The sequence below is a fragment of the Emydura macquarii genome, unplaced genomic scaffold, assembly GCF_026122565.2.
Source record: "Emydura macquarii macquarii isolate MOO-44397 ecotype Brisbane River unplaced genomic scaffold, CSIRO-AGI_Emac_v2 contig_629, whole genome shotgun sequence".
Classification (NCBI taxonomy): domain Eukaryota; kingdom Metazoa; phylum Chordata; order Testudines; family Chelidae; genus Emydura; species Emydura macquarii.
The window spans coordinates 8,907,662-9,028,396 of record NW_027130766.1 but is presented as its reverse complement, the minus strand read 5'-3'; the positions used below and the strand labels follow the sequence as shown (position 1 = coordinate 9,028,396).

The window sequence follows — 120,735 nt, the reverse complement described above, 5'->3', positions numbered from 1 at the left end:
CGCTGGGCCGGAGGAATTCTGTCTGGTCCGCAGCAGGGGGGAGCCCAGCAGGGCGCTGCCGGGGCCTGGGCCCTACGGCGGTAGCAGCAACAGTGGAGGTCAGGGCGAGCCCGAGCGATGTGTGACACAGACGTGCACGCGTGGGGCTGGATGCACACACCCACAGGTGCATGCAGCCTGTCCAGTGTCCCTGATCTGTTCCCCGTCCTGGTGCAGCGAGCACCCCGCAGCAGTGCCCCCCTTGAGCCCCGCCCCTGCCGGTTCTAACCGCAGCCTGCCAGCTTCTTGCTTTTATTTTCTTTCCCTAGCTGCCCCGGCTGAGGTGGGGGGGGGGCTGGATGCCGGGTTATTCACCTGCTATCGAAGGGAAATGGCTGCTGGTCTCAGCCCTGGGCATTGCACACACAGAGGGTCGGGGCCTTTCCTGCTGCAGTTTGGTGCTTCCTCATTTGCTCTGCAGTGGCTGAATTTGTTTCTTCCCCTGAGCACCTCTGTGTGCTGCAAAGCCTGGCCTGGTAGCTGGGCTCTGCCTGGCCGGCGGCTCTCCTGGCCGTGCTGCCGGTACCGGAGCAGGGGGGCTCGGCCCGAGATGAGGAGCTCAGGAGGCGGCATGCCGCGGCATGGCTGGAGCCAGATGGCCGCACGCCCCGTGCTGGGCTGGATGGAGAGGGATGGCCGCACGCCCCGTGCTGGGCGCTCACGGGGGGATTAGCTGTGGCTGCGGCTTTCCACCAGCGCGGCCTGGTGACCTGGGTTAACAGTAGTTCTGCAAACCTTCCTGATGCGGGTGGTTGTGCCGTGGGAGCACCTGGAGACCCCCGCTGAGCTGTGGGCACCATAGGGCCGGGCACCGCCCAGCCCCTGGCTGAGATTCAGCCCCATGGCACCCGGCGCTGCCGGTCCCTGCGGCGCGGCCCTCGCTCAGTCTGTATAAAACACGGATCACATCGAGGGCGCTGAGCCGGGGGGGCCGCGGGAGCCATTACCCCTGTTTAGAGAGGGAAGGTGTGAGCCGCCCAGCCCAGCCGCCCCCCTGACACCGGCCTGCCTGTGTGGGGAAAGGGGCGTGATGGAGGGTATTCGATGGGGGTGTCAGGGGGGCCAGAAGGGGCAGTTTGTGCAGCTGAGGGGGTGGGGCACAGTTGGGGAGCGGATGAGGATGTGTGGGGTGGTGGGGGAGGGGATGAGGATGTGGGGGTACAAGGGGGAGGGGATGAGGATGTGTGGGTTGCAGGGGGCGGGGTGAGGATGTGGGGGGGGTGGGGGAGGGGATGAGGATGTGGGGGTGCAGGGGGTGGGGGAGGGGATGTGTGGGGTGCAGGGCGTGGGGTGAGGATGAGGATGTGTGGGGTGCAGGGTGCAAGGGGGCTGGCAGCGCCGCCCGGGTCAGGCTCGGAGCTCGGGGCCGGGCTCGGCTGGGGCCCGCCCCGAGCCCGCCCCCGGCCCCTCCCCGCTCCAGCCCAGTCTCCCCGGCGGAGCCGCGCGGCGCGGGCCGGGGCTGCGGGGCGCTCGGGGCGGCGGCGGCGGCGGGTGCCCCGGGCCGGGGATGGCGGACGGGCCGCGGGGCGGCGGCAGCCCGGGATCCGGCTCCGGCTCCAGCCGCGAGAACTCTGCGGAGCGGAGCCCGCTGCCCGCCGCGCCCCGCGCCAGCATCATGAAGGTGAGACCGGTCCCGGCCCCCCCGGCCCCCAACCCCCCCCGACCAGGACCCCCGTCACCTGCCCCCCGGCGGGGACCCCGGGACCCCCGTTCCTTGCACCCCCTGAGCTGTCCTCCCCCGCACCCTCCCCCCGGCTGGGACCTTAGGGCCCCCCATCATGCCCCCCGCCGGCCGGCCGGCCAGGGCTCGCATTGCCCCCACCCGAGCGGGATCCCCAACACCTCCCGCACCCCGTCTGCCCTGCTGGCCTGGGCCCTGGGACCGGCGTCCACCCACGCCTGGCCGGGACCCCTGCCCTCCCACCTGCCTTCTCCCTACCTGGCTGGGACCCTCTGCACCTTGGCAGCCCCTTCTTGGGGTGCATGGGGGGGCCCAGGACAGAGCACAGCACCCAGCGCATGATTGGCATTGCCCCCCCCCCCGTCTTCCCTAGGGCTAACCCCTGAGACCCCTTCCCTGAGCTAACTGATGGCTCCCAGCCCCCAGATTCCCCTCTGCCCCCCGGCCACCCTGGGGGGTCCTGCCCCCAGCTCATGATACACAGCAGAAGGCAAAGGGGGGAGCTGGGTGGGGTGCGCCTCCCTCGGCCCCGGCTCTGGCACTGACGAGGGAGGGCGAACAGGGCGAGGGGACCCCGGGGCAGGGAGCCTCCTGGCTCTGAGGGGGGAGGTACTGGGGTGCTGGAAGGCCTCTCTGTTACCTCATTTCCCCCCCGTGAGGGGGCTTCATTCGTAGCCCCTAGCCCCCGGGGATGGGGGCCGGTTGGGGGGCTTACAGCCTGGTCCCTAGGCTGGGGGCAGGGTCCTGCTTTCTGGCTATGTAGCCTCTTGTAGGGGGGCTGGGGTCCCCCCCCAGTGTGCGTGCGCCCCATTGGGAGCTGATACGGAGTGGCTCTGGTTTGACTCCACGCAGCGAGGCCCGTGAGCCGGGGAGGGCTGCTTCTCCCGGTCTCGGGTCTCCCCAGGTTTGTGTTTGCCCCCGGGGATGGGATGCAGGACGCTCCGGGCAGCGGGCAGACGGGTGTGTCGTGGCACCGGTTTAGCCTGGCGGCTGCTCGCACTGGCCCGGGCCGGCCCCGTCGGGCTGAGAGGGTGGGGTGACTTGTGACGCTCGGGGGTGCCGGGTTTGCCTGCCTTGGCGTGAGCCCCTCGGGGCAGGGCCTGTCTCGGGGACGCACCTCCAGCTGGCCACGCACAGCTGGGGCCGTGACTAGCCCGCTGGTAGCCCCGATGGCGGCGCCGGCTCTGATGGGAGTCAAGTCGGGGGCTGTGCGTGGGGAGGGGACGTTGCTTCCACGTTCTGGGGGGGCTTCGCCTCCTTTTTCTTGCTGGGCTCCTGCTTCCCTGTGGCGGGAGGGACGTCGCCTGGCTCCGTCTGACCACGCGCCCCGGCCGGGGAGGAGTCGCGGGAGGATCTGCAGGTGCCTCTGGCAAGGAGGGTCCCTGGGGTGCGCCCGAGTGGGTGGGTGCAGAGTCGCGCGTCTTTCTAAATCTGCCCCCCCCCACCCCCCCGTGCCTGTGTCACCCTGGCTCGTCCCTATGATAGGTCGCCTTTGTCCAAAGCCCGCCCCCTCCCTTTCATCACAGCCTATTTTAAGATGAAGTGCCTGATGTGCTATTAATACCACGTGTGTGGGGGCGGGGGGGCTTCCCCTGCTGTGGGCACCTTCCCCAGGCTCCGTGCTCCGGCACCGCGTCGTCGTGCAAACGGGAGCGTTCGCGAGTTAGCAGCACGCGTACAGGGCGGTCGAGGCACGGCTGTGCCCCGCTCCCCGGCGCCTGAGCCGGCCCCAGGGCGCTACCGGGGCCTTTCGAAAGGGCAGCGAGCGCCAGACGCGTCCCGGCAGCGGCTCCCGACCCAGCTCGGTGGATCAGGCTGCACCAGAGGCGATTTCCCGGCAGTGCCCACAGCACAGACCGTCCAAAGCTGGGCCCCTGGTTTCTGCACCGGGCGCTGCTCGCTCAGCCCGTTCCCCGGCTCCTGGGGGCGCAGCAGGGTTCCACTGGGCCTAGAACGACCCGGGGTCCAGCTCAGAGGCCGTAAGGTCAGCAGGACCCTCGTGATCATCTCGTCTGACCTGCACGTTGCAGGCCAGCGCCAGCGCCCTCCCTTCCCCCTCTGGCCCCCCCAGCACAGACCCCCTGGCTGAGTCACCCAGCAAAACGCCCACAGTGTGTCTTACTGGTGGCCTGACAGTCTACCCTGGAGAAGCCCTGGGTCACGGGGCAATGGGGCCATATCAATAGAGGCAGGTCTCCCTGTCCCCGGCCGGGCTGAGAGACTGCGCGTCTCATCTGAGCTGACTGCACTGCAGGGCAAGAGGCAGGAACGGGATCAGATCTCTCCCCTCTGGCCTTACCATTTATTCATCTTTGAATCTAATCCCTCTTCTGAGTCCCGCTGAGCGGCCGGCCGGCCATGGGAGACCGGGCCCCTGGTCCCCTGGCCTTGATGGTCTCCTGCAGCCCTGAGTTCCGTGGGTTAACGACATGCCGGGTTTGTCTGTCTGTCTCGGCCCTGATTTCAAATGCGCTCTCGTCCGCATTGTGGGATGTGAGCCAGTCGATACGTCGCACGTCTCGTCACCGCTTGCTCTTCTGGGGCTCGGGTCCACCCCTGTTTTGCTCGTGCTTTTCCTGCTGGTGCCGGCTCGGAGGCAGTTGCTGTGCCCAGGGTCCCAGAATTCCTTGCCCTCCTCCCGCCAGCCACTGTGGCTTGGGCCTTGGCCCGAGAGACGCGCCCACCGGTCCTGCCCCGAAGCCGGCCTGGGCTCACTCTGTCCTGTGACCGCACGCCAGCGTTAGCTTTGGCGTCAGGCTGGAGCATCTGGCAGGGAACAGGGCGGCCTGCGGGCGGCAGTAGGGGGCGTTCGGCAAGGGGCAGCTATGGGTAGGACCCCAGAGGAGCCTGCTCCCGGGGACCAACCGGCCTGTTACCGTCTTGTTCTGTCGCGGGGATGGCGTGTCTCGGTGGGCATCTGGGCCGGGCGGCATCCCCTGGAGAATTTGTCCCGTTCTCCAAATCCCCCTTGCTGCATCCCTGGGCCTGTGGGGCAGGCGGCTGGAGCATGTCTTGTGGGTAGGAGGTTCTGAACAGATCGTGCCCTTCCCTGGAAAGTCCTGGCTCCCCCCGGCTGACGGGGGACTCGCTCTGCCTGTGAGTGGAGCCAGCGTCCCGTCACGTTCTCCAGGTCCCGTCACGTACCATCGCGGGTCCCCTCTGCCGGGGGAGCAGGCGGCAACTGGGTTTCACCTGCGATAGAAACGGGCCCATGCGGGCGGTCTGGACGCAGTCAGGGCAGCTGTCTCGAGTCAGACGTGACTTGGTCCGGGACGGCCACTCGGTCCCTCTCTCTGTACTGCTCCCACCCAGCAGAACTCCTGCTGGGGGCACTGGGACGGATGCTCCAAGAGGCAGCCCCGGCATCTATGGCCAGGGCGCCCTGCAGTCCGGACCCTGCTGGCTGCTGTGAGCTCTGCCCCGTACATCCCAGGGAGATGGTGGGAGCTGCGCTGAGCTGGGCCTGGCAGGGGGTCGCCTGGGACGCTCCCTCGCCTAGGCCCTGGCTCCCGGCTGAGCCCCTGGCTGTCCGTTAGGCTGGGGGCTGGAGTGCAGGGAGAAGCGCCGCGGGTGAGACACTTGGCTGATGCCAAGATGGCTCGAGACTCGGAGCAAACGTCCTTCGCTTTACTTAGATCCCGGCTCCCTGCACGCAGACGGCTGCGCTCGCCTCTGCTGGGGGAGGCCAGGCTGGGCACGGGCAGCCAGCGCCGTCCTGCCGTCTCGGCGTGTCCCTCTTGGCGCTCACCTTTCCCGGAGCCTGAAGGGCCGCCTGGGGCTGCGGGGCCCTGGATTGTGGATTGTGGATCCTCTCATTGTGTGGGGGTGCCTGGCAGGAATGGCGCTGGGCCCCGGGTGTCTCCTCCTCCCTGGCTGGGCGTGGGGTGAACGCGGGCCCCTCCCGTCCCCGCCCCGCTAGTGAAGCGGCTCCGTTCCCTGCCAGCGGGGAGCCAGGCGGCTGGATTCGAGCCCTGCGACCTGCCCGGCTTACGTGGCTCTGTAAAAGGGGGGGGCCGCTGCCTGGGGTGGGTGTCACTGGGGGTGGGGGCGATATGACAGCAGGACATGCCCCATCCGCAGGCACCTCCCTCAGTCCATGGCAGAGACCCCGACCCAGCCCAGGCCGGAGGGCTCAGCGCCGAGCCTTCCTTATGTAAACGGGCACCTTTCCTGGACTGGGCTAGCGGCAGCATCCGAGTCCTGGTGCTCTGCTGTGAAAGAAAAGACGAGCAGGATCTTACCGAGGGGACAAGACCGCACGCCGCGTCTCTTGTACCTGTAGGAAGAGCAAAGAGCCGACACATCCACACACACTCACAAAGTTCTGCGAGTCGCTGCGGGGTAATGACCAGTCCTTTCATGCCTTGCTCGAGCCAGTCTAGTGGCCAGCTAGGCGGGGCACGAGGAGGGAGCCGGGCCTCTATCGGTGGCGAATCCGCTGCTCCAGATGACAACTGCAGAGCGAGACCCGAGGTTCCCATGTTTTTATCCCACCTTTTACACTTGCCGGCTTTCACGTCAGTCTCTGGCCATGCTGCGTCATGCTGCCTCCCGGTGTGTTAATCACCAGCTCATTGCAAGCCTGAGCAGCCTCTTGTTTCTGTGCTTGGCTGGGCCAGGGTGGATCCTTCTGTGCTTTGGGGTCGGTAATCGGCACTTGAGGGTCGTTCAGGTGCACTTTAGGGTCCTCGCTAGGCATTCTTCGGTCTCCAGGGCCAGGGTGGCCCTCGGTGTCTTTGCTCCCCTTGTCAGAGCGGGTTAGCTCGGCCCTGCACATACGTTCCTCACTCACGCGCACAGAATTAATTCATGGAGGTATTTTTAGGTTCAATAGCACCAGTTTCAGGAAGGAGCTCGCTCACTTCAAGAAACTGACAAGATGGAGTCCCCCAGCGCCCCCTGAGCAGCGCAGTGCCGTTACCAGCACCCTATCGGAAACCTCTCGCTCCGTCTCACTTCTGCAGTGAAACAAGGCGTCCGCGTGGGATTTGTTCGCGCAGCTCCTGGGGAGGGCTCACGCTTGACCTCGAGGGCCGCCTTCCCCCGTAACCCCGGCAAGGCTGGGCCCAGGATTCCTGGCGGGCTCGACCCCGCACCTTGTTGTGGTCACTTCGGGCAGGGGCGAGGGGGTCCCCGCTGGGGGGGGGCTCTCTCTGCACCCGGCACTTCCCTGCCCCACTGCTCACGGCACAGTGCAAAGCAGATACAATTTATTAAAGAACAACCCATTGCAAGAGAAAAGAGCAGAGGAGTTCAAAGGGGTCGGCGCTGACCCGGGACACCACACCCAGCGTCTCCGGGCTGTGAGGGGCGTTCACAGTCCGTGTCTCACGCGTCGCAGGCCCCCTGCCTGGCTGCGCTGCAGGGACGCCTTGGCTCAGACACGTGCTCTGGCCGTGCCCACGGCTCTAGGGAGCAGGGCCCTTCTCCCCAGTGTCTGGGTCACGATCCCCTCCGAGGCCTCTGGGCTGGTGTCGTCTCCCTGCAGCTGGGCCCTGCCCAGGGTCTCCCTCGCTCGCCCCAGCTGCTCTCTGCACCCAGCTCCAGACGGCTCCAGCCCCACGCCGCTTCTGTGCGGCTCGGCTCTGCTCAGCTCCCTGGGACGCTCCTCGGGCCCCTCTGGGACTGGTGCCTCGCTTTCCTCCTCTGTAACCAGGCAGGGGGTCCAGGCCCCTCCCCGAGGGCTGTGGGGGCAGGTGTCTCGGCAGGCTGGGCGTGCGCCAGCTGGTGCTGCTGGGAGCCCGTGTTTCACTTTCTGTTCCCTTGGCAGGGCCCAGGCTCCTCTGGAAAAGCCCTGGCTGAGCCCAGCCGCCCACTGCTTTCCGTCCGGGGCCGCTGCACGCGCAGGGCTGCCCAGGCTCCTGCCTATGCTTTCGAGTAATGAGGTGTTGGCTCCTGCCCTGGGCTGCCGTGGCCTGCGAGGCAGCTCGGCACGGGCCGTGGCGTCTCTCCAGCGTCCCGTGGGCAGGGCGGCGTGGTCCGGTGGGCCGGGCGCTGGACAGTGCCTGGATACCTGGTTTCCATTCCCAGCTCTGCCCCTGACTGCCGGGCTGCGTGTGCGGAGACAGAGCAGTTCTGGGGGCCCGGCCTGGCCCCAGGTGCTGGGCGCTGCACGTTCTGGTCCCTGCCCCCAGGACCTCGCCGGGATGTATATGGTGAAACGTGGCAGGGCCGGGTGGAAGGCGGAGTCAGTGGCTGGGGAGAGCAGGCGGAAAGGTGGCGGGGTGGGATCCAGCCCAGGAAGAGGCAGAGCTGCCCTGTTACTGCGGCTATGGGGTGTCCCCCTGTGGCGAGGCGCCATGGGGTGTCTGGGGGCCCTGCTGGGGGCAGCTGGGCTGGGCTGGGGGAGCACCTCTTGCTGTGCTCCAGGGGCCCGTGTGGGGGTGAAGGAGCCTCTCTGCTACGTGTGCGTCTCCCCTGCTGCACAGCCCGTGGGCTGGGCCCCGTGCTGCTGATCCAGACCTGCCCCCAGCTGCGATGCCTGAACCTCAGCCGCTTTCGGTTCCTCAGAGTCACCAGCAGACAAGCCGGCCCCCCCCCGTCACCCCCCCGCCTGGGATGGGAACGGACGGGGCTGTGGGAACCACCAGATCTTGGTGACAAACCAGCTCACGGGGACTCGGAGGCAAACCCGGCCAGCGCCCTACACACGGGAGGGCGCTGGCCATGGATCTGTGGCAGGGACAGAGTCAGAGCCCGGCATGGCGCCTGGCCTGGCAGTGGCCGGGCGTGCTGCTCGCCCTGTGCCTCTGTTGGGTGCTGCGGGCGTTCGCACGGCGAGGGCCGCGTGTGGCGGCCGTGCCCCATGCTGCATAGGCGCATGCTCCTGCGAAGGGGCCACGTGCCCCTTACCGCAGCTGGCTGCTCCGTGCTCTCCTCCCCCGCGGCGGCATCCTTGCGTTTCTGCAACGGGCCCCTTCTCCCCTTGCCTCTGAGCCACTCCCGGCTCCTGCCTCGCAGAGCTTCCCGGGGGCTGGGGCGCGCTCAGGTGTGGCCTGCCTAGAGGCTTCCTCTTCCTGCCTCCGAGCACGGTGTGCTCAACCGCCCGCTGGGCCGGGGCCAGGCAGCGTGAGGTTAGCTCCATCCTGTGCCTGGATGAAGATCTCGCTGGAGATCTCCGGGCGGCGCGTGCAGCTGCACGTGCCGAGGTTCCTGTGCCCCGAGCTGAGCGGCTGCGCTGCCCTCGGGGGCGTGACGTGGGCCGGCAGCGTCAGGCTGGCCCTCGGCTGGCTGCCTTGGGCCCCAGTCGCAGCATGGACTGGCCAGCCAGCTGTGCGCCCCGGGGCACGCCTTTGCCAGCTGCATCCCCCCCCCAGTGCGGTGTAGACAGACCCTGCCCGAAGCCAAAGTGTGCGTGATGCAGGGGCCGCGGGCTGCGCCGCACTCTTGTCTGTTCAGGGACTGCTTTCCCCAGAGCCCCAGGGACGGACGGACACATCGTCCATCAGCCCCCCCAAAAGGAAACACATCAACCCCATCCCCACGACACGCCCCCCCCCCGCAGAGTGTGCCCCAAGTGAGTCTGGCCAGCTCACTGGGGGGCTCCCTGCTGACTGTCCCGGCGGGCGCCCGGGGTCTGTATGAAAGGACCCCCCGCGGCCGGGTCTGTCTGTCCGTGCGGGTGTGCATCTCGGGTGGGCGAGGATGGTCCCTGCGAGGTCACGTCTGGCTCGGAGGGAGGCCCCAGCAGCCGTTGGTTCAGAGCAGCTCCCTGCCCCGGATGGATTTCCTGTTTTCGGTTCTCAGGCCGGTCGGGGCCGCGCAGGGCGTGGTGCGAGCGGGGAGCTGCTCTGGGGCCGGGTGGAGGCCCTGTGTGTGCATCTGGCCCTGCTGTGAGCCCGGCCGCCCGATCCGGGGCAGGGGGTGCGGGGCGGGCGGGCGTGTGAGCGGCAGAGAGCTCCCTGCCTTGGACCAGTGCTTCGCCCCATGCTGAGAGCGCCTTCCAGACTGCTTGGGAAGCAGCGACGGCTGGGCTGGTCTCTGCTCCCTTGACGGACCAGCTCCATGGGGCCCATTCTACACCCCTGCCTATGTCTGGGGCTTCCCCGGCTCTGTGGACAGGAGCTGTGGGTGCCGTGCTCCCGGCCGGAGTCCCCCGAGAAGTTGCAGCATGGGCAGGACACAGCCTGGCTGCAGGGCCATTGGGAGAGGGCTGGATGATGGGGACAGCCACCGAGCCCTGCAGGGACCCCGGGCCTGCTCAGGGAGAAGGGGCAGGACCCCCCAAACTGGAGCCAGGGCGAGTGGGGGCCAAACACAGCCTGGCTCTTCCGTGAGCTCCAGAAGGAGCCGGGACCCCACTCGCCCCAGGGGAGCAGGAAGGTCGCCCCAGGGTTTTGTCTCCATATCCTGCAGCCGGGAAGGGGTGTGAGGCTGCCTTCTCTTTCCCCACTCGCCCCGTCCCTCCCCCTGCTCCCATGCTGGGCCTGAAATTCTGCAGGGTCAGTTGGGGGCCAGAATCAGACAGTCACGGGGCCCCATTTCCCCCCGCCCCAGGGTGCCGGCTGCTCTCGCAGGCGGGGGGCGGAGGGCAGGTATCCTGCGTGCAGTGCGGTGGGGCAGGGAGCTGGCCGCCTTTGGTATCTGCTCCTGGCTTGGGTTTGTGCCAGCGAGCCGGGTGAGGGCTGGGCCTGGCGTGATCCCTGCCCCGCACACGCCCCCTTGGCGGGGGAAGCCCTGGACGGGGGTTTTTAGCTTTCCTGGAACTCCCCCGGGGGACCTGCCAGGAAGCCCTGAAGTGACGCCCTGCCGGGAGCCTCTGGACAGGCTGGGCTGGCCCGGCCCGTCGGCCCCGCCCCACACGGCCCCTTCCCCAACCCAGTCTGTGCTGGGGGGCTGTGGTGTGTGAGCATCCCTGGGTCCGCGTGGCCCCCTTACGGCCCCGTGCGAGCTGGGCCCGGCCTGCGGGGAGCGGTGCCGCCAGCCGGGGGAGGCTCTGGCAGAAATTAAATCAAGGTGGCGTCTGTGCAGCCGGCTCTGGTGCCACGTCTGTGTCGTGCTGCGCAGCGCTCCAGCCTGCGCCCGTCTCGTGCCACCGGTGGTCGGACCTTTCACACAAAATATCCGCCGGTGCCCCTCACTCCTGACCCGCAGCCCCTTGGACGTCCCAGCCCTGGGCTGGCGGCGCGGCGCCTGCCTGTACCGCGGGTGCCCCGATCTGAGCAGCCCCGGATTCCGCAGGGTCCCGGGACAGGATCACCCGGTTCCTTCGTGCTGCGGGCCAAAGGCAGGACGGGCGACGGTGCCCTCCTAGCTGGGGCTTTGCCCCCACCCGGCAGTGGAGTCCCAGTGTCCTGCGTGGCCCAGGCCTGGGGGCTCTGCAGGCACCTGGGGCGGCTACTGTCCGACTGGTGGGTGCAGCTTAAAGCCCTGCTTCCCCCGCCCTCCCCCCACACCCGCGACCTGGAGATTTCATCCTTCCCTGGGAGTTTCCGAGCAGAGGAAACCCCCCCCACACAGGCTGGCGTTGGGGGTTCCCGAGGTGAATGGGCGCCTGCAGGCAGGGCGGGGGCCTCTCTGGCTCCAAGGCCCATGTCAGAGCTGGCCCCTGGACCAAGCTGGGATGGGCTGAGTGGCCAGGCCGCCGGGGGAGAGCGAGCAGCCGGCCAGATCCCGGCACCCGGCCGGGAGCGGAAGGAAGGAAGGGAAATGGAGCTAAAAGAAGCTGGCTCGACAAGGCAGGAACCTCTCCCCCTGGGGCCGTGGGGGGGGAGGGGCTGGTGGAGCCCTGGCCCCAGATGGCGGCCGCCCCGGGTGGGTACCGGGCAGGGCAGGAGCCGCAGGTCCCAGGGATTGGGCTGCCCCGGCTGCTCTGAATTGGAAAAAAGGCTCTGGATTATAAAGGCAGCAATTCCGGCCGGGCGGGGCTGGTGCAGCCGCAGGGGGAGGCACCGGTGGCGTGGTGGCAAGGGTGAGAAATCGGGGAGGGGGGAGAGTAACAGGCACCTACATCAGGCAATGCCCCGGATATCAGGGCCTGGCTCAGCCACTCTGCTTGAGAGAGCTCGGATGGGGGGTGAGCGGGGAGGGGCTGCGGGTCGGGACCGAGAGGCGCCAACAGTCCCTGCCAGCCCCTTTGTTTCTTGGCATTCTGCCCCTTAGCAAAGGCCACCCCCCGTCCTGCCCCTCTGAGCCGAGAGCTGTCCTTGCAGCTGGTCCCCAGCCCCCCGCCACGATGGCCGTCGCAGCCCCCGAAGACGGTTCCTCCCGCCGAGGCTGCCGCGTCCTTGGGCTCCCACGCGGTCCCTGCGTCATCCACAGGCTGGGCAGCAGGCCGGGAGCCTGGGCTTGGAGGGGCCCCGCGGAGCCGGGCCTCCCAGCAGGAATTCAGCCTCCCCCCAGCCTGGGGGGCTGCGGGGTCTGGTTTGCTGAGACCCGGCTGCTCCCTTTGGAAGAAACCCGGGGCAGGGGCTGCTTATCCTGCCCCATCCGCCCCCTCCCCGTGGAGCCGGCCCCGGCTGTGCCAGCTGGGACGGGAGCGTGTTTGGGCCAGGGCACGATTTGCTCTCCTCCAAGGCCTGCGCCAGGGAATCACCTTGAAAGGGAGGCGTGGGGGGGAGGGAGCTGGAGCCGGGATTCTCCCCTCCCGCTGCCGGGCCTGGGGGGCTGATTGATGTGTGGGATGGTCGGTTCCTTTGCCTCCAGTCCCCACTCGCTGGAACCCGGGTCCTGGTGCCTGTGCAGGTCTTCGTTCTGGGCTGCGGGTCGGGGCTGGGGGGCAGCGGCAGAGCAGGGGTGGGGGGCACGGGGCTGGGCTAGCAGGGGGCTGCAGCTCAAAGGAGATGCGACTCCAGCCGGGTGAGGGTCCCGGGGCGCCCCGTTGCCCTGCGCAGGGTCTGCGTGTGGCGGCCGGCGTCAGGAACACGGGCTGCCCGTGGGGAGCCGGGAAGGCGTCTCCTGCCCCACGGCCTCCCTGGCAGGAAGGGGGCGGGGGTCCCGGCGTGGCGGCGGCAGCCCACAGGAGGATGTGTCCTATATTTAGCTCGGAGGGGCCGCGCCAGCTCTGGCCTTATCAGGACCCCGCACCTGGCCGGGGCTCGGGGCAGCTGGCTGGGGTCATGGCTGGGGCCGGCCAGGAGGTCCAGCTGCAGAGCAGGGACAGCAGCGGGACGGGACACCAGGGCCCCCCGCCCCCTGCACTGGCCCCCCCGTGGTCCTGCTGGGTCCTTTATCCTCTCGCCTGCTGGGATTCAGCTCCGCAAACTGCTGCCCTCCCCTGTGCCTGGGGGGTGAGAGCTGGGGGGTGCGAGCTGGGGGGGCGTGGAGGGAAGGGGCAGGGAGGGGGGCGTGGGGGAGGCAGGGGTGATGGTGCCCACTGAGTGGGGCCGGAGTCTCACTGCTCTGCCCCCAGGCCCTCGTGCCAGGCCCGTGGCTGTGCTGCTGGGGGGGCAGTGGAGGGGCCGGTCAGGCCGTCACTGGCAGCTCGTGGCTCTGCCTGGCCGTGGCACCCGCTGGTTCCGTGCGACTGAGCTGGGCACGGACTCGGAGCCCCCCAGGGCCCTGCTCCCAGCCTGGCTGGACTCAGCACAGAGCCGGTGTGGAAGGAGCTGGTGCTGTGCGATGGGACACGCCGAGCTCTGAATCCTGGTGGCTCGTGGGGGGGCTAGAGCCGTGCAGCTGGGCACCTGGACTCCTGGGTTCTGTTCCCAGACCTGGGAGCGGCTGGGAGTCTAGTGGGGGGGAGGGGAACTCTTGGAGTCTATTCCTGGCCCTGCCCTGAGATTTTTAGATCCGCTCTTCCCCCGTGCCTCAGTTTCCCGATCTATAAAGTGGGGCTGGGGCGTGTGGGGGAGATGCTGGTGAAAGGGCTGGCCTGCTGTCCATTCCCAGCAGACGGGCCCGTCGCTGATAACAGAGGTTTCCCTATGGTGCCAAAGCAGCCGCGCCACTCAGGTGTGAAAGAGACGGTGTCTGTGAATTCGGCCCCGTGGAGGCCGTGCTGTGCAGTGGGGCGGGTTCCCTGCGAACTCGGGGACGTCTGGGGTCCTGAGTCCGTCCCCCAGCCTGTGAGCTGCCGGCAGTGCAGGGCTGTGGTTGGCCCCGAGGCCCAGGGAGGGCGAGGGACATGCCCAGGGTCACCCAGCAGGGCTGGGCCTTGAACCCAGCTACGAGCCCGAACTGCGCCATCCTTCCTTGGTGTGCGTTGGCCACGCGGGGGCTGGGCTGGGTGGGGATCCGGCTGCATTGCGTCTCCCAGTCAGCAGGCTCAGGAGCCCCGGCACCCAGCTCTGCTTTGGCCTGGGTCTCCGCACACCTTGTCCCGCGAGCAGACAGGGGCTTGCCCCAGTCCCTGGCCAGGGCCCGCTGTGCGTGTTGCCCCAGCCCTTCCGGCTGCACAGTCCCACCCGCCACGCGGCGAGTCAGTCTGCGCCCCGAGCCTGACCGCTGTGTTCTCCTCCCCCCCGCAGGATGGCTCTCGCCAGAGGCCGGTGCAGAAGAAGAAGACGGTGTCCTTCAGCGCCATGCCCAACGACCGGAAGATCAACAGCACGGCGGCCTGCATCTCCTTCATGCTGGAGGGCTGCCAGATGAAGAAGGTGCGCTCCAACTCCCGCATGTACAGCCGCTGCTTCGCGCTGGACCCCGACCTGCGCTACCTGCGCTGGGAGCCCTCCAAGAAGGACTCGGAGAAGGCCAAGATCGAGATCAAGTCCGTCAAGGAGGTGCGGGTGGGGAAGAAAACCCCCGTGCTGCGCAGCAACGGCCTCTCTGACCAGTTCCCGGACGAGTGCGCCTTCTCCATCATCTACGGCGACAACTACGAGTCCCTGGACCTGGTGGCCAGCTCGGCCGAGGTGGTGAATGCCTGGGTGATGGGGCTGAGATACCTGGTGTCCTACGGAAAGCACTCGCCGGAGGCGCCCGAGGCCGGCCACCCCAGCCTCCGGACCTCCTGGATCTCCTCGGTCTTCGCCATCGCCGACGTGGAGAAGGCGGGCCGGATCGCCGTGCCGCGGGCCGTGCAGCTCATCGAGGCCCTGAACCCGGGCATGAAGGCCTCCGCCATCGAGCTGAAGTTCAAGGAGCTGCTGAAGGCCAGCGAGCAGCCGGGGAGTGACCTGCCCTGCGACCTCTTCGTGGAGGCCTACTGTGACCTGTGCACCAGGCCCGAGATCTTCTTCCTCCTGGTCCAGTTCTCCAGCAACAAGGAGTCCCTGGGCCTGAGGGACCTGATGACGTTCCTGGAGGTGGAGCAGGGCATGGAGGGGGTGACCGAGGAGACGTGCCTGGAGATCATTGGCAAATACGAGCCCTCCAAGGAGGGCCGGGAGAAGGGCTACCTGGCCATCGACGGCTTCACCCGCTACCTGCTCTCCTCCGACTGCTCCATCTTCGACCCGCAGCACCGGCGGGTGTGCCAGGACATGACGCAGCCCCTGTCCCACTACTACGTCAGCTCGGCCCACGGCGCCTGCCTGCGGGAGGACAGCTCCTGGGGCAGCGCGGGCGTCGGCGGCTACATCAGCGCCCTGCGGGTCGGCTGCCGCAGCCTGGAGCTGGCGGTCTGGGACGGGCCGGATGGCGAGCCCCTGGTCTACGGGGGCCGCTCGCCCGCCTCCCGCGTGGCCTTCCGCAGCGTGGTGGGCGCGATCGACCAGTACGCCTTCGAGGCCTCCGCCTACCCCCTCATCCTGGGGCTGGCCGTGCGCTGCTCGGCCCCCCAGCAGCGGGTAATGGCGCAGTGCCTGCGGGAAACCCTGGGCAGCAAGCTGTACCTGGACCCCCCCGACCCCGGGGAGGCCTACCTGCCCTCCCCGGAGAGACTCAAGGGCAAGATTCTCATCCAGGGCAGGAAGCTGCCACCCAGCTGCCAGGAGAGCGAGGGGGACGTGACGGACGAGGAGGAGGGCCCGGAGCTGTGGCGGCGCCTGGGCGAGGACGACAGGGAGCCGCCCGCCGCGGGGGGCGGCCGGCGCCGGCTGCGGTTATGCCGGGAGCTGTCGGACCTGGTGACCCTGTGCCAGGCGGTGCCCTTCCGGGACTTCGAGGCCTCGCGGCGCGGCCAGCGCTACTGGCAGCTCTGCTCCTTCAGCGAGGTGGAGGCCAGCCGCTTCGCCAGCGAGCGCCCCGAGGAGCTGGTGAGCTACAACAAGCGCTGCCTGTCGCGGGTCCGCCCCAGCCCCCTGCGCATCGACGCCAGCAACCTCAACCCGCAGGACTTCTGGAAGTGCGGCTGCCAGATGGTGGCCATGAACGTCCAGACGCCCGGGCTGATGATGGACCTGAACGCTGGTTGGTTCCGCCAGAACGGGGCCTGCGGCTACGTGCTGCGCCCGGCCGTCATGCGGGAGGAGGTGTCCTACTTCAGCGCCAACGCCAAGGACTCGCTGCCCGGCGTGCCGGCCCAGCTCCTGCGTCTCAAGGTGATCAGCGGGCAGAACCTGCCCAAGCCCAAGGGCTCGGGCGCCAAGGGCGACGTGGTGGAGCCCTACGTCTGCGCCGAGATCCACGGCATCCCGGCCGACTGCGCCGAGCAGCGCACCCGGACGGCCCTGCAGAGCGGCGGCAACCCGCTCTTCGACGAGAGCCTGGAGTTCCAGGTCAACCTGCCCGAGCTGGCCGTGCTGCGCCTGGTGGTGCTGGACGACGACTACATCGGGGACGAGTTCATCGCCCAGTACGCCGTCCCCGTCGAGTGCCTGCAGAGCGGCTACCGCCACGTGCCCCTGCAGGGCCTGGCCGGAGAGCCGCAGCCCCACGCCACCCTCTTTGTGCACGTGGCCGTCACGGACCGGCCCGGCGGGGGCAAGGGGCACCGGCGGGGGCGCAAGGGCCGGCGCGTGCGGGAGTACGCCTCCACCAAGGCCACCGGCATCAAGGCCATCGACGAGGTCTTCCGCACGGCCACCCAGCCGCTGCGCGAGGCCACCGACCTGCGGGAGAACGCCCAGGTACCGGGCCCCGGCAGGGGAGGGGCAGGGCCTGGGTCCCGTCCCCGGCTCTGCGCGGGAAATGGGACCTAGTGGGTTAGGGTGTAAGGGGGAGGGGCTGGGAGGCAGGACTCCTGGGTTCAATTCGGGAGGCCCCCCAGACACTGCGCAGTGGGGGGTGGGATCCCCGGCTCACCCACGTCTCTGTCTCCAGAACGCCCTGGTCTCCTTCAAGGAGCTGTGTGGCCTCACGCCGGCGGCCACCATGAAGCAGTGCATCCTGACGGTGGCCACGTGGCTGGTGCCCAGCGGGAGTGCCCCCAGCGTCACGCTGAACCTGGGCGAGCAGTACCCCCCCATGGAGGTCCGGGGGCCCGTCCCGGAGCTGCTGCGCAAAGTGCTCACCGCCTACGAGACCGTAAGCACCCCCCCCACCCCTCTTGCCCCTCGCCCTGGGGCTGCCCCACGCCAGCGCTGCCCGGGCCCGGCTAGCTCCCTGCTAGGGCAGACGACACCTGGCTGGGTCCCAACACGCTGGGTCGGGGCCCGCAGGGCGGCGAGAGCCCCGGGCGCCGTGTGCCCCTCGCTCAGGGCCAAGGGGTGCTGGTGGCCGGCCCCTCTCTGGGACGGGAGGGCAGGGTCCCAGCCTTGTAGCTGCCCAGACGCCAGTCATTCCCACCACCGAGACCCAGCAGCGCCCCCGGAGCAGCCCCCCTGCGGGTCCATTACCCGGCGCAGCTCCAGGCCCCCGGCCCTGGTGCTCGCCCCCGGTGCCCTCGCAGGGTGGGGTCGGAGGCCGGGTCACCAGCTGTCCGGCGGAGACGGGATCCCGGCGGGCGGGAGGCGTCCCAGTCGGAGCAGGAGCCGAAGCGGCTTCCTTCCTTCGCGCCAGCGGCTGGCTGTGCAGCACCGGGCCCCAGGCGTTTGGGGGGAGGGGGGGGGGGGAGGCTTGGGTTTGCTGAGCTGCCAGGACCCTCGCCTCCCCAGACCGGGAGCGGCTGTGAGGCTGGTGCTGGGGGGGAGCCTGCGTGGGCCATGCCACAGGGATGCTAATTGCTGGCTTCGGGGCCCCCCAGCCCACAGCACGGCCCGTGGCGGGGGCACAGGGTCACCTGGGCGGGTGTGGGGCCGTCCCTCGTCCCGCTCCCTCACTCTGCCCCTTCTTTGCTCCCCAGACGATCCAGACCAGCCGGACCCTGATCGAATCCGCCGACGCGGTGCACGGCAAGCTGACGCAGGCCCAGCGGGCGGGTATGTGCCGCGGGGGGCAGCGCTGCTCGGCTGGAGGCTGCTGCAACGGCTGCAGAGCGGGGTGTGTTTGGGGGCCCCGGACTCTGCTCCGGCTGGGGGGGGGCGATGGGCACCAAAGGGGGGGTGGTCTTTGCGCTGGCAGGAGTGATCACAGCGCTGGTGGGGCCTCTGGCTGGAGGTTACCTGTCCCGCTCCCGGCGCCCAGGGGCCGGATCCGAAGGGAAAGGCCCCGGGCCCCGTTCCCCGCCCCCGCCAGTGTGGTGTGGGTGGCTCCCGCGGGGGCTGCGATGGCTGGAGCTGCCTGTCTGATGGGGCTGAGTTCTTCACGCGGGCCCCATGGGACTCGGTGCTGAGCTGCTCCGGCTGCTGGGATGAGCCGCCCACCCCCATTTCCTATTTCCTGGGGCAGGGGGTGGGGTGTGCGGCAGGCCCCAGAGCTCGCCCCGGGCTGTGGAACCCCCGGGGGGCCCGGGACAGGAGGGAGCAGGCTCCAGCGCCCGGCCAGCCCCGCCACTGGCAGCGGGCAGAGGGGCCGGGCGACGCAGAGGAGGCTGCCGAGGAAGCAGAGGAATCGTTGGCTGCCAAGCGCCGGAATATAATTAGCACCAGAAATAACAGGCTGGGGCTGACGGCGTCAGTGTTACGGCAGAAACGACACGTGGCGGATCCCACACAGGCAGGTGCTGCCGTCAGGAGCTGCCAGTGCCACTCCCTCCGCCCCCCCGCCCCCCGCTGTCCCAGCCCCAGGACCCCCCCCCAGTCCCGACCCGCAGCCCCCTGCAGCGCTGGGCTCCCTTCACTCGCTCCCGGCTCGGCCGGTGCCCCTCCGTCCCTGCAGCCGGGCGTGGGGCTGTGGATAGCAGGGCCGGGGGTCGGAGGGTGCCGCGCCCTGGCTGGCTGCTCCCCGGCGCCCCAAAGAGCTTGGAGCGCTGGAAAGAGCTGGGGTGAACGCGGTGGGGCAGAGCGCGCTGTCCAGGGAGCCGCCCAGCGGGGCTGGGTCAAATCCCTGCCACGCCAGGCCCAGTGCCCCAGCCAGCCCCCCAACCAGCCCTGTCCCGGAGGGCCCAGTGTCAGGCTCTCCCCCGCCCCAGCGTGGACCCTGACCCCCGGTGTTACTGCCCTGAAGGGGTCAATAACCTCCTCCCCAGCCCATCCCTCCTGGAAGGGCAGCGTCCCGGCCCCTCCCCAGCAGAGAGACACATGGCGCCTGGGTCTGGGGAGAGCACAGGGGAAGCCCCCTTGCTCGCGTGGTGTGTCGTCCTGACCCCCATCCCACTTCTCCCCTCACTCCTGGTACCAGCTGAGCTGCCAGGAGCCCTGCAGCCCCCCGGGTACTTGGCTGGCAGCGGGGCGGGCTGGCGGAGGGGCGGACCAGCTTCCCGCGTCCCCTGGGGGAGCGACCTACGGAGGTCAGCCAAGGCTAAGCCCGTGGGTGTATCAGCCCCTCTGAGGTGCCCCGGCCCTGCCGTCCCCTCGCTGCCTGCATGGCTCCCGGGCGCCGTCCCCCAGGCCACGGCAGCAGAAGCTTGCCCAGCCCATCCGCGCTCCTGCCCCAGGGACCCGCCGGCGCTGGAGAAGGCCCAGCTGGCTCGGGGAGACGCAGGGGCTGGGCAGCCCTTTGCCACCAGGCCTAGACGGCAGCAAAGGAAAGGCGTCCCTGTCCGGGTGGTCGGGAGGCGGGTGAGATGAGTTGGTGGGGCCTCAGCCCAGTTCTCAGTGGGCCGGGTGTCCTGCTCGTGAGCCGAGCCCCGCCCCCAGGTGCCACCCGAACTTGTGGGGAGACACCCAGGCCCCCACTGCAGCCCGTGGCCCCTGGCGATTCTCCCGCCGCTGTGCCCGGGGCGCCGTGCCCCCGCCCTGCGGTGGGGCCCCGTCTCCGGGCCGTGCCCTGGGTGGGAGCAGCTGCGGGGCGGCTGGTGCGGGGCGCGGGGATGATTGACTGCCTGCAGGTGGGCGAGCCGTAGCGCGTGGGCCCGGAGCTGGCACCGCGTCAGGCAGGGTAAATATAGATCGGGCTCGGGGGCGCAGAGCAACGTGCCGGCTTAACCCCTCGGCTGCCGGCCCGCCCACCCGCCTCCCAGCGCCACGGCGCCCGCGGGAGCCTGAGAGAGTCCAGTGGGGCCAGCTCAGCAGGGGCGGGGGGTGGGGCACCGCTTGAGTTCCTGTAGGGTCACCCTGGCGGGGTGGGGGTGCTCCACAAGCGGGGCCGGTGCTGGCCGCTCCCCGACGCAGTCCCAGGCCCCGCTGTGCACCTGGGTGCTGGGGCGCCTTCACTGGCCCTCAGCCCACGTGTGCGCGTAGCTGCCCCCCTCCCCCGCGACGCTGCTGGCGGTCCCGTGCTGGGGGTTTGGGGGGGGCTGTTCCCCGCGCGGCTCCTGGCGCGGCTCCTGGCCTCCTCGCTCAGCAGAGGGTTTTGGGGAGTCGTTCCTGGTCCCCGGTGCAGAGGGGGCCAGGGTGCGGCTGGAAGCTGCTGACTCGGCCGGGGGGGCCAGCGCGTCGGCAGGAAAGGGTGACACGCTCCCGCTGGGGGCACTGCCCCACGTCCCCTCCTCTCGCTGGGCCCGGCGGCGCAGGGGGATTGCCCTCCAGGGGCAGGAGGGCGGCAGTGTCACCATCTGCCCAGCAAAGGGCTCGGATCGGGTCCGGGGCAGCCCTGGAGAGCCCCTGCCTCCTCTGCGGAGCTCCGGCCACTCAGCCACGGCCCGCCCGGCCGCCATCCCGCGGTGCTGCGGTTCCAGGAGGAGGCTCTCGGGGGGTCTTGTTCTTCCACGTACGCCCCACGCTGTCCCCGGGGCCACCCGCCCACGCCTCAGACGGTGCCCGCAGGAGCCTGCGGCTGCGTCCCGCAGGCTGGGTGACGGCTGCCGGCTGGGATCTCGCCTGTCGCAGCCTTCAGGCCGGGCTGAGCCGGGCATTGGGCGTCCTTTGCACCTCCTGGGCTCTGGGGCTGCTCTAACTTGCCCCCTGGCTGCACCGGTCCCCCAGGGCCCTGTGCGCTGGAGCAGCCTGGGGCCTGCGTTCCCAGGGAGCCCCCTTTATGCCAGGGGCATTCCTGGGGCCAGGGGCGTCCAGCTCCGTAGAGCTGCCTGAGGGGGGTGCAGGATCTCTCCTGGCCCCAGCCCCACGTGCCGGCAGGGCTCCCCGGGGAGCTGTGGGGTCTCTGTGCTGGCTGGGAGTGCACAGGTGCCGTTCCAGGGCAGCGACCCCTCGGGATGGCGCTTCGAGCAGCCGGGGGCCCGGCGAGCTGCACTGGGCAGTCTCGGTTGGAAGCCGCGCCTAGACGCCCTGCCACCGGCTCCGCGGTACTCCCAGCCGTCTGGGCGTTTTGCCGCTTCCCGGCCGCGCCAGCAGCTCTCGTCCCACGCACCGCTGGCCGTGGCATCTCTGCCGAGGGACGCCGTGCCCCCAGCTCAGCCCCTGCGTGACGGGCTCCCCTGTGCTGTGCCCCCCAGGGATGGATTTCCACAAGGAGCTGCGCCGTCTCGAGGCCAAGGAGGGGCTGAAGGGCCGGAAGCTGCAGAAGGCGCTGGAGAGCTTCGCCTGGAACATCACGGTCCTGAAGGTAATGCTGGGCGCCGGCTGCTGTTGGACGGGGGGTGGGGGGAAGCTCCCTCTGCATTTTACGCTGTAGTGGTTTTCCCTGACTCAGTTTCCCTTGGGTTAAAGGAGCCGTAGATTGGAGCCCCAGGAGTAATGGGACTGAGAGCCGGGAACGCTGGTCCCAGCTCTGCCACCGACTCCCTTGGGCCCAGCCCATCCCCTCCCTTCCCCGTGTCTCAGTTTCCCCACCTGTACGTGGGGCAGGGGTGAGGGCTGAGGCCAGCCTGATGGGGCGAAACTCCAGGCCCCGCTTCTGGGGCGCTGGGATGCCAGACTGCGCCGCGCAGCGGTATTTCCCTCTGCAGCTCGGAGATGCGGCGCCAACGCAGCTAGCCAACCCAGATGGGTTCCCACAGGAAGGGCATTATCCCCGCTCTCCCAGGGAAACTGAGGCATGGGGAGGGAATTCCTTAAGGCCGCGCTTGTGGGGCCGGGGAGCAATTCTGAGGGGCAGGGATTTAGCCCGTGCAGGGGGCCGGGCTGCTGAGCCTCCCCGGGGTGCTCTGCCCTGCTGTGCGGGGCGGCGAGCGCACGAAGAGCTGGGCAGCTCTCGGGAGACGCGTGGGGGCGGGAGGAGACGCTGGCTCCGGCACAAAGGGGCTGAGCCGGCCGGGAAGGGATTAGACTGGAAATGAGGAGAGAGGTGAGGCTCTGGAGCAGGGGAAACGCCCGGAGGTGTTGCAGGGGGCGCGTGGAGGGTCTGAGCGGGATGCGCCGGGATTTCCCAGCTGGCTCCGGTGCTGCGGCCGGAAGCGCGTAATGTCTTTGGGCACCAGGGGCTGAGAGCTGGGCCCTGCAGGTGCCCCTGGGCTTGGCGAGGCCGGTGGCGGCAGGGCGGGGCCGGTGCCCTTTGTTCCGGCGTTGCACTGGGCCAGGGAGCCATTCTGGGCCCGGGCGTTCCTGGGGGGCAGGCTCTGCAGGGGGAGGCTGCGCAGGCGTCAGGGGGGATTGTGTGCAGCCAGCCAGGCTGTTGCAGGGACTGGGCTGCGGCATGAAAGCGCCTCCCCCTGCCCGGTGTGTCAACGCTGCCTTCTGCTGACGCCGCCTGCAGGGGAGGGGGCCAGGCAGCGCCTGGGGGGCTAGTGCCCTGTGTGTGCTGGACTGTGCAGATGAGCCAGCGCCCGCTTGCAGCAGGCTCCCCCGCACACACGAGCTGAGCTGAGCCGAGCTGTGGGAACTCGGAGGCCCCAGGGCAGGGGTGTGCTGGCGGCTGGCTGGGGCCGGGGGTGTTTGCCCCGAGCAATGACTCTGCCTGGGGCGGGGAGAGGCCCCTGCCCCTTGCTGTCTAGCCCCTGCTCCAGTGACGTGCCCCCAGCTCTGGGGCACGGGAGCCCTTGGAGCCAGCTCCTGCGTCTGCTGGCTCCAGCCCCGATGGGAGGGAATCGCCCCTAGGGTGCTGTGCTGCTGGGACCTCGGCCTCCGCCCCCCACCTGCACCCTGACCTCTGGGCCTTTCCCTGCTGCAGGGCCACGCCGACCTCCTGAAGCACGCCAAGGCGGAGGCGCTGGACAGCCTGTGGCAGATCCACCACGCCGGGCAGTCCTGTGGCATCGGCAGGAACGGCTCAGCCTCCCCCGACCTCAGCCGCGCCCGGGCCCCGCGGGAGCCCATCTCGGAGACAGAAGGAGGCAGCGACACGGGCTCCTGCTGACTGGGGCAGGGGGGCCAGGACTGAGCCAGGGTCCCTGACAGAGGGACATCCCAGGGCTCCTCCGTCGCACGTGGCCCCAAGCCCTCCTGCGCCGGCCCCAGGACTGTACGGGCACCGGCCCCACTCGACCGGCAGCTGACGGCTGGGGTGGGGCCTGCACGGGCCGATCTGGACAGGTGATTTCGAGGGGTGGGGGGCAGCACGTCCTGCGCTGTGGAAGGAGTGGCTCTGTCCTGGTGCAGGGGGCTGGCCCCCCTTAAAGCTTAGGTTGACATAGCTGCGGCACTCGGCTGTGACCGCTCCCCCCCCCCCCCCCGTGCACATGCAGCCGGGCCGTGATGCCTGCGTGGGGTGGGCTGAGCCCAGCCTGGAAACCCCCTCTGGGGGCAGGCTGCGTCTACACTGCTGGGTCGTGCCAGGCGATCACAGGGCTGTAGCGGTAACACGGGGACGGCCAGCATGGAGACAGGGCGGTGGGGGAGAGCTGCCTCCCGGGGCACTGAGCTGGGTACACCTGGCCCTTCTCACCCCTGGCTTGACAAGTCGCCCGTCCCAGGGGTTCCCGGCGCAGGGTTGGGGTGTCGCCTGCCCTGGGCTCAGCCCTGGAGCTTCCATCCTTGGCACAAACCTGCTGAGCTACCCCGGGGCTGGGAGTGGCCCATGAAGGCTGGTCCCAGCTTTTCCCAGTCCCCCCATCTGCCCTAGAGAACATTCCTGACCGGGACGCAGGGGCCGGGCCCTGGCTTCAATGAGTCGCTGCTTACAGGCTGCACCCCCCTCCCAGCCCCCAGAGGGGGTTCAGAGGCATGGGCTGAGTCGGTGAGCATGGTGCGGAGCAGGGGTCTGGCCATGGGGCTGGATCACAACGGTCCCGTCCCAGAGCAACCTGGGGCTGCCCAGCCCTCCTGGAGCGCGAGAACCCGGAGCTGGGCCGGGCGGGGTTTCTAGGCGGGCAGCAGAAGCGGGGAGCAGCCTCCCCCCCCCCCACCCGTGTGTGTCTGGCGCAGGGTCAGGGCTGCGGCGTGTTATAAAGAGCATTGAACCCGAGCTGGCACAGCAGCTGCCGTCCTGTCTCCCTCTGCGGCGGGGAGAGGCGGAGGCCGGGCGGGCGGTTTGGGGGCTGGCTGCACTCCGGGACTGGCCGGCAGGGCCTGGGCAGCCATGGGTGGGCTGGGGTAGCTCAGTGCCGTGGGACCCGTGGGAAATCTGGCCCTTGGCAGCTGGGAGGGGCCTGGCTGGGGGCAAGGGGAACCCCAGGGTGTTTGGGGTGCCCGTGTTCCTGGAGCCTCCAGGCCCCCTTTGGTGACCCTGCTGGCACTGGCCTGTTCTGTCACCCACCGGGCCAGTAGGGAGGAGGGGGCTGGGCCCAGACACCATGCCCTGGGAAGGAGCAGCTGGGGGTGCAGCCATTTGCTGCTGCTGTCCGGCCAGCTCGGAGCAGCTACTGTTCCAGGTCCCCCCCTCCCCGTTCCCCCTCTGTGCACCTTGCAGACGGGCCTCCGGCTTTGGCTGCTTTGCTGACGACGCAACCCGTTGTCTGGGTGATGCGCCCGCAGCCATCTCCTGCACTGGCTCCCGTGGGGCCGGAGATCCCCTCCTCCCAGACCCACTGGCACCCAGGCGCCTGCCCCCGGCCCCGCGGGAGAGGCTCCCCTGGCAGCAAAGCAAGCGGGTGGATGGGGCCGTTGGCGAAGCTCCCAGAGTCCAGGAGTGTGTCTCTGGACCCAAAGTTGCTGCGCTGCCACCAGCCCCCGAATCCTGGCCCGGGCTGGGCAGTGGGAAGCCCCAGGAGCCCAGAATCGCCGCCCCGTCGCCTCGCTGGAGCCAGGGCTCCATACGCACGCCAGGGCCGGGGTCAGGTTTGTGCTGGGGGAAGGGCACAGCCCAGCATCCCCTATTCACCCCACTGAGCGGGGCCAGCCTGGCCCGTGCCCAGACCAGCTCCCCACATGCTGCCGTTGGGCTTAGCCCTGGGGCTGGAGTTCTGGCGTGGAGAGACCCTCCCCCGGGGCCCAGCCGGCCTGAGTCGTGCAACAGCCGGGCAGCCCTGGAAAGCTGCTGGCAGCTGGGCCAGCTCCCCGGGGAGGGTGCCTGCAGGTGGATGAGCTGCAGACGCGTGGCCCTTCAGCGCCCGTTCCCCGCCATGAGCTCCCCGCGGCATCCCCCCGGGATAGGACACAGGCAGCCTTCCAGCCGGCCAGGCGAAACCGGAGGGGTTGGTAGTCACAGGGAACGCGGCGTAGCACAGAGCCTGGTAGCCCAGACGGCAGGAAGTCACAGCAAAGTCCGTCTTGGGGGGCATCCGGAGCCGTGAGCTCATCGTCCTTGAGACCCCTGCAGGAGATTGACCAGCTTCCAGCCGCCCAGCCTCAGCCGCCCTGACCCGCCCCTGGCCTGCGTGTCTTTCCCTGGCAACCGGGGCCTGGCCTCCCGCGCTTGCTTTGTTCTTTGCCAGCTGGGGCTGGCTCCGTGCAGAGGATGGGCCCCGGCGCTCAGTTGCCGCGTGTCAGCCGTGCTCTGTGCCCAGGCGGCCGGCCGGCCATCACACCTGCCCTGGGGGCTCTGCGATGATCGCACACCCTCGTCCCGCCACCTAGATCCTCGACTGACACGTGGGAAACGGGCACACACACACACTGTATTCCCACTCCATCACGCCCCCTCCCGGGGCCCGACCAGCAGAGAGGGTGAGGACTGACGGGGCCCCATGGGCCGCACAGGGGTCTCCTGTGGGGCTGGAAATGGGGGGGGGGGGAATTCTGCCCCTGGCACTCTCCCGCCTGCAAGGTGGAGGCGCACCGTGCCATGGACACGTGGAGCCCCGCCACCGCCTCCCACACGGCGGGGACAGAGCTGGCGCGGCTGGCGGTCGCCCTTGGCTGGGGTGAGCTAATTAGGCTAATGGGGCCCGGTCTCCCCCTCCCTCCCCGGGGGCCGCCATTGTCTCCAGAGATGTCTCCCCGCCACTGACCTTCTGGCAGCTTTGTGCCGCGCAGGCGGGCGGATTCCTTAGGAAATTACTGGCTCATTAGCACCCGGCTACGCGCCCCGTCTCCCTGCAGCGCGGCCACCAGCCGCTCGGCTCCGGCCACCGCACAATGGGCAGCCACGCAGGACGCCTGTCGCCAAGCTACGGGGAACAAAGGGCGCGTGTCGCCCGGAGACTGCCCTTTCCACAGCCCCGGCCCCGCGGCTTCCAGGGGCTATTTTTGGCGGCACCATTGGGCGGGGGGCTGGGGAGGGCAGGGCCCACGCTGTGGGGCAGCCCAGCCCTATAAAACCCTGGGCGGGCAGGGAGAGCGGCTCAGGGGGGCTGTGCGCTCAGCGGGACATGCCATAATCTGTGCTCGGCCCCTTGGAGACGCCGCGAAGGATGGAAGCGCCCAGCACCAAGGTACGGCTCTGGGGCCCGGCGAGCGGGGCTGGGCCGGGCAGAGGCGGTGCCCGCCCGCAGGGCACAGCTGGCGGAGGGGCAGGCATGCCCCGCCGGGGGGGGAGACCATGCAGGGCCAGTGCTGTGACCCGGAGGTGGTTGCCTTGAACCCCAGAGAGGCACATGCTGCCCGGCTGCCTGCGCGGGGGGAACCCTGAGAGCTGCCACACCAAGGGCTGCACGTCTCAGCGTCTCCCTGCCCCACGCCCCCCCGCCCCCGTCCCCGTGGAGAAGGAGCCCAGCCCATCCTGCCTCGGGGTCGCTGGAGGACACAGGCCGGCCTTGCCGTGGGAACGGTCTCTGGGGTGGAAGGGAAATCAGCTTTGTTCATTTCCGGTGTCTCTCCTGGTCCCAGAAACACCCCCCGGGTCCGGGACCCCCCCGCCACACGAGCCAGGCGCTGGCCCGCTCTTTGCCGTGTCCCACGTCGGGGAGGCAAAGCGCTGCTTGGGCACGCTGTGAGGGGTGCCTGGGTCTGCCCCGCCTGGCCCCTGCAGCCCGCACCACCCTGGCCTTTCCCCACGGCCCCGTGGCCACAGTGAGCCGCTCAGCGCCCGGGCGTGTGTTACACATGTGTTGCACGGGGGTCGCTGAGCGCCGGGTGGCGCAGGACTGAGCCCTGCACTCAGCGTTCAAGGGAGCCCCAGCGGCTGTAACATTTCACCCGTCCGGCCACGCACAAACCAGCCTGAGCTGCCGGCCTGCACCAGTCCCTGCCTCGCCCCGGAGCGCTCCCTGGGGTAGCTTGGTCTCCATGACGCACCCTCTGCTAGCCGGGGGGGCCAATTAGTGCTAATTGCAGCCGTGGCTGCTTCTCCTGCAAGGGGCAGGCTGCTTCTATCAGTGCTGCCATGGGGTGAGGGGTAGGGGGACACGGTCTGGGGTGGTGGGGGAGCATCTCTGTGGCCTGGTCCGCATCAGGCCCCTTTGTCTTGCATTTCAGAACAGAGTGTTAGGGCCGTGCAAAGGACTCCTGGGTTCTATGCCCAGCACCAGGAGGGCACTGGGGCCTAGTGGTTAGGGGCAAGAACAGGGACTCAGGACTCCTGGGTTCTCCTCCTGCCATGGGAGTGTCGGGCAGGCCGTCTAGCGCGGACCAGGAGTGCTGGGGTTTGATTAGCTATTCCTGGGGGGGGGAGGGCACCTGAGACAGAGGCAAGCTGGGGATTGTAGCGTTTGCTATGGGGGGGCAGGGCAGCAAGGTGGCGACTGTGGGGCTGGGTGGGGCTGGGCCTGGGGGGGTGAAGTGGGGCCCATCCTGCTACCAGGCCAGAGGAGGGCGGGTGGCTGGAGGCGCTGCAGGCGGGGCAGGCCAAGTCTGCGGGCACCCGCCAGCCTCGCTCTTGCTCTTGGGGGCAGGCGCTGCCATCCCGGAGGCTGGTCAGCCCATCGCTGCGGGGCCCCTTGCTGGGCAGGGCAGCGCCGGGCTGAGCCTGGCTGGGGGAACCGGCTTTCTGCAGCTTTGGCGCCGAGGTCGCCGCCCGGGAGCCGGGGGGTCGTCTCTGGGTTTCACCCTGTCAATGCCTGTCCCTGCACTCAGGCCTGCCTCTCGCGCTGCAGCTCCACAGGGCCTCCTGCCTCCTGCTCCTGGCCCTGCTCTGCTCCCTGGCCGCGGCCCAGCGCAGCCTGCCCGGGTGCTGCCGCCAGAAGACCTGCCCATGCCGCGTCTATGACCTGCTGCACGGCTCGGGCCAGCACGCGGCCGGCATCCTCACCATGGGCAAGCGGATGAGCAGTGCGCGGGCCTTCCAGAGCCAGCTCTACCGCCTGCTGCACGGCTCGGGCAACCACGCCGCCGGCATCCTCACCATGGGCAAGCGGGCCCCGGAGCAGCCAGCCGCGGTCTGCTGGGACGCCTCCCCCTGCCCCGCCGGCACAGACGCCCCGTGTGCTGCCGCCCCTGACCCCGCCAGCACCGGGGGATGCCTGGGCCGGCTCGCCAAGGACGTGACCCGGGGCCAGAGCGGGCTGGCTGCAAAGCGTTTTTCCTGAAGTGGCCGGGACAGCAGCGTGCCGGTGGGGGGTGGGGGCGGGGGGCACCAGGGGCCATTCACAAATAAACCCCAGCTTGAGGCTCACAGCTGTCTACCCCTCGTCTCGCATCCCAGGAACACAGCGGCTGGGGGGAGATGGGGATCCCGCCGCCGGAGAACACAGCAGCCAGCTGCCTGAGCGCCGCTGTCAGGGCTGGAGCTGCTGGGGACCCCCTGGGTGGGGCAAGCCCAGGAACAAGCGCAGCTCCGTGCCCCCTCCCCCCCCCCAGAACTCTGTGCGGCCCGGTTAGCGGGACACAGGCCAGCCTGGGGTGCAAGCCCCCCCTGCCTGCCATCTGGGCACAGCGGGTGTAACACACCCACCCGGGGGGCTTTACACTGACTTTGCACAGCTGCGAATGACACACAGGGGCTGGGGGGGCTGCTGCCCCCTGCTATGCAATCATGCGCCCTGAGCCTGCTCATGAATGCTAGCGCACCACGGCTGGGCTAGAGGGGCTGGGGGGGGGTGTGTGCAGGAATCGTTGGGGGGCTGGCTGGCTCCCTCTGGCAGGCACCAGGGCCTGTGGCCGTGGGCGAGGTTGCTGGGCTGGTCTGCGGCTTGCGGCACCCTCTCGATTGGGCAGATGCTCCAATCTGTGCACCATGGTGCGAGCAGCTCCCTGCCAGCGCGTGGGCGGGGTGGCGCTGGCAGCCAGAGGGCAGTGTTGGAAAACAAACGGGCAGCGCTGAGCGGCGTCGTTCGCTGCCGCCAAGAGCCACTCGCAGCCCGGGGTCAGCCCCACTCCTGCCCTGGGGGGGGGGGGGTGGGGCCAACAGCAGCCCCCGGGAAGCAAACCCCTGCTTCCAGTTTGTGAGAGCCTGGGTTCCCAGCCCCTCTCTTCGCTGTGGGGCTGGCACAGCCCCCAGCCCTGCCGGCGCCTGCTCCTCAGGGCGTCCATGCCCCCAGCAGTCCCTCGCTGGGTTCAAGGACTGACGGGGTCTGCACTGAGACCCTTCGTGAGCCCCTTAGCGTTCCCGGCCCAAATCCCCGGCCAGGCCGGCGCTGAGGCCGGGGAGGTCTCCAGGGGCTGGGCGAGACCCTCAGCCGCCCGCTCCACCGAACTGCCCGGGGCTTGTGGAGACCAGACTCCGCTCAGCAGGCCCAGGCCCAGCAGCCTGAGCGTCCACACGGGCCTGCGCTGCTCGAACCCGTTTCTACAGGTCGATTAAAGCAACGTGAGCCCTGGGCCTCCCTGCCCAGGCTGTGACACGGGGCAGTGGCAAGGAGCTGAGATCTCAGTGCCACCCGCCAAGGCGCAGCACCGTCAGCCCGGGCCAGGGGGTAAATGTACCAAGGGGCAGGACTCTCCGCACCTCTCGAACCCAGCGCAGGCGGGCCCCACGCGGCTCTAAACCCATTTGAACCCAGCCGGGGAAGTGTGAACCTAGCCCAAGGTGGGTTCAGCCTGGGCCAGCAACACCAATAGCAGCCCCCCTCCCCCGCCCACTGCATCGTCAGGGTGCCTCTCTCAGTCCCAAAGTTCAGGGTCCCCTCCCCCCACAGTCCCAGGGTCCCAGGATCCCCTCCCCCTCCCACGGTCCCAGGGTGCAGGGTCCCCCCCCCCCCGCACAGTCCTCGGGTACAGGGTCCCGTCCCCCCACAGTCCCAGGGTGCAGGTTCCTCCCCCCACCCAGGGTCCCAGGGTACAGGGTCCCCCTCCCCGCGCACGGTCCAGGGTGCAGGTTCCCCCCGCGCACAGTCCTCGGGTGCAGGGTCCCCCCACAGTCCTCGCACGGTCCCAGGGTGCAGGGTCCCCCCACGGTCCCAGAGTACAGGGTCCCCCCCCCCCGCACGGTCCCCCCCCCCCCGCACGGTCCCAGGGTCCCCCCCTCCCCGCGCACGGTCCAGGGTCCCCTCCCCCCTCCCACGGTCCCAGGCTGGAGGGTCCCCCCGCACGGTCCTCGGGTACAGGGTCCCGTCCCCCCCCACGGTCCAGGGTGCAGGGTCCCCCCCGCACGGTCCCAGAGTACAGGGTCCCCCGCTCCCCCCGCACGGTCCCAGGGTGCAGGGTCCCCCCCCGCGCGCACGGCTGCCGCCTGCAGGGTCCCCCGGGGCGGGGCCGCGCCGAGCCGCCCGGGCCGGATTAGCAGGGGGCGGAGCGGGGCCGCGCACGGGCTGCACCTGCCGCCGGAGTCCGCGGGCCGGGCCGGGCCGGGCCATGCCGGCGATGAAGGGGCTGCTGGCCCCGCAGAACACGTTCCTGGACACCATCGCCACGCGCTTCGATGGCAGCCGTGAGTCTCCGCCGCCGGCTGCGCCGCGCTGCGCTGCGCTGGGCTGGGCTGGGCTGGGCAGGGGGGACCCGTTTGCGCCCCGGAGCCGGGCAGGGCAGGGCAGGGCAGGGCTGGGCTGGAGGGGGACCCTGCGGCCCGGGCAGGGCTGGGGCGGGACCCCGCTTGCGCTCCGGGGCGGGCAGGGCTGGAGGGGGACCCTGCGCACCGGAGCCGGGCAGGGCTGGGCTGGGGGGGACCCCGCTTGCGCTCCGGGCAGGGCATGGCTGGGCTGGGCTGGAGGGGGACCCTGCGGCCCGGGCAGGGCTGGGGGGGCCCCCGCTTGCGCACCGGCGCCGGGTCGGGCAGGGCAGGGCAGGGCTGGGGGGACCCCGCTTGCGCTCCGGGCAGGGCATGGCTGGGCTGGGCAGGGGAGGGGGACCCCGCTTGCGCCCCGGGGCGGGCTCTGGTCCTACTGGATGTAGGGTTGCACTCTCGGGGCGGGACTGGAGGACTCCCCCCGCCGCCCCAGCTATTTCTCCCCCGGGGGGGGGGGGCGTGGATCAGTGCTAGGGATCCCTGACCTCAGCCCCAGGCCAACTGCCCTGCGTGACCCCTCCCCCCGCAGCCAGGGGGGAGGTAATGGGGCTCCCTGGCCGCAGAGACCCCAAAGCCTCCCCCCCCCGTCCAATCCCAGGGTTGGGGGAGGATCTTTTGTTGTTGGACCAAGTGTGATGATCCCCTCTCCCGCCCCCGGCCCCTGCGAAGGGGCACCGTGTGTCCGCCTGCGCCGGGTGCCCCCAGGCCGGGGAGGAGCAGGGGGGGTGGGGGGTCTTCATCCTGCCTGCCCCGGGACCCAGGAGCCTTTATCATCAGAGAGCTGCCGGGCACCACCCCTCCCTGCTGCTTCTGGGAGACTGCTCCAGGCTCGCCTGGCCCCCCACGCTGCCCCCCAGCCCAGCTAGACTAGCCTGCCCCCCATGGCCCTCTCTGCCCCCAGCACCCCCCCCCCCCCACTTCCCTGCAGCCCAGCCTGGCCCCCCCCCCACTGCCGTCTCTGCCCCCAGCACACACCCCCCACTTGCCTCCAGCCCAGCCCCCCCACACCGCCCAGCTCAGCCTGCTCCCCCGCCTCTCACTCTAAAGATGACTGGTCATTTTCAGTGAGCAATAATCCTGCTCCTCTGCCCCCGTGGGGGTGGGCGCCTGGGGGTGGGCGAAGGCTTGGTGTGTCTGGCAGCGCTGAGGCTATTCAGTGCTCCCCAAGGCACCCCCGGGGGGCAGGGGTGGTGGCCGGAAAGCTCTCTCCTGCCCTGTAGCGCTGCATGCGCGGGAGGGGGTGTAAGGCAACGATTCTGGCCCTGGTATTTTTATTAAAAGTCACAGACAGGGCGTGGGCCAGACCCAGTACATCACGGTTCATTGAAGGCGAAGCCTGAGCTGCATTGGGTGTGGGGGCGATGCCCGAGCTCCGCCGTGCGGGGCTGAATTATTGGGATCTTCAAGGAGTCCGAGAGGTCTGGTAAAACCACGGAATCCGTGACCGGTCCGCAGCTGTCGGGATAAGGTGCCGGGACGCTGGCGTATCTGCCTCCGCACGAGGGCTGGGGCCAGGCTGGCCATCCAAGCGCCCACCCCAGCCCACCTCGTACACACGCTGTGCGCAGCCCAGAGGATGGAAAGTGCGGCTTTAAATCTTCCTGCTTACTTGGCAGTTAGTGGGAAGTGTCAGAACCTCGCCTGCTCCTGCCCTGAGAGCGCTCAGCCCGTTCGCAGCCCTGGGCTTCGATTAAACCCCCCCCCCCCCAAACCTTCCCCCCCAGCCGGAAGTCACAATCCGGCCTGAATCGGTCTGTTTAAAATGCTGCCCCGTCCCCATCGCCCCCGCCCCAGGAGGGAAGGTGTAGTAAGCGTGGCTTTTTGTAAATAAAGTGCCATATTGCAGACGCAGGGATTTTCCCCCTAAGAGGATTGTGATTTAAATGCTTCCAGAAAGATCAATAAAAACTAATTTACCGTTTCCTGGGGCTCCCTGACGGCCACCTGTGACCAACGCCCCCAGCCCCTTTTCCGTGCACAGGGAGTGAGCCACCGACCTCTCCCTGACACGCTGGCCTGCGTGGGAGCCCGGTTCCCTGGGGAGGTGACAAGGGAGGCGCCGAGCCCCCCCTGGACTGGGCGCAATAGCTGTGTCCAGAATTATATAAGTGTGGATTAAACTGAATATCATTTGTCTAAGGCCAGGGACGAGCGCGGCCTCCGGATTTAAGGCGTGCAGCCGGCACGTGTGGTATCAGAGCAGATACAGGTTTTTGTTGTCGTGACGAGCTGCGGGGATTTTGTGTCTCTCCTCTGCGTTGCCAGAGGGCACTGGGTGGCCCCAGGCAGTGATGAACGCAGCCCTCGGGACGGTCACCAAGGGGAGAGCTCAGCTCAGCTGGGCCGGGCCCCACACAGGGGCAGGGAATGGAGCTCTGACAAGGATCCACTGGGACGGAGCCAAGCCCCGCACGAGGCTGTGCCGGCTCACCCCGGGCACGTGGCTTAGGACAGGTCCACGCTGACGGTGGCGTGTGGGGCGCGGCGACGGGCACAGGCCTAGCTAGCAGTGGAGATGGGGAGCAGAGCAGAGTGCCCGACACGCCTGAACCCCCAGGACAGGTCCCGGACACGGGCTCTGCACGCGCCCCCCAGCTACACTGTCGTGTAGTGCCCCCCTGCGTCCTCCTGCCACGGCCTTCCTCTGCCACAGTAGCTGAACAGCGCAGCGAGCGAGGGCACGGCCTGCCCGTCGCTGGGGACGGAGCTACGCGCACGTGTCCCTCTACGCCGCTGTGAGCGTAAGGTGTTAGAGGCAGGGAAAGCCAAGGAGCGGCCGGATGCCAGCCGGGGGGCGAAGGGGGGGACTGTTGCCCAGGGCTACAGTGGTAGCTGGAGGGTGGCCTCCGAAAAGGAGCAGCCCCCAGTACGGACGTGCTGCCCCACGGCCCAGCACTCAGCACCTCCTCTGCTTTCAAGGGGAAGGTGGCACCATGTCAGTGCTCGTGTCTGTATGTCCGGGCCCCGCCCGGCTTCTCTGGGGCCACCTTGGCCTGCAGCTGTTTGGGAAGGGTTATCCCAGAGGGGTCCCTGGGCGTGGTTCCCCTGCATTCAGAGGTGGCTTGTTAGCCCGGCCCGGCCCGGTGGCTGGATTAGAGGGCCGGCTGCTGTGCTGTGGTTTGCTGTTAGCACCTCCCGGGTCAGCGTCCGGGGGAAGGAAGGTGCAAGGGAGCAGCCAGGAGAGGGGTGAATGGCCCATGGTGGCTCACGGTGCTGGCACGGCTGGGAGAGGGCGTGTCAGGCTCCGTGGGTCACAGCTGCTCACGTGGCAGGGTGGCTGCTGCTCGCCCCGGGGGCAGCTGCTGGCAAACGGTTTCATTTTCCCCAGGAGAAAACTGAGTTGAAAACAGGTGTTTTGTTTGTTTTTTGTTGAAATTTGGGGGCTTTTGGCAAACGAACCCCCAACGTTTTCCGGCTAGTGAAAGCTGGGACTTCGTCACTGTTCTCGTTTTCATTTTTGACAAAAAAAAAACCTGTCCTCCCCCCCCACATTTTTTTGATTAAAGTGGATTTTTGGGGTGAAAATTCCTGTTGTTAGAGGTTCCTTTTCTGCCACAGAGCCTTCCGGCGAGGGGTGTTCTGCTGGGTTCCTCTGCCAGCCGCTCGTCCGAGCTCCAGCTGCTGAACTCACGGGTCAGGTGATGGCAGATCCTACTTGGGGGGCCCCAATCTCAAACCTGGTGCTCGGGGAACCCATTGCTCAAGTGGGGAGACTCGCTGGGCTGTGGAAGTCTCCCCCAGGGGAGGGGGCAGATCCCTGGTGGTCTGTCAGGGTGGATCCTCCCCAGGCCCTGGGGCACGGCCCAGTCGGTGAGCTGCTGGCGCTGGGTGTGGCAATGGCTGACGGCCGCTCCCCCTGGACACTCATCACCATGCTGCCGAGGCCCGGGCTCCAGCAGGAGAGCTGTGCTGGCGAGGACGGGCAGTGGCTGGGAGAGGGGCAGGCGTGGGGCACGGCTTGGGCCCTGGGAGTTTGCCAGCCGAGGGCCAAGGCGTGAGTGAGCCGTCGCTGCAGCTGGGCCCAGTGTGCACAGACAATGCAGACAAAGGCACATGCAATTAGCGCCCGGCTGGGCGCCCCGACTCCCTGCAGCCGCCGGTCGCAGCCAGCCCAGACGCGTCACACAGTGACACGGTGCCTGCCCCCCCAGCCCCGCTAATTATATTTTCAAAGCCCCCACTTGGCTCCCCGTGAGCTGCAGCACAGGGCTTTGTTCCCCCACCACAACCACAAGCACCAGATGTTTGCTCACGACCTGAGTTCTCAGCAGGGCGCCCAGACTGCAGTGAAAAGAAAGGAGCCAGGACTCCTGGGTTCTGTTCCTGGCTCTGGAAAAGGGGTGGGGTCCAGTGAGGGGGAAGGGGCTGGACTCAGGACTCCTGGGCTCCGTTCCCAGCCCTGCCACTGATTCTCTGTGCGGTCTTGGGTGAGTCCCTTCCCCTAGTGGTGCCTCAGTTTCCTGAAGGGTGTGATGGAGTGGAGCTGCCTGCAGGGACTAGGAAAGGGTTAACCCTCTCTGGGCAGGAAGCAGACTCACCTTTAAGGGCTGCTAGGGTTGGTGGGCAGAGCTGAGCGCGCACTGGGCCCTGGCAGGGGGGGCAGAGGCCTGGCGGGCAGAGTGAAGGGAGAGGGGTCTTGTGGCTCTCCCAGGTCCCCTGCCTCAGGCAAGTCCTGGATGAGTCCAGCCTGTCACCCCCCCGAGCCAGGAAAGGAACCCCGGAGTCCTGGTGTGCCGTTAACCTGAGGGCTCAGAGCCAAGCTCCCGCCTGGGCCCTGGGCCCGTTCTCTGCTGACTCCCAGCGCCCTGTGTTTAATGACTGGAAGTCCTGGTTTTATGGGGCGGGCGGGGCCAGCCATGTCCAAAGCCTTGCTCTGGGGGCCCGGGCAGACGGCACAATGTGTCTCTGCAGCTGCCCGGGCATTGCTTGCTGCACCCGTGCCCCTGGCGTCCGACGCAGGCAGCGTGTCCCCCACCAGAAGCGAGGCTGGAGTTTGCACTGTTACCTAGGCACCCCGCTGGCTGGAGGGCAGGGACTGGGCCTGGGGGTTGTGGGGACAGGCCCAGGAATTTGCCAGCCGCCTGCAGCCCTGCCTTGCTGAAATCCCCACTCGCCTTGACGCTCTCGCTGCACGCGACGACCGGCGCGAGCTGGGCCCAGGCGAGGGCCTGGCGTGGCGGCATCAAGAAAAAGCGGCAAGTGAGGCAGGGCAGATCCCCCTCAGCCCGCGGAGTGGACACCGTAGGAGATCTCCACGGACGTCGGGCTGCAGCCAGGGGCCTGTCCCTTCGAAGAGGCAGCCCCCGCCTGCCGGGCCGGATGAGCTCCCGCGGGGTACGGCGCCCAGGGAGGGTGGCACTGAACTGACGCACGCTCAGCTCCAGCGCCGTCCAATCCAGCCTTTCTCCAGCCGCCCGCCGCTCATCAGGTTGCCAGGGGAGCAGGTGTGATGCCACAGGTCCAGTGCTCCATGCCGATAAAGTCAAAGCCCGGAGAGCCCAGGGGACCCTCGCTGGCATGGGGACCTTGCGTTGGAGCCCACTGCCACGCTCACCCCTGGCCGGGCTGTCTGCAGGGATCAAACCCAGGACCTCTGCTGCAAGGAGCGCCTGCCCTGAGCACGTGAGCTGGTGGCACCTGCTTGCAGAGGCTGGCGCTGCACCTGGCTTTCCTGCCCGGCGTCTCCCGGCGCTGCTCCTCCCGCAGCTCGGCTCCCCTGGTGCCAGTGACCACAGAGCTGCCGGTACAGACACAGCCCTGGTGGGCCCCAGCGCCATGCTGTCCCGCTCTCAGCATGATTACCCGGCCCGGTGCCGGAAGTGCTAGCAGCTGCCCCGGCCCTCAACTGTCTGCCGGGAGTGTGGAGCCCTCCCCAGCATGGCAGGGGGCAGGGGCCGGCCCTCGCTCTGGAAAATAAAGGACGTGAGGCTGCCGGGTCGCTGCTGCCTGCCCGCCCACAGGCACCTGCTTGAATGGCCGCGACGCCCAGGTTGCGCTGAGGGTCTCATGCCTCTCGCAGGCTGCCCCGCAGGACGACTCTTGATCACATCAGGACCTGTTGAAAAGGGCAGCAGCTAATCTGGCTCTTGAGAGAGAGGAGCTCAAGGAAGCTGTGGATGAGTTCTTTGGCACCCTGGCATCCGCAGCCCGCTCCAGGGCGGCTCTCCCGGTACACGGAGGGGTCGTGAAGCTGGCTAAGGCTTTGTGGTAGACCCCGGCATCTCTGCCCCCCACATCCAAGCAAGCTGAGAAAAAGCACCATGTGCCTGTCAGGGGTTTCCGGCACCCATCTACACACCCGCCCCTGGGCTCGCTTGTGGTCCCGGCGGCTAACAAGGGCGACAGGCAGGGGCAGACGAGCGCTACACCTGAGAACAACGAGGCAAAGACAATGGACTTATTTGGTCGAAAAATGTATTCACCAGCGAGCCTGCAACGAAGGGCGTCTAACCAGCGGGCGTTGCTGGGGCGATACCGTTTTATCATCCAGCAATCGCTGGAGAAGTTCACTGATTCCCTCCCGCAGTCTAAGCAAGAGTCTGAGGCCATCCTGGAGGAGGTAAAACTGGCCAGGGCCTCCTTACAGGCGGCTTCAGACGCGGCGGAGTCGCCACGGGCAATGGCCTCCGTGGTGTTGATGAGGAGAGCTTCGTGGCTCCGGTTGTCTGGTCTCTCAGCGGACGTCCGACAGTCCTCCCAGCACCTCCCGTTCGACGGCTCTGCTCTGTTCACGGACCAGACTGACTCCAGACCGCATGGGTCCAAGGACGCTAGGGCCACGTTGGGCCTCTGTACCCCGTCTTCATCCAGGAGACACCTCAGGCCCTCTCAGCAGCACCGCTTCGGTAGCCAGCCCAGAGGGGAGCCCTATAGAAAGAGAAGTGGAGGCTACAGGTGTCACCGGGGCAATTCACCGGCATCTGCACCGAAGCCAGGCCCGAGCCAGCATTCCTCGGCTCAAAGAGAGGCTTTGGAAGGTGCGCCCGAGGACAACCTACCGGTCTATGCTCGAGATCCAGTTTCCCGACCGTTCTCCTCCCGCCTCGCCTCTTTTCTCCTGGCCTGGAAGGCTGCCACCCTGCGTCTTAGGACAGTGGGGTCTCTTCGCCGCTTGCCTCCCCTGCGGGCGGGCGCCCGGCATGGCAGTGATGCACCCGGCTTGCTCCTGTCCCACGGAGCTGGGCTTCTCTCCCCGCAGCTTGCCCTGTGCCCATGGCATGCCCCTCGCTGCCGTGGCTGCGGGGCGTCCTGGCACAGCCCCCGGCTGGGTTTGTTGTGGTTGCTGTCAAGCTGCCTTTAGCCCTGCCAGGGGGGGGGGAGGAGGCACCAGCTGGCGCGTGGGTGGTGCGGCTCGCTTGGCACCACGTCTCTGTGACGATGGAAGCCGGGAGCTATATCTGAGCTTCCGCACTCGCCTTCCCGCTGAATGGCGAGGTGCAGGGTGGAGCCAGCTCTCCCCGCCGGGGTGCGGGGCTGCAGCCCGGGCTGGCCACAGTGACAGGCGCCCTCGGGAAGAGCAGCAGGAAAGGGCTGCCCGGGGTGACGCCCGGGGCCTTGTCTTAGAGTCACCCCGGGGCTGGTGATGTGGCTGTGCTCGGCATGGGGTGACCCAGAGGCTGCGGGGGAGCAGGGCTTGTGCCAGCACAGCCCAGGGCTGGCGATGTACTACGCGTCACCAAGGTGGGCAGCCCTAGCCTGGCCCTTCCCAGCCCCGGCTGCCCCCTCTGCCGCCCAGATTCATAGAGTCCACGGCCAGAAGGGAGAACTGTCCTCAGCTGCTCTGCTCCCAGGCCAGAGACCTTCCCCGCAGTAAATCCTGGAGCAGATCTCCTAGAAAAAGCATCCAGTCTTGATTGAAAATGATGGGCGGTGGAGGATCTACCGCGACCCCTGGTAAATCGTTCCCGGGATTGACTGCGCGCACCGTTAAAAATGGACCCCTTATTTCCAGTCTGAATTTGTCTAGCGTCAACTTCCAGCCCCTGGCTGGCGTTAGACCTTCCTCTGCTGGCATGAGGAGCCCGTTATTGAACAGCTGCTCCCCCGGCAGGTCCTCACAGACTGTGCTCAAGTCACCCCTTCATCCTCTCTTCAGTAATGAGTAGACTGAGCGCTCTGAGCCGCACGATCAGGCCTGTTTTCTAACCCTTTCATCGTCCTCGTGGCTCTTCTCTGAACCCCCCCAATTTATCCGCATCCTCCCTGAATTGTTGGCACCAGCCCTGGACACAGGATTCCAGCACCGGTCGCACCAGTGCCAAACAGAGGTTAATGACCTCTTTGCTCTGACTCAGGTTCCCCTGTTTATGCGTCCCAGCATCACGTTAGCCCCTTCAGCCGCAGCGTCACACTGCAACCTCACGTTCAGCTGTTTATCTGCCACGACCCCCGGCAGTCTGTGCTCCTAGATGGGCATGTTTGCATTTAGCCATATTAAAACACAGAGTGTTTGCTTGCACCCAGGTTACCAAGCGATCCAGATCGCTCTCTGTTGCTGACCTGTCCTCTTCACTGCTTTCCACGCCCCCAATTTTTGTGTCCTCTGCAAATGTTGTCAGTGACGGTTTTTACGTTTTCTTCCAGGTCATTAAAAAGAATGTTAAATAGCTTAGGGCCACGAACAGATCCTGCGGGGCCCCACTGGAAACGTACCTGTTCAGTGACAAGCCCCCCCTTACAGCTAGATTTCGAGATCTCTCTGTTAGCCAGCTGTTTATCTATGTCATGTGGGCCATGTTAATGTTATATCTTTCTAGTGTTTTAGTCAGAATGTCGCGTGGTACCGAGTCAAACACGTTGCAGAAGTCAAAGTACACTACAGCAACCAAACTTGTAATCGTTTGTTTGACAGGATCTTTTCTCCATAAACCCATAGGAATTGGCATGAATTATATTACCCTCCTTTAATGCTTTATTAATCAAGTCCCATATCAGCTGCACCAACATCTTGCCCAGGATCGATGTCAGACTGACAGGCCTATAATTACTCTGGTCGTCCTATTTACCCTTTTAAAATATGGAAACAACATTAGGTTTCTTCCAGTCCTTTGGAAATTACCCAGTGCTCTAAGATTAATGGGTCAGTGAGCTCCTCAGCAGCTCTTTTAAAACTCTTGGATGCAAGTTATCTGGACCTGCTGATTTAATAATGTCTGACTTAGTAACAGCTGTTTAACATCCTCCTGAGATGCTAGTGGAATGGAGAGAGAGTTATCCTGTGACATGACTACATATCCTGAGATACAGAACCGAAATATGTATTGAACACCTCTGCCTTTGCTGAATTATTATTGAGAATTCTACCATTTCCATTGAGGAATGGATCAATACCATTGTTAGGATTCTTCTTGTTCCTCGTGTAATTTAAAAACTGCTTCTATTTCTGGCTCAACAAGGGTGCGGGGTGTCTAGTTGTTAAACCAGGAAGGGCAGAGCTGGAAGCTGAAATGCCTGGGTTCCAGCTTCAGCTCTGGGAAGGGAGTGGAGTCTAGTGGTCAGAGCAGAAGGGACTGGGAGCCAGGACTCCTGGGTGCTGTTCCAAGCTCTGGGAGGGGAGGATCAGAATGCAAATGCTTCCCGTGACCCCTCCAGGGTGATAACCTGGCCCTTGGTTTTTCTTATTTCCAGACAGCAACTTCATCCTGGCCAACGCTCAGGTTCACCGCGGCTTTCCCATCGTCTACTGCTCTGACGGCTTCTGCGATCTCACCGGCTTCACCCGCACCGAGGTCATGCAGAAGAACTGCAGCTGCCGCTTCCTGTACGGGGCCGAGACCAGCGAGTCCGTCCTGCAGTGCATCGAGAAGGCGCTGGATGGGAAGCAGGAGTACCAGGCCGAGGTCTGCTTCTACAAGAAGGGCGGTGAGTGGGGCTGCAGGCCATGACTCGCTGCAAAGCACCCACAGGGCCGGTCCCGGTCCCGGTCCCAGGCCCTTTCCCCACATAGGTCACCCGGCCCCGGGCCCTTAATGGATGATCTGCGGGAACGGTCCTGGCCAGGCAGCTGCTCCCAAAGCCCCAGACCTTCCACGTAACCCCATTGGCTCAGTGCGGGTCCTGTGGACCCTTGCAGTGGCTGGCTGATGTGGGGATAACAGCCTACTACTGCTGCTAGATCCCAGAGTTACTCCCGTAGCTCACTTTTCCGAGGCGCCTGCTTTTAGGGCTGGAGGCCCAGAGTTCTGCTGGCTGAGAAGGTGGCGGGGGTGGCGTGCAGAGCCCGGTCTGGTAACAGGAGCGTGGCTGACCAGCCCTGCACAGCAGGGTGGGGGGCACTTGCCCTGAATTAAGGTGCTGCACCGAGCCCTGCTGCCGTGTCTGGCCCCTGCGTGCCCAGCCAGCCGAGGGCCTTTCCCGGCTCAGGTCGCTGCCCTCCTCCCCGCAGGAGCTGCCTTCTGGTGCCTGCTGGACATCGTGCCCATCAAGAACGAGAAGGGGGAGGTGGTGCTCTTCCTCGTCTCCTTCAAGGACGTCACGGAGAGCCGGGGCAAGAGCCACCCGAGCGACAGGAGGGACGGTGAGCCCTGGCTGGGGCGGGCAGCGGGCTGCTGGGAGGGGAGGGGAGGGGACGGGCCAGCGTGGTCGAGGCGCGACCGGCGTCTGCCTCGAGCAAGGCCGGGTCCCGTGGCGCGGGAAGGGTTAGGGGTGCTGAGCCCTGCGAGTGAGAAGGGGGGACGGGGGGAGCCTTCCCGGGACGGCCACCGGGTCTGCAGGAGGGCCACGCACGGGGGCAGCCTGGGATGGGGGCCTGCCCCGCCCACGTGGCGCCTGCCCCCCGCCCTGGGCTCCAAGCCGCCCCCCAGCTCACGCTGCCTGAGCTGCTCCCCATCTCTTTCAGAGAAGCACCGGAGCAAGAAGGCGGGGCGCTCCCACCTGCGGGCCGCGCGGAAGCAGGGCCGGACGGTGCTGCACCAGCTCACCAGCCAGTTCACCAGGAAGGAGCGGGGCAAGATGAAGATCAACAGCGTAAGGACCACCCCCCACCCCCAGGGCCTCCAGCCTTTGCTCGAAGACGGGCACCGTCCCCTGCCTCTGGGCTGGGCTCCTTGGTCACCCCAGGTGGCTGCAGCGAGCCAGGTTCTGCTTCCCGCCCGTTACCTCCCACTGTCCCCCCGGGGGACCCAGCGGGAGCTGGGATGGGGCAGTGACGGCCCAGGCGCTGCAGGGCCGGCTGCCGGTCAGAGCTGGAGGGGCGGTGCGGCTCCAGCCGGGCACCGGAGCTGGGTGTGCGTTTGCCGGGTCGCTGCCCAAGGAGCCAGGCCAGGGGTTGACTCTCGCTGTGAATTGCCTCGTACCCCAGCACCCACCGGGGAGCTGCAGCCGCTGCAGGAGCCACCTGGCCATTTTTTCCTCTCCCCTGCTCCTCTTAGCTCCCTCTGCCTAATCCCTGGTGCTCCCGGCCCCGCCTCCCCTCAGCCTGAGCCTTTCTCCCAGCCCCTTCCCTTGGCAGGGCACCATGAGCCCGTCCATGGACTCTGCCTGGCGCCAGCTCCCTCTCCTGGAGCATGGTGATGCTGCCCGCCCGCAGACTGGAGCCGGGGCCCGGCCTGGCCTCGAGAAGCAGGTTCTGCTTCATGCCCGTTGTGTGAGCAGTGGCCAGGGGTGTTCTGCAGAGCCCGGCCGCCGGGACGTGGCTCCCAAGTCTGGGCCGCTGAGCGTCGGAGTTTAGCAGCTGCAGTGGGAGCCAGCCGAGGGGCTTGGTTGTGTGTCGTGCCCACGCGCTGACACAGGCAATGCTGCGTGTCCCGGGGAGGCCATCCCAGAGAGCCGACCTGCCCAGCACCCCGCAGCGGTGGCGTGGGATTCAGCTGCGTGTAGGACTGGTCCCACCGGTGTTTTCCAGTGGACACGGGGCTTTGCCGCTGGTCGGGTTCAACACACCTAGGAACAAAGGCGCTGCGTCCGCACAGGGATTTACCTGGTGTTAGTCCCCATGGGGCAAAACCCCGCAGCGGACTCGAGTGCGGGTCTCCCCCTGGGCCGCCGTCCAAAGCGGGGAGTCACCCAAAGGCTGAAGCTAAATAAATTGGGGCTAGAAATCAGGCGCCGAGTTCTAGCAGAGAAGGGAGTTAACCGCTGGGCGACTGGCCTGGGGGCCTGGTGCTTCCTCCATCACTTGACGTCCGTAAATCGAGGCTGGGCACCTCTTGGAGCCCCGCTCCAGCTCGGCCGGACAGTCTGGGCTGGAGGCAGGAGTCCCTGGGGCAGGATCTCCGGCCCGTGCCATGCAGGAGCTCAGACTGGATGGTCTGCGTGGCCCCTCCTGGCCTCGGAATATCTGGATCCCATTGAATGCCAGTGGGCGTTGGGTGCCTCACTCCCCATTCGTGTCCTCTGCAGAGAGCCCCGCCCTGGCTCAGCAGCACCCAGCCCTCCCCTCCCGGCACCGCTTGGAAGCCCTCGATTTGAAGGGTTCTGCTCCAGCAGCAGCTGCGTTCAGCGCCGGCCGGCCATCTCCCACCTGCCGTCTGCACAGGGCGCTGGCAGCTGCTCTGCCGACGGCTGTGCAGCAATCTGGCGGGTTGTTAGGAAGCGATTTCCGTCTGTGACATTTCCCAAGAGTCCCCTGGAAACGGGAGATTGTTCGGCGTGGCAGGGAGCTAGGCTCCTGCCAGGGGATCGTTATCTTGGGTGCGAACTGAATTCATTTGCAGCAGGAGGGGACGGCAGCGTTGTGATGCGATGGGCTGAAGGATCCCTGGAGTGTGCGTAGGGCTCGCACGGGGCTGATATTTAGGGCCTGCTTCTCTCATCTCTCGTTTGCTGTCGAGAAAACCCAGCTGCTTTGCATCAAACCCAGAGGTTTCTTCTCTGGTGGCGCCCAGCACGAGACACCAGCGTACGTGGGCGCGCGAGCAGGCGGGTGGCGTCACCGCTGCATACGGCTGTAGCCAGCCCATTCCTGGATCCCGGGTCGGGTGTCGCGAAGGCAGCCGACAAATGGGCGAGAGCTCCACGAACGATTCCAGGTCCGGGAAACCTGCCTCCTGACGGGAGACGCAAGCAGCTTGATCTCTTCCGCTTGTCCAAGGGAAGGTTAAGAGGGGACGCGATCACGGTCCACAGGAACCTCGGGAGGGAGATTTCTGAGGGCAGAAAGCTCTTCATCTAGCAGAACTAGGCATCGGGAGAGCCCGTGGCTGGGAGCTGAAGCCAGACAAGTTCAGCCTGGAAACACGGTGCCCGTTCCCAACACGAGGATAATTAACCACTGGAACAGATCGCCAAGAGCCACGGCGGATTCTCCGTCACTTGTGGTCTTGAAATCCAGCCCGGTGTCTGTTTCTGAACGCTGCGCTCCGACTCAGCCCGACCTATGTGGGGAGGCAGGAATCAATGGGCAGGGCGGTCCTGTCCCCTTCTGGCCAGAAAACCCACCGAAGGCAGGAAAGGAACAGCTCATGCAAGGGATCCTGCTGCCCCGGTTCGGAAGTTCTGTGTTCCGGTTCTGTGTTCTTGGCTGGCATTTCCCTCCCTCCCTCCCCCTGTTGGCTTCAGTGCTCTGCCCCAGAGGTGGCTGCAATCCCGGTGAACACTGTTACACAGTGCTTTGGGCGAGAGAGGCCGTCGGAGTGTCAGATGAAGGAAGGAGTTTACCTAGCCCTGTTCTCCAGTGCCTTGTGCATTAGCCCCCGGGACGGGACGGTGGGAGGGGCACTCAGATACCCCGGATGAGAGAGGCAGCCCTGTTCCCTGGGATTTAGCTCCATCTGGAGCATGGATTAGCTGCCCCCTCCGTGTCAGGCCAGCAGACAGCAGCGCTGGCGATGCCCTTGACTGCCAAAGCCATGAAAATTTGCACCACTAACTGGTTTGGCCAACCGCAGGCCGCGCCGGTGGATTATTGTTAATAGCATTAGCGGGAAATTAATTTCGAGGCTGTAACAGGGCCTTCTGCGCCTGGCCCGGCGTAACGCCGCGGCGGGGTCACCTTAGACCAGCCTGCGCTCGCCGTGCTGCTTGCTCAGGCGCTGTAGCTCCGGGACGTGGGCCAGGCCTGCCTTGGAGGGCTCGGCAAAGGGAGGGCTGAGTCCCAAGGGACGTGCTAGGGGTCTGCTGAGCCAATTGCCCTTCCCATTCCTCCTCGCCCCGGTCTTAGTGACCAGCCCCAGCTCAGCCCTCTAGCTCGCTGGGGCCTGCTCCATGGTCGGGCAGGCAGGGAGGGGTCTTGGGTGTGCACATGGCTGTATCGTAGGGTCGCTCCTGATTAGTGCCAGGTGGTGTATGCTGGGAGGGTGCCCCGGCCTGGTTTGTTATGGTAGGGTTGCACGGGGGAAGGGCTGGGGTGCCAGCACGCTGGTTTCCTTTCCCACTCTGCCCTTGACATGCCCCATTACCCCCTCCCCCAGCCTGTGCCAGGACCCCCAGACCTGGCTGCCTCCAGCAGATGCTGCTCCAAGCATGGCCCTACATCCTGGGGGGGATGTGGGGAGGCGGTGGGAGGCTGGAAAACCCATGTCCCTGCAGCTGGCAAATCGCTCCCGAGCCTGCTTAGGGAAAGCTGCTGCTGGCGGGCGTCCCCCCCTCGCCAAACCAGGGGCCGCCCGGCTGCCTGGACGCGCCGCCCCCGGTCCCGGTGAGCAGGACTAAGGAGCTTTCGATCCGTGCCGGTGCCAAGCGGTGAGTGCCGCGGCGGCTGTAGCTGGGATTACCCTGGACCTGATGGGGATGAAAGAGACACTCCCCCCCCCCCCCCCCAGCGCTCCCTTCACCAGCCCCCGGGGCATGGTGCTCCTGAGGGGTGGGGAGCGGGAGACCGGGGGCACCTCCTGGAGGTTGAATGGGCGAGGAGGGCTGTGGCCGTAGGGGTGGCGTGGGCAATCCCTGTTGCAGGCCCCTCACCCCGGCCTCGGGCCTGGTGCGTCAGGCTGAGGCTGCCTCTCCCTGCCCTCCTTGTGACTTGTGCCCCTCTGTGCCTGACCCCTAGGGGACCTGAGTCTGCTCCCATGCCCCTGGTCTGATCCCAGCCTCTGTGCCGTCTTCCTCCCGCAGCGCGTCTTCGCCAGCAAGCCGTCCCTTCCCGAGTACAAGGTGGCCTCGGTGCAGAAATCCCGCTGCATCCTGCTGCACTGCAGCGTCTTCAAGGCGCTGTGGGACTGGCTCATCCTGCTGGCCACCTTCTACGTGGCCGTCACCGTCCCCTACAACGTCTGCTTCACCGACACCCAGGACAGCCTGGCGGCTGCGCGCAGCACCATCGTCAGCGACATCGCCGTGGAGATGCTCTTCATCCTGGGTAGGGCCGTGCGGCCGGAGCTTGGCGCCCAAGCCTGGTGCAGGGGAGGTCACTCGGCGCGGGGCTGGGGTGGGGAAGGGGCCGCCTGCCTTCTCAGCGGCCTGGCGCCGCTTACGAGGAGCTGGGCGACGTTCAGGCGGGCTCAGCTCTGGCCGGGGGAGCCCCCAGCCCGCCTCAGGGCGCTCGCTGCAGCGCTGCCTGACCGCCCCAGACCCTGGCTCTGGGCTGGCTCTGAGTGCCCAGTTTCCAGGCTGGCGTCCGCCCCCGCGGTGAGGGCCACGCCTGGCGGCTGTGAGCAGGGGCTGGCGGCGCTGCAGGGCGGTGACCGGGTCGCTGTTCGTCTGCAGACATCATCCTGAACTTCCGTACCACCTACGTCAGCCAGTCGGGGCAGGTGGTGTACGACCCCCACTCCATCTGCGTCCACTACGTGGCCACCTGGTTCTTCGTAGACCTGATTGCTGCCTTGCCTTTCGACCTGCTGTACGCCTTCAACGTGACCGTGGTGAGTGCACAGCCGGGGGGGGGCCGTCCTGGCCTGTGTCGCCGCTTCCGACGGGCCGTGGGAGCGATTGCAGCGATGGCGGGAGGCTTCCCACGCAGCCCGATTTAGCCGGAGAGAGCCGCAAATGACAGCAGCTGTGAAATCGCTGCCGGCTCCCTCGGCTGAACCCTCGCCCCGCGTGTATGCCCACGTGCAAACACACCTGCGCGTGTGCAAACAGACACAACGAGGCCGTCCGTGCTGCGAGACGCACGCACGTGCAAATACGTTCTCCTGCACACCCGCCTTCATTGGCACCTGCACAGACCTGTAAAATTACACACGCTCGCTACCGCACGCACAGCGCTCAGATAACAGCCTGACGGGGCCAGGGGGGATGGATCCCGGCGTGGGTCAGAGCAGGGGCTGCCGGCCGCAGAGCCCGGCGCTGACCCAAAGCAACCCGCTGAAAGGGGAGCATCCAGGCAACAGGCCTGTAATCCACCGGGCCGAGCCCCTTCCCAGCACGAAGCCTGGGCCTGCCGAGGCGCTGGGCTGTGCCCGGTGGTGAATTTCCCCCTGTGAAGCGGTTTCCCATCCAGCCCCTGCCCCGGTTCCCTCACCCCCCAGGCAGAGGCCACCCTGGCACCCACGGCCAGTGACGGCGCCTCTGCATCTCTCCCCGCCCGCCGCGCCAGACCTCGCTGGTGCACCTGCTGAAGACGGTGCGTCTCCTGCGGCTGCTGCGCCTGCTGCAGAAGCTGGACCGCTACTCCCAGTACAGCGCCGTGGTGCTCACCCTGCTCATGTCCATGTTCGCCCTCCTGGCCCACTGGCTGGCCTGCGTCTGGTACGTGGTGGGCCGGAAGGAGATGGAGAGTAACGACCCGCTGACCTGGGACATCGGTGAGTCGGGCGGGCTGTGTGGGCGTGGGCCGGGGGGCATTGCGCAGGGGTCCTGGCGGGTGGGTGCAGGACTCCTGGGTTCTGTTGCTAGCTCTGGGCGGGGGGTGGGAACTAGCGGCTCGAGCAGGTGGGGCGGGGGGTCAGGACGCCTGGGTTCTAGTCCTGGCTTTCCCAGGGACTGCCTGTGTGCACTTAGGCAAGTTACTTCCTCGCTCCGGGCCTCAGTTTCCCCACCTATACAAGGCAGAGGCTGACCCTCCCCCCAGGGCCCCGCGCTGAGGGTCCGGGCACGGCTGCGGCTATGGGCGAGCAGCGCGTCCCTCCGGCTGCCTGAGGCCTCTTGGAACCGGGCACCAGGCGTCTTCAAACGAAGCGGATGCTGGGTCTGGCAAGGGCCGGGCACTAAACCATTCAGCCCGGCCCAGGGGATGCAGGAAAACCCGTGCCCAGGGTGGGAGCGGACCCCGGGCAAAGGCCCGGCACAAGACGGGGGCGTGGCTGCATCCCCAGGGCAATCCGCAGGCCTCGCGCTGGTTCCGGGCACAGGACGCACAGCCTACGAAGGCAGCCCTGGTGGTGGGGGGCCTCCCGGCACTGGCCAGCCGCACACCAGGCCGTGCGGGCCCCAGCCCGTCGCTCGTCCCGGCTGCAGCGAGGGGCCCGAGCTCGGCGCGCCTGTGCCGGCACGCACCCTGCCGCGAGGGCTCCAGCGCCCGGCGCACCCAAGCGTTCGGCCCCCCGGCGCTCAGGATGTGGCAGCGCTCCGGCAGAGGCCCCGTGCCGTAGAGTGGGCGCCGGCTACGCAGCTGAAGGCTCTGCCCACCGGCCTGTCCTGCGGAGGCACGTGACACAGCCGCACTGGCCCCGCTCCTGCGGCACGTTGCAGCAAGAGCGGGTGGCGCTGACCCCGGCCGGGCCGGCGCTCCGCGGAGCCGAGACGCAGCAATGGCCAGCAGTGCAGGGGGTGCCCCGGGCCGAGAGGCCGACCTTGCTGCAGGGGACAGCCGTGGGTTGCAGGCTAGGAGCCAGCTGGCTCCCTGCACGCGGGCTGGAGACGTGGGGAGAGGTTCGGCCGCGGGCTGGCTGCCAGGGGTGCTAGACCAGCCTGAGCCCCCCGGCCCCTGCTCCAAGCGCCGGCTGACTTTGACTCCTCGCTGTGGTTGGCAGGCTGGCTGCACGAGCTGGGCAAGAGGCTGGAGGCGCCCTACATCAACAACTCCATGGGGGGCCCGTCCAGCCGCAGCGCCTACATCGCTTCCCTCTACTTCACCCTCAGCAGCCTCACCAGCGTGGGCTTCGGTAACGTCTGCGCCAACACCGACGCCGAGAAGATCTTCTCCATCTGCACCATGCTGGTCGGGGGTGAGTCGGCGGGGCTGGGGCAAGGGGAGATGCGCCCTGTGCTGGAGAGGAGCAGTGTAGGGCCGGGGCAAGAGGAGATGCGCCCTGTGCTGGAGAGGAGCAGGGTAGGGCCGCGGCAAGGGGAGATGCGCCCTGTGCTGGGGAGGAGCTGGTCAGGGCCGGGGCAAGGGAGATGCGCCCTATGCTGGGGAGGAGCAGGGTAGGGCCGCAGCAAGGGAGATGAGCCCTGTGCTGGGGAGGAGCAGTGTAGGGCCGGGGCAAGGGGAAGTGCGCCCTATGCTGTGGAGGAGCAGGGTAGGGCCGGGGCAAGGGAGATGCGCCCTATGCTGGAGAGGAGCAGGGTAGGGCCGGGGCAAGGGAGATGCGCCCTATGCTGGGGAGGAGCAGGTCAGGGCCGGGGCAAGGGAGATGCGCCCTGTGCTGGGGAGGAGCAGGTCAGGGCCGCAGGAAGGGAGATGCGCCCTGTGCTGGGGAGGAGCAGGTCAGGGCCGGGGCAAGGGACATGCGCCCTATGCTGGGGAGGAGCAGGTCAGGGCCGGGGCAAAGGGAAGTGCGCCCTGTGCTCGGGAGGAGCAGGGTAGGGCCGGAGCAAGGGGAGATGCGCCCTGTGCTGGGGAGGAGCAGGGTAGGGCCGGGACAAGGGGACGTGCGCCCTGTGCTGGGGAGGAGCAGGTCAGGGCTGGGGAAAGGGGACGTGCGCCCTATGCTGGGGAGGAGCAGGGTAGGGCCGCAGCAAGGGAGATGCGCCCTGTGCTGGGGAGGAGCAGGTCAGGGCCGGGGCAAGGGAGATGCGCCCTGTGCTGGGGAGGAGCAGTGTAGGGCCGGGGCAAGGGGAAGTGCACCCTATGCTGTGGAGGAGCAGGGTAGGGCCGGAGCAAGGGAGATGCGCCCTATGCTGGGGAGGAGCAGGGTAGGGCCGGGGCAAGGGAGATGCACCCTATGCTGGGGAGGAGCAGGTCAGGGCCGGGGCAAGGGAGATGCGCCCTGTGCTGGGGAGGAGCAGGTCAGGGCCGCCGCAAGGGAGATGCGCCCTGTGCTGGGGAGGAGCAGGGTAGGGCCGGGGCAAGGGGAGATGCGCCCTGTGCTGGGGAGGAGCAGGTCAGGGCCGGGGCAAGGGGAGATGCGCCCTGTGCTGGGGAGGAGCAGGTCAGGGCCGGGGCAAGGGAGATGTGCCCTGTGCTGGGGAGGAGCAGGGTAGGGCCGGGGCAAGGGAGATGCGCCCTGTGCTGGGGAGGAGCAGGGTAGGGCCGGGGCAAAGGGAAGTGCGCCCTGTGCTCGGGAGGAGCAGGGTAGGGCCGGAGCAAGGGGAGATGCACCCTGTGTTGGGGAGGAGCAGGGTAGGGCCGGGGCAAGGGGACGTGCGCCCTGTGCTGGGGAGGAGCAGGTCAGGGCTGGGGAAAGGGGACGTGCGCCCTGTGCTGGGGAGGAGCAGGTCAGGGCCGGAGCAAGGGAGATGCGCCCTGTGCTGGGGAGGAGCAGTGTAGGGCCGGGGCAAGGGGAGATGCGCCCTGTGCTGGAGAGGAGCAGGTCAGGGCCGGGGCAAGGGAGATGCGCCCTGTGCTGGGGAGGAGCAGGGTAGGGCCGGGGCAAGGGGAGATGCACCCTGTGCTGGGGAGGAGCAGGTCAGGGCCGGGGCAAGGGGACGTGCGCCCTGTGCTGGGGAGGAGCAGGTCAGGGCTGGGGAAAGGGGACGTGCGCCCTGTGCTGGGGAGGAGCAGGTCAGGGCCGGAGCAAGGGAGATGCGCCCTGTGCTGGGGAGGAGCAGTGTAGGGCCGGGGCAAGGGGAGATGCGCCCTGTGCTGGAGAGGAGCAGGTCAGGGCCGGGGCAAGGGAGATGCGCCCTGTGCTGGGGAGGAGCAGGGTAGGGCTGGGGCACAGTGATACGCCCTGCACTGGAGGAGCAGGGGGGCTAGGGCACATGCCCTGGGGGTGAGTGGAGGGCGGCTGGATCACGCACTCCCCAGGAAGTGCGGGTTGTTTTCTCCTCCAATGCCTGGCTGCTGACGCGGGAAGGCTAACGGGGGCCGGGGCCGGGTGTTCGAGGTGAACGCGGCTGCCCCCTCGAAGCTGCCCTGGGGCTGCCGGGGTTGGCAGGAACGGCCCCTCGCGGGTCGGCTCTCCCAGCGCTGCAGGGCACCTGGCGCCTTCCTCAACAGCCGCTGCGGGAGAAGAGCGGAGAGCGGCCCTGGGCGGGTGCAGTCTGGGGTCGCTGCTCCCGCCCGGCCTTGGCCCTGACGGCTCCGGCCCCTCCCTGCAGCCCTGATGCACGCCGTGGTGTTCGGGAACGTGACGGCCATCATCCAGCGCATGTACTCCCGCCGCTCCCTCTACCACATCCGCATGAAGGACCTCAAGGACTTCATCCGCGTCCACCGCCTCCCGCAGCAGCTCAAGCAGCGGATGCTGGAGTATTTCCAGACCACCTGGTCGGTCAACAACGGCATCGACGCCAACGAGGTAGGAGGTGCCACCGGGCCTGTGCCGGCCACGCCATGCCCTGGACCCTCTGCCGCAGGGCCTGGCCCCAGAGGAGCCGCGTCTGGAGGGGATCAGAGCTGTGGCCCTGGGGTTCTCCGTTAGCTCAGGGGGCAGGGCTTTGTGCGTCGGGAGCAAAGGGACCCGAGTCCTATCCCTGCGGCCGCCGCCGAGTGCCCGATGGCACCGCACAGCCGCCCCTGGTTTGCTCACCGGGTGGTACCGCTGGGGCTCCCGGCGGGCAGGGCTGGGGGGCACTGCCTGGGGTGGGAGCGTGCAGGGGGCGGCCTGTCTGCGTCTCCCACGTGGCGCTGGCGGCTCCTGCAGGAGGGATGCTGCTGTCTCCCTCGCGCGCCCAGCCGAGCAGGGGGCTGAGGGCGGACAGGTGCCGGGGGACCCCTCTCCCAGCCGGTCCCCCCTGATCCCCTCCCGCCGCCCCCGCAGCTGCTGCGCGACTTCCCGGACGAGCTGCGGGCTGACATCGCCATGCAGCTCAACAAAGACATCCTGCAGCTGCCGCTCTTCGCCACGGCCAGCCGGGGCTGCCTGCGCGCCCTCTCGCTGCACATCAAGACCTCCTTCTGCGCCCCCGGCGAATACCTGCTGCGGCAGGGTGACGCCCTGCAGGCCAACTACTTCGTCTGCTCCGGCTCCCTCGAGGTCCTGCAGGACAACACGGTGCTGGCCATCCTGGGTAAGGGCAGCGCCCGGCGCGGGCGCCAGCGCCCTCTCCTGCTTCCACGGGCAGCTGGGGGGGCCTGACCTTGGCGAAGAGCTGCCATCCCTTTCCCCAGAGCCGGTGGCCGGCCTGGCAGGCCCTGTGGCTTTCTGTCCGTCCGTCTGGCTGGCTGTTTCCTGGCTGCATGTGGGGGATCCCCCACCCCACACACACGCAGCGGGTTCTGAGGCGCCGGGGCCTCGTCGGCAGTGAGTGCTGGTCCTCGCCACCCGTGGCGGACGGAGGGACCTGCTGAGAGCGGGGCCTGGAGCCCTGCGTGACGGTGGAGCAGACGGTGCCACGTGCTGGGATGAGAACTGGCTGAGCCCCACCCGGGGGGGACGGGCAGGGCCCAGCCCTCAGAGATGTCATGGGAGGGGACGGGCAGGGCCCCGCGGCCCAACCTGGTCATTGCTGGGCCCATGGCGTCCCCCAGCACAGCCATAGGCTTCTCTTGGGGCGTCCAGTCCAGCTTGTGTCACTCCTTCCCCGACCCGCCGAGGGCCTTCCTGGCCAGCAAGATACCCAGCACCTCCTGAGAGGAAGGGCAGGTCCCTGCTGCCCTCCCCAGCTGGGACTGAACAGCAGATTCTGCGTCTCCCCGGAGGAGGTTAAGGAAAGGGGCTGGAGTCAGGACTCCTGGGTTCCACTGGGCTAGGCCCTTTCCCCCAGCTCCGTGCTCCAGGTTCCCATCTGGATAATGGGGCTAATAACCACCCCTCCCCTGCGGGACACGTGAGCCGTCTCGAGGCCTGGGGTGCATTGGGGCCTGGCCCGGGAACCCCCTCACCTGGCTTACCCCCCTTTCCTGGTGCCTGCAGGCAAAGGGGACCTGATCGGGGCCGACCTGCCCGGCCAGGAGCAGGTGATCAAAACCAACGCGGACGTCAAGGCGCTGACCTACTGCGACCTGCAGCACATCGCCCTGCGCGGCCTCCACGAGGTGCTGCAGCTGTACCCCGAGTACTCCTGCAAGTTCATGGCCGACATCCACCAGGACCTCACCTTCAACCTGCGGGAGGGCAGCGAGATCGAGGTGCGTGCTGTCAGCCCCCGGCCGTGCCCCGGCCCCGCGGGACACTGGCTGACCCCGCTGCCTGCACAGGGCGTTAGGGTCTCAGCCCAGAGGGGTGGGCTGGATGGGTTCCGCGTCTCAGCGGAGATTAGGCTGGACAGCGGCTTCCTGAGTCGCTCCTGCAGCTGTAGGCACCATGCAGCTGCTCATGCTTTACCGTGCGATACAGGCTGCAGGTGTTACAGGACCGCAGCACCCACGCATTCACTCAGGTCTAAACACTCAACACATCCGTATCATCCTGTGACCGTCTTAGCCGCACTAACCCCCGGGGCAGCCGGGCGGACCCCAGCTGTGCGTTTGTCAGCGTTCAGCTGTGACGTGGGGACTCTGGCACGAGCTGGCCCCTGGTCTGCCAGTGTCACACCCCGATGGGGTGAGCTATTCAGCCTGCACGTTGTATCCCGCCCTGGCTGGTGGGCGCTGCGGTGCCTTGCAGGCCCGTTTCCCAGAGGAGCAGGTGATCTGTGTCTCCCCCCAGCGCATTCCTCAGTAGCCAAGTGTTAACGACACTAGGCAAGAGGCTCCAGATGATCACCCAGATGAATCTTGTGGCAGGCCGGAGGAGGCTGCACATTTTTGGAGGGGGGGGAGGGGGGCAGGCATTTGTCGGTGCCAAGCTGAGATCAAAGCATGAGCCATTCCTGCGCGGGTGGTGGGGGGCACAGGAGATTGAAGTGTGCCTAGGGCACTGACTTCGCATTGTCTGGGTGTGCGCTCACAGCCCCCCCCGCACAGCGCCCGGGGCAGGGCGGGCAGGTTTTGTCATTCTCCCGACGCCCACAATCAGGCGGGAACCTTCTGCTTCAGAAATAGCAGCGCATTGCTCAGCCGCCCGGGAATCTTTGCCCACTTGGTATCAACCGAAATAAAGAAGAGCTGAGGGTTTTGGCCAGCTGTGTCTCCGTTTAGGCTCCAGCTGTGCTCCGCTGGGGAGTCGCTACCAGACCCTGCATAGAACCGAGGGGAAATGTCCCTCGGGGTTCTAGATAGCTTTTAAAAAAAACCATCACCAAGACATGTATAAATAAATATCTACGGAAAAACAATGCCCCCGGTTTGCACAGGACCTACAAAAACTAGGTGTGTGTGCGCCCCCTGCTGGCGAGCTGGCCAGCCTGCGTCTCAGAGCTGTGCGGCCCATCAACCAAAGACGTTAATATGCACCAGCCGGGTCAAGGAGACGGCCGTGGGGCCTGGCTGCAGGCTGGCCGGGAGTTTGAACTGACTGGCGTTGGGTCTGGTCTGGCAGTGCAGACCCCTCCTGCGCTGCCGCTGGTGAGAGGACAGCCTGAAGTGGCAGGTCTCTTGCGAGATCAGATGTTTCCATGAGGGTTTGGCTACCCAGGACCAGACAACAGCTTCCTTCTTGCTTTGGATCTGATGCAGCAGCAGGTTCTGCACGGATTTGAGGTTCTGATCCGGGCCCATAATAAGAATAGGGAGAAGATAGAAACTCGGGGGATAACTGTGTTTTCAAACCCTTGAGACAGTAAAACCCAGTTGAGATTGACGAGCAAATGCCAGGAGGGACCCATCCCCCCACAAGGCCCCTCCCTCGGCTGCTCCGCCTGCTGAGGCCACAGGCCGGCACTTATGACATCACTGCCGCCTCAGGGGTGATGTCACTTGCTCTGGATTGTGACATCACTAAAGAGGAAGAGGGACAAGCCAGCGGGGACCCTGGGCAGTGCAGGAGCAAGGTCGCTGCTTGGCTGGGTGATGGACCCCGCTGACCACGGAGGGGTGGGGCAGCCGGCGCTCACTCTCTGCCCTGGGGGAGGCTCTCCGTGGCCCGGCCCCAGGCTCTCTGCTCTGCCGGCTGCGATGGCTGGTTTTTGTCCATTCAGACCAGGCTGTAGTTGCACACAGGCCCCCAGACGGCCGTCGGATGGTAACGCGTTTCGGTTGCTACTGACCCAGGCTGCATTCGAAGCCGTGTTCCCAGAGTTCTCGCCAGCCCAGCCCTCTGTGGGCATGAGGGGGCTGCCGGCCGGCCGAACGCACAGCAGGCCAGCCAGACTGAGCCAGGCGGGGAAACAGGTTGAGAGCCGGAACCAGATCTGCAGGGCTCGGCGCAGGCAGCAGGGCAGCGGTGGGCCTTGATACAGAGACGCTGCTCCGATCTCCCGTGGTGGTGGGGGGGAAACCTCGTCCCCCCCGCTGGGGATTGGCTCCTGTCCGGAATCAGCAGGGCCGGGACCCCTGTGCGCGTCAGGGGCTGCGGATCAGAGCTCACCATGGCTAGTGGGTCCCGTGGGTGTTGGGCTCAATGGAGTTTGCCGGGTGGCACTAACCAGCCTTTCTCGTCTGCTTCGTTTCAGGGGCTCCTGCGATTCCCCAGGTCCCCGCGGTTATCCCAGGTAGGTTGGGGGGCTGGCTTGGTGGGGGCGTGCCATGCCACCCTCCCGGGCTCCTGCCCCCCGAGGTCACTGTTAGCGCCAGGGACTCACCGAACCCACGTCGAACACGCGGGTGAAGCGCCCGCTCGCCAGAGCAAAGCCCCTGCTCTCGGGGCCTCGCCAGGGAGCGCCCCAGGTTTGCTGACGTCTGGCCATTCCCGGGCCGGGCGGTGGTGAGGACTGAGAGGCGGCAGCTCCTGGTTCTGCCTCCACCCAGCGCCGTGAGCCCCGGCTCTCGGCTGCGTGAAGCTCCCAGGCCTGGAGAGCAGGGGTGGCGGGGCGGGGCTGTGACCGCCAGCCGCGGGAGCCAGTGCTGAGTGCAGAGGGGCCGCCTGCAGTCACTGCCCTGCCGGGGCCAGCGCCCGCAGGCTCCTCAGTGTGGAGATCCCGGTTCCCGTCTCTCCCCGCCCCGCCGGCCTCGCCTTGTCACCCAGCTCCCTCCCTCTCCCCGCAGCCTCGCCCCGAGAGCGACGCCAGCCCCGAGAAGCCCCTGCCTTCCATCCTCGAGGACGACGAGCCCGACGACGACTTCTTCCCCCGCTCGCCCGCCGCCATGGCCCGCCACAAGCTGCTGCTGCCCCACCTCCACAGCCCCGTGCGGCGCGGATCCCTCAGCAGCCTGCTGGGCGACGAGCTGCGCCAGTTCTCAGCCCTGCGCCGCACCTGCCACTCCCCCACCCACTGCAGCCGGGGCAGGAGCCCCTCCCCGCGGTGTCGGAGAGACGACCGGCTCTCCGACGGCGAGAGCAGCAACGGCCGGAAGCCAGCCACGCTTCTGATCCCTTCCCTGACCGGCTACGGCCCCCCGGACCTCAGCCCCAGGTATGGACAGGGAGCGCGGCCGGCACCACGTGCGTTGAACGCCGCCGCTGCAAAACAGGCCTGTGGATTTCTGCAGCTGTGCCGCAGCTGCACACATCCCCGGCGATCATCCCCCCTCCCGCTGGAGAGCTCTCCTTGTCGTGCTGGCGTCTGGGGGAGTTGGGGGCAGCTTAGGGCAGTTCCCGCTCCTCGTGCTGGAAGGTCCTGGAGTGAGAGCCCCGGCGACTGAATCCTCCCGTTGGCTCCTGCAGCCGCGAGGCAAGCGCCCCACAAGCCTGCCTGTCCATGCCATGCGCCCACACCCTTCCCCTGCCCTCCAACCGGACCCAGAGAGGAGTGGCTCCGTTTCCCCTCCCTTCCTCACCCAGCCCTGGCCTCTCTGCTGGTGCCACCAGCCCGGGAAGGGAAGGGAGGGGCGGATTGGCGCCAAGGTGTGGGGATGGAGTCAGCCCGTGGAGTCGTCTGCCTGGATCAGGGCTGAGACCCGCTCGCTCGTTTCACATCCGGCACCAGGTGGCGACAGCTTCCCTCCTCCTCTCACCTGGCCGTGCAGGTCTGAGCCAGCGAGCTCGGGGAAGAGGTTCTGTAGCCCAGTCTCAGACCCCATTTCCCATGGCAAGGCACGAATTTCCACCAGTGCCCAAGAGGCCGTTGGGAGGCAAAGGGGCCAGCGCGTGGTGCCCAGCGATGCTGCGCCAGCCGGTCGCGTCGGCAGGAACCTTCCCCGGCTGTAACCGGCTCCCCTGTTGCTCCCGTAGGGTGGTCGATGGGACCGAAGATGATGGCGGGACGTCGGAGACGCAAACCTTCCACTTCAACGTGGATCCGCCACGGCGGAGCTTGGTCGTGGAGTCGCCGACATCCGGTAACCGCCCGCTGCCCCGGCCCTGGTGGGAGATGCGTTCTGCTCCAGGGAGAAAGGCTGGACATAAACAAGCCAGTGTTTCCTCTGGGCCCGGGAGCGTGTTTGACCCGGGGCTTGGAGAGGGGTGTGGAGGTGGTGGGGTTTAGGGCTGAAACGCAGCACAGGCAAGTCAGGACGCCTGGGTCCCTGACTCACCATGCGCCTTTGGGCACGTCACTCACGCCGGGGGGCGTCAGAGGGTGACGTCATTCGTGCTCCAGTCCCTGGAGCCCCCGGGCGGGCCGGTGCCAACGAGGCAAAGCCCAGTGCACGATGTTGTTACGGCACCAGTTTGGATGAGCAGCGGCCGGGCCAGATGCTGGCAAAAAAACTCCAGCTCCTGCCAACCCGGCCTGGGCGACTTAGGAGAAGGGGCCAGAGCTGCAGGGGCGGGAGCAGCTGCTGCCCATGGCGCCCCCCTCCCCAGCCAGAAGCTGCCCCGTATCTGAACGTTCGGGGCTTGGGTCCAGAATGGGGCCTGGTGTGGGGGAGGGGAGGGGTTGTACCCCACTGGGTCGGCCTGTCCCGAGGCAGGGTTCGCTCGGGGAGCCTTTGCCCCTGGCCTGTGGTCCTGGCATGGCCACGAGTCGCTGCGGGCCGGGATCACAGGCCCATGGGGGCACCGTGCTGTCCCTCCTCTGAGATCGGCCTGGGTTTCCTTGCAGGGTCGGATCCAGCCAGCCCAGCCGTAGCCGCAGAAGCGGAGGAGATAAAGCAGAACATCAGGAGACTGAACCAAGAGGTACAGCCCAGAGCTCCTGCAGCCGGGGGGCAGAGGGGGGCACCCCGGGGCTCGTTTCCCTGAGGTCGATAAGGGCTGTTTCCCCTCCCTTCTGATGCTGCCCAGCCCCAGCGGTGCCGACCGACCCGGCCGGGTCCCTCCGAGCGGCTCGTTGAACGGGGCTGCCTCGGGCGTCCTGCAGGAGGGGACGTGTCCCCGGCAGGAGTTGATTGCTCCCACCGCTCCCACCACTGCTCGCAGCGCTAAACCCACCGGGGATCGGGCGGCCCTGCCGCTGACTCAGGCGATCCGGGTTTAAAATTAGCCCAGTCTGTCTTTGCACCGATTTCATAGCAACCAACGCAGCTCCTGGAGCAGCCGCTCCCCCACTTCCCTCGCACGCTCTCCCGCTGGGCTGCGTGCTTGCGGCTAGGAGACGCTACTCTTGGGGGCACCCTGGGGGGGCAGGCAGGCTGGCAGGGCTGTCTGTAGCCTTTGGTCCCAGATACTGGGGGGGGGCAACTTGCGAGGTGCACCCCGGGGGGCAGCAAGGCTGGCTTTGCCCTGCCCGGATTCCAGGCTGCTGTAGGGACAGAAACGTTTCCTGGCGTAAGCCAGAGCAGCCCCGGGGTGGCTCATGTAGGGGTCGTGCCAAGACGCTAGAATGTCCTTACCCAGCCCTGCTCCTGGCATTAGATCTTGTGCTCCGCACCCCCCGCCCCGGGCACTTCTTGCACTGATACCCCCGAGCCCGTGGCCAGGAGCTCGCAGGCTCGCAATAGAACCAGCGGGGCTGGATTGCAGGAGAGCGCGTCCCCTGATCCCCGGCTGCTGCTGCTGTGTCCTTGCCCTCTGGGCTTTCCTCTCCTCTGCAGCCAGCGCTTACGGTAAACAGCCAGCCCCAGGAGAGGCCGGGCTGGGGACGCTGGGCTGCTGGGAGGCGCTGGGAGAGCAATTAGTATCCCGTCCCTGCAGAGAAGTAACAGCGGTGGCCACACAATGTTTTTATAGGACCTACGATAACAAAAGGTCTCCGGCTTCCTCTGCTTATTTTTCTTTTCAGCAGCAGCGGCAGGTAACAAGCCTCTTCCCTGGGGTGCGTTGCCAACGGGGCTGAGGAACAAAACACAGGGTAATAGGCCCCGTGGGCCAGTCGGGGCACCAGGCAGGCTCCTGTGCTGTGCGAGACCCGGGGAGGGGGGGAGGGGGGCAATAAACGGAGGCATGTGGTAAAAGAGCCCCAGTGGGCCGTGCGGGGGCTGCAGGCAGCAGCCAGATGGGCAGCTGTGTCTGGGGGCGTCACCCCAACGCTGAGACACCCCCGCCCTGCTCCGGATCCAACCCTGCCCTGTGCTCCCAGAGTCCTTTGCTTCTCCTTTGGACATAGGCACCAGCCCCACGGCCTTCATGGCCATGCGAGGGGAGCGGTGGGGCTGAGCAGTGGGGCGGGGGCGACGCCACGTTCCCGGGGGGCTGGCCCCTCGCTCACCGCCGTGTGTTCCCTTCGCCTCTTTCCAGATCCATAACCTCACCCAGGAAGTTTCCCACCTGAGCCGGGAGCTGCAGCGCATGATGGAGCTGCTCTGGAGCCAGCTGCTGGCCCAGCCGCCGGGCGTCCCATCCTCGTCCTGCCGCGTGCTCTGCCCGCCGGCCCCGCAGCCCAGCAGCGGGAACCAGCCGCCGCCCCGACCGCCCCCCCTGGCGGCGCCACCGCTGCTGCCTGCGGCTCACGCCTCCATCTTGGTGCCGCCGTCGCCCAGCACCCCTTCGCCCACGCTCCCGGCCTCCCGGAGCTCGCCCCCCGCCAGCCCCAGGGAGCCGGACGGGCTCCACGCTGGCAGAGACTCCTCCGGCCATTACCGCCTGCCCCGGGCGGCCGTGCAGGGGGCCCAGCTCCCGCAGACAGACGCTGCCCCGCGCTGCACTCAGACTCTCAGCCTGCCCTACTGCCTGGCGAGCTGCCCGGCCCCGTGTGCTGCCCCCTTGCCCCCCGCCGACCCCAACTGCTCGGCTCACAGCCCCCCTGCCCCCCCTCTGCGCTGCCGGTCAGACTCGGAAAGCTTCCACTGACGACCCTCCCCCCTTTCTGCCCACGGCCCCGGGAGCAGCTTGAGCGCAGGGGGGGCCCTCGCCAGCGGTTTACGGGGGCGGCGTTGGGGGTGACCCTCCTTTAAGCCAGCAGCCACACTCCTTATATCTGCAGGAGTCATGGCAAGAGCTGGGGGCTGCGTGGGGGCCGTGACAGAGCAGGTTAGCGCCCCCCCTCTGGGTGCTTCACGGGTACTTTCCACTCTGGCACCGAGGCCTGGTCGGAGCTGGGGCGTTTTCGACACGACTTTTCGGTGTTGGGGATTTATTCCAAGACTCTAGAACTCCTGGGGTGAGCCTCAGCACGAGCCCGTCCTCTGCCCCGGCCCAGACCCGCTGCGCCCCGCCAAGCGAGGCCCCTCCCTGCTCGCCCGGTGGGGCTCGATGCACCGCTCCCGCCCCCCTGCTCTCTGCAGCGTTTCGCTCCCATCTCTGCTGCGAACTCAGGCGCAGGCGCCCGGGGCAGCTCTGCGCTGCCGGCCCAGCCGGGCGGTTCTGGTGTCATTCGCAGAGGGAACGGCCCGCTTGAAACGCACAAATGCCGGAAAACAGCCAAGCTGCTTCTAGGGCCGCTGGGCAATCAGGCAATGCAGGGGGGCAGGAGTTTGGCTGGCTGGGGCTGGTCCTGTAATCTCGCCCCACGGCCGGCCGTGGGGTGTTCCCCAGCTTCGGGCTCGGTTTCGAGGCCCTGGGGTTCAGACTGTGCATGAGACCCTCATTACAGATGTGTCTGGGGCGGGGGCTGCCCATTGCGGGAGTGCGACAGCCACGCCCCCGGATTTGGGGGGTCACATCTCCCCTGCTACACCACCCGCTCCCTCGGCCCAAGCCATGGCTCCCCGAAACGACACAGCCCAGCGTGCAAGTGTAACCCGCTGCTCAGAGCGTGCCGGGGCTGCCCCATGGGCTGGATCCCCAGGGGCGGGGGACTCGGTCCTTCAGCATGTGCTGCAGAGACTTCGGCCTGTCGCTCAGGAGGGCCCGGGGTCAACCCCTGGGAGTGGCCAGCAGCACCCTACGTGTGGAGGTGAGTGGCTTTCTCCGTGGTGTGGGTGGAGCAGTGCATTCTGGGAGCTGTGCTGTGCAGCTCCGGGCACACCCCATGTTGCATGAGAAGGGCCTGGCATCTCTTGCGTCCCTGGCTCCGCCTGGGGCCGGAGCAGCTCAGTGCACGGGGCCACGGTACCTGTGAGCAGGTGCCTGCTGACGCCAGCTCTGTAAGTTACCACTGAGCCTGCAGCCTGGCCTCAATGGGCTGGATTCTCCTCTCACAGGTAATGCATCCCCGTGTCACCCCACCGCAGGGGCCACGCGGTCCAGGGGGGGACGGGGGTTAAAGTACCTGAGCCCCTGGAGCGACCCGGCTAAACTCAGGCCAGATTGGAGGCCTCTTTCTGCATCACTGCTGGTGGGGCTCTGGCCAAGGAGGCCACGAGGGAAGGTGGAAGGCAGCCGCTCTGGCCTAGGAGCTGGGGTGCCGGGAACCCCCCCCCGGCAACCCACCAGGGACACCCCAGCCTGGCGCTGCCTGTCCCCACCAGCAATCCTGGGGGCAGGCGAGGGCTCATGTGGCCACACCTGTCTCCTCCTGCTGGGTCCCCTGCTCCAGGCACGTGGCCAGGCCCCTGGTCTTGCGGGGTCACCGCGCGTCCCTCCTCTAGGCTCTGCACCAGGGCGGGGTGAGGGGGGCGTTGAAGCTTTTGATACTTTTTTCCCAAAGGTTTTTTTAACGTTTGTAATTTCCCGGTGGGATTTTTCTCCCCCACCCCTGCTGCCGTGGATCAGAACCCTGCCCCATGGGGGCCGGCCCCAGCTCCGGGCGGGCAGGGCTGGCGCTGCTGTCTGCATGGCTGGCTGCCTGGCCCGGGGAGCGCTGCAGGAGGCGGGCTGGGAGGGGGTGAGCGCCTACCCACCCGCCGAGGCGCAGCAAAGGAGATCTGTCGGCACCTCTTCCCCCCCCCCCCAGCACTGCTGTGCCGAGCGCGGCTGGGCTGCTACGCGGTGCTCTCCTCCCCGAGCTGGTAGCCCCTCGACGCAGGCCCGTGCACCCGGCTCGCAAACCCTCGCCAGCAGCAGCGCTCGGCCCCAGGGCTCTGCTCCCTGCAGGGACGTTTGGTGCTTCCCTGGAATTTCATCCCCCCCCCCACCCGTCACCAGCGCCTGTGACTGGCGTGCGCCCCCACCGCGCGCCCACAGCCCAGCCAGCGCCTCCACGATGCTGCAAAGACAACGTAATAAAAGCTCTATTTTTACAGCCGCTGGCTCGGGGTTTGCGTTTGGCGGGGCAGGGCTTGGCCCCTGCTGCCTGGGAACTGCTACGGTCCAAGGCTGGAGCGGAAGGGATAGGAGAGAGAATTGGGGGGGGGCTCAATGGCTCAGTGTGGTTCCCAAAACCCCTGGCAACCCAGAGGCCCCTGCTGCGAGGCCCCCGGATGTTCCAGCGCCCAGCCCCACACGTGCCCCTGTCCCCAGTAGCAGCTCCCACCCCATGGTGGGCATGGCCGCGCCCGTGGGTCCTGCTGCAGCCATCCTGGGGGCTGCCATGGGCAGGGGGCGGGGGGCAGCAAGCTCAGCATTCCCTGCGCCTCACTACACCGGGACCCGACCTGTGCCCACCTCATCAGCCCAAGCAACGACGCAAACGCTGGCGAATGCGGCACAGGCCCAGGCTGCGAGTGCAAAACCCGCACCGGGCAGGGCAGGGACCTTGGCATCGGCAGGGCCAGTGGCCGGCTGGCGCCGTCTGTGCGAAGCCTCCAACGGTGCTAGCTGTGAGTCCCAGCTTGCCGCCCCCCACCCACTAGCCAGCACAGCCCCCCGTGAGGGGCTGCCGGAAGGGGGGGGGGTCCCAGGCCTTGCCCCAGCCCCCTCGGAGCTGCAAGTCAGCCCTCGGGGCATAAATTAGCCCTTGAAACCCTGGCTGGGCGGTTTGCCAATTGCAGGGCAGGCTGGGGAGCACGGCTGTTCTTCGCTGCCCTCCTCTGCATCCTGTCCCTCCCCAGCACCAGCCGCCCAAGCAGAATATTTCATCTCTGCTTTATTTAGGAGTTATTTGGAAAGGCAGCAATGGAGCGGAAAAGGGCTTCACGCTGCTGCTGCCACGGGCGGGCGGGTGTGGGCGAGGTGCCTACGGGGCTGGCTCCAGTCAGGTCTGGCGGAGGCCCCTGTGCTGGGTGGGAGGTGGGTGCTCCAACGTAGGCGGGGGCCAGCGTCGTTCCGGGGCTGGGGAATTGGCCACCCCCCCGTCCCCAGCCCGCATGGCTCAGAGCAGGGATCAGCGTGTGCCTCCAATGGGGCCGGGGAAGAGGGCCAGTGGGTCTAGCCGGGCTGTCTGGACAACTGCAGCCCAGGCCAGCCGCCCTCGTGGCCAGCTCCGGCCGTGGGCACTGGGCTGACAGCCGGCAGATGCCCCGGCCTCCGCCCCGCTCCGTGCACCTGGCCCCTGGCCAAGGCTTTGCCGCCCGTGGGCTTGGCGTGCAGGTCGCCGGCCCAGAGCCCCTCACGCCCCGTCACGGCGGCTCTGGAGCGGCGCAACCGGAGCCTCCCAAGGCAGCGCAGGCGGATCCTGGATGCTCAAGGGAGAGTCTTGCTGCCAGCGGGGTCAACCACAGCCGGGCTCAGAAGCCCCTGGCACCAGGCTCCTCCCCCCGGGCTCCAAGCTCCTCCCCTCCCCCATCCACCAGGCTCCTCCCCCCGGGCTCCAAGCTCCTCCCCTCCCCCATCCACCAGGCTCCTCCCCCCCTGCACCAGGCTCCTCCCCGCAGCACCAGAGGCAGCGACTCAGCCTCGGGTATTTCCCACGCCACCTTCTCCAGCCCCGCCCCGCCCCCCTCTGCGGACTACAACTCCCATCGGCCCCCGCGGGCGCGTCACGTGCCTCCGGCCAGCCATTCCGCGCCCCACGTCCAGCAGCGCGGAGAAGGGCGGGCCGGGCTTCGGTGATTGGCGGAGGCCGCTGCCTGTCACCCTCCCCGGCCGGAGCGGAAGGGGTGGGCGGATCCGGAAGCGTAGCGGCTGAAAGGCGGAAGTGGAGGCCGTAGCCTGCGACCCAGCTGGGGCCGAGACCGGAGACCCCGCAGCTGTGAGTGGGGCCGGGAGGGGTCGGATGTGCGCTGGGTGCCCGCCCTCCCGAAGGGGGGGGGGTCGGGTCAGGCCTGGGGGAGGGGCTCTGAGCTGGGCCCCCGAGCTGGGCCCCCTGGAGCCGGGGGGCTGGGAGGCAGCCTGGGGGAGGGGCTCTGAGCTGGGCCCCCTGGAGCCGGGGGGGGGGTGGCAGGAGGCAGCCGGGGGGGGGGCTCTGAGCTGGGTGCCCAGCCCCCTGGAGCTGGGGGGTGGCAGGAGGCAGACTGGGGGGCTCTGCGCTGGGCCCCCTGGAGCTGGGGGGGTGGCAGGAGGCAGACTGGGGGGCTCTGAGCTGGGCCCCCTGGAGCCGGGGGGGTGGCAGGAGGCAGCCTGGGGGGGCTCTGCGCTGGGTGCGCGGCCCCCTGGAGCTGGGGGTCGGGGTGTGAGGTGGCGAGCAGGCACTGAGCCGGGGGGCTCTTAGCTCCGGAGGCCCTGCCTCTCTCGCTCTCCTCTTTCATCGTCTCCCCACGTGTGAAGTCATGCCCATGGGCTGAGATTGCAGAGAGCTTTGCCCGGCCATCCCCATCGGGGGTCACCGGACATCAGCCCTGGGTGCTGGGAGGTTATTCCCGACTGGTAGCTGGCCGGGGGGTGTGAATGGGCCTGGGGAGCCCCTGAGAGCAGGAGGTGTAGACACAGGAACCTTCCCAGCGTCCCTGGTGGCCTGAGACCAGCTCAGGAGCAGGAGGGGAGAAGTGGGGCTGTCGCTTATCTTGGGTGAGGCGGACTCTAGAGGCTTCACCACCCCATCTTTCTCTCTCTCTGGCCAGTAATGCTTGCCTGAGCCAGGTCCCTGGAAGGCGGCTGCTAGTAACTGACTAATTACATGAGCTGAAAAGAGAAGCAAACTGAAGGCTTCTCTCCCCTGTGACCCCCCCTCCCCCCCATTCATTCCAGCTCCTCCCTGGTTGTGAACAGTCAGTAACTTCCCATTCATGGCCTGGATGGCCTCCCCTTCCTCTGGCTTGTATTGTCGCTTGGTAAATATATAGTGAATCATGATTCACTTTTGCTCCTGCAAACAGGCTTCTGTGGCCTGCATGCCATTGTGGATCCCCGAGTAACTGGCTGGGTTGGCTGGGTAATGGTGGTGGTTTCTGTAGCTGTCATCACTCTAGCTCTCTGGGTACTGGATGAGATACAGGTCTCGTCTGGCACTGTGTTTCCTAGAGGTAGGCTTTCTGGTGTCAAATGTATTTGCAGAAGTTGCCTGTGATATTAGGGGTTTATGGCAGTTGGTGCTGGTTTACCATTGTGCAAAAACATCAAGGTTGTGTCAAAACTGGGCTTTGAGCCAGGTAGTCTGGAGTGAGTACCGGCTTGTGGGGTGAGGGGACTTTGACTTCTGATCTTGGCTTGGACATGAGCTTGTAATGCGTCTGTCGAGGAAGGTGGTGGCTAAATCTGTGTGGCAGGGGCATGATACTCGGCTCCAAAGACTGGGGGGGTTATCACCTGTGCAAAGACTAAAAGCACAAGGAATAAAGGCTTTAGCTGAAGAAAAGATGGTGTCCTAAAGTAGATTCTTCTAACTAAGGCTCTTTTTTTAATAACAGTATAAATTCCCCGTACAGGGATTTCACTTAGGCATATGCTTGCTGGTTTAAAACATAACCTTCACAGAGACCTCTCGGGAGGGGCTCCTGTGTTTATAGCACTGTACCCCAGTAAGTGTGCAAGGTGCTTCTCTGAAGCACAGAACGCAGTTGCTGTCCCTGAGGGTCAGAAGTCTTGGTTAGAGAACAGTGCAATAATATTTCTTCTTAGTACAGTTAATTTCCGTATTTAAAAGTGGCATACTTGAAGCTGACTATTTAAGTTCCAGGTTAGAGAATGGGGATATGGTTCTTTCTTTAGGCTTGAATCTAATCACAGGTGCTGCTTGAGTTACTAGTTAATAGGGGCTTTTCACCTGTGGGGGAATACCATGCTGTGGTCTGACAATCAGAACAGCTAGCTGTAACTGTTCTGATTATTCATGAGTAAATGCTATTGTACTGCATATTTCTCTAGATCCCCTCTACACTAGTGCTTTTGTGTAGATCTCTCTCTGGTCTTTGTTTCCTGAACAACCTTAATAGAAACTAGGAGAAATCCAGTGACTTTCAGCAAAGGTTGTAGCACTTCTACTTTTTGAAAGATTGGTTTACTTAGAAAATTGTATCGTGTGTGGGAATAGAAACTGTCCAAGAATTTCAAAAATGGGAGCTTGAAGTTAAATGCTAAAAAAGGCATAAAAATATAAGGTCCCTTATCTACAGATATTAAGAAGCCAGCAGCTGCCAATGGATTTAGGACCCTAACTTCAGGGTCCTGTTTCTGAAAGTCTTGTCCTCCGTGCGTTGTAAGTGAAGAAAGTAGGTGGTGGTGGAATTCACAGTAGAACATGTATCAAATTGAAGGTGCACTTAACACTGTTAGAGGAGAGGTAATGTTGCATTTAAATTGCGTGAGGGTGGGATCAGACACAAACCTCAATACACTAATCTGTAACAAAATTATCCAGGTGAACTGAGGAAAAATATAGTATTACTGCCATTTAGAGTACAGGAGTTGTGTTCCTGACCGCTCTTTTAGGCATTAGTGATATTAACCATCATTGAATTCCCGTCTTACTTGCTGTTTCACTTACCTGCCAACTTTTCTGAACTTTTCATAACTTGTAAATAAAATTAGCGGTATTGCCAAAATCAATACGTTGTGTCTGGTCTGGGATCTTACAGGCAGCATTAATAGATTTTTGGTTCACCTTAACATCTGGTGCTTCTGTATATGGCTGTTTACAACTCTGACCTTGATTAAGTCTTAAGAAGGTATAAGGAGAGAGGAGGAAGAGAGAACACACTGGGAGACTTAAAGGCTGCTGCATGTGAAACAACATGCATCTTCTATTTTTGGCTTTCTGTTTACAGAAGAGTTCAAAATAATCCAGATGCACTGCTTGTTCTAGATCAAATTGGCAGCAGAGACAATGTATCGGAAGGTTGGTGCCAAACCAATAGTCAGATCTCTTGTGAGCTCTTCCTGTGTGAGATGATTGTATTCCAAGCTATTAAACTCCAAGGCCAGGAGCGCTGGGGGACCTGTTAATTTGTGATTTATTGTACCCCAGATTAACAGGTACTACTTGAGTTAATGTGCTGTTGCCCCTGCACTCTGGCTAATGTCCTCAGAACTTCCTGTTACTATACCCACGGTATGCTTGGTTTGCTCTCCTCTAACCATACTCTGGATTATTCTTGTAAACCTGCAGCCGATCACTGGAGCTTTGGGTGGCCCCAAGTGGAAGCAGCCATGGTTGTTGTGTAATGGATGTGGAATTCTGAGAGTTGCGCATGTAGTCAGCAGCCCTGCAACACACAGTGATTGAGTGATCCAGAACTGCAGTGTTGAGAAACGGCTAGACATTTCTGGGTCACTGAGTCGCTTGCTTTGTTCTGACTGGCTGAAATAAGCCTGTTTTGGAATCTTGCCCTACATCTTCAACTAATGTTATCTTCCAGCGTCATATGTCCAAGTATCTAGATGGTTTTTCATCTCACTTTAACAAAGTCACCCTTCGAGAGAATGGCCTATATGCTTATTGGCTACTCCAAGTTACCATCTGCATTTTCCGGAAAATGAGCCCAATGAGAGTGTGTGTTTCCTCATGCAACCCTGTCTGTTTCTGTAGGCATTCTGGTTAGCCTTCAGGCCAGGGGAGACTCAAGCAATCTAAAAGGAGACACTTGAGTACTTTAAATTGCTAAATTCAAGAGCAATAAAAAGGACTGTTAGCTTGCTGTAGGCTAGTAAATTTGGGGGTGGGGGTGAGGTGAGGGGGAAGTTTTCCTAATCTCCCCTGTGCTGATGTGAATCAAAACCAACAGAGTGGGGCTAGCTGATAACTGAGGAACCAAGTGAAGCTGTCTGGAAGTGGAAATGAAATTCAAGTATCTCAACAGAGGGGGGGTAAACTCTATTTTAAGAAAGACTTCAGCTTTAGTAATAGAAGCTAGAGATGGAGAAGATCCATCTTCTGTCGACACATAATTATTCCCTGTGGATGTAGGCACCAACTTTAATTCTAGTCCATTACAGGTAAAGTGGACTTCAGGTTCTGTCCCCCTCCCCTGACAGATCATCTTTGTGGTCTTACAGCCTCCTTCCTATTAAACCTTTCTGCCTGCTGCTATCCAGAAGACCCCAGACAGGTGAAAATGATGACCTAATGCAGTGTTTCTCGACCTTTTAAGTAGCAAGTACCCCCTAACTTCTGAAAATTTTAATAAGTACCCAACGCACACTTGGAGAAATACAATCTTTTTCCCCTTTACCGCTGGACAGCTGTTTTTCTCGTAAAGCAGGACAGTTCTGTGTTCTGCAGTGCTGTGTGGCTATGGTAGTTCTAAACCCCCCTGCTGTTTCTCCCCTCCTTCCTCCTCCCCTTCCTCCATATAGAAGTGAAGGTAAACACCAGCCAATCACTATGGCCTGATGGCAGGGTCACATGGTGTTCTCACACAGGTGGGAACTTGTGAGTATGAGCAGGCACTAGAGTGGATAGTAGCGCTCCCCGTGGCCGTCCCTGGTTGGGGGGGCCTGTGGCTAATCACACTGTGTGGGTCCCTCTTAAGATTTTTATGCTGGTAAAATCTGGGGCTGTCATAGTTGTCAATGTCACTGCTCAGCTAGTGAACCTGGGGGTAGAGCCTGGCTCCAGGACTGGGCAAGCCGCTGAGCTCTCTGCCTGGCTTTCTGGGCACTGGGCTTTGAGCCAGGGAGGGGAGCTCCCACCTGGACAAGTTGCAGGTGGCTGCAGCCTGGCTGCCAGCCCAGGAGGTGGGCGACTGCCACCCAATCCAAGCTGGGGCAGAGGAGGCTTCCGCGCAGGCTGGGAGCTGGGGACATGGGCAGGCGGGAGGCAGCTGCTGCCCATCTTCAAGCCAGGGCACGGGAGGGTGTGTCTCAGCTCAGCGAGTCCAGCTCACAAGGTGCAGGAGGCTGCTGGGCTCCCACCTGGGAGCTGGGACCAGGTGGGATGCGGGCGGCTGCTGCCCAGCTTCCACCACCCGGCTTCCCAAAAAGCTGGGGCTGGTGCATAGCTTCCCAGGACTGGGGCAGCTGCCACCTGCCTCCCAGCTAGGAGGTGGGACCGCGTGGGAAGCTGGCATCTGCCACCCACCTCCCTTCACTGGGTGTTTTGCCATGTACCCCCAGTCTGTGTCTCACGTACCCCCAGGGGTACGTGTACCACAGGTTGAAAAACTATGACCTAATGAATTACAAAGGAGGGGAGAACAGTAAAACAGACTAAAATCCTTTCAGGTGCATGAATTAAAACTAGCAATTCTCTTCTGTAATATTGGGTGTTAAAGGATTTTGTAAGCTTCTATTGTTACAAGTTAAGACAAATGACTTCCCACATTTCTAAGAATTATTCAAGTGTATCTCAGTTAACTCCTTGGTCGGTGTTTCAGAAAACAGTGGAGTGGTGCAGCGGTAGTGCTGTCAGTTTCTTGCTGCCCTTCCTCAGGGTATGAAGTTTAGTCATATGCTTATGCAAGCAAGGCCTGTTGCTGGTTTTCAGAGCAACATCATAAAAATTCTAAGCAGTTGCCAGGAAAGTTCATATTGTCTTTGGCTACTGCTGACAATGTCTCTAGGCGCAATAAGGTTTTATTTTAAACCCTAAAATGCATGCTATTTCCTTGTAAGAAGGAGGTAGAATGAGCTGCATGAATTCATTTAAAAAAAAAAGAAAATCTTACTGGCGTTTCATGCTTGTCTTACGTTCTGGTGCTCCATGCAGCAAATTAAGGGTGTGATGATGTCTTCACAACACTTGTTCAAGAATGTATATAGGACACTAACACTTGAGCATGCTGCTACCTTGTTATGCTACTCTGCATCACCCCTGTGGCCCCTCCATCTAACTAAGGAGTGGGGCGCTTCCCAGGCCTGGTTCAGAAGTATGCAGAGTGATCCTTTTGGATGGCAGAGTTCCTGTTACAAGTGGGTTGGGCTCCTCCAGCACATCGTGCTAAGCATTATCTTCCCCCACCACCACTGCAGAGGTGCCCAACGCTGTAAGAGCAGCAAGTTGAAGGGTCCTCGTGGTGAAGGCGCTGGACTGGGACATGAACTCCTGTGTTCAAGTGCTAGCTGCTGCAGACATTCTGTTCATCTTGAGCAAGTCACTTCTTCTAGCTGTGCCTCAGTTCTCTCTCTGTAAAAGGGCAATAATGTTACTTGCATTACAGATGTCTGAGACATTCCAGAACATACACGGGGTGAACAACAGCTAGAGATGTGGGATCCTATTAGACTGAGAGATTCTGCCTTGAGGCGCTTACACTACAGTAAACTCTCATTTTTGGACAAGAGCAATCTCTCTCTGGTACCCAGAGCCATGCTAGGTGCTCTGTATGGGCTTGTCTACACTTACCTCGGAGATTCGGCGGCAGTCGACTGGAGTTACGCAAACTACGCAAAAAAACTTGCGTAACTCCCATCGACTTCTGTGCTTCTGTTCTGTCCTCCGTCTTCAATGCGCTCCGCCACTTGAGGAGGTGGTCTTAATACGTCAATTTCTGGATCGATTGAGTGGGTCTTCACTGACCACCCAGTTGATCCGGAGAAGTTCATCTGACGGCGGCGAATTTGCCACCGTCAGTGAAGACATAGCTTTAGTGTACAGAAAGATGGGGCCTTATCCCAGAGAGTTTTACCCTCTGCATAGATAACGGACAAGGGATGAAGATGTAACCCTTTCTTTGGCTTGTGACAACACTGTTTACCATATTCTTAGCACTTGTACTTGGACGTTATTAGTGAGGCAGTTCCCAAAGGTGGGTTTGAAAGGAGTCAGAGCATTGGCCCCTGAAGCTGACAGATCACCCAAGTATAAGACTTAGCCAGAGCAATACTACAAAGCTTGTTTCTGTGGCTGTCTTCCGTCAGTTTGACCTGGTAGTAATGTAAACAACAATGCTATGCTTAGGGGACGTTAGCAGAATGTAGCTTCTAATATTATCCTTGTCACCTTCCTCATGTACTAGTAACATGCACAAACACAATACCTCAGCCTGTTCTAATTGTATGTTTCTCAGTTCACCCATGGTGATTTAATAGGGTGCTAGCAGCTGTTTCTACAGCATTAGTCATACCATTTAGCTGAATTAAGGTCCCAACTAGAGCAGCCCTGCAACTTCCTCTGAATCTTGTAGAGCTGGTATGTCCCTGTCTTGGTCACTTTCATCGCTGGATAAACTTACTCTTGACAAAGCAGAACAGTGAAGTAAGGCCTTGTCTACGCGAGCACTTATGCCGGCAAAACTGTTGTTACTCAGGGGACACGCCATGGGTGGCATAAGTTTTGCCGGCTTAAACACTTGTGTGGACAGTGCTAACTCAGCGGGAGATGCTCTCCCACTGACATAGGCACTGCCGCTTGTTTAGGTGGTTTTGTTATTTCGGAGGGAGAGCTCTCCCCCATCAACATAACAGTTACAGAAGCACTTATGCCGGCAAAACTTAGGTTCCTCAGGGCAAGTTTGCTTTTTTCACACTACTGAGCGACAAGTTTTGCTGGCATAAGTGCTAGTGTAGGCAAGGCTGGATATGCAAGAATCAAGTGCAGTTAAATCCATCAAGTACTAAAATCCTATAATTTTTCAATCTCCTCCCTTTCTTATGACAAGTCCTTGCCTATGAAGTGGGATGGCTGATTAAACCCTGAAAGCCTTAGCTGAAGTCTAATAAGATAAGAATTCCAGAGGGGTAGCCGCGTTAGTCTGTTTTTAGCAAAACAACAAGAGTTCTGTGGCACCTTAAAGACTAACAAATTTATTTGGGCATAAGCTTTTGTGGGCAGAAACCCACTTCGTCAGATGTCTTTAAGGTGCCACAGGACTCTCGTTGTTAAGATAAGAATGTTTCCTTTCCTGAATCAAAAAGGAATTATTGTGCCTAGTTTATTATACTTACTTCAGTTCACCTCATGACTCCCACTACATGGGTGCTTTACAAGCATCCATTTTACCATAGTGAGGGAATCATTTTACTCAACTTGCCTGAATTGTAAGAACATAGGAACGGCCTGACTGGGTCAAACCAAGGGTCCATCTAGCCCAGTATCCTGTCTTCTGGCAGCAACCAATGCCAGGCGCTTCGGAGGGAATTAACAGACCTAGTAATCATCAGGCGATCCACCCCATCGCCCATTCCCAATTTTTGGCAAGTAGAGGCTAGGGACCCTTCAGAGCATGGTTTTGCATCCCTGCCCATCCTGGCTAGTAGCCATTGAGGGACCTATCCTCCATGAACTTATCTAGCTCTTTTTTTTTAACCCTGTTATAGTCTTGGCCTTCACAACATCCTCTGGCAAAATAGTTTCACAGGTTGACTGTGCATTGTGTGAAGAAATACTACTTTTATTTGTTTTAAATCTGCTACCTATTAATTTCATTTGGTGACCCTGAGTTCTTGTGTTTATGAGGAGGATTAAAGAACTCTTATTTACTTTCTCCACACCAGTTGTGATTTTATAGACCTCTATCATATCCCCCCCTTAGTCATCTCTTTTCCAAGCTGCAAATGTGTCCCAGTCTTAATCTCTCCTCATGTGGAAGCTGTTCCATACCCCTAATCACTTTGGTTGCCCTTTGCCGTACCTCTTCCAATTCCAATACATCTTTTTTGAGATGGGGCGACCAGATCTGCGCGCAGGATTCAAGATGTGGGCATATTGTGAATTTATGGAGAGAAGGACTGAGGTTAAATGACTTAGCTAGCACCACACAGAGCCAGTGGAACGGAGATTGTCAGGCTGGCTGCTCACAGACTGCACTGCATCAGTTCCAGATGGTTCATGTTTTTAACATTTGTCTTCGCAACCGTGAGTGCTAGAAATAGAACTAGCAGTGAGAGCGCTACATGTGGAGCACTCTTCTGTGGCAATGGCTGGATTGCACAGTTGCAGAATACAGGGAGCCTTGACTTTATTGTGGCACCTTGTGATGCTATAGTGGGGATAGCCAGCCATTCGGTACCTCTGGACATGTGGAGAATTAACCTTAATAGCAGTAAGCCAACTAACAGAGTCCGCACTATTTTGAATCCTAGTTTAAAGACATTCCACTAGTCACTCTTCTTGAGACTCCGATAAAGATCTGAGGTGGTGGCTGCAGTGTAATTAGGTTGTGACATGCTCACCAGAGACAGTAATCCTGTCAAGGATCTCGGGTGTGTGTCAGTGTTTGACTTGATGTAACTGAATATCCTAATTTCCCACATTTTACTGCAATCTTAACTTGTGTAAGCCCCTTCCAAAGTATCAGCTTGTCAGCACAGCGGTAGGGGCCTCCTCACCCTCTATTCACTGAGCTTAAAACCTTTTTATCTGGGTGAAAACATTAACATGAGAGAACCCACCATTGACCGTTCCAAGCAGATACACACGCCTGTCTTGGAGGTCTGATTACAATAACCTTAGTACCAGAGGAGTTGTTTCTTTGAATTGTTTAAGATGACATGAATACTACAGCTTCCTACATTCATGTCAACACTCTTAGCATGGACTTCTAAAATCCATTTTATATACAAGATGTTGATACAGCTGACTCAAACACCCACCTTGTTGGATGAGAAATTTGTGTGTAGTGGCATGATTCTTCTTCTTTCCCTCGCTCCCCCCCCTCCCCAACAGTTGAACTAAGGAGCAAAAATGCTTTCTACATGGGCTGTTCTAGGAAGCAATAGAATAGTCACAAGTGGCTCTCATGAATGCTCTATGAAACGACAGACCTGAACACACGAGCTCAGCTTTCATTTCTCGCGTGCAAATACATTGATTAGGGAAAAGAGACTTCACACCAGATGCACTGGAGATGTCTAACTGGTTCCCAAATGCCAGCTACATACTATGCAACACAGATGTGCTCCAAGCCAGCTGTAATGTGTGTAACAAACCTCAGAGTAGCCTTCAGTCAATGCAGAATTTGAGTTACTTTATTTTGATAAAGTCCAGAATTTAAAACAATGCACTAATGGGAAGAGAAGGTCTTTGCTCCCCTATTTAAGAGTCTCTTTGGCCAGAAAGTGACTTTCTGCCTACAAATGTAATTTCAGTCACAGTAACGTGAAGTGTTACTTGTAACACTAGTAGGCAGAACACTTTCAGAGAATGATTCAGTTCCTGTTTTAGTTAGTCTCTCAACGGGTGTTACAAACAAGCTGTGCAGGGTCCCTCAGGACAGGATTGCAGAAGTGACGTGACCCCTCCAAAATAGTTCAGTGACAGGCAGAGCTGGGAACCGAACAGCTCTTGCCATAGGAACCTTTCAGGGTTGGAAGAAAATCCAGCCCTGAAGGCTCACTCAAAGCTGTAGCAGCAGCACTACAGGTGGCCATGAGTCCTCTGAGCAGTCACCCTGATCACTGCTTGTCGCTGTGCATGTCCTGTTTTTTACTTGACTTCAGTTATGCAAGTGCTGATAATTCCCTTATCCCTGGCCAAGTAAAGATATCTCAGAGCCGAATCGGCGCACACAGCCTGGTACGAGACATGAAATATCTGACACTTTCCTCAACCCTCTTGTGTTTTATAATGGACTAAATGGGGCCCAGCCTGCTTTGTCAACTGGTGGTAAAGCAGGAAGATACCTTGGCTCGCAGACGAGATCACACGTCACTGGGTAGTTAATGGCTGGCTTGAGAATATCAGTCAAGGAAAAATGCAAGAGTGATTACTGTAGTAAATACATTCTGGGTCTTGGACAGCTGAGGTCTATGGCTGATGCCTATAAGGTTCTAGCATAGTAACTTTCACTTGTTCGAGTATCTTTCTGACATCCGAATTCAGTCCCTTGAGAATGACTGAGTCTCTACACTGGCTTATCCCACTAGCATTGCCCTGTTCAAGTACTAGCAACCGAATTCTCAACTGAATTTCCTCTTTGTGGGCTAGCTGCTTAAACTTTTTGCCTCAATCAAGTCACGTAGTAGGGCTTCCAGTGGGAGATGCTCTCTGAAGTCTGGCTGCAATTCTTATTCTGCTCGAAGCTAAAACTCTTCTTTTGGTGAAACTGATTGGCTTGATACTTGTGTGAATTTCCCATGTGCAAACTGCATGATAGATGGCACATTCTGCATTGGTGCTAGGCAGAAGCTGCATGTCCTGCAGTATAGTCAGATCACTTCAGTACTGGCAGGCCTAGACTTTCTCAGTTGCCTTTCAAAGGGCGAACTTGTTTGCCTTATCTGGATATGGTCTTCAGAGAGCTGCAAGGTGCTGGGAGTTGCGGGGTAGCCCGGCCTCTTACTGTGTTCCTGTGGAAAGACTAACTTTCTTCCTTTTTAGAATGGAAACACTTAAAATCCAGTCGGCAGTTCCAGTTCCCCTGGGTCATGCGGGTTTACTTTGGAACTCCAGCGTCGCTTGTGCCTGCACAATCGCCATTTGTCACTGCTTCACTTCTGATTTGAGCACCCTGATTAGAGCTCTGCTGGCAGCACTTACGGTGCACAGCTGTCTGAGTTCAGCTGCTAGCTCCGTGCACAAGGTGCCTGCTCAGTGGCTGCAGCCCTCCCCAGAAGGGTTCCTTCCCTTGGCTTGCAAAGGGAAGTGCTGGTTGTGGCTGTAGACCACGTGAAGTGTAAAGTCACTGGGGAGATGCGGTGGGGTTGGGGTAGGGTGCCTGGGAGAGGGGCGTTCGAAGCTCCCCAAAGGAGCAGTGAGGGGCACTGCAGAACTGTCCACGGCTCCGTTTTCTGAGCTGGCAAACATTGTACGACTGTTTGGCAAATGCCAGATGATAAGACGCTGGAACTGTTCTAGGCTAGAACATCTATTCTTAATACGCTATCGTCCGCGTGTCTCAAATACTGCCTGGGTCAAGGCTCTTTTCATGGCCACTGAAACTTTGTCCAGCAATATGCTCCTAGGGCTTGTAGCACTGGGCTAGCAATAGGGCTAATGCTTTGGGCCCCTCACAAGCCCTTTAGACAAATGCAAAGCCGAAGATTGTTTTCATTGCTCTTTGCCTTCTTTCTTCCTCTGTGTATCTGTCCAGCTCCCCACTCTGAAACTAGCCAGCAACTGCGTGAAACTGATGGGTGGAAGGTACAGAGCTGCATGACGTAATCTTTAACAGGCTAGTCTGGCAGTGCCTCAAGACGTTGGTTTAAACTTAAGATCCCGGCTACCAACTGGTGCTGCAGTAATTAACATCTGCAAACCCGTTTTGAATTAGTTGGTGGCCTTGTAAAAGGAACCCGCTTCCCAAGAGTGAGTGGCAAACCCCATGGGAAGCTATTTGCTGCTGTGAACTCTGACACAGGCCGGCAGTCAACTGCTGTGGTAGGCAAGGCTGAGGAACGTGAACACAGGTGGAGTGCAGCAGACACATGAGCAGTGGGCTTAATCAATCTAAACTGCTAGCCGGGGTCTCCAGTGATAAAACCTCGATCGCTTTGCTCAGATCCAACACGTGGCTCACCAAACGGGAAGCTCCACAGAAAAGCAAGAAAGCACAAAAATACATGAGGTTTAGACACAAGCATGTGACCTCCAACTTCTGGGTTATCTAACTCCAAAGAACTCTAGCTAAGAGCAGCTGTGTGGTTTGTGATGAGAACGCCATCTGTCTGTCCTGCCTCCCCACAGCCCAGCACACCTGCTTAGGTTAAAGTTGTCAGGCGTGCAGCTGAGACGTATTGGTCCAAAGCACCATTGTCCGGTCTCTCTCCGATGTTAATGCAAAAGGGTTGTAAAATAAAAATGCCTTTACTGGCAAGAGCTGGTATGCAGCGCTGCATGGTGGCGGCTGCTGTTCGCAGGCCATGCAGCACAGCATATCTTGTGAGAGCAGACCCGCACCCGTATTTGGCATACACATCAACTGAACGCTGCTCTTTTCAATGTGGCTAATTCTATAAACGGTCTTCTGTCTGAAATCCGTTAGCGACTTCTACTGCTTTAGGACTTTGCCAATTTTGAGTTGAATTCAGAATGGTTTATGTACCTAGTTGTAGGCCAGAAGACATCAAACAGACTTAAAGCCAAGCAAGAAACAGCAAATACTTTGCTTGTAATTACTACATCTTCCCTGCTACATGACTTGTGTCTCAGTGACTGTATCCAGCAGCCTGGATGTCGGGGACACAGTGCCTTCCCGGCTGTAAGGCTGCACGGTAGCTGCCGCTGTAGCTGGCAAGAAACTGCCTACAACTGGCATCAGGGAGTGCATCTCTTCAAGTGAAGGGCTGGGTCTGGTCACTTCATGCTGTCGTGGTGTGCGCTTGCTTTGGGACCCAAACGTTGGAAAGTGATTTCAGACCCAGTTTGGGTGCATTGCCTGGCAAAATACGTCCCTGGTGCCTGACTGGACCTACTGTGGCTCAAATAGTCGTCTTAAAGCAGAGCCTGGAATGCATATGTAACCCTGCAAGCAGCTCCAGCACTGGTAAAAGGTGCTGCCTTTACAATCCTGCAGACAGAAGATCTTGTTCCCCAGAGAACGCAGACAGAAGCAATGCCAGGCTCCTCATGGCCCCCCCACCTCTGCCTTACCTCCCCCAAACACAAGGAAGGGCCACTGTTATGGAGGCATGAGGTATCTGGTCTCTATGGCTCTGTCAGTCAGGGGTTAATGGGTCTTTGACACACACACACTTGTCCTGTAAAAGCTAGACATTGGCCGTGAGCTCCTAATGGCCAGGTTTCCAGACACCATCCGATGGTAATGGTTCCAGCTCTGGGCAGTCATTTAGTCCCAGACGTGAGGTGCCTTAAACCCCTGGGCCATGCAGCCTTTCTAACTCGTTTCTTTGAGTGGATGATTTGGAGCCTGCCGAGAGAGCTGTTGTACAGGCTGTACTTCCCCTTGCTGTTCTGCTGTGGCCGATGGCTGTAATCCAAGGTCTTCACTTGACCTGTGAGCTAGTGAAATGTGAATATGGGTCCCGTTGCCAGCACACTTGTTCCTTTGTGTTGCCCACTCTGGGAATCTCCCAGTCTAATTTCAGAGGTCATTGCTTGGCTGCAGTGTGCAGAATGTGACAGATCTGAAGTAGCAGCCTGGTGTTGGCATGTTGCTGCTCGAAGCTGCCCTGGTAAACAAAGGCAAGGTTAAACAAGCAAAAGCTGTTCCTTCTGTAAAGAGGGTGACATTTATTAGAGAAGAAATCCTGAGGGGTGGAGGAGGCCAAGTGCCTCAGACTGGTACAGAGGGCAGAGCCTTTGCTGTGATCGTCACTGCTCTGGATGGTAACCAAGCTGGCTGTGGCTGGAAGTAATGAACATCTGTCTCTTCAGGCTCTGCAAAACTTTCTGGTGGAGTTGCTTCAGTCTCCCCAGAACCATCCTGGCTGGCACCTTGCAGCATTTTCAGAGGATGTGGGGGATTGACCTGTACCATCTGAACCCTAGAAGTGCCCTTTCCAGAAAAGGATTGAAGAATGCAGGAAAGCTCTATTCTTCTCTCCCATGGATATTGAGAAGGACAAACCAAGGGCTTACAGGTGCAGATCACACATGGTACCAAGGCATAGTTTTTCCTGTAGTCCTATAGGTAGGACTCTAGCTAGTGTGACAGGTACTGAAGCACTAACCCTTGAAATCACTGCATCATCCAGCTGTGAATGTTGGTGACGTGAGTAGCCATCGAATTCCTGGGGTGCTCTCTCCTTGCTCTGCTGCATCAGGCACACTGCATGCTTGCTGCGTTCCAAATGAATTCCCATATGTTTACTAAGCTCAGTGGGTCCGAGGCTCCTTTTCGAGCAGAGCATTATGGCATTTAACAGACAAACAGGATAATAAAAAGCCACAGTTTGCAAAAGCAAATCCATAGGCTTTTTGCCAGCAGTATCTTGTACGGATGGGCTTATGTAAAAAATGGTATTATCAAAGGAAAGAAGGTGAAATGGGATGTGTCATGGCTTTCTGCCTTAGTTTGCAGGTAGAGAGACCTGCCACAGGAATACCTTCCTTGCTGCCTAGTCACTCACTGCACTTACTTATGATGCAAATTCAAAGAAACATCACTGGGTGGAGTGAAACTTGCATCCAAACCTGTTTGCCTGCGATAACTTGGTTGTCAGTAGTGTCATGAAAAACGTTGGCATTGGTGCAAGAATCGTTCTGGACAAACAAGTGTTGCTGGAAGAATGCTCTTGCTGGTCACCTGGGGTTTGTTGAAAATCTTGTTGGCAAGCAGGACTGTGGGGAATCTTATGCAGCTTCCCTTCCCTAGGAATGTGACACTGTAGAGGTAATTGCAGTAGCGTAAGACATGGCAGGTGTATATTCGGTCTTCGTGTTCTAGGATTGGGGCTGAAATCCTCCATAAAATTAGCTTAGTTTCTATATATGCACGTTCCCAAATCCTGTCGTGTGGGAGGGGAAGTGGTTTTCCGTATCTTCCCTCACAAACTAGTAACTGCCAACAAGGGGTTCTCTACGTGTCTTGGTAACATGGCATTTGGTGGGGATAGCTCAATACTGTCTATATTGGAGTAATAGTCAAAGATTTCCTCCCTCACCCCCGAATCAGGACGCCACTGGGTTACCCTCACGCAGAGGCCACTCCTGCTCCAAAGAACTGGAATCGAAGGCAGTTTGTCCTTCAGTAAGTCTCCTCGTTAGCTCTCCTTGAAAGCAAGATGAGTCCTACGTGAAGTTCTGAAGTCTTCTCCAAACCCCCTCGCCAACTCCCAGTGTTTCTTTAGGGTCAGACAGCTCACGGTTCTGCTCTTTAACGCCTCATCATGTCTGGACAGTCCTGCGCGGACAGCATCCCAAGCAACCATCTGTCTGGAGGCCATGTCTGGTAGTGCTCTGTGAAGTGACCCCCGGCCATGTGTCCGCTGCCAGTCCTGAGCAGATGGGAACCCTAATGACTCAGTCTGATACAAGGCTGGGCAGGTGAAGTGTTGGCTGAGAGACGATTCTGATTCTATCTAACGCGGACATCGACATCTGAGCTCTCTGACCTGCTGTCCTTGATGTTAGCTTGGCCTAGAGTTTCTTTTCAGGAAACTCCCAGAAGGAGATCCCTGCTGGACGTGCTTGGGACTCCAACCCAGAAAGACACAACTGCCTTTTTGGCACTTGCCTTAGGCTGCTCTTTGTCAAACCAGAAATAGCTTCACTTCTGCAGCTGAAGTGCTGATGAGGAAATCATTTTTTCATATCAGATCGTGCTAAACGTCCCTCGCTGTGGCCCAAGTGATAAATACGTATTAAACAAAGCCGTAAAGGAAATGGGAGCAAATGCGTCTTTATGCAGTCCTGAGTTGTGCATCCTCGCAATTAACAACTGCAAGCCAAGGTTGTTCTCCTCCTCCTTTCCCTACAGTGACTAGCACTACATGGCTGAAGGAGGCACAGTTGTGGGGGGGACTTCCTCTGTTTTGTGTGATAAATCATTTTGGCTCTCTTCTCGTAGTCATGTCTTTGGCCCAGTCTATATAACCCAGTCGTACACGTTTAGCTTGGTACTCCTTCTGTAAGCAGAAGCTGCCCTGAGAGAGTCCCTAAACAAAAAGTATAAATATACTAGTGCGTCCAGGTAAAACGAGCCGAATGATGAGAACATCGTGTGGTGTGGGTCATGCGGAGACTATTGTCTTTTCAAAACCCCATTAAACGTGTATTGGGATGGCGAAGAGCGTGTGTAGCAGCTTTGGAATGACGTGGGATGGATCGCTTTGCTGTAGGGACTGAGGTGACCGATTGGACAGTGGCTGAAGGATGACACGCAATGCTAAAGGCACTTGCAGTGTCTGGGAAGCAAGCAGCATCCAAGATGGGTAACTGGTGGATTTTGTCCTTGCTGCCCCGTCTCTATGCTGGTTGTTAGAGCTCTGTTTGATTTCTGGTGATTGCTGCTACGTGGGAGTCGGATCACTGCATGGCCTCTGGTGCAGTGTCTGCTACAGTGAGGTGGCAAGTTTGTAGATACAAAACTACCCGTGAGTTATGTCCAAAGCAGGCTCCAAGGAGTTACAAGGCCTCTCACAAAACTGGGTGACGGGGCAACAAAATGGCAGATGAAATTTCAGTGCAAAGTAACGCACATAGGAAAACATAATAAACAGAACTATCCATACAAAACGATGGGGTCTAAATGAGCTCTTACCAGTCAGAGGTCTTGGAGTCCTTGTGAATGAATCGATGTTTTCACAGAACCAGTGTGCAGAGGCAGTCAAAAAAGGTAGCAATGCTAGACACAATTAGGCAAGGGATAGATGAGACACACAGGGCATTAGGATGTTTTTCTAAATCCATGGTACACCCACACCTTGAAAGCTGCATGCAGTTCTGATCCCCCTCCCCTCCAAAAAGACTTTCTCCAATTCTAATAGATATGTTCTTGGTTGGGAATGTCTCTTCCCATCTAGACAGAAGAAATGTTTGATTTCCTCAGGGGTGGGATTCGAATACAATGATTCTTAATGTCTGTCATCTGACGGGCCCTTCTGTAAGATCCTCTGCTCGTAACACCCCAACTCCCCCTTACATTGGGTTTCACACTCTGGACCACCGAGTGCTTCAGGACCCCTGATGTAACAGGCTGCATTTGGCCAAGCTACCCAAGTTCTGTCTCCAAACCGTCGAGCTCTGGCCATGGGGTGTAAACTTGTTTTCACTTCGTACGGGGGGCTTGATGCTCAGTCCCCTCTAAGAGAGCAAAGAAGCGCTGGGGGGATACTGTACATGCTAAGGCGCTGAATGGGTTAATCCAGCTCCTTGTGTAGCTAACACAACTTGCCAGAGCAAGTCCCCACGTGTGTGCATTGGTTCGAATGATTGCTGTCATCCCACAGTTTCACAAAGGGGGCGGGGGAGACCTGCGGCTTGGCTGATCTGCGGCTTGTATCCAGCTAGTCTGCTCTCCGGCAGGCAGGTGTCCAAGTAATTGCTGCGGGTAGAGCCCGGCACAGATACAAACTTCGTCTCCGCCTCTGAGCCGCCAAAATGATCCGTGGATGCGGGTATTGGCGGACACAAAGCGGATCTGCAGGCCTCTAGCAATGGGCTTCTCCCTGCCTGCGTTAGCAGTGAAGCCAGGATTGCGTGGACCGTGTCAGCTCGTAACAAGGGGTGACCTCTCCACGTTGGGGTAGAAGGGGTGGAGGGATGCGAAGTGGCGGTGGAAGAGCATGCTGCATGGCTAGTATCCCTGGTGGATGTGAGGCTTCAGTCTGGGGCGCTCTTCACACCAAGTGCTCACGTGAGGGCCCTGGCTGGGGCAATCTGCGGGGAGGAAGGATGCTCAACACCAACTCCCAAGGCTTGACCCATAATGCACCTGCTGACTGGGAGAGTCCTGCTTGGGCAGGAGGGATTCCTTCCTGCTGCCGCAGGAGATGAGCTTGCTTCCGGAGCATCCAATCATCTACGACCAACGCTCTGGTGCTGGTGGACATTAATGATGTTTTCTCTGTCTTCCTCTTCCAGGTGGAAACCCGCTTTCCCCAAGTGCAGCCGAGTCCAGCTCCAGTACCAGCACAGTCCCCTTGCCCCTGAAGTCTGTGCTTTTGGCGCCACTGCACTGTCGCGGACCATGGCCGGTCGAGGGGGAGCTGCTCGACCGAATGGACCAGCTGCTGGAAACAAAATTTGCCAATTTAAACTTGTCCTCTTGGGGGAGTCTGCAGTGGGGAAATCCAGCCTGGTCCTGCGCTTTGTGAAGGGCCAGTTTCACGAGTACCAGGAAAGCACAATCGGAGGTGAGTGCTCAGGCTGGGCTGGGGAAGCACTAAGGGTCCAGATTTGTGAGCCCGAGGGCTGGTTTGAAGAGAGCAGGCTAGTGGCCGATGCAGGGGTTCGGACTGGAACCCAGAACTCCTTAGGTGTGCCACAGTTGCTGACCTTGGCAAGTGCCGGAGTTCCTGGTCTGTAACACTTGCCTGGCTCAGCAGTCTGCCTGCCTTAAATGTTCATTGAAGCACCCAGCAGCTCTTGGCTGAAAGGAGCTGTCCTGTTAAAAGCTGGCTTGTGGTCCCAGCGTTCGACGGGGATAGGTACGCTGTCGGAAACCAGTAGCCTGCTCTTGTCTTTCCAAAGCAGATGAATAGAGTTAATCAAACCCTGCTTCAGCTGTCAGGTGACCGTCCCTCCCATCTAAGGATTGGGGCTGGATTTGAACCCAGGACAGAGGAGAGGCTCTTACTCCATTGCCAATCTCCTGGGCCACCAGTCCCTGGGCCTGTGGTAACTTCCCCTTTAAAAGCACACTGCCTAGCAGGAGCGGAAGCAAAGCTGCACACTGCCTCGGGGGGCGTGGACTCCAGGGGCAGCAAGAGCTGTTCCCTTGAGGTACCTTGACAGCCTCACGCAGAACGAATGGCCTGGCTCTGTTTGTAGCACCTCCCTGTTGCCCCGGTTACTGTTTGAGGGCGTAGCTGCTCCCTCACTGCAGCACCAGAAGCCTGTAGCTCCGAGACCCTGCTCCTGTCTGTGTGGTTAGAACCCGACACAGACAACACACCCTAATTAGGGCAGAGACGAGGGTCCAGGCTGGCTGCGTTCCCTTCCCAGCTCTGCCACGCTGCTCTCTGGAGATCAGACACCGGCCCCACCTCAGCTCTCACCTCTGGGTTGGAAGGAAGTGCTCGAAGATCTCAAAAGGTGCTAGGGGCATGCCGTGTTCTCCCTGATCCGGGCCTGTCGACAGGCCGAGATCACCCTCTGGGCCCATAGCAGCCATGTGCCGAGCCTGGAAGCTAGCCTAGCCGTCTGCAGATCAGGTCCTCGAACCCTGCTGCGGGGGCCGGGTACTGAGCCGTGCTGGGATGCAGGAGCTCTGTGGGGTGACCCCCAGCTGTTCACTGCTAGAGCGAGACAGGTGCTGAGCTGCCTGGCGGTGACTGTGCTGGCGGTGCCGGGGCGAGAGCGAGGCAGAGCTGCCTGTTGAAGGGCGGCGGTAGGAGGCTGGGAAGCGGCTTGTAGCAGGCTGTCGGCCCGCGCTGGTGAGCTTGTGGGGGAGGAGGGCAAAACTCAAAGGAAGCTAAGAACTGTGCAGATGTTGCACAGTTGCCCACACGGCCGCTCTCCAGGCATCCTCTGACCCACTTATGTCCCGTGCACACTGGCTGGTGCGTTCCCTTTGGTTTCCGTCTCTAGCCAACGGTTGCCTAATTACTGAGCGGCCGCCCTGCGTGGCTGGCAGCGTGCCCGCCTGCTCGGGTAACGTGGCCGTAGCTGGGCCGCCACCCATTGCCAGCGCCGGGAGAGCCGGGTTCTCGAAGGCCGGCTGGCTTCAGACAGGGCTGCCCGGGCTGTCTAGCTCTCACAAACCTGCCCAAACGCTTCTCCCCCAGCTGCCTTCTTAACGCAGACAGTCTGCCTGGACGACACGACGGTCAAGTTTGAAATCTGGGACACAGCAGGGCAGGAGAGATACCACAGCTTGGCACCCATGTATTACCGAGGCGCCCAGGCAGCCATCGTCGTCTACGACATCACCAACATGGTGAGTGCGGCACGGCATTTCCCCTGCCCGGCCGACCTCCTCCTCCAGCGCTGGGTACCCTGCTCCTTGGGACGCTCCAGAGATGGCATCAGCTCAGGGTTGGGGGCCCAAAGTTCTGGGGGGTCGAAGCCCTGCTCTGACCCTTCCCCTTGGCTCTGTACTGGGCTTTCTAGTGACCCAGGCACTGAGCCTGGAGCACACATGTTCCTGGCTGATGAGGGTCAGCCTGTCCCAGCTGGAGAGGGGAGAGGTGCCTGTCCTGACCACTGCCTCCTGTCTCTCCCCAGGACACGTTTGTGCGAGCCAAGAACTGGGTGAAGGAGCTGCAGAGGCAGGCCAGCCCCAACATTGTCATTGCATTAGCGGGCAACAAGGCCGACCTGGCCAGCAAGAGGGCTGTGGACTTCCAGGTAAGGAGGAATCCGGAGCAGCCGCTGCCCTAACTCCGAGCCAGGGAACCAGGAATTTATCCTTCCTTGAGCTCCGATTTCAGGCCCAAACCTGCCCGAGCGACTGCATAGAGCCCGCAGGGCGAGTTGGCTTCAGGCAGCTGCAATGTGGTAACCCCCGAACCCTGCTCAAGGGGAGCAGAGCCCATCCGTGCCCAGCCACTCCTCTCCCAGCCCTGGCCTCTCCTCCCTGGGGCAGCCCTGGCGATGGGGGAGAGGGGAGGTATTGGAACGGGCCGGCCCTGAGAGTAACTGCTAGTGTGCTTTGCCCACACTCCCTGTGCTGCTGTCTGCAGTCGGCGGCTGGCCGGCCTGCCTTCCCCTGGGCAGACGACCCACGTCCCTCGGTCAAAGAGCAGCCTTTAAACATGCCAGGTGTCTGAGGCATCTTTCCAAACGGGTTCCCTGCCAGCTCCCTGAGCGAGCTGGGTTAATGCTGAGCTCCTGTCCTGAGGCAGACCTTCTCCCTGCAACACTCGGGCAGCAGGCGCTGCGTCGCTCGGCAGTGCTGTGCGCTGTGTGGAGCTGCGGCTGGCGTCGCTGCCTTGGCAGCGTGGCTCATGTGCTTCCCGGCTGGTGATGTCAGAGCGGGTGTAGCACAGAACCCGGGAGACAGATCTGTCTGGGGCACTACCCGCATGCTCCCACCGCTGGGCAGCTGGCTCAAACTGGGCAGGAGCCGGGGGAGATCTTGGTGGTGCTTGTAGACGTGTGGGTGCGGAGGTGGGATGCCAGCCCAAGCGATCAAGAGGGCTTGTGGGAAGGAAGGGAAAGCAGCAGAACCTTGTCTGATAGTGACCTGCGGAGGGACCCGGGCTGATGGCATATCCCATGCCTGCCTTCCAGCCCACCCCAGGGAAGGGGCAGCTCTGGGCCTTCCCCAATCCCCTTACACTCTGTTGTGATTGCCTCCAGGAAGCCCAGACGTATGCAGATGACAACAGTTTGCTGTTCATGGAGACCTCCGCCAAGACGGCGATGAATGTGAATGAAATCTTCATGGCAATAGGTAAGCGGCAGAGCTGGGCTGCAGGGAGGAGCGACACCTGCAGGCTCCCTCGCAAACCAGCACGCGTGTCCGAGCAGCCACAGCCCCCAGAGCGAGCCCTGCAGCAGGACCGAGTGCCCGATCGCCCAGATGGGCGTTGCCACGCCTGTTGTGTTAAGGCCTCCGGCAGGTGCCCATTGGTAGGCACCAGTGCTGCAGGGCAGCCGGAGAACTGGAATCTGAGCCTGCCCGCCCCCACGGTGCCGTGCTGCCAGTTCTTGCTTGCCATGTCCGGGGCACATCAGGAATTGGCACTTACCTTAGTAGTCCCCACCCAGCTGGAGGGAAAGACCTGCCCCAAGTGGCACCAAGGCAAACCTCCCTGGGGAAGCAAGAGAGCCCCGCGTCTGGCCCCGAGAGGAGTCCAGCTCCGGGGGCTGATGTCCAGGGTCGCTGGCTCCTTGGCACTAACCTGTTCCTCTTCCTCCAGCCAAGAAGCTGCCGAAAAACGAAGCCCAAAACGCTGCCGGCACTCCGGGCAGGAATCGGGGCGTGGACCTTCAGGAGAACAGCCAGCCCTACAGGACCCCCTGCTGCAGCAACTGAGCCGCTGTTCCACCCGCCCGAAGCCCTTTCAAACGGCCTGACTGGAATCCACTCGAACCAATCGCACTTACGGTAGAGCAGCCAGCGATTGCAGCTGCCGTGATTCTCCATCTCCTTCTGATCATAGGCCGGAGGGAGCTGTTCCACCCGCACCTTTCTGTACAAATACTAATTCCATTTCAAGTCTTCAGTCACTTTTTTAATAAATGAACTTCTGCTCTTCCCTCTTGCTGGTGGTGGATACGTGTCCTGGTGCTGGCCTCTCCTGCTTCTGCTAGGCGAGGGCTAGAACCGCCCGGGTCCCACACGCGCGCCGGTCACTATTGGAAACCAGGGGAATTCATAGACTAGATGTGATCTTGTTTAAAAGTTCTCCACCTGGAGAAGCGAAGGCTAGTTTAGTGCCACAAGCACTAAAGAAAACGGTAGCATTAGAATGACATTAACTCTGGCTTCTCAGCCACAGTGTTGACCAAATCACAATGATGAGTATTCTGGGTTGCGGATGAGGGGGGCAGAGGGGAGCAAAACTGGTTTCTTCTGTATTTTGTATTGTACGTTTCTTCGACATGTAACCAATCAGTATCTTGTCAATATAGTACATGCCAGCTACCCTTCTGGGGTCCTTATTCTTGTGTTGGACTTTAGCATGCCAGCTCTCTCTCTCTCTCTCTCTCTCCAGTTCGGGTGTAATGCACTAATCATCCCGTTGCAATTTTTTTGCAAAAAAAATCTTGTATAAAAAAACAAAATTGTCCTTTTTGACAGTGATGTGATGCCACTAATGTTAATAACCTGCTGTCGCGCAAACTGCTCTGGTTTCCTGATGTACAGAGATGGGGGTGGGGGAGATTTTGAAGAACTTGTCTGTGGAAACCGTCTGTATTAAACCTGTAATTCCACGAAATAAAACACGGAGGGAGGCATTAAAATCGCTTGTGTTGCTGGAGTCTAACTCGTGTTGGCTGCTGCCTCGTGCCTGCTACAATGTCTGATACGTGCTGGTATTTAAAGAGGAACTGTCGACTTTGTCTTCATCACAAACCTACGTTTTGTGTGCGATTAAAACAAATTTTTATAAGTCTAACGTGACCAGAAACGTTTGTTTTTGTTGTTAAATCCGGGTCCATGACACTTGGATGTGGGTGTTCCCCACCCAGCAGGCACTGCCGGAAAGTGAAACTGGCCCGTGTAGTTTCGTTATCAACGTGTTCTGCTAATGCTGCCTAGCGCGTAGAGCACAACACAGCGGATCTCAAAGGAGGGCAGGCTTGTTACCCCCGCACCACACGTGGGGCAGCTGGGCACAGAAGTGCCTTATCAAGCCCTCCAGCAGGCCAGAGTCAGGTCAGGAGTAGCACCCAGTCATTGCTCTGATCACTAGGGAACACGTCCTCCTTGTGGGCGCCTGTGGCAGCACCGAGAGCCCCCCGCTGGGCTGGGCTGGGTGGAGATGCAGGTGGGAGACGTGGTGGAAAACGCTGAATGGATTGCCTTGATGAGACGGGGCCTCGTTAAAGTGTACAGAAGCAGGGCCCGCTCAAATCAGTCCTAGGGCGTGGCAAGATGCACAGGAAAAAAGCTTCCCATAAGATGAAAGGGGCCTTATCTGGCTGCGGCTGACAGCCCGGGGCCAACGTCTCGCTATCACAGACCACCCTGCCCATCGTTCTCACAGCAGCACCAGCAGCTACCCCAGGCAGCGGGAGAGCAAGCCGAACTGCAGCGAGCCCCGAGCAGCCCTGCGGAATGGGCCGTGTGGAAAACGCCGACCAGGCTGTTAACCGAACTTCTTCCAAATCTCTGAACCGGGCAAAGGTTGAAGCGACAAGCAGCCTGGAGTTGTCTTAATGGGTAACCGCGTCTCGGCCTCCCGTTCCTACGCACAGAGGGACAGGGCAGCTTGCACTTGACGGGCTGGAGTGAGGTGTTGGGGTGTCCCTCCAGGCAGGGAGCACTGTGCTGAAAGGGACGCATCCCAGCCACCCTCTGGCTAGTAACGTCAGTCTACAGCAAAAGCCAGCAGGCGTGTAGTCCTGCTGCGGGAGTTCCCTTACGCCTGCCCCAGCAGTGGCCCTGACCCCAGCAAGCGGGGCTAATGCCAGCTTCTGATCTAGCTGATCCTGCGTGTGGGAACGCTGAGCCCGGCCAGCTCTCAGGGCTGCGGCCGGTGGAGCCAAGCTGCCTACGTAGGATCCCAGCCACGGCTGACCGTAAGGAGTTGAAGGCGCACGTAGGACGATCAACCCACTTCCTAGCTCCACTGCCCACGCCTTCCCAGGGACTCGGGATGCCAGGCTGTGGCTAGCGTCCCCCGCACTGAGCACGCCCGTTAGCGCAGGGCAGACAATTCCCCGGGGGTGGTAAGTGGATGGGCTCTGCAGTGTTGCCCTAGCACAGTCGCTTCCTCTTGGTTCTTTCCTTTATTGGGCAAACCTGATGCTCCAAGACTGTCAGACTGGAGTCGGGGGGCAGCTGATCAAAAGAGATGAACAGGGGACGCGGGAAGCGCACAGCCGTCTCCCACAGCCTCCTGTCTCTCCCGCTGGGCTGCCTGCTGCTGGCTAGAAACGGTTCAAAGGAGTAACCGTGAGCGGCTTCTGCTGCCGCTGCCTGGCGAGGAGCGGCCTTGCACCAAATGTCCCAGTGCTGCAGCTGGCAGAGACCAGCCCAGGGCAGCAGGCAGGTGCCTCCCTTTCACTTACCTAAACCGCTAGTGTTGCCACCTCCCCCTGAATTGCAAAGTCCCCTGCCTCCTTCCGCTGCCTGCCTCCTGCCTGAGTTCTCCTTCCCCAGCTGTGAAGGGGCCTGGAGAGCGCTGGTGGCTGGGACACGCTGATGCCCTGGCTGGGGGCTAGGAGGGCTGCGGGCGGATTGGCGAGCTGGGCTGCGCGGAGGATGCTGGGGCTGTTCCTCCTACCCCGCTTGCCTGGGCCCGTGTGCTGAGCTGCTCCCCAGCGGCTGGCGGAAGCAGCTTCTTCCCACCCTTGTGCTGCGAGCCTGCGGCAGGGCGGCCGTGCCCCATCTGCGTGTGAGGTACTCGCCGGTCGCCCGTCAAAGGAGCTGTGCTTGTAATTGACGGTAATGGGGCCTGAGCTGGGATCCCCTCGCTGCCCAGCCGCTTGCAGCCCCCTCCCCGGGCATGCTTGAGCTGAGCCTCCTGTAAACTCAGGGCTTGTCTTACAGCTGGGACTGGAGCTGCACCTGCCCAGGGCGAAATGCCTCAGAGCTGTGCGTGCCCCTTCCCTCCCCATGGAAGTGACCCCCCCCCAGGCCTGCTCCCTTAAAGTAGGGCTTCCCCAGGCAGGGGAGTGAGCCGTGGCTCTGCCGTTGGCCCCATCCTCTGAGTCTGGCTCAGCCGGTGCCGCCGGGCTCCCCGCCGCACCGAGCTGGATGGGCACCTTCCTCTCAGGAACAGCTGTGAGTGCCGGGCCTCCTACAGCGGCTCCGCTCAGCCAAGAAGGAGCCAGGGGCCGGCCAAGGAGCCCAGGGACTGGGGGGGGGAGGCATCTCTGCTCCTCGGGCTGTCACTGGCTCCAGGCCGCGTCCCCTCCGGTGGGGCTGCGGGCCAACGTGCTCGGTGCCAAGAGCCGGCAGCTTTTATCCCCTTCCCACCAGGGTCTGGCCCCTTCCAGGGCCAGGCCAGGGGGCTATTTTTACAAGGCTGATGGCTTGGGATTGCTCATGCGCTAAAATAACAGCAACTGCTTCCCTGGCCTGGATTCCCCCGCTCCAAATAGGGCAGCTGGACAGATGCACGGATGCCGGCTCCGGTTACAGGCAAGTGCCTCATCTGGGGGCAGAGCTCCACACAGGCCTGGCGCGGGAAACAGGCCAGGGGAGGAGAAGCCCCTTGGACCTGCTTTTAGCTGCTCCAGGCACAGGGACCAGGCTGTGCGGGGGTCACGGCATGGGGAGTTACCTAGCCCCTGGGGATGCAAACATAAACCCTGGGCTGACGGGCGCCCGCCCCACACGAGGCCAGGTGGGGCTGGTGAGCGGGGCCGGCCAATTAACTGGCCAGGCTGCACCTGAGGAACGGCGGGGTGGGCGCAGGCGACTCATGGGAAACGGGCTCGGTGGGCAGGAGCAGGAAGGGCCAGTGTAAAGCCAGGAGCTGGGTGCAGCACCAGCCTGTCAGCCAGGACCCTGCAGCCGCTCGCGGGCTGGCAAACCCAGAACAAGGGGACGGCCGAGAAGTAGGAAGAAGCCCAGGGAAACAGCAGAGCCTGCGTGCTGTGGGGCAGAGCCTGGGCTGAGCAGGGCCGGCTGTGCCCCGAGATCAATTCCCCACTGCCCGGGGCGCTCGCCCTGGCGATAAAGGGCAGACGGCAGAGCCAGCCGCCGGGCGCGGGGCAGGGTGCCAGGCAGGCTGGCAGGACCCGGGCCATGGCTCCAGCCCGCCTGGCGGAGGCAGGAAGGTCACAGCAGTTCTATTTCGGGGCTGCGATGCCACTGCTAATTATAAGCGAGCAGGAGGGAGGCGCCGTGAGCTGGGCAGGGGCGTGCAGTGTGGGAGCTGCCGGTTCGGGGGGATGAGTAACAGGATGAGCTGTCCCTTTCAGCCGGCGGGGCGGCCGGGACAGAGGGCTCTGGAAGGGGCCAGGCCCCGGTGGGAAGGGGATAAAAGCTGCCGGCTCTCGGCACCGAGCACGTCATCCCGCAGCCCCACCGGAGAGGACGCAGCCTGGAGCCAGCGATAGCCGAAAGAGCAGAGATGCTGGGCCGCCTGCACCTCCTGCCGCCCCCCCACAGCCGCCGGGCTCCCCTCCTGGCCCCCGGTGCCCTCTTGGCTGAGCTGGAGCAAGAGCTGCTGCAGGAGATGGAGGCGGCCTGGGAGTTTGCGAGCAGCATCGGGCGGCGCCTGGCTGGCCGCGGGAACGGCAGCCCTGCCGGAGAGCCAGGCCAGAGCTGCAGCGCGGCCCCGTCCGCAGTCACAGCCGAGCCCTTCGCCGTGCGGCAGGACGTCCAGGGCTTTGCGCCGGAGGAGCTGGCGGTGACGCTGACGGGCAGGAAGGTGCTGCTGACGGGCAGGAAGGAGACGCAGCGCGAGGACGGCCGAGGCTCCTGCTCCTACAAGCACCAGGTGTTCAGGAGGGAGTGGGACGTGCCGGAGGCCGTGGACGCCGACCGCCTGACCTGCTCCGTCTCCAGGGAGGGGCAGCTGTGCATCGAAGCCCCCTGCCTGGCGCCCACTCCCGCCCCCGAGAGAAACGTGCCCATCCAGATCAGCCCGGTGGGGAGCCCGGCGGCCCCAGCAGAGCCGGTTTCAGAGGCCAGGGCCAACGGCAGAGCCAAGGGGTAACCACGCGAGCTGATGGCAGCGGCCCTGGCTGAGCTGGGCAGAGAAGGGGGAGCAGAACCCAGAGGCCAGGGCCAGCAGCAGGGCTGAGCCGTGGCAGAGCCGGTGCCCGGGCTCCGCGGGGCGGGGACGGGGGCCTGGGCTGACTTGTCTGGCTGTAAGCCGGGTGCACGGCCTGTAACTCGTGTTCATAGGAAATAAACGTTCCTGGTTTTCCCATGTGCTCTTGCTGCCTTCGCCAGGCCTGGCCAGGCCCAAGCGCTTTTAGCGCCGTCGCGCCAGCCGGTGGACGTAGGGCCGAGTGCGGCGCGGTACTGTTGCGGGTTATTGCTGCGGTGACACCGTATCCGCCGGGTGCACGGGGCACGAAAGCTGTCCCCGCCTGAGCACCGCCGCTATTTAATTGTTCAGTGCAGGTCAGGCCTCGGCTCACGCAGCAGGCCAGCTGGCCTAGTGGTCAGGGATGCGTGAGCCCAGGGTTCAATTTCCAGCCCTGCTATGGACTCCCTGGGGAGGGGGGGGTCCCTCAGCCTCCCCTGGCTCCCTCCTGCCCTGTAAAATGGGGCGACTCGCCCAGGGGGCTGTTACCAAGACACTAAATGCCCTGGGGCTGGGGCAGCCCACCTGGGAACACCCTGGTCCCAGCAGAGCCGCGCTCCAGCTGCTGCTGCCGGCCAGGCTCCCTGCAAACCCCCTGTGGCCCCCAAGGACAGAGCGTAAACTCAGGGCTAAATCCCTGCCCTGGCTGCTGCTGGGGGGTGAGTCCCAGGGTCTGCCCCTCCCTAAGCACCCAGAAACGCCCAGGCACCTCCCGAGAGACCCAGCCAAGCGCGATGCCGGTCCAGCTCCTCCGTCCTGGGCCTGGCTCGGCGGAGGGCTGCGGTCGGGAGCCAGGCTGAGCAGCAGGAGAACAGAGCGCTAGTCACGCAGACACCCACACCCGGGCCGAACTTCGGGGAGGCTCTAGAAATTCCCAGAGCCGGGGGGGCCCAGAGCATGTGACAGCAGCCATGGCCCGGGCACGGCGTGGGGGGGCTGGACAGCGCGCAGGCCTTTATTTGCGTAGGGTGTGAACGCGCGTGTGCTTGTGTGCACACACATTTCTCTGCATGTGTCTCAGCTGTGACCCTCCCGCTGCTTTGCCCACAGCTCTGCTGAGATTTACCCGGCCAAGGAACCAACCCTCCCAACAACGGCTGCCCCGGGGGAGCAGGAATCCGGCCCCGGGGCCCGCCCCCGCCCTGCAGGATCACCCTGCAAAGCCCAGCCCCGAGTCCCAGCCGGGCCCTGCCGGAGGCTGCCAGAAGCTCCCGGCGCTCTGCCCACCGTTATGTAATTCGTAGGGCCAGGCTCCTCCCGCCCCCCGGCACCGTATATGGGCAGCGGAGGCCGGCTCATCCCGTGCGTGGGCAGAGGAGGAAGGGCCCAGAAGCACCTGGAAGGGCCTGTGCAGCTATATAAGGCTTGCCCCGGCCAGGACCCAGCCAGCGAGCCAGGCGAAAGCAGCAGGACCTCGCCCGGCAGCAGAAGCATGACGAGCTGCTCCCGCTACCTGGTGCGGCTGCTCCCGCTCCGGCGGTGGCCGTTGCGGGGCTTTGGCCCCACGTGGGGCTGCAGCAGCGAGCCGGGGAGCCTCCTCCTGGGCCCGGCCCCCCAGAGCATCTTCGAGACGGTGGTGGGCGACATGCGCAGGCACGTGGAGGAGATGGAGAGGATAAGCCGGGCCGTCTTCGAGGCCCACCCGCTGCTCTCCTGGGAGCCGGTGGGCCGGAGGGGGCTGGGGGAAAGCGGCACGCCCCCGGCTGCGGATGCTGAGAAGGAGCCGGGTTCCCCGGGGCCGCGGGAGGGGACGTTCCGGCTCTCCATGGACGTGGCCGGCTTCTCCCCAGAGGAGCTGACGGTGAGGATGGAGGGGCGGAGAGTGACGGTGACCGGGAAGCGTGAAAAGCAAAGCATGTGGGAAGAGGGAGGCCTCAGCCGAGAATACAGGGAGCTCCGCAGAGAAGCTGTCCTGCCAGAGGACGTGGATCTCCAGGCTGTGACCTGCTCCCTGTCCCGGGACGGGCAACTCTGCATCAAGGCACCGCGCCTGGCCCAGCCGGCCGCGGAGGGGAGAGCCATGCCCATCGGCATTCAGCAGGAGGAGGAAGACGGCGCGGGCAAAGAGCCGCCAAGCAAGGAGGGGCTGGGAACGGGGGCGTCCTGACGCGGCCCTGCGCTCTGGCGTGGTGTCGTGTGCTCCAAACGCCTCTTCCAGAACCTGGGGGAACTGCCTTGTCTCGGGGGCGGGTTAGATCCACGGGAGGCGCCAGGCACGATCCGGGCACCTGTGATGAATGTGCACCTGTCACCTTCTCTGTGTGTTGCCAGGTGACAATTCTCCCCCCTTGTCGCTAGCCTGTGTGTAACCGCTGCAATAAACCAGCTTTCCCTCCTTTCCTGTTGTGAATGGACTTTGTCGGAGTCGTTTTTTACTCTGATTTCCAGGCAGATTCTGCAGGGGGAGACGTGCTACTGCTCTGTGTGAGGGGCCCTCAGCTGCAGGGTCTAGATCAGAGAACAGCAGGGAGGGCCAGGTCCTGGATAATAGTCACAGACGTCTGGTTTGGGCAGGGGTTGGGAATGAAATGTAACTCCGAGCCCCACGCTGCACCAGGAAAGAAGGGGGAAGGCTGGGGATACTTGCCCACGCTGTGGCAGTGTAACTAACAGGCCTGGTGAAGAGGGGACTGAAAAGAAGGGCTTTCCCCCCCCAGATTAGCTATTAAGAAAATCTTTCTGTCAGGACGGTTAAGCACTGGACAGGTGTCCCGAGGAGGTGGGGGAATCGCTGTCATTGTCTAATCTGTTCTCAGGGATGGTCTTGGTTCACTTGGTCCCGCCTCAGCGCTGGGGACCGGATGACCACGCGAGGCCCTTTCCAGCCTGCATTTCAGATTCTTTCTAGGGGGCTGGTGATCGAAACAAGGCGAGAAAACGGCTCGACAGTTACGTGGGTTTTGACTGTAGCCAGGAGGGTTGGGCAGCGAGAGGGTTTCATACAGGGCGACTTCCAGCGCCCCCAGTGAGCCCTTGGCAGACGGACCGTTTCCTAGAGCCGCGGTGCTGGCCCGGGTTAGTCAGGGCTGTCCGTTTGATCACCCCTCGCACAGGGAGGGGTGCTTCCCCAAGGGGCCCAGCTCCGGTCAGCGGCTGCTCCTCGCCCAGAGAGGCTGAAGCCAGGGACCCCAGAGGTGGCCAGGGTGGAGGCCGAGGGGCAGAACTGCCCTCCTTCCAGAGTCTCCAGTGGGGGGGCCCTGCCTGGGCCATCAGCCTGGCGGGGGGCGGGGGCTGCACACGTTTGCACCCTGCTGCATGACTGGGGCTTGGCTGCGCAGGGCTGCGGGGGGTGAACGGGGCCGGGCCCTGCTGTGGGTCGGGGCCAGCTGTGGGGTGCCTGCGCCCCACAAGGGGAGAATCCCCCAGCCCTCCTTTCCCTCCTTTAATGCCAGGTTTCTCCCATTTTGGGGGGATTTAGGTTAAAAGGGGGGTATTTACCCCACAGTGGGGTGGGGTTTGCCCCACATTGTGTGTGGGAGGGGGATTTGCCCCAGGCTGGGGGGTATTTACCCACCGGGGGGTGCAATGGGGGGGGGTATTCCGTCCCGAAGGGCTGGCCCCCCTACGAAGGGGCCCTGGGACTACAACTCCCAGCAGGCCCCGGGCCCGCCGCGCAGGCGCAGTGCCGGCTTGGCGCCCACGCCGCCCGCGGTCCGGGCATGGCGGAGCCGGAGGCCTCGCAGCCCGGCCGGACCCCGCCGCCTCCCGCGGCTGCTCCCGGGCCCGGGGCCGGGCCGGCGGGGGCGGGGCCGGCGGGGAGCGGGGCGGGCTCCAGCGACCCGGCCCGGCCCGGGCTGAGCCAGCAGCAGCGAGCGAGTCAGCGCAAGGCCCAGGTGCGGGGCTTCCCGCGGGCCAGGAAGCTGGAGAAGCTGGGCGTCTTCTCGGCCTGCAAGGTGCCGGGGGGGGGGCTGCGAGGGGCCGGGGGGGGCTGCGAGGGGCCGGGGGGGCGGGCCGCGAGGTGGCGGGGCGGGCTGGGGGGGGCTGCAAGGTATCGGGGGGGCCTTAGCATGGGGGGCTGCAAGGTACGGGGGGGCCGGAGCCGGGGGGGGGGGGGCTGCAAAGTACGGGGGGGCTGGGCCGGGCCGAGCCGAGCCCCGGCGCGGGGGCCTGCGAGGGGCTGGGCAGGGGGGAGCTGTTGGGGGGGAAAGCTGGGTTCAGGCTCGCGGGGGAGCATCGGGGGTGTATGGAGAAGCCGGGGGGGGGGGGGTGTCGGGGGAGAGGGTGTGTATGTGGGGGGGGGGGGTGGAGAAGCCGGGGGGGGGTGTCGGGGGAGAGGGTGTGTATGTGGGGGGGGGTGGAGAAGCCGGGGGGAGGCTGTCGGTCTCCGCCTGCCTGGTGCTGGGCGGAGCTGCAGAAGCCGGGAGCGAAGGAGGGCGGGGGGTCTCTCGGGTCTCGTTGCCCTGCGGCTGGGGGGCGGGTTTTCCCGGCCTTGGCCGGGGGCATCTTCCCATCTCTCTCGGCTGCAGCCCTGGCTGGGGCGGCTCTTGGAGCCGAGCGATCCCAGCCCACCCCCTGGGCCGGCCGGCTGCACTGCTGCTCTCTGCGGTGGGGTGCTGCCTGGGGCACCTTCCCTGGGCCGTGGGGCTCCCCTGGGGTCGTGCTGTGCTGTGCTGGGAAGGGAAGGGGCAGCACTGGCCCGTGGGGCGCGGCCCGGGACCCCACACCGATCGCTGTCTGTCCCCGGCGTAGGCCAACGACGCCTGCAAATGCAACGGCTGGAAAAACCCCAACCCGCCGACTGCCCCCCGCATGGACCTGCAGCAGCCCGTGACCAACCTGAGCGAGCTGTGCCGGAGCTGCGGACACGCCCTCGGTAACCCCCTGCAGCCCCTTTCGCCTTCACGGGCCCCCAGGGCAGGGTGACACACGGGCTGTCGGAGCGAAGGGCTCCGCTCTGGCGGTGCCGTCCCAAGGGGTGGGGGCTGCCTTTATCTCTGGGGCTGGCTCCCTGGCGATGCCCCAGCTGAGGGTTGCCTGGGGTCGCTGCCTGGAAGAGGCCCGGGTGTCACCGCCCTAGTCAGCCTGAGCGAGCTGTGCATCTTCGCTGCTCCCCCTTCCAGCTGACCATGTGTCCCACCTGGAGAACGTCTCAGAAGAGGAGATCAATCGGCTGCTGGGGATGGTGGTGGATGTGGAAAATCTCTTTATGTCGGTCCACAAAGAGGAGGACACGGACACCAAGCAGGTGTACTTCTACCTGTTCAAGGTACGGTGTGGGGAGCAGTGGCGGTGGGTTAGCCCTGCCTCGGAGCAGCCAGCCAGGACGGCGGCGGGGCAGGCTGCCAGCTGAGCCGATGCCTTAATGTCCCCGGCGTGGTGGCGCTGGGGGGCTCCGAGGGCAGTGGGTCTGACTGTTGTTTAGCAGGACGGGCTGGCTGTTCCTGCCCGCCCCACAGCTGGCTTGATGTCAGTGCAGCCACGTGGGGTTAGGATGCAGAGCAAAGGCTTCCAGTTTCCCTCCTGAAATCTGGCATGTCTCTGCCTGCCTCCGATCTGGTCGCTGTGCGATGCGGCGACTTTCTAGGGCTCGCCTGGTTGAAGCCAGCTCTGTGGCTGGGATCCCGCTTTGTCCAGTGGGCGAGTTCCATGGGCCCCCTCTTCGTTACTTCCCCGTGCCCAGAAGCATTCGCAGCCCTTCTCAGTGAGGCTGTCACCAGGCCGTCCCCCAGGCAGGCTTCCTCTCAGGCCTCAGCGCCCCGCTTTCCTGAAGGGAATGTTCTTTGTTCCTCCTTCAGTAAATGGGATTAGAGTAGCTGGAGAGTTCGTTCCCCTCCCAGGGAAACAGTCTGTACATATAAAACCGCGTATGTTTCCCGCTGACAATGCGTCTGGTTTGTGTAGGACCTAGAGAAATTCTCCTGTTTGTGTATCTCCTGCCTGGCAAGGGATGGAACTCTGAATTTCCGACCCTTTCGTGGCTCAGAATCCGCTGGTGTCCCTCTCCTGGAGCAAGGAATGTTAGTTCGTTGTCGTATGAGACTGGAAGAGCCACGTCTCTCCTAACCTGCGTCTTGCCTAAGATTTCTGGAGTCGCAACTGACCCCTGCCCCTGTATTTGTGCTGTGAACTGTTCTCCCGGCCCAAGGTGCGGCTGGCGGGATGTTGAGGACTGGGAAGAGCGAGCCAGTGTAGGGATCTGAGTCCAGTGCCTGTGGCTGGCAAGACTGGCTTAACAGCAGGAGCATTGCTGGAAGCCAGATGTCCTCACCACCACCGCTGCCCTGGGAGGATACACTTCGAGGGAAGGTGTGGGCAGATCCGCAGGTGGTGTAAATCAGCACAGCCCCATTAAAGGCAGCAGAGTGGCACCATTTACGCCAGCTGGGGATCTGGCCGGCTGCTCCTGGCCTGAGTTATAACCGTGTCTTTCTGTGGCTGCCGAATGCCGCGCCTCCCTCCAGCTTCTCGTGTGTCACGTCTCCCTTGCCTCCCCAGCTGCTGAGGAAATGCATCCTGCAGATGAGCCGCCCCGTTGTAGAAGGGTCCCTGGGGAGCCCCCCCTTCGAGAAGCCGAACATCGAGCAGGTAACACCAGCGCTCATTGTCTCGGTGACCCCCACGCCTGGTGCACTGTCGGCCATAACGCACAGCCAGGCCCGAGCAAAGGTGTCTACATGGATGCCTCCCGGCTGGGGGAGGCGTGTTCTGATGACCCTCTCTTAAGCCTGGTTTTTACCTTTTAGCTTCCTGGTGTCTCCTCCCCCAGCCCCAATAACCCTTGTATAACTACGAATTCCTTGCAACTGGCTGACTCGTTGTCCACCCAGGGACTGACCCGGGCAGCGTCACTGTAGCATCTGGGTGCCTCAATAGCAAACCAAGCCGCGTGCTGCTGCTGGTACGAGGAAATCCATCCCTGTGGGCTGTTGCTGGGTGCGTTTGTTTCTCATGGAGGTGACTGGTCTCCCGCCCTCACCCTGGAGGTGGTAGATCTTCATAAGTCAGAGGGCTCTGGTGGAGCTCAAGGGACAGGGCAGGAAGACAAGAATTTCCAGACGGGTGAAACCAGGGTCCATCTTGTCCAGGGTCATGTCTCCAGGCTTCACGCCCGCAGCTCGGCCAGTGCAGCTCTGACCCTGAGCTGCGGCGCTCTGCGGCTATAGCGCTGCACCCCCCCTGCTCCGTTGCTGGGCTCCCTGCTCCCTCTCTGCCGATGCCCCTCGGTCCCAGTCTGGGTCTCCCTGACAAGCTGCCAGCTTTATCAGACGGCTCAGTGAGGATCTTGCAGTGTTGATAAATGACCTGGGGATTCTTGGAGAATCCCCCCGTACTCCTCCGTAACAGCCCAGCTCTTGGCTGATCATCCCGGCCATTCGCTGCTGCTCCGTCCTACACCTCCCACAACTGCTCTGCTTCTCAGCTCCCTACGCCTCGTCTCGCACCGCTGGTCTCTTGCCACCCCCCGCCCCTTGTTCACTGCGCAGAACCAGCCCCCTGTCGGCAGCTGTGCGACAAAGCCCGTGGCTGGAGTCTGCCTTGGCCTTCCCTGACGCGCTGCGTGTAACCTGCCCCGCCAGGGAGTCTTCAACTTCGTCCAGTACAAGTTCAGCCACCTGCCCCCCAAGGAGCGGCAGACCATGTACGAGCTCTCCAAGATGTTCCTGCTCTGCCTCAACTACTGGAAGCTGGAGACGCCCTCCCAGTTCCGGCAGCGCTCGCAGAACGATGACGTGGCCACCTACAAAGTCAACTACACCCGGTGAGTGGCCGGTGGCGGAGGGGGACGAGCCTGCCCTTGCCCTGGGGCGAGGGGCCCGTGCAGACCCTCTCCCAGCTCAGTGCTCACCAGCAATTGGTTCCAGGCTTTGCTAACGGGGCTTTAGCTTCTTCCTGGCCCCCAGATCTGGGTGAGCTCTGCCCGGGGCTCCCCTGGCGTCACGTCGCTGATGAGGGGATCTGGGCTGGCCCACGCTCTCCGATCCTGATCTCTCCCGCCTCCCTTCCTGCTGTATTGGCAGCAAAGGGCCATGCAGAGCTTGAGGACCTGTTCCTGCAGCCTTTGAGCATGCACAATGCCTGCTGCATCTGACGCCTCGGCCTGGGGCACCTCGCGTGCGCTGCGTGCACAAGCTCGTGCTGCGGAAGGGCCTGCAGCTCTGCTGGGCCACTTGTCGATGGGCTGGTGCGTTGCGCCGTTTGCACCTGGGCCGGGGATTGGGGCACTCGTGACGGTTTGGTGCCATGAAGCCAGGGCGCGTTGCCACTGGCTAGCTGGGAGCGAGGGCTCTGTGTGCCCCGCACTCCGCTGGGAAAGGTCCCCTATCTTGACTACCACAGCCGCCGCCTCTCTGGTCCCTACAAGAGGCAGCTGCTGAGATTTACATCCCTGCCCGTGGCTGCTACCCCAGCAGTAACACCGGCCCCATGGGGGCACTGGTGCCAGCGTCTAGGAGGGGGAAGGTCCCTGAGGGCGTGCCCTCTTTCTCCCCTCCAGGTGGCTGTGTTACTGCCACGTGCCCCAGAGCTGTGACAGCCTGCCCCGCTGTGAGACCACCCACGTCTTCGGGCGCAGCCTGCTCAAGTCCATTTTCACCGTCACCCGCCGGCAGCTGCTGGAGAAGTTCCGGGTGGAGAAGGACAAGCTGGTGCCGGAGAAGCGGACGCTCATCCTCACCCACTTCCCCAAGTAGGTGTGGGGGGCTCCCAGGGAGTGGGGCTGGCTGAGCTCTCGCTGGCCCTGGTGAACTCAGATGTGGCAGTTCTTGTGCCTTCTGGTGGGGGGGGGGGGTCACGTCCGGTGTGTGGGTGCCAGGCCCCCTGGGCCCTGCTCACAGAGTGAGACTCCTCCCGGGGGGGCCTGTCCCTTTAATCTGGGTGGCCAAACTGTCCCTACAAGTTGCTCTGTGTTGGCAGCTCTAATGCTGCCCTGGTGGCACGTTCCTATTCCCCAGGGACTGACCTGCCCTTGCTGATGGCGCACTGGCTGGGCAGGATTTCCAGTTTCCCAGCCTGCACGCTCTCCTGCCTTGCTCTCCGGCTGGCTGGCTGGCTAACGCGCCCCGTTGCCTGCCCTGCCCAGGTTTCTGTCGATGCTGGAAGAGGAGATCTACGGGGAGAACTCTCCCATCTGGGAATCCGACTTCACCATGCCGACCACGGAAGGCGCCCAGCTGGTCCCGCGTCCAGGTATGTTGCTAGGAAAATGCCAGGCCACCCGTGCGTCCTGGGGGCGATTGAGCTGACGCTGACCACGGCAAGCGAGTGCTTTGCTCAGCATGGCCCGATGGTGCGGGCTGTGGAGGACCAGTGCAAACGCGTCCCATCGGGGGCCGCACGGGCACCGATGCTGGGGCAGGGGGCTGCGAGCGAGCGAGCGGGTTCTGCCCGTGACAGGCTCCGTTCTCGTTCCCAGCCGCCGTCAGCACCGTCGCCGTGCCCGGCAGCCCGATATTCAGCAAGAAGCTCAGCAGCAGCAGCAGCTCTTTGTCCTCCATGAGTGTGGACGCCGGGGCCGCGGAGCCCGTGCCAGGTAACGTGAGCGAGTGCCCTGCGCCCCCGGAGGATGGGTAGCGGGAGGGACTGAGACGTCCCGGGGCCCCGCGGGGCAGCACAAACCTTTACGACCCCAGCGCCGCGACACCAGGCTGAGCTGCCGTTCCGCCGGGGGGTTGCTGAGATCTCAGGTGTGGGCTGGGGAAGGGATCTTGGGTTCCAGGGAGCAGAAGGGGTCTGTGGAGGATCTTGTGCCCTTATGATACATGCCAGCAGATGGTCAGCCAGCTCAGAAACAGCTGGTGCACGCCGTTCCCTGCAGGCCTGTTCCCTGTCACACACCCATTCAGATCAAATGGGGGAAATGAAAGAGCAGCCGGCGGGGGGGGGGGCCCCCCCCCAGCACAGACCACCTGGGACAGGCTGAGCCACGGATGCTGTGCCACTCACCATGGAGCACCTGGTCAGCCTGGCCAGGCCCGTGTCCCTCCTGTAGGTAGCCGAAAGGGGAAGCCCCCGGAGGGTTGGCAACCAGGCCCCCGAACGTCCCAGCCCCTGTCCCTGAAGAGGCAGCGCTAACGCCCCAGCAGCCCCGCTGCCCCATGGGCCCCAGCTCTGCTGAGGGCTGGCTGCTGGCGCGGGCTCCGAACGTGGCGTGCGTGGCGGTTGCGGTCTCCGTTGCCCCGCGGCTCGGTGGGGCGGGAGATGCCGGGCAGCGAGGGGCCGTTGGCTCTGCCGCCAGCGCCGCTGTGACCGCCCTCTGCCGCTCGAACAGGCGAGAAGCGGAAGCTGCCCGAGAGCCTGACTCTGGAAGATGCCAAGCGGATCCGGGTCATGGGCGACATCCCCATGGAGCTGGTCAACGAGGTGATGCTGACCATCACGGACCCGGCCGCCATGCTGGGCCCAGAGGTATGGGTCGGGGCGGGCTAAGACTGGGGACGGCTGGGCGCGGGCCCTGCAGTGGTGTCGCTGTCAACCCAGGAGCTGCCAGCTCCCTGGGCAGCCGTGCCAGACCATGTAGGCCGGGCACGGGGGGTTGGGTGCGTGGCCGGGGCTTTGCACCTTACACTGCCGCCCCCCAGACCAGCCTGCTGTCGGCCAACGCGGCGCGGGACGAGACGGCACGGCTCGAGGAGAGGCGCGGCATCATCGAGTTCCACGTCATCGGCAACGCGCTCTCGCAGAAATCCAACAAGAGGGTGCTGATGTGGTTGGTGGGGCTGCAGAACGTCTTCTCCCACCAGCTGCCCCGCATGCCCAAGGAGTACATCACCCGCCTCGTCTTCGACCCGTACGTGGCGCTGGGAGCCGGGCCCGGGGCAGGGAGGGGTCTGCTCCCGGCAGCTGTGGGGGGTGGGAGGGGGAGAGCCGCACGGCCGAGCCAGGCTGACGCTGGGTTCCAGAGCCCTCCCCAGTCCCACGCCGGGCCGTTCCTGCCTGGTCCCCAAACTCCCCCTGCTGCTGCTGCAGTGACTCGCGGGGGGCAGGGGGGGCTGGGTAGTCACGGGTAGCGACTCTGGCTGTGCCTTCCCTGGCAGCAAACACAAGACCCTGGCTCTGATCAAGGATGGCCGGGTGATCGGGGGGATCTGCTTCCGGATGTTCCCCACCCAGGGGTTTACGGAGATCGTCTTCTGCGCCGTGACGTCCAACGAGCAAGTGAAGGTGAAGGGGAAAGGGCAGCTCTCTGGGGGGGTTGAATGAGAGAACAGCTGGGGGCTGGGATTGAGGGGTATCGGCAGAGCTGGCGGGGGGGAGCCCAGGGCTGGGATAGCAGGGGGAGGCTGCAGGCCAGGCTCTGATGCCATGCTGGCTCCAAGGGAGCTGCCCTCGGGTGCTTGCCCCGGCTGTGGTGAGCGCAGCCCCCGTGGACAGCGGGATTTGTCCTGCAGCCGGGCCGTGGCCATGTGTGATGCTTGTTCCTGCGGCTGAACAGTTGCTCTGCTGGCGTCTGTCCCCCCGACGCACCAGGCCAGCAGTGGCCATCTCCCCAGAGCCCCTCCCTCCCTGAGGGGCTGAGTCGTGTCTCGCCCTTGGCAGCCGGGCTGCGTGGCATGCGTCTGTCTGTCTGTCTGCCCTCCCAGGGGTACGGGACGCACCTGATGAACCACCTGAAGGAGTACCACATCAAGCACAACATCCTCTATTTCCTGACCTATGCCGACGAATACGCCATCGGCTACTTCAAAAAGCAGGTACGGCCTCCTGGCGCCGCCTGCCCCGCCCACGCGGGGGGGGGGATGTGCTGACCCCCCCCCCTCCTCTCACAACCCCTCTTCCTTTCCAGGGCTTCTCCAAGGACATCAAGGTGCCCAAGGGCCGCTACCTGGGCTACATTAAGGACTACGAAGGGGCGACGCTGATGGAGTGTGAGCTCAACCCCCGCATCCCCTACACCGAGCTCTCACACATCATCAAGAAGCAGAAGGAGGTATCTCGCGGGGCAGCGCCCGGCTCCGCTCACCAGCCACGCGCCCTGGAGGCTCTTGAAGCGAGCGCAGGGAAAGGGGCAGCGCTGCCCACGAGCTCCCGGCCAGGCTCATGTCTCCGCGCGAGGGCTAGTCACGGCCCCGTTCCTCCAGGCCAGCCTAGGGCCGTGTCGCCGCACCGGCCTGTCAGACCCAACCAGCCCCCTGGAGCCGAATCGGCCCCGCGTCCCAGCGCAGCGCCCAGCCCCCCTGGCCTGTGCCCCTGGGCACACGGCAGCCTTCAGGGCCTCGGCTGCCCTGTCCCGCAGGAGCTGCCCTTTGCCCGGCTCCCCTGCAAAGCGGCCCGAGGGTGGGGGCAGCGGGCCTGGACCAGCCGGACTCCGCCCTCGCCTGCCCTCCCCGGCTGGCTGCTAACTGACAGGCCTCTGCCTCCCCCGCCACAGATCATCAAGAAGCTGATCGAGAGGAAGCAGGCGCAGATCCGCAAGGTCTACCCGGGCCTGACCTGCTTCAAGGAAGGCGTGCGGCAAATCCCCGTGGAGAGCATCCCTGGAATCCGTAAGCTGGGGCCTTTCCCTGCGGCTGTAGCTGCCCCGGTAGCACCCGTGCGCTCACACCGCCACGCCTGTAGGCACAGCCGGCCGTCTGCGCTGCGGCTGCGCTGCTGTCCCTTTGTGGCCAGGCTCTGCTGCTGGGCGGTTCTCTGCGGCGTGCCGCGGGCGAATGGGCCGGGCTCAGACGGTCAGAGTGGGGAAAGGCAGGGTGGCCCCTGCGCTGGGGAGTGAGCCCTGCGTGGGCCCTTTCCTTCGTCAGGTCCTGCAGGCAGGAACATCAGGTGAGAACGCAGGGGCCTTGAATGGCCCAGCCGCTCGGGAGTAGCTCCAGTCCGTGCTCTGCTCCAGGCCTGCGGGTGCCCCGGGCCAGTCTCCAGAGCAGGGCTGGTGTCCCGCCCTCGGCTCTGTGCTGAACTAGTCCAGCTCCCGACACGTCTCCATGGAGCAGCGCGTTCCAGAGCCAGGGGCGCTCCCATGCAGAGCGGGGCTGTGGGGGCGGCGGAGGGGCAGCCGCGGCCCTCGCAACCAGGTCCTGGAGGGCTGGGCTGGGCAGCGCGGGGGTCATGGCGGCAGAGGCCAGAGCGCTGCACTGGGGCGGGGGCTGGGACTCGATCGATGGCGTATGAGCAAACCCCTCTTCCCCTCCTCCAGGAGACACGGGCTGGCGGCCGCTGGGGAAGGAGAAGGGGTAAGTGCCGTTCCCAGCCCTGCGTCCGTGGCTGCTGGCAGGGGGAGTTGGCGGGGGGCACGGAGCAGGGTGGGAGCAGTGGCGCAGGGTGTGATACCTCCCCCACCCCCCCCCATCAGCAGCCCGGGCCAAAAGAGGCGGCTCCGGCGCTGGCTCCCAGTGCAGGGATCCATTCTCAGCACCCCGAGAGGTGGCCGCAGGCTGTTGGACCTCGGGCCAGCAGCGTCCTGCCGGAGAGGAGAGCCCTCGAAGAGGCTGTGCAGGAGGCAGGAAGCCGGTCGCCCCCAGAGTGGGAGGGTGGGCGGGAGCCCCGGAGGGACAGGGGCTCGCCTAGCCCCGAGAGCTCCGTGCCCGCTCGCCTGTGGCTGCCGGGAGGGGACAAACGTGGCGGGTGCCAACCTCAGCTGTGCCCCTTCTCCTGCAGGAAGGAGCTCAAGGACCCAGACCAGCTCTACAACACCCTGAAAAACCTCCTGGCCCAAATCAAGGTGACGAGGGGGGGGGGGGGTGGTTCTTCTGTGGTTTTTCCTCCAGCATCTCTGTGCCAGCAGCTGCTGGGTGTTGAGAGCCCTCGTGGGTCCGTTGGAGCCTCCAGCCCAGCTGAGGGCTCGGGGCGGGTTCTCCTGGGGCCAGGCGAGAGGTGCCTGGGCTGCTCAGACAGTTCCCAGGAGATCCGTGGGCAGCGCTTCCGCTGTGTCTGAGCTCCCCGAGCCAGGGGCCTCCCGGGCCTGGTTCTGCAGGGGATGCTAGCGGGATGGCCGGGGGGAGGGAGGGGGGTTACTTTGTGTCCCTGGCGTGGGGCTCTGACTGCCCCTCACCCCCACAGACCCACCCCAGCGCCTGGCCCTTCATGGAGCCCGTGAAGAAGTCGGAGGCCCCCGATTACTACGAGATCATCCGGTTCCCCATCGGTAGGGCCCAGTGCGGCGCTGGGGGGGGGGTGTGTGTGTGTGTGTGTGTGTGTGTGTGTGTGTGTGTGTGTGTGTGTGTGTGAGCGTGGGCTGCGCAGCGGGAGGCGGGGTGGGGGCAGGACTCCTGGGCCCTCTTTCATTGCTGGGTGGGAAGGGGAATCTCGTGGTTGGAGGGGGGCTGATTTCTGCGCTCTCCTGGGGGGTGGGGTTCTCATGGTTAAAACGGGGGCGGGGCGCCAGGACTCCTGGGTTCTATTCCTGGCTCTGGCACTGTGTGTCCTGGGGGCCAAGTCCCTTCCCCGCCCTGTGTCCCAGGTTCCCCTCTGCAAAGGAGGGAGTGAGGCTGAACGCGGGGGCTGGAGGGGCACCGGGGATGGGGGGGGGAATGACACGGCAGCCGCAGGCTGATCGCTGCCCCCCGCCCCCCGCAGACCTGAAGACCATGACGGAGCGCCTGAAGAACCGCTACTACGTCACCAGGAAGCTCTTCATCGCCGACCTGCAGCGCATCGTCACCAACTGCCGGGAGTACAACCCGCCCGACAGCGACTACTGCAAGTGTGCCAACACCCTGGAGAAGTTCTTCTACTTCAAGCTGAAGGAGGCAGGGCTCATAGACAAGTAGGGGCTCGGGGAGCCGGGGCAGGGGCCCTGGCGCTCCAGCTTCTCCTCGGGGCCTTGCGCTCCCCGGGCTTCTCTGAGCCCTGCTACCGGCCGGCCGGGGCCAGCCAGGGGGCGTGTGTAGCTGCTGGACGCCCGGCCGGAGGGCTGGGCTGCTCTTCTCCTGCTGCCCCGTGGGCTGGGACTCCGGCTCCCCGGTGGCCCTTCGCCGAGGGGCGGTACGCGGTGTCTGGGGGTCTCGGCGCTACGCAGGAGCCGTGGGGTCCCTCTTGGCTCTGCAGTGGATTCAGCCCGGGCATGGACCTGCTGGGCCGGGCGGCGCTGGTACCAGAGCTGAGGGGCCCCACCCCAGAGCGAGCCGCACCATGTCTGTGGGGCCTGGGGCGGGCTGCACGGGCTGTCGGTATGTCTTTGCTTTAGGGGCTGAGGCCCTGCCTCTGCTCCCCTCCCCCAGCCCAGCTGTGGCTCTGCTGTGTCCCCTGGGGCAGCCGCCCGCTGGTGGGTTCTGCCTGGCTCCTCGGCCCCCCCGCCTGGCCCCCTTGCTCCACCAGGCTCCTGGTGCACACGCAGCATCTGTCCCTGCCCCTTACCCCATGAATGTACCGGGGGGGCCGGCATCTTCTCCCCCGGCTGGAGAGCTGCCTCGCCTGCTTTCAGGGGCGCGGCTGCATCCTGTGCTGGGGGCCGGATCAGTGTGTCTGTCTCGGCTCTTGGCCTGCTCCCTCCCCAGGTGCTCCAGCACCCGCTGCCTGGTCCGGCGGCCGTGGGTCCTGCCCCAGCCCTGCCTCCCTCTGCCTGAGCGGCTGCAGCGTCTGACCCCCTCTGCCCTGCTCTGCATGCCAGGGGCTCCCCCGGCCCCAGCTCACGGAGCGCTGCAGTCCTGAGCCCTGCTGGGCCGGGCCAGCTCCGGTGCCAGGGGAATGCTCTGCCCCTTGCTTCATACCCCGGGGCGATGCTCGTCCGTCTCGGCGGCGCTCGCTCTGCAGGGCCTGCTGTGGGGGGTGGGGCTTGTTCTGTGGGGGCAGGGGGTGTCTGCTTGTGGGAAATGGGTTCCAAGGTGCAGCCAGGGCCTTGTTAGCACCCTCGCTAGAGGGGTCAGTGCTGTGAGTGGCTAAGCCAGGACCCCTTCCTCGGGGGCTGAATGGAGTCTCGGTGGGTGGCGGTATGGGTCTGCTCCCCCCTGCCGCCCTCCCTGCCCCTTCTCCCTCACCTCCAGTGCAGGGGGGGCAGCACCTGCCCAAGAGAAGAGCTGGCTGTTCCTCCTCCCCCCCCCCCCCAGGTGCATCAGCCGCATCCCTGTGCGACCTGCCCCCCTGCAGCTCCTGTCCCACCTGGCTCCTCTCCCGCAAGCTGCAGGCAGAGGGGAGTCTCCCCGCTGAGCAGCCGAGGGAAGGCGGCCGGGCAGCGTTTGGCTGTAATGTTCTCCCTGCTGCCGGGCTGCTCACTGTCGCTTTATTCCCCCCGCCCGCCCCCTGCGCTGGCCTGGCTGGGAGGGGCCCTGCCCATTTCACTTTATTTTCCTTTTTCTAAAATAAATGTACTTGGCCCCCGGAAAGCCTCTGTCTGTCTCCCAGCGTCCCAGCCCTGGGCAAGGGGCTCTGATGGAGGAACAGAATGGCGGGGGGTGGGGGGTGTTAGTCCCCGCCTGGCCCCTCCTGCGATGGGCACGGTGCGGCCGTATCTCCTGCTGTCACCCCTTCGTCCGAGAGCAGCTGCAGCGGGGGGCCGGGGCGCTGCAGCTTGGCTCCCCCCGTCCCGGTGGAATCAGAGAGGCAGAGCCTGGGGCTGTTTGTGACGGCTGCGTGCACCAGTCCTGCAATGAGAGGGGGGGTCTGCAGGGCAGAGCACAAACCCTCCTGCTGCTCCCACCACGCACCCGGCAGTGCCCACGGCCTCGTCCCAGCCCTACGGCGCCCAGAACTCACCGCGGCTCGGGTCGCTGCTGGTGCGCCCGGAGGCAGGCCTGGGGCAGCGTGTGTCGTGGTGCCACTGGCTGATGCGGCCCGGGGCACTGAGCTAAGCTAGACCGAGGAGGGCAGTTGCGCTGTGGCTGGGTTTGTTGCCCTGCGGGGGAAGCCAGAGCGACCCGCCTGGCAGCTCGCCTGGAGGAGTGAGGGTCCCCCCAGGCCCTGCCCTACTCATGCTACCCCAAACTGCCAGCCGGCGCCGTCACTGCCAGCCGGCGCCAGGGCCTCAGGCCCTTCTGCTAACGGCGCGCTGTGCCGCCCTGTGTCCCCAGCTGAGATCAAAGCCCTGTTGTGCCCAGCCGGTGAGAGTCTCTGCCCCAAAGAGCTCCCAGCCTCAAGCAGAGCCGGGGGGAGACTTGCCCAAGGTCACAGGGGAGGTTCGAGCCAAGTGAACCCGTCTGACGCTGCTCCCCGCTGCCTCTGCATGTTGTGAGAGGCTGACAAGTGCTGCAGCGTAAGGCGAGGGTGACACGAGATGGCTGTGCCCAGAGATCTCTCCGCTGGTGGTAGGTGCGGCTAAACGGCAGCCTGGTCATCGTGGCTGTGCCGAGGCATCCTTCCATCAGACGAGATGGGAGGAGCAATTAAATACCCCTTGGTGTAGTGGCAGCTGGAAACAATAGGAAGCCACCACCCATGGCACTGGGCCACGGGCTAGAGCAAAGCGGTGTGGCCTGATTGGTTTCCATGGGGCTGATTGTGAATGCAGGGGGTTGGGGCTGGATGGATGCTGCTGTGTGTGAGAGAAGCAGGGGAGAGTGTGGCCCTGAGCGGGAGGCAAGACCAAGCTGCTTGGTGCAGAGGGTTGGCTGGGAAAGGGGGAGTGAGGAGACAACCTGCCTACTGTTTGTTTCCTCGCCAGGCCTGTGTGTTCCTGGTTTGATGACAAACACGGGGGTGCCTTCCCCTCCCAGCACAGCAGCTGTGTCTGCTGCAGCTGTGGATTCGATTTCTGGATTCGGTTTCGATTTCTGGCTGTGACAACTCGGCTGGGGGAATCCCCAATGGGGAGGCTGCAGGGCTGTGCGAACAGCCGACCTGGTGCTCTGCAAATGTGTGGCTGCTGAATTCTCTAGCTCCTTGGCGACGGTCTGTAGGGGCAGAGATGGTGCTAGCGCCGTGGGGGCCCCGGCAGGAATATTTGGGACCCCTCCCAAAGCTAATTGCCATTAGTGCCACAAACCAAAACTCTCCGAAGCCCTCCCCCCCCCAGCTGACACAGGGAAGAGTGTTTTGGGGGTAACACTAAATGCGGGGGGGGGGCCATGGTTGCTTGGTGGCCCCAGGCAAGCGCTGCATGGGCGGCTTCTGCTCCGGCCGCGGCCGAGTGGGATGGAAAAGGGCCAAGCTGCTGGATCGAGCTCTGGGCACTTTGCCGTGAACCCTCTGCCCAGAACCACCTCCAGGCCTGTCCCGCTCCCCACGGCAGCCTGCCCCCGCCAGAGGAGACTCGGCGTCTGGTGTGCACGTACCTGGGCAGGGCCTGGCCCTGGGGGAGCCTCGCGCGCGCCGCCGACCGAAGCGGAACCAAAGCACCGCCTGGCTGGGCAGCGAGGATGCGGGCTGGGTGGTGTCTGGCTGTTCAGCTAGCAGCCGCAGCCCTGCTGCCCCTCCAAAACCAGCTGACCCAGGCCGGCAGCAAGTGGAGTGATTCGGGAGCAGCCGTCGCATTGTAAACGCTCCCCCATCCCACCTTAATCCGAATTAACTTTCCAGTGTAGCCGAGCCCCACGCTGGCCTCGTCACACGGGTTTGCTGATGCAGGTGAGTATAACCCAGGTTCAAAACACCCCCTTTGCCCCCTCGCCCCCGTGCAGCTGAGGCTGGGGTGGGTCCAGAGGGTGCCCGTCGAGCCCTGACCAGGGGAATCAGGCGCCAGCCGGGCTGGGCTGTTAAACCCTAACGGGGGAGCTAAGCTCCCTGTGCTCGGCTCACCCCCTGCTGCGGTGCAGTGCCAGCAACTGTGCCCAGGCTGGGCGCTGGAGCCGGGTCTCCCACCGTCGCCTCCTAGGAGGTGCAGCTTGGGGACCAGCCGCCTGGCCAGGGCCCTGGCGCCTGAGCTGCTGCTGTTGAGATCCCCCTGGCTGGGGCTCCTGGCGGGGAGTGGCGGAGGCAGGGCTTGCTTTTCCGGAAGCGTTTAAAAGCCTGGGGTTGGGCAGCTCCTTGGCTCAGGGTCTTGGACTCCCAGCAGCAGCTGCCGGGCCACCAGGGAGCAGGTGACTTGCCCTGGTCTGGAGGGAGCCCCAGGGATCTTGCAAGCGGGATGATGAGGGGCACTGGACCCATCCCCACGACCGCCACGCTCGGGTACCCCTCTGGGGCCGGGGGCCACTGGCTGCCCCAGGAATCCCTCCCCAGGGCTCTCGAGAAGCTGGGGGTGTGAATGGGGCTGGGGGGGAGGGGGAAGCCAGCCGAGCTCCTGTCTGACCACGGCCAGTTCCCTGCCTGCAGCAGGGCGAGTGGGAGATAGGCTGGAGGGGGGATTTTTGGGGGGCTGGAGCAGCTGGGCAGGGGCTGGAGGGGGGATTTTTGGGGGGCCGGGAGCAGCTGGGCAGGGGCTGGAGGGGGGGGCAGGGTTGGAAAGCAGGGCAGGGCGTCTAGCCCGTCTGGCTGTGGCCACGCTAGCCCCGGCTTTGCCCCCTTCACACTGGCCCGGCGCTTCCTGCAGGTCCTGGCGCCTGCCCACATGGAGCTGCGTGACTATCAGTGGGAAGTGATCCTGCCCGCCCTGGAGGGCGAGAACATCATCATCTGGCTGCCCACGGGGGCGGGGAAGACCCGGGCAGCCGCCTACGTGTGCAAGAGGCACCTGGAGACCCGGCAGCAGGCCAAGGTGGCTGTGCTGGTGAACAAGGTATGGCCAGAGTCGCACTGGGGGGACGGGGCTGATTCTCCCAGCGCGGCCTTCGAGAGGCTTCCCTCGGCCCAGCTCCGCGATGGGGCGGCAGGGCGTGGCGGGGCTGCAGCCGGAGAAGGCGTGCCCCAGCCGGTTGGGCCTGCAGCTCTTTACCCAGCAGACGTGCTAGGGGAACCGTGTGGGCCCGAGTCCCCACACTGGCTGTACGCTCGCTGCGAGCCCAGGGATCATTCGGGCTAATTAGCCGCGCTCTAGCTGGCCTCACGGGGTGGACTTGACTTTACCGAACATCTTTGGCAGGCTGCGGCCGCCCATCCTCCCCCACTGGCCAGCATGGCGCCCCCGGCACTGCGCCTGGCGTTCTTTGTGCAGCTGGTCCACGTGAGAGGGTAACGGCCTACTGCTGCTGCCAGCCAGCGGCGTTACCCCGTTGGCTTCAGTGGGAGAAAGGGCTGGGCTGAAGGTCCTGGGTTCAAAACTGGTGATGTCCCATGCTAAGGAGGGAGGGTCCCCAAACTCCTGCCCCGATGCTGGAGCCCCCTGGACAGCCAGGGCGTGTCTGGCTCGGGCTGGCAACGGCTGCACTGCTCCGCCGCTGTCCGTAGGAGGTAGCTCAGCCTATGAGCCAGGGCTCTCCCCGGCCCTGCCCCACCCTTCACTCGGGAAAGGGGTCTGGGCGGCTGCTGTTCATCACACACAAGCCTCACGGGGCGTCTCTCACGGCGCTGCGTTGCCAGGTGCATCTCGTGGAGCAGCACTACAGGCAGGAATTCCGCGCCCTGACGGATCGCTTCCGGGTCACGCCCATCAGCAGCGACAGCGACCAGAAATTCTTCTTCGCCCAGGAGGTGAAGCTGAACGAGGTGGTGATCTGCACGGCGCAGATCCTGCAGAACGGCCTGACCAGCCAGGACGAGGACATGCACGTGGAGCTGACGGGTAGGAGCCTGGCGGGACGGGCGCCGGCCCACGTGGGGCTGGGGTCTCAGGGCTGGATCCCCGGTTTGTGTCCATCAGCTCTGCCCAACCAGTGCCGATTGACACCAGCTGACCGGGCACAAGCCAGCGAGAAAACCCAGCTTGACTCTCGGATCCTGGGAGGGTGGAAATGGGGGCACTGCAGGGAAACAGGTGTTTGCTGGGCTGGCGCCAGGCCCCAGCTCTGCCTCGGACTCCCGGCGTGACCATGGCTGAGTCGTTCCCCATCGTAGGATGGGGAGAGCGAGACTGACCTCCTTTGAGGTCGAGGGGCTGGAAAAGGGCTGGTGTCAGTGTCTTTTAGAGGGTGCTTGTGCGATCTGGAGTCCGTGGGAGACAGAAAAGACAGCCCCCTCCCCCGGCTGCTGCTGGTCACCTCGCTGAGCCGCCCCCGCTCTGTCCACTGCCCGTTGGCCTCCACCGCCGAAGTGTTGGAGCCTCAAAATCCTCCCAGGCCTGTTACCCCGTTTCACAGCCGGGGCCTGAGGCCCAGAGCGGCTAAGTGATTTGACCAAGGTCGCCCCGGGAGTCTGTGGCAGAACTGGGAACTGAAGCCGGCTCCTCGGCTAGCCCCCACGTCACTCCCCCTCCTTCCAGAGCCTCTCCCCACCCCGTCACCAGCAGGGGCCCCCCAGCTTGGTTCAGCCTCCTCTCGCTGTGCAGATTTCTCCCTGCTGGTGATTGACGAATGCCACCACACCCACAAGGATGCCGTCTACAACCAGATCATGGAGGACTACCTGGAGCGCAAGCTGAAAGGTCAGAAGAAGCTGCCGCAGATCCTGGGCCTCACCGCCTCGCCCGGCACCGGCGGGGCCGTCTCCTTGAAGGGGGCCAGGGAGCACATCCTGCAGGTGAGTGGAACGTTCCTTGCACACACACCCCCCCCCCCCCCACATTCCAGCCCGGCGGGGACGTGGCCGGCTGCCACCCCCGGGGTGTAGGGACCTGCGGCATCTCCCTGAGGTTGCACCAGGCTTGTCTTTTGGCTGCTGGGAACGGCCCCTGGAGCAGGAATCGGAGCCGTGTGACCTGTCATCCATGGGAGCCCATCTCCTTGGCTTCTGGTCTCCTGACACCCTTGAGATTCTGGCCACGGTAGCCATGTAGGCCACGGAGCTGCAGTATTGTTCCCTCTGGCGTCCGGGAGGGGATGTCCCTAGGGCGTGGGGGCCAGCTGTGCCCGTACAGCGGCACATCTGGGATACCCCTCCCCCACCTGCCTCATTGTACTGGGACCTTCCCAGCTCATTGCATCTATGGTACGTGCCCGTAGGCCCTGGACTGGGCGCCCGCGGCTCAGAGCAGGATGTGGCCTGGCACGTGGCTCATACGGCTCTCGGGGGGGTTAACCCTTTCAGATCTGCGCCAATCTGGACACCGCCAAAATCATGTCGTCCCAGAAGCACCGCGTCCTCCTAGACACTCAGGTCCCGCAGCCCCGGAAGCAGTACAACGTGTCCCAGGAGAGGCCGCGGGTAAAGAGGCTGCGTGTGGGCACGGGGCCCAAGGGCGGGCGGGAAGGACCCCTCCTCAGCCAAGCCACTGGGCCCTGCTACCGGGGGAGGCTAGTGACGGCCTTGTGGGGTTCAAAGCCCTGGAATGGGTTACCTAGGGAGGTGGTGGAATCTCCATCCTTAGAGGTTTTTAAGCTGCGGCTTGACAAAGCCCTGGTTGGGATGATATAGCAGAGGTTAGTCCTGCTTTGAGCAGGGGGTCAGTCAATATTCTATGATTCTATGATTCTGCGGAGCTCAGGGCCTGGGGCGGGGGAGGGTGGGACAATCCAGGGCCCTTCACAGCCCGTCCCATAATCAGCTGGGTCCCCCTGTGCTCCCAGCCTGCGCCCCGGCTTGCACCCTGCGCTCAGGACATGCCACGGGCAATAGTCCTAGTCCCCTTCCCTCCGGACACGGAGCCTCCCTCTGAGCTGCCTGGCCACGCTCTGCTCCCCAGGATCCCTTTGGCAGGAAGCTCAAGGAGACCATGCGCGAGATCCACCGGTACCTGGACGTGCGCAGCCTGCCGGAGGAGTTGGGCACGCAGCTGTACGAGCAGCGCGTTGTCGAGCTGGCGAAGGAAGGTGAGGGGCTGTGTGGGGAGCTCTTAATGTGGGCTGTGGCGGCTGGGAGGAAGGTTGGGCTTGTGGTTCCGGTGCTGGATGGTTTTTGCCCTTTTCCAGTCCTTTGAGATCGCTCCGGTTGCCCATGAGATCTCCCAGATCTCTTCGCCAGTTCTGGAGGTACTCTAGGGTGGATTTCATCGGGTCCTGCCGACGCCTGACTTGTCTGAGTGACTCTTAACTGGTTCTTAACGGCCCTTTGAAAAGCCCATGACCCCGCACTAGGCCCCGAGGCCAGCGACTGCCCGAGAGGCGGCGCAGGGCGATCGGCCCTCAGCAGTTTTGTTCCTTCGTCTGCAGGCGCCGAGCTGTTCTGCCGTAAGACGCGCACGTGCGCCGTGCACCTGCGGAAGTACAATGACGCCCTGCTGATCAACGACACGGTGCGCATGATCGACGCCTTCAACGCCCTGGACGAGTTCTACCAGCAGGAAAAGGCCACCAAGGCTCTGCGTGACCCCACGGAGCGCTTCCTCGTCGGCACTTTCGACAGTAAGGGCTGGGACGCGGTGAGGGGGGGACCGGAGAGCCCGGAACAAAGTGAGGGGAGAGGTCAGCGAGGCCCGCTTTGCTCGCTCCTGCATAGGGCAGGCCGGAGAACTCCCCACAGGGGCAGCACCGGGAATAGAACACGCCTGTCCTGACTCCCAGGCCACTGCCCTAACCACTAGGCCGCCCTGCCCCGCATGGTGCTGGGTGCATGGGCCCTGTCTCTCGTGGAGGACTCGCTGCCAGAGGCCGTAAATGTGCATTACTTCAAACTCCAGTGCAAAGAGCCCCTGGAGAGATGTTAGTATTAGTGTAACCCATAGCAGGAGTGCAGGGGAACAGTCCCTACGAGAGGATAGAGCCTACTACAGCTGCCAGCTAAGTCACTCCTTGCATGTCAGCGGTGGAAGCCTGTGTTCTTCGTGCCGCAGGTCCTGGGTGCCAATCCTGCGCTGTAAATTAGCTAGCACGGGGGCGTGCGGGCGCGGAGCTGCAGCTCTCCCGTGCCCTGTGTGCTGCCTTGCAGAGAACAGGCCTGCCCTCCTGGCGCTGGCTAGCGACGCGCTCTGCGAGAACCCCAAGCTCAGCAAGCTGGAGGAGATCCTGCAGGAGCAGTTCCAGACCCGGGAGAGCTCCCGCGGCATCATTTTCACCAAGACGCGCCAGAGCGCCCACGCCCTGCACAAGTGGATCCAGGAGCGCGAGACGCTGGCGAGGCTGGGCATTAAGGCAGCTGTCCTGACCGGGGCCGGCTACAGCAACCAGACCAAGCACATGACCCAGGTGGGTGTGTGCGTGGGAGGGAGTGGACGGTGCCGAAGGCTGGGGCAGCTGTGTCCCGCCCGTCCCTTCTCCGCCGAGGTTCTCGAGGTGTCTTACACACAGACACCCTGGTGAGAGAAACTGAGGCACAAAGCAGGCAGTGACGTGCTCCCTGGGCTAGTGACGGAGCTGGGAAAAGAATCCAGGAGTCCTGACTCCTGCGCCCTCTTCTGCTCTAACCACTAGACCTTCCCCCCCGAGAGAGAGGGAAGTCTCTCCCACCGCACCTTGTTCCACTGGCTGAACCGAAGGAAGCGTGGGGGACCTGTCCCCTGCCATTTGGGAGCAGACTATGGAGGGAAGGGAGCTTTGGTCCATGTGATTCTCGCCCTGTCGTGCAGAGCTGCAGCTTCAGACGCTATCCCAGATCCTGTCTTTCCAAGGCGCCCCGCTGCCCTATAAGCCTGTGGCCCGGCCGGCTGCAGAGGGGCCTGCCTGGCATCGTGCCGGGCCTTGGACCTTTGCGGTGCTTGGGGCCAGGCCTGTGGTGGGAGGGAACCACGGCTCTATCCCGTCTCTCTTCCCAGAACGAGCAGCAGGACGTGATCAAGCTGTTCCACAAGGGAGCCCTCAACCTGCTCTTCTCCACCAGCGTGGCCGAGGAGGGCCTGGATATCCCAGAGTGCAACATCGTGGTTCGCTACGGGCTGATGACCAATGAGATCGCCATGGTGCAGGTAGCCGGCCCTCCCCGGGCCTGGCCCAAGCCCTGCCCCTGCTCCTCGGCGCCGGGCGCTAGGCTGGGCTGCTGCATCGGCTCCCTGGGTGGGGCGAGCCGCCGTCCTCCTCGGTGCAGGGGGAAGCTGCCTGTCCCAATCCCACCCCGCTGCGTCTCTGGTGCACACCCAGCCCCAGCCCCCTGCCCATTCCCCCCCCGCCTCTGTGGAGTCCTGCCGGGTGCTGCTCGCCGCGGGTCCCTCTCCAAGGTGGCGGCGCAGCACTCAGGAGTGGGCGCTGCCTGGAGAGGCCAGGAGTGCATGGGGCACGGAGGCCAGACTCCCCACTCCTCTCTGGGGGGCTCCCCGTAGGCCAGGGTCCAGGCACGCTGTGGGGAGGGGGGTTGGGCTGCACCCATAAGGCTTCTGTCCCCAGTGCTGTCTGCCAGCACCAGAGGACAAGCCGGGTGGGTTCAGCGTTCACCCAACCCCCTCGCGGGGGCAGCCGGAGACGTCCCCTTTCTGCCCCCTCCTGGGTGCAGGTGTGGGGAGGGGCACTGCCGGCCCTTTCCCCGGGGGCTGCGTCCTGAGCTGATCCCAGGCGTGACCCGACTGCGTGTCCCCGTTTGTGCAGGCCCGGGGCCGCGCCCGTGCCGAGAACAGCCTTTACTCCGTCCTCGCCAAGGCCAACAGCAAGGAGGTGTCGCGGGAGAGGTTGAACGAGAACCTGGAGGAGCTCATGAAGAGAGCCATCGAAGAGGTGCAGGCCATGCCGGAGAAGGAGTACCGGGACACGGTGAGGGGCCAGCGCTCGGGCGTGGAGCTTCCGGCCCGTGGCTCTGCTCCAGGGTGCTGGAGCCCCAGGTTCCATTCCCCACCCCAGCTACGCGGCTCGGATGCCCTGCGTTTTATGCTGAGGAGGGGATGAGGCCCCTGCGTGCCCGGCCAGGCTGGGGACAGAGGGGATCTGACGGGGCCGGCTGCGCCTCTGGCTCTGTCTGGGCAGTTGTGGCAGTGCCGCTTTGCTGTGTGGTGTCTCTCTTGTGGTTGTGTCCCCCATTGCACCCCATTGACCTGCCCTGCCCTCCCCAGATCACAGCCCTGCAGCGCTGCGCCATCATTAGCCGGAAGGTGAAGAAAGCCGAATGCAGCCAGAAGCGGCAGCTGCACGACCCGGACGCTGTCCGCCTGCACTGCATAACTTGCAACATGGCCGTTTGCCACGGCAGCGACCTGCGCACCGTGGAGAAGATGCACCACGTCAACATCAACCCGGACTTCAAGTGAGGGGCGGGGATGGGGACTGGGTGGGGATACGCGCGAGCGGGGCCCTGCCCTCAGCCAGAGCTGCAGCCAGTGGCTCCCATGTCCCCAAGGGGCACCTGGCAGTTTGCCCAGAGCCACATCGGCTGCCGGGGGAGGAGGGGAAGCCCTGCCAGGGCCCACCGGGCCACACGAGCAAATCTGGGGACAGCGACCCGCACGGGCCTGTTTAATGCTGCGGTCGATGATCCCCCCCGCCCTTCAACCTCTCTCCCCAGGGTCATTGCTTGTTTTGCCCCCAGGTGCCAGCCCCTCACTCAGTCCTAGGACTCCCTGCGGGCCTGTCATCCAGCCTGTCCCAGCAAGAGCCTGGAGACCATCTCTGTCGGCCCCATGAGGCCTGGGTCGTTTCTGTCCGCTGCAGAGTCAGAAGCAGGGAGCAGCTTGGACATGCGTGTGGCTGGGATTGTCCCCCACCCAGGACACCCGGGGGGGAGGGGGCTGCATGCTGGCTCCCCTTGTGAGCCCTGCCCTCTTGGATCACAAGCGCCCCTTTGTCAGCGCTGTATTGCAACGGCTCTGGGTGCGTTTCCGGCAGGATTTACTACAGAGCCACGTCTGGCCAAGTGGAGATTCCCCGCAACTTCAAGGACTGGAAGCCAGGAGGCAGCATCAGCTGTGCGAGCTGCGGCCAGGTGGGTATGCAGCTGAGAAACTTCCCCAGGGCCCTTCACAGGTTACTGTCCCCTTCTGGGTACGTGGGCACCAGCAAGCCCAGCAGACGGGTCGAACTGGGAAGACCCCCCAGTCTGCATGTACAGGGCCCCTGTGGTGGAGAATCCGCACGTCCCTTGGGGACCCCAAGCTGCCACCCCCAAAGATTCAAAAATCATGAGGTTGTAACAAAAGGGGGTTCTTTTTGTTTTCCTTCTGGTTTCTGAGCAGCCACAGCTCCCTCCCTCTCTCCCTCCCTTCCCCCCCCCCCCCCCCAACCACACACACACACACAGCTTTTCTGCACAGCTGTGGGGGCTGGGAACTTCCTTTTTTTTTAAATGAAAGCTGAGATTCCCACCTACTCACACAACTCCAGGAACTGGGGCTTTAAGGAAAGTGTCAAATATTAAATCCTGGGAACTGGCACCAATGGACTCTGCTCCGACAGCCAATTATCCGCACTTAGAATGGGTGCCGTATTTCCCATCGGAGCTTTTCAGCATTAAACGCCCAGCCACTGGATCTTGGGTGTATATGGGAGTGTGTGTGTCTGTGTGTGACTGGGCGTGTGTGTGTGTGTGTGTGTGTGATATATACACACACCTGTATATAAAGAGGAGCCATTTGTACAATTCAGCTCTGGGAGCAGATTCCAAGCCCCGGCGCCGAGACGGGCGACTGTTTCGATCCCAGCCCTTTGCTGTGGGTCCCGCCTGTCTGTCCCAACGGGTGACATGTCCCTTGTCTGGCCGTGCAGGGCTGGGGCATGGAGATGATTTACCGCGGCCTGACGCTGCCCATCCTCTCCATCAAAAACTTCGTAGTGGTGACGCCAGATGGGAACAAGCCCTTCAAGAAATGGAGCCAGGTGACGTTTGCCATCGAGGAGTTCGACTTCGAGAAGTACTGCAACAGCACCTTCAACCTGGGCTTGTAGCGCCCCGGCCCCGCCCGGCCGGGATGCGGAGATCAGCGCTTGGCACAGGGCAGGCATTTTAACCCTGCTTTGTCTAGTGGCGGCTCTGTCTTTCCTCCAGAGACTCAGCAGCCCCCTGGCATTGGCCAGGACTGAGACCAGCGGAGGTGTAAGGACCCCCTGTGCGTCTGCCCCTCTCTGAGGCCCCAGTCTGGCACATGACTCTGCTCTGCTGGGCCCCTGAGAATCTGGTGCAGGATTGGGGCCTGGGGGGCTGCCTCCCCCAGAGACCAGACTCTGGGCTGGGAGGTCTCCTAAGGATGGGACTGAAGTGTCCTGGCCATACAGATCCAGGGATCATAGGCTTAGAAGGGACCACAAGGGTCATCTCGTTTGACCCTGCCAAGATTTGTACTGTTCAGTCAAGGATTGACCATAAAACCCTTCCTGCCCTCCCCAGGCTTCCAACACGGTCCCCTGCCCATCTCCTCCCGGCCCTAGCGGACGAGGGGAAGGAAATAAAACCCCCCAACCAGGAGAACCTGTAACGTTGCGCTGCTTTGCACTGGACCAGGGTCACTAGGCATAAGCAAAAGATCCCCAGCTGCCCAGCCTGAGTTAGCCCTGAAGGACATCTAGCGCTTGCACATCGGAGAAGCTTTTATTTCTGTTTGAAACTTAAGATTGGAACTCATCTGTGTGCGCGTTTACCCGCTTCAACCTTGTAAATAACTCGGCTTCCCTTTGCTAGGTAATAAATCTTTAGCGCTGTCGTTGGTGTGAGATCCGAGGTGCAGTTCAGCTGGGGAATTGACTGGTCCTCTGGGCCTGGGAGTAACCTGAATATTGCTGTGATTCTTGGTCTAAGGGACCATCTCTCACCAAGGAAGGGGTGCCTGGGTGACAAGAAAGGTCGGCGTGCCCATGGGACTCCACGTTTAGGCTGCTACGGTGCCTGAGACGTTTACACTCGATAATTGGCTGGTGAAATCGAAGGACAGAACTCGGAGCCACGCTGGGTTTGGCGCCCTGCTTCCTAACAGGCTGCCCCGAAGCCGGCCCTCGTGCTCGAGCCACTGCAGGACAGCTTGGCAGAGGTGTCGGTCTCAGACCGTGTCTGTATTTGCGGAATTTCTCTTCGGTGGAAGAGCGCAGGCTTGGGGCCTGCGGAAACGCAGAGTCCATGAGCCATCCCACATAGCTACCCTGCCAGGCCGCTCAT

At 63.6% G+C, this 120,735-nt stretch overlaps 8 protein-coding genes across 10 annotated transcripts; all 8 read left to right on the top strand.

The window, feature by feature from the left end:
• Nucleotides 1-1,526: 1,526 nt before the first annotated feature.
• Nucleotides 1,527-25,676, top strand: LOC137148495 (inactive phospholipase C-like protein 2). 2 transcript variants are annotated; one of them, XM_067541345.1, is made up of 6 exons: nucleotides 1,527-1,660; nucleotides 14,128-16,611; nucleotides 16,805-17,008; nucleotides 17,766-17,841; nucleotides 21,294-21,403; nucleotides 22,907-25,676. In XM_067541345.1, the coding sequence occupies exons 1-6, from the start codon at nucleotides 1,547-1,549 to the stop codon at nucleotides 23,090-23,092; spliced, it is 3,174 nt and encodes a 1,057-aa protein (XP_067397446.1). In that variant the 5' UTR covers nucleotides 1,527-1,546; the 3' UTR covers nucleotides 23,093-25,676. The 2 variants fall into 2 exon arrangements, with proteins under 2 accessions (XP_067397446.1, XP_067397445.1); XM_067541344.1 differs by having other exon boundaries at nucleotides 17,766-17,902.
• A 561-nt stretch (nucleotides 25,677-26,237) lies between these two features.
• On the top strand, nucleotides 26,238-28,654 carry HCRT (hypocretin neuropeptide precursor). The gene is made up of 2 exons (XM_067541346.1): nucleotides 26,238-26,486; nucleotides 28,086-28,654. Exons 1-2 carry the CDS (start codon nucleotides 26,466-26,468, stop codon nucleotides 28,515-28,517), a joined length of 453 nt encoding a protein of 150 aa, XP_067397447.1. The 5' UTR covers nucleotides 26,238-26,465; the 3' UTR covers nucleotides 28,518-28,654.
• A 2,066-nt stretch (nucleotides 28,655-30,720) lies between these two features.
• KCNH4 (potassium voltage-gated channel subfamily H member 4) lies at nucleotides 30,721-60,924 on the top strand. The gene is made up of 17 exons (XM_067541343.1): nucleotides 30,721-30,796; nucleotides 40,499-40,732; nucleotides 41,256-41,403; nucleotides 41,533-41,575; nucleotides 41,729-41,836; nucleotides 45,863-46,106; nucleotides 46,454-46,611; nucleotides 47,289-47,496; nucleotides 48,664-48,858; nucleotides 51,116-51,315; nucleotides 51,778-52,027; nucleotides 52,873-53,087; nucleotides 55,451-55,489; nucleotides 55,983-56,350; nucleotides 57,109-57,215; nucleotides 57,920-57,996; nucleotides 59,494-60,924. The coding sequence occupies exons 1-17, from the start codon at nucleotides 30,721-30,723 to the stop codon at nucleotides 60,043-60,045; spliced, it is 3,222 nt and encodes a 1,073-aa protein (XP_067397444.1). The 3' UTR covers nucleotides 60,046-60,924.
• A 3,120-nt stretch (nucleotides 60,925-64,044) lies between these two features.
• Nucleotides 64,045-87,774, top strand: RAB5C (RAB5C, member RAS oncogene family). Its single transcript, XM_067541341.1, has 6 exons — nucleotides 64,045-64,144; nucleotides 82,628-82,899; nucleotides 84,493-84,644; nucleotides 84,932-85,054; nucleotides 86,009-86,102; nucleotides 86,572-87,774. The coding sequence occupies exons 2-6, from the start codon at nucleotides 82,734-82,736 to the stop codon at nucleotides 86,685-86,687; spliced, it is 651 nt and encodes a 216-aa protein (XP_067397442.1). The 5' UTR covers nucleotides 64,045-64,144; nucleotides 82,628-82,733; the 3' UTR covers nucleotides 86,688-87,774.
• A 3,422-nt stretch (nucleotides 87,775-91,196) lies between these two features.
• HSPB9 (heat shock protein family B (small) member 9) lies at nucleotides 91,197-92,205 on the top strand. Its single transcript, XM_067541340.1, has one exon. The coding sequence runs from the start codon at nucleotides 91,405-91,407 to the stop codon at nucleotides 91,990-91,992; it is 588 nt and encodes a 195-aa protein (XP_067397441.1). The 5' UTR covers nucleotides 91,197-91,404; the 3' UTR covers nucleotides 91,993-92,205.
• Nucleotides 92,206-92,351: 146 nt separating this feature from the next.
• Nucleotides 92,352-94,425, top strand: LOC137148491 (heat shock protein 30C-like). The gene has a single exon (XM_067541339.1). The coding sequence runs from the start codon at nucleotides 93,365-93,367 to the stop codon at nucleotides 94,193-94,195; it is 831 nt and encodes a 276-aa protein (XP_067397440.1). The 5' UTR covers nucleotides 92,352-93,364; the 3' UTR covers nucleotides 94,196-94,425.
• Nucleotides 94,426-95,732: 1,307 nt separating this feature from the next.
• KAT2A (lysine acetyltransferase 2A) lies at nucleotides 95,733-107,355 on the top strand. Of its 2 annotated transcripts, none has more exons than XM_067541337.1 (18): nucleotides 95,733-95,981; nucleotides 96,778-96,901; nucleotides 97,149-97,294; nucleotides 98,524-98,613; nucleotides 99,606-99,787; nucleotides 100,523-100,714; nucleotides 101,108-101,214; nucleotides 101,441-101,557; nucleotides 102,296-102,432; nucleotides 102,606-102,814; nucleotides 103,062-103,188; nucleotides 103,608-103,718; nucleotides 103,811-103,892; nucleotides 104,396-104,510; nucleotides 105,158-105,194; nucleotides 105,619-105,682; nucleotides 106,021-106,105; nucleotides 106,537-107,355. In XM_067541337.1, exons 1-18 carry the CDS (start codon nucleotides 95,748-95,750, stop codon nucleotides 107,144-107,146), a joined length of 2,769 nt encoding a protein of 922 aa, XP_067397438.1. In that variant the 5' UTR covers nucleotides 95,733-95,747; the 3' UTR covers nucleotides 107,147-107,355. The 2 variants fall into 2 exon arrangements, with proteins under 2 accessions (XP_067397438.1, XP_067397439.1); XM_067541338.1 differs by having other exon boundaries at nucleotides 103,811-103,954; nucleotides 106,537-106,953.
• A 3,519-nt stretch (nucleotides 107,356-110,874) lies between these two features.
• DHX58 (DExH-box helicase 58) lies at nucleotides 110,875-120,278 on the top strand. The gene is made up of 13 exons (XM_067540940.1): nucleotides 110,875-110,909; nucleotides 111,362-111,547; nucleotides 112,288-112,489; nucleotides 113,192-113,382; nucleotides 113,890-114,006; nucleotides 114,485-114,611; nucleotides 114,951-115,142; nucleotides 115,666-115,922; nucleotides 116,489-116,638; nucleotides 117,252-117,413; nucleotides 117,710-117,900; nucleotides 118,479-118,575; nucleotides 119,355-120,278. The coding sequence occupies exons 2-13, from the start codon at nucleotides 111,380-111,382 to the stop codon at nucleotides 119,532-119,534; spliced, it is 2,034 nt and encodes a 677-aa protein (XP_067397041.1). The 5' UTR covers nucleotides 110,875-110,909; nucleotides 111,362-111,379; the 3' UTR covers nucleotides 119,535-120,278.
• The last annotated feature ends 457 nt before the right edge of the window (nucleotides 120,279-120,735 follow it).

Excerpts from the sequence above, each read along its gene's own strand:
- LOC137148491 (XM_067541339.1), top strand. The coding sequence starts at position 93,365 with ATGGGCAGCGGAGGCCGGCTCATCCCGTGCGTGGGCAGAGGAGGAAGG.
- KCNH4 (XM_067541343.1), top strand. The coding sequence starts at position 30,721 with ATGCCGGCGATGAAGGGGCTGCTGGCCCCGCAGAACACGTTCCTGGAC. Across the intron at positions 52,028-52,872 it reads CACGGTGCTGGCCATCCTGG|GCAAAGGGGACCTGATCGGG; the intron begins GTAAGGGCAGCG and ends TGGTGCCTGCAG. Across the intron at positions 57,997-59,493 it reads TCAGGAGACTGAACCAAGAG|ATCCATAACCTCACCCAGGA; the intron begins GTACAGCCCAGA and ends GCCTCTTTCCAG.
- HCRT (XM_067541346.1), top strand. The coding sequence starts at position 26,466 with ATGGAAGCGCCCAGCACCAAG. Across the intron at positions 26,487-28,085 it reads TGGAAGCGCCCAGCACCAAG|CTCCACAGGGCCTCCTGCCT; the intron begins GTACGGCTCTGG and ends CTCGCGCTGCAG.
- KAT2A (XM_067541337.1), top strand. The coding sequence starts at position 95,748 with ATGGCGGAGCCGGAGGCCTCGCAGCCCGGCCGGACCCCGCCGCCTCCC. Across the intron at positions 101,215-101,440 it reads CCAGCTGGTCCCGCGTCCAG|CCGCCGTCAGCACCGTCGCC; the intron begins GTATGTTGCTAG and ends TCTCGTTCCCAG. Across the intron at positions 103,719-103,810 it reads TCGGCTACTTCAAAAAGCAG|GGCTTCTCCAAGGACATCAA; the intron begins GTACGGCCTCCT and ends CTTCCTTTCCAG.
- HSPB9 (XM_067541340.1), top strand. The coding sequence starts at position 91,405 with ATGCTGGGCCGCCTGCACCTCCTGCCGCCCCCCCACAGCCGCCGGGCT.
- DHX58 (XM_067540940.1), top strand. The coding sequence starts at position 111,380 with ATGGAGCTGCGTGACTATCAGTGGGAAGTGATCCTGCCCGCCCTGGAG. Across the intron at positions 113,383-113,889 it reads CCAGGGAGCACATCCTGCAG|ATCTGCGCCAATCTGGACAC; the intron begins GTGAGTGGAACG and ends TAACCCTTTCAG. Across the intron at positions 115,923-116,488 it reads AGACCAAGCACATGACCCAG|AACGAGCAGCAGGACGTGAT; the intron begins GTGGGTGTGTGC and ends CTCTCTTCCCAG.
- RAB5C (XM_067541341.1), top strand. The coding sequence starts at position 82,734 with ATGGCCGGTCGAGGGGGAGCTGCTCGACCGAATGGACCAGCTGCTGGA. Across the intron at positions 82,900-84,492 it reads CCAGGAAAGCACAATCGGAG|CTGCCTTCTTAACGCAGACA; the intron begins GTGAGTGCTCAG and ends CTTCTCCCCCAG. Across the intron at positions 85,055-86,008 it reads AGAGGGCTGTGGACTTCCAG|GAAGCCCAGACGTATGCAGA; the intron begins GTAAGGAGGAAT and ends GATTGCCTCCAG.
- LOC137148495 (XM_067541344.1), top strand. The coding sequence starts at position 1,547 with ATGGCGGACGGGCCGCGGGGCGGCGGCAGCCCGGGATCCGGCTCCGGC. Across the intron at positions 16,612-16,804 it reads ACCTGCGGGAGAACGCCCAG|AACGCCCTGGTCTCCTTCAA; the intron begins GTACCGGGCCCC and ends CTCTGTCTCCAG. Across the intron at positions 17,009-17,765 it reads TGCTCACCGCCTACGAGACC|ACGATCCAGACCAGCCGGAC; the intron begins GTAAGCACCCCC and ends TTTGCTCCCCAG.